At 46.4% G+C, this 143,118-nt stretch overlaps 3 protein-coding genes and 1 non-coding gene across 4 annotated transcripts; 1 reads left to right on the forward strand and 3 right to left on the reverse strand.

The window, feature by feature from the left end:
• The first annotated feature begins 2,546 nt into the window (after positions 1 to 2,546).
• Rab1a (RAB1A, member RAS oncogene family) lies at positions 2,547 to 29,581 on the forward strand. The gene is made up of 6 exons (XM_075944426.1): positions 2,547 to 2,861; positions 16,646 to 16,718; positions 18,930 to 19,025; positions 25,733 to 25,828; positions 27,055 to 27,186; positions 27,360 to 29,581. Exons 1-6 carry the CDS (start codon positions 2,839 to 2,841, stop codon positions 27,555 to 27,557), a joined length of 618 nt encoding a protein of 205 aa, XP_075800541.1. The 5' UTR covers positions 2,547 to 2,838; the 3' UTR covers positions 27,558 to 29,581.
• Cep68 (centrosomal protein 68) lies at positions 29,411 to 61,592 on the reverse strand. The gene is made up of 7 exons (XM_075944425.1): positions 61,445 to 61,592; positions 47,236 to 47,593; positions 44,222 to 45,727; positions 43,496 to 43,618; positions 39,023 to 39,119; positions 32,963 to 33,136; positions 29,411 to 31,636 (listed from the first exon to the last, which is right to left on the reverse strand). The coding sequence occupies exons 2-6, from the start codon at positions 47,548 to 47,550 to the stop codon at positions 32,967 to 32,969; spliced, it is 2,211 nt and encodes a 736-aa protein (XP_075800540.1). The 5' UTR covers positions 47,551 to 47,593; positions 61,445 to 61,592; the 3' UTR covers positions 29,411 to 31,636; positions 32,963 to 32,966.
• A 12,908-nt stretch (positions 61,593 to 74,500) lies between these two features.
• LOC142833231 (U1 spliceosomal RNA) lies at positions 74,501 to 74,664 on the reverse strand. The gene has a single exon (XR_012907367.1). It is a non-coding gene; the product is annotated as a U1 spliceosomal RNA (small nuclear RNA).
• Positions 74,665 to 88,401: 13,737 nt separating this feature from the next.
• On the reverse strand, positions 88,402 to 118,800 carry Slc1a4 (solute carrier family 1 member 4). Its single transcript, XM_075944427.1, has 8 exons — positions 116,164 to 118,800; positions 103,646 to 103,688; positions 101,435 to 101,497; positions 99,702 to 99,868; positions 95,453 to 95,686; positions 94,569 to 94,763; positions 92,948 to 93,082; positions 88,402 to 90,574 (listed from the first exon to the last, which is right to left on the reverse strand). The coding sequence occupies exons 1-8, from the start codon at positions 116,688 to 116,690 to the stop codon at positions 90,340 to 90,342; spliced, it is 1,599 nt and encodes a 532-aa protein (XP_075800542.1). The 5' UTR covers positions 116,691 to 118,800; the 3' UTR covers positions 88,402 to 90,339.
• Positions 118,801 to 143,118: the final 24,318 nt, after the last annotated feature.

A 143,118-nucleotide genomic window follows, 5' to 3' on the forward strand; every position in this document is an offset into this window, starting at 1 on the left:
TTGTTGGGGTGACAGAGTTGGGGTTTTTTTTGGCGGGGAGTGGGGGAGGGGTTGAGACACAGTCTCACTATGTAGCTCTGGCTGTCCTGGAACTTATTGCATAGACCAGGTTGGCTTTAAACTCATCTGTCTCTGCCTCCCAAGTGGTGGGATTAAAGATATGCTCTGCTACACTGGGGTACACGGCAACTCCTAACAAATAAACAAGCTTTGCTTGAAAAATTGAGTTTGAGGACACTTCTGAGTTTTTATTCTGTAAAATGGCAATGAGCAGGAAGTATCGTAGGCTTCAGGGTTCAGGACGATTCACACATGTGGTGCTTTGTTTATTCATCTAGGGTCGTTTCCGGGTGGTGACCACGTTCATTTCAGAAGAAATGAACTTAGGTAAAAGAACCCTATTGGGAGGTAGTAATGGCACACACCTTTCATCCTATCACTCAGGAGGCAGAGGAGGGAGGATCACTGAGTTTGAGGCCAGCCTGGTCTGTTATGCCCAGATCACAGAGTCCTCCCAAAACAGGACTAGGAGACCGAGTCCTGTTTGTAAAAGCTAAGAGCCTTTATTTTTATGTGAGTTCAAACTCGGGCCCTCTGTGTGTCCAATGTATAGGAGTGATCAGAGAGCCCTGAGCTCAGTTGGGTTGGGAATTTTATAATAACAGAGGTTGGGGTAAGGGACTTCTAAGGTTCAGGACCCCTGATTGGATGACATTTATCTAGGGGTGTCCTGGTGAAAAGTGATGGGTGTGTGCTGGCAAGTGATCCTCCTAATTCCAGTCTCTGGCCTGTCTTTGGAGGTCCCTCCTCTTTGACCCTCGAACCTTGACCCCTCCCCAGGAAAGGTCAAGACCACTCCCACAGGCTATTTAAACTGCTTCCCCAGAAAATAAACACGTTGTGGTTTTCCCTCTTCCTCTGGGCTGGGTGGCTCCCATTTCCCTTAGGGGCCTCCAGGGAGCAGGTGTCTTATTAAACCTGGATATCTTTTAATTTGATCTGATTTGGTTTGACTGGGATTATTTTGCGTTGGAGGAGTGGCATGGTTAGGAAATATTCCTAACAATCCTATCTACGACGGTTGGAAGTTAGGAATTTCCTTCGAAAGGTCTGTTTCTGGGTGGTGCCTGGGTGGACTGTTTGTGGTCTTTCTTGGAATTAGGTTTACCTTAGGGTAAGCTACTGAGACTCTGGCCTCTATTGAGCTTGTCATGGCTGGGTTCTATAGTCTACAGAGTTCCAGGACAGCCAGCCAGGACTACATAAAGAAGCCCTGACTCAAAAAGCCAAAACCCAACAACAATAAAAACAAAAACCTCAAAACCTATGTGTAGTCTGATGAGGTTGTTAATCATGGCATATGAAAGAACTCCAGGGGTGGGGGAGGGGGAATGTAAAGATGTACCAATATCGAGTTAGAAATGAGAACAGGCTCTTTGGCATGTTTTTGTGTCACGGAAGTTTAAAGAAAGTCAGCCTCGGGAGATAATATTCTTGCTTAGAAAAAGTTGGAAGATAAACTTTGGACAGTGTATTATACTATGACCTTTGTAATAAATAACCCAAGATAATGTGTTAACGTTTAGTCGAGATTTAAATTCCTGAGCTGATTAAAGGTCTAAAAATGTATTAATATTAGTTCTGGAGTCCGTACTGAAGAATTGCGTGGCTTAAAAAAAAATCACTTATTACTGCCCAAATTTGCAGACCGATACAGAATTAAGTACGAACTAATAAAACATGCAAGCAAACAAACAACAGCAAGACAAAATCTCCAACAATTCAACTTTAAGTCCAGGCCTCAAGTAGGCAGACTGGTTTAGGCTGACTCTAGCCTGAGTCTCAACCACACAATGCGGAGCCTTTGAAGGTTGGGAGGTCACGATGGAGGTGCAGTTTCAGAAAGATAAATCTGGCTGTGTGCGCAAGTGAACGGGGACGGGAGGGGGGCAGAAAGGAGACTGAAGAAGGGTTCATTTGCAGCTACCGCCACGTCAAGTTGCTGGAGGAACATGGTTAAAAAAAAAAATCAGAAAAGAACAGGAGGGGTCTGGTGAATGAGAAAGGGCAAGGTCTGTAGAGGCGGCTTGACTTTTCCGTCCTTAGAGCTGTCCGGATGATCGGGTGCTGATAGCCCCCTGGGGCTTGTTGGAGCAGGGTCCGCCAGGTTGTCCTCAGTCCCAATTGCCCCTCCTCATTCCATGCTGGCGTCCCCAGGAGCCCCCACCCCCTCGGCTACGGCACCGCCCTCCTCCGGTTCCTTCCCCTCCCCTTCCCGTGGGGCGCCGACTCGCCCAGCTGCCACGTCTCACTGATGACATCAACACAGTCCGCTCGGCCTTAGCCAATCCGCTAGGGGGAGTCCGAGCGAAGTCCTAGCCAGCAAGCCAGCGGGGAGGGGAGCAGGAAGGGCGGGGTGTGGGGTGAGGGAATGGGGACGGGGCGGGCGACAAGCTCGCGAGTACGCATGCGTACCGTGTGCGGGGCCTAGTGGGAAACTGAGTGCAAGCTGTCCTCGGCCCCGTCAGGCTGTCCGGGCGTGCGGTGCGCTCACGACTCAGTTTCCCGTCGTGCCGCGCGACGCGGCCGCCCTCTGGGCCGCGACAGGCCCCTTGGCCTAGGCTTCCCTAGTTCCTGGTTCGCCGGCGGCCATTTTGGGTGGAAGCGATCACTGAGTGGTGGCGGCTGCTGATTGTGTTCCAAGGGTCGGAGCGGGGTCGACGTTTGTTCTACCGGAACAGCTTAGCGCACTCCTTCCCTTCCTTAACCCGTGGCGCGGAGAGTCGGGGCGGCGGCTGCGTCAGCAAGGGCGGTGGCGGCGGCGGCAGCTGCAGTGACATGTCCAGCATGAATCCCGAATAGTGAGTGCAGGCGAGCCGGGGCTGGCCGGGGGTGAGGGCGTCCGGCCGCGGGGTGAAGGCCGCCGGGAGGCTCGCTAGGCGGCCGTGGGAAGGTCGGCCGGGCGGGCGAGTGAGGCGGAGCAGCCCGAGGGCCCCATTGTCTGCCGGCCGAGGGCCGCGGCGGGGAGGGGTCGGGGCTCCGGGCCAGGGGCCGGGGCGCCGCCGGCAGGGAGCTGCTGGGTGTCGTGGCCGGGCGTTGGGGAGTCGGCCTCGGACGGCGGCCAGGAGGGGCGCGTCTCGGGGAGGCAGTGACGGCTGGAGGAGGACTTGTTTTTAAGGGAGGTAGGTGGGAGAGCTTTGCTAGAGGGCACTGTCAGACCCTGCGCCGGCTCTGCGGAGCTGTCAGCCCTGGCAGGGAGGAAACCACCGGCTTTAGGTGTAAATCCTGAGCTTATTAGAGCTCTCTCCCCGGCAGGTGTCAGGCAGTACGGATGCTCCTCGGGACTGCGTGGGCTGGGGGGAATGAGGAGATGGCGAGAAGCTATTTCAATGTTCAGCTTCCTTTTGGGCTCGTCTCCTGGAAGAGTTCTTGAAGAACTGTGAGCCGTGGTCCTTCCAAAATCCTGAGCATTTGTGAAATGTTTTAGAGGACACTTAAGTCTCCCAGTCACCTTTTGTCTGCAGTACGTCAACAACAATAACAGAAAACTAAAATAAAAAATGTCTTTCCGGTACCACCAAATTTAAAGTGTGCGTTCACTGACAAATTGGAAAAGAAACTAGTGGGACCTTTGATAGAGCTGTAGGTTTTAGATTACCTGGTTGAAAGCCTGCAGATAGGGAATGAGGCTCCCTGACGTGTCATGAAAAGTTAATGCATTCCTTTTTCTTGCTTACTCAAGAAGTCACAATAGCAGAAGTGACACACCTGGCACCTTTCATGGGAGCGGGTGATCTCTTTTCTTGAGTAGATTTTGTTGGGCTCTCCTGAACGGCACCTCAAGACCTCCTATGGTTTCCATGTATGAAAGTCAATAGCTTGAAGAAATGTCTTTTTTTTTTTTCTCTTTAGTGTAAGAAATCTTTAAGGGAGAGGGATTCTCTTTCTTTGATAAGAGAAATCAGTTTTGCCCTAAGAGCTGAGTTTCTTTGTTGCTTTGGTCAGTTGCTGCTGATTCCCCGTGAAAGGTCCATCCATCAGTTTAGCTGACTTGTCATGTGGGTGTCACATGGCTCTTGCAAAATGCATTCTGAGTTCAGGTTTTGTAAGACTGTGGTTTAATGCTGAAATGTTCTTTTTCATTTGTGCTAAGCAGAAGTCTTGGTCTCTCGGTAGGATTTGCACTTTAATGTAATTTGATTGTGTGTGTGTGATGCACGTGATTGCAGGTGCACAGGTGGGTGCCACAGCACTTGTGTGAAGGGTCAGGGGACAGCTTTTGGGAGTTGGTTCTTCCTTCCTTTGCGACTCCTGGGGACTGAACTCAGACAAGCACTCTAAGTGTAGAGCCATCTCACCAGCCCAGGCTTTTGTGCTTCTTGAAGAAGTTTGGAACAGTTCATATAGTGACATACTTGCTGTGTTGGCAGCCCCTTCCCCCAGTCATGGACTCTGCAGAATAAAATTTGTTTAGTTGAGCAGAGTTTAATTGGGGTTTCTAGTTAATTTTCCTGGCATCAGTAAAGAGCATGGGTTTGCTAGCTTAGGGAGGTTTGTAAACCTGTACTATTGGAGGAGTTTCCTGTATTTGTTCCACATATATTTAGATAAAGTGCATGCATGTGCTTGAGGTTAGAGAGTGGTTCTCAAGCCTTCTAACGACCCTTTAATTCAATTATTATGGTGACCCCAACCATAAAATGAGTTTGGTTGCTACTTCATGCACCACTGTTATGAATGGTAGGGTCACGACCCACAGATCGAGAACCCCTGGTGTAGCGGCGTCCCCTGGAGCTGGAGTTACAAGCAGTTGTGAGCCCCTGATGTAGGTACTGGGAATGGAACTCAAGTTTTCTGTAAGAACAGTACATGTTCTTAACCACTGAACAATCGCTCCAGTCTGTGTTACTTACATTTTTTAATACTTAAGATGAACTCGATGATAAAATTTGATGTTACTCAGACTTTTAATTTGTTTCTCCTTTTGTAAAGCAGTATATAAAATAGTCATTTTTACTACCTATTAAGGTAGTGGTGTGGCTCACGAGTTTGTAAAAACTTGGACAGCTATCCAGAGCACATTGTAGGTGGTGTAAATCATTTTTAAGTAAGCATTTTAGTTGTGCTGGGACTTAGGAGTGTAAGCCTTAACCTCAAGAGGCCTGTAACATAATATACAAACTAGATTTTATACACGTCAAATCTAATAGAGACAGCTGCATGAATCAGAACAGTGTGATTTCAGGGTCGAGTCACTTGTTGTGGTTGGCTGCTTTGGAAGACTATTATAGGAGAGACGTGTAAGAAAATGACCAGTGCATCAGTGGGCTCGCTCAGCCGCCACCTTGGTCAGTTCCATTCCTGGGACCTACAAGGTGGAAGGAGAGAACTGACTCCTGCAGATTGTCCTCTGCTCTCCACATATGTGTCGTTCCCCCACCCCAAGAATCTAAATTAACAGTGTGAAAACGAGAGACCTGAGAAAGCTATCAGGGCAGAAGTGAGCCAGGGAAGACTTTTCAAGAGGAAGAGGGGAAGAGGAATGGCTAGTAAATAAATGGCAAGGAATTTTTTTTCACCCCTTTTCTGAGTTTTGAGACAAGATTTCATTGTGTTATAGTCCTGGCTATCCTAAAACATGCTGTGTGGATGAGACTGGCCTTGTATTTGTCCCAGTCTCCCTGTTTCTGCCTCCCAAGTGCTGACGTTACAGATTAGTGTCACCATGCCCTGGATGAACAATCGTTTAGTCATTCTTTCTTTTGAGGTCTCAAATATGTCAATATCTGGCCTTTATTTACATCTTAGACTGTATAATAAAATAGTCCAGGAGTTTGGGGAAAGGATTTATGGAACTTGCATAAGATGAGAGACAGTGATAGATATTTTGTTGGTGGATATCACAGGTGCAACCAGTACACCCATAATGATTAAGTTATTATCTGTCTCATTGCTCTGTGTATGTGTGTTTATGAAATGAATAAAAATCAATTTTTACAGCACTCGGGAAGCAGAGACAGGCAGATCTGTGAATTCGAGGCGAGCCTGGTCTACCAGAGCTAGTTCCAGGACAGCCAAGACTTACACAGAGAAACCATGTGTCGAAACCCCCCCCCCATTCAGTTTTTAGGCTGACTTGGGAGAAGTACAGGAATCAAGGGTAATGACTGAGTCAATTGGATTTCAGCTAAACAAAACCCACTGAAAGTGTGATCCTAACATTGGAAGTGGGTGGAAGGGTTGGAACTTGTTCTTTCCTGGAGATCTGAAGAAAGGCTCGACTTTATTACAGTTAGTATTTTGTGTGTGGGGAGGGCACATGAATGCCGCAGTGCGTGTGGAGGTTAGAGGGCAGCTCACAGGAATCAGCTCTTTCCTTCTACAGAAGTCCTGGGGAGCGGACTGTAAGCACTCAACTGCGGCCGAGATTTGATCTTCACAGATAGGTAGTGAAGTAGGTAGTAATTATTACACCACAGTGATTGAAAATGCTAAACAGTACCGGGGTGGAGGGGCTTGTACTCTGAGCACTTGAGGCAGAGGCAGGAGGGTCACTGAAGGTTTAGGCCACACTGGCCTACATTAGTGAATTAGTGAGAGAGGGAGAGAGCGCTAGTGCGTGCACATGCACATAGATATTTCTGTGTGTCATAGAATGTGGTTTGTGGAGGACAGCCTGTTGAGAGTAACTTCTCTCTTTCTGCCATGTGGGTCCCAGGGATTGGACTCAAGTCATTAGGCTTGTTTGATTGTTACAGTGGCAAAATAGCAAAGCATGGTGCCTCGTGTGTGGAATTCCAGCACTTGGGAGGTGGAGGTCGGAGGACTGCCTGGAGTCCGAGACTAACCTGGGCTACATAGTGAATTCCAGACCGGCCTGGGCTACATAAGGTTTTGTTTCAAAACCTTGTTTGGTTGGTAAACCAAACCAAACCTCACTGTAGACGAGGATGCTTGAATTCTTGATTCAGATTACAAGTGAGCAGCACCTTTCCTGGCTTCTGCAGAGTAGGTCACTGATGCTGTTCTTCTCTCCCTCCCTCCTACACTTCAAACCAAAACTCCAAGTTCTCTGAACATGTTACTTTTCTCTAATGGTCAGAGCTGTTTCAAGTAAGCGGCCCCTTCTCCCCCTTGTGTTTGAAAATAAAGCAAAGTTAATGTTATCTGTCATGGCATTATATTAGTACCATTCTTGGCTTTCATGTAGTTTGTTATTTTTGTCTTTATTGTTGTGTGTGTTGCTGGTAATCAAACCCAGGGCTTGGCACATGCCAACCAGAAGTCCTCTGTCACTCTTTACTCCAACCATTCTAGAAAAATTGGAGGAAGAAGAGTAATTAGTTCTCTTACTGTGTAGAGTATTATTTTTAAGTGTCTAGAGAATCAGCTCTGTAGTCATTGGGTAGAAGGTAGCCATGTAGAATCTTCACAGAATGATTAGGCTTGCAAATCCCAGTCCCAGGAAGTGGAAGCAGGAGGAGCCAGAGTGGAAGGGCTGTCTTGGCTCAAGGGCTGCCTGGTTATAGACTTGGTTTAGAGAGGGGTAGGGAAGAAAGGGAGAGGGGACTTAAAAGAACAAAAACCTGGTTGCCATTATGTGAGCTCTTTTAAATTTGACTTAGTTTTTCATTACTCTATGTCTGAATTTTACTTTCGAGTTTTTGTAAGAAACACTGGCAGATTGCCCTCTCTCTCTTTTCAGAAGGGAGTGGTCAGCCTGTTCCTGTTTTCCTGTAGAAGCTGGTACTGAACTTTCTGCTTAGATACCTAGACTATGACTAAAACTTTTAAAATGAGTATTTTATGCTTATGGGTGTTTGGCCTTCATGTGTGTCTGTGTACCTAATGCATGCCTGGTGCCAGAGGAAGCCAGTAGAGGAATTTGAATTCCCTGGAACTGGAGTTGACGGAAACTGAACCTGGATCCTCTGGAACATTGTGCAGCCAATGCTCTCTAGCCCCCTAGAAGATAATTGAAGGAGGAAAACTTAAGTCTTAGTTTTTCTTTGCAACCAGCCTAGATTCTGTTAGTTTGGACTTGAGGGAGTGGGCAACAAGCAAACCAAGCCTGGTAACAAAGCAAACTCTGAGGCCAGAGGAGCCAGAGAATGTGTTTGTTGAGTGGTTGGCTAACTTAGCTATGTCAGAGATACAGCACAGAAGTAGGCATGGAAACATTGGTGTTTTTAATTTGTTATTGTGTATGTGAGCTTTTCTTCCATTTTTATGTGGGTTCTGGGCTTTTAACTCACATTTTCAGGTTTGCATGGCATATGCTTTCACCTTCTGAGCCTTCTTGTTGCCACAAATTAGTGAATTTTTTTTTAATGGTATTGGATGAAGTCCAAAATTGAACCTTTCCAAGAACAGTGACAGATGTAACTTCTTTTTTTTTTTTTTTTTTTGATTTTTCGAGACAGGGTTTCTCCGTAGCTTTTGGTTCCTGTCCTGGAACTAGCTCTTGTAGACCAGGCTGGCCTTGAACTCACAGAGATCCGCCTGCCTCTGCCTCCTGAGTGCTGGGATTAAAGGCATGCGCCACCCGCATATACACCTTTATGCCAGAAGAGGGCATCAGACCCCACTAGGGATGGTTGTGAGTCACCATGGGACTTGAACTCAGGACCTCTGGAAGAGCAGCTAGTGTTCTTAACCACTGAGCCATCTCTCCAGCCCTTAGATGTAACTTCTGATTGAATTTTATTTTTACATACTAGCCCCAGTTTTCCTTCCCTCCCCTTGCCCCACTCCTCCACCTGCCCCCATCCCACACCTCATCCACTCCTTAGAGGAGTTAAGAGCTCTCTTTGGGGAGTCAGCAAAGTCAGGTATACCAAGTTGAGGCAGGACCAAGCACCTACTCCTCTATCAAGGCTGAGCAAGGTATCCCACCATAGGGAATTGGCTCCAGAAAGCCAGTTCATCACCCAGGGTAAGTCTTGCTCTCACTAGCATTAGTTCTTAAGAACTATTCCCTAGGGGAGCTGGGGAGATGGCTCAGAGGTTAAGAGAACTGACTGCTGTTCTGGAGGTCCTGAGTTCAATTCCCAGCAACCACATGATGGCTCACACCCATCTATAACGAGATCTGGTGCCCAGAACGCTATATACATAATAAATAAATTTTAGAAAAAAAAACTGTTCCCTATCCTTTCTACTCTGAATATAACTGTTTCAGAGTAGAAAGAGCTCTGAATATAACTATATTCCATCTTCTTGACTTAGGACAACTATTTTATCGTGTGTGTGTGTGTGTGTGTGTGTGTGTGTGTGTGTGCGCGCCCCGCGCGCGCGCATGTGCTGCATGTGTGGCTGTGCTTATAGAGGCCATAGAGGGTGTTGCATCTATAGAGGTGGAGTTACAGGGATTTGTATGGCTCTTGACTTGGGTTCTGGGAACTAAATTCCTGACCTCTCAAAGGACAGTTAGCACTTAGCTGCTAAGCTGTCTTTCCGAATCGGGTCTCTCACCCAGGTTGTTGGAGGTGAAACAACCGAACTGCCTCCATAGCTCTGATTTAGATTTTACAGAAAGCTTTAATTAATGTTGACTATTAAAAGGAGAGAACCAGAACATTTAGGAACACACTTTAGAACTTTGGTGCTGATCTTGGAATTAGATCAATAATGGATAATTCAAATTTGTGCTACCTACCCTAAAATGTATGTATAGACATTATAATTTCTGTTAATTCTTATAGTAATTCTATGAAGAAAGGACCCAGTTTTTTTTTTTTTTTGCTTATGTATACAGTGTTCTGCCTGCATGTATCCCTGCTGGGCAGTGGTGAAGCACGCCTTTAATCCCAGCAACTCGGGAGGCAGAGGCAGGTGGATCTCTGTGAGTTCGAGGCCAGCCTGGTTTACAAGAACTAGTTCCAGGCCAGGCTCTAAAACTACAGCAGAACCCTGTCTCGAAGGGGGAAAACAAAAGAGAAGAGGGCACCAGATCTTATTACAGATGGTTGTGAGCCACCATGTAGTTGCTGGGAATTGAACTCAGGTCTTCTCTTCAGCCCCTGTATTTTCTTTTTTTCGAGACAGGGTTTCTCTGTGGCTTTGGAGCCTGTCCTGGAACTAGCTCTGTAGACCAGGCTGGTCTCGAACTCACAGAGATCCGCCTGCCTCTGCCTCCCGAGTGCTGGCATTAAAGGCGTGCGCCACCATTGCCCGGCTTTTTTTGGTTTTTTGAGACAGGGTTTCTCTGTAGCTTTGGTGCCTGTCCTGGAACTCGCTTTTGTAGACCAGGCTGGCTTCGAACTCACAGAGATCTACCTGCCTCTGCCTCCCCAGTGCTGGGATTAAAGGCATGCACCACCACTTCTCAGCTCCAGTTTTGTTTTTGTTTGTTTGGGTGCTGGGGGTTGAACTCAAGGTGTCACTCCTGGCCTGGAAAGTCTTGGTTTTAAAGACTAAGAAACACACAGGGAAGAGTTAAATGGCTTGCACAAGGGTAAGCATTATAATTTAGAGTAAGCAGTATAATTGGAATTGTAACTAGAGGTCTTCTAATCTTTATTTACTTATTTATTTTAATTTAATTTCATCTTTATTCTGTGTGCCCATGTGTAAGTGTATATGTCTGTACACCTGTATATTTCCATACACATGTGTGAAGATCAGAGAGCAGGTCACAGGGCCAGTGTTCTTCACCATGGTCTCGGGTCAGGTCGTCAGCTGGTTATTTCTTTAAAAAAAAAAAAGCCGGGCGATGGTGGCGCACACCTTTAATGCCAGCACTCGGGAGGCAGAGGCAGGTGAATCTCTGTGAGTTCGAGGCCAGCCTGGTCTACAAGAGCTAGTTCCAGAACAGGCTTCAAAGCCACAGAGAAACCCTGTTTCGAAAAACAAAACAAAAAAACAAAAAAAATTATTGTGTGTGTATGTGGTCATTCATGCATGTTTGTGGGCATGCATGCAGGCACATGTATGGCGGTCAGAGGACAACTTTGTAGAGTTGGTTTTCTCTTTCCACTTTTTCATGGGTTCCAGGGATCAGACTCGGGTCCTCAGGCTTATGAAGCAAGTGCCTTACCTGCTAAGCTGTATGGCTGGCCAAGACTTGTATTCTGACCTCCCAGGTATGCTATCACTTTCTCTATGTGGCTACTGGTTTTTGTGCCACCAGGGATTGAATTTATGGCTTCTAAGTGCATCCCCCTCAAACCTTAAAATTTTTAAATTTAAGCCAGATAACATTTGGATTGACAGCTACCTTAAACATTCACAGAGAGGTTTTTATTATACACACATGCACACTCACACTCATACCCTTTTTCTCCTGGGGATTTGACTAGGTTGTCTCCATGCCAAGCACATACTCTGTCAGGAGCTTTATCTCTAGTTCCTTTGACTTTTTGGGTTTTGTTTTTTGTTTTTTGAGACAGGGTTTCTCTGTACTTTGGAGCCTGTCCTGCAACTAGCTCTTTTAGACCAGGCTGGCCTTGAACTTATAGAGATCCACCTGCCTCTGTCTCCCGAGTGCTGGGATTAAAGGCTGCACCACCACCGCCTGACCTTCCACTGTACCTTTTGAGACAAGGTCTCACTAAACCTGGAGCTCGCTCAAAGCCTGGCTGGCCAGTGAGCTCTGGATCTGTCTGTCTGTACTTGCAGCATGAACTCTATGGATGTGCGTTGCCTGCTTTTACATGGGGACTAAGAAACTTCGGGTCCTCATGCCTATGCAGCACTTTGCCCGCTGAACCATCCACTCCCCCCACCCCCAGACCCGAAACCAAACCTTTAACAAGGCTTACTGACCTTGAACTTGGGGTCCTCCTGTTTCAGCTTGCTAAGTAACTTGCCATTAAAGGCCTGCCACCAGGCTCCAATGGAGAGATTTAAAAATAGGAAAGAAGGATGTGCTGAGTAGTGACTAACATGTTCCTGCATTCTTGGAGAAGCAGAGGACGTTTGGGAGTTGAGACTAGTCTCGGATACATAATAAGTTCTGAACAAGAAGGGTTTGTGAAGTTTGCATGGTGGTTCAGTTCATGTCTGTAATTCTAACTACTCAGAAGGCTGAGACACGAGAATCACAAGTTCCAGTTAGTTCTAAGTCTTAACATTTATGACACCCTCTTTTTTTTTTTTTTTTCTTTTTCGAGACAGGGTTTCTCTGGTTTTGGAGCCTGTTCTGGAACTAGCTCTGTAGACCAGCTGGTCTCGAACTCACAGAGATCCGCTTGCCTCTGCATCCCAAGTGCTGGGATTTAAAGGCGTGCGCCACCACCGCCCGGCTAAGACACCCCTCTTTATGCAACAACAAAGTATGAAATATATAGTCGGTCTTTGTGACCTTTGACTTCTATTTTAAGCGTTTTATTGGGTTGATCTTTAAAAGTTTCCCAAATGTTGAAATTAAGCATATCTATTCTGTTTTTCTCTTGCCTATTCTTGGATACTCATTGTTGGGGCTTTAGAAGTTGTGGCCATCTTTCTGAGAATAAAAAGCTAGAGAAGAAAGCCGTTGTGCACACTTGCACAAGAGCTTCACAAGATGAAACCATGGATGCCGTGGGTTTTTTGGGGGGCTCTCCAACATAGCCTTCTCTGAGTGTCTACAGGTTGCTGGGGGAGGGAGATCCATTTTCCTCAGTGGTGTAGCCACCAGTAAGGTGCCATGCTCCTGAGAATAACCCTAAAGAAATTTATTGCCTCCTCCCACCTCCCATGAAAGTAGGAGAGGATTTGCTTAAAGAGGAATGGGATCAGTGATTCTTGGGAGTAGGACAAGAGAGGATAGTATGAGTGTGACCAAAATACATACATGTAGAAAATGGTATGCTATAATTCAGTATGTGTAATTAATATATACTAATAAGTATTTTTGAAAGAGTCTGTGTCAGTTTCACAGACCTCTAATGTCAAATTTGTATTCCTAGAGTTTCTTGTAAAGAAAAGAATAATTTGGTTAGACTGAGTGGTTAGACTGGTTAGAAGTCCCCTAGCTCCTCCTGTCTGCTGTCTGTCTCCTCAGTGCTGGGATTACAAGTATCTTGTGCTGTGCTCAGCATTTTTTGTTTTTGTTTTGTCTCTGTGTAGCCCTGGGTGTCTTGGAATTCCCTTTATAGCCCAGGCTGAGACTAAAGGTGTGTGCCACCATTACCTGGCTATTTTTTTTAATTGATTATTAAGATGTGTTTGTATCATGTTAGTTCCCTTCATTCTCTGAGTTCTCTCCGTTTTCATGGTCTTGGCACTTGTTTTGGCCTTTTTTTTGGCTAGACAGGATCTTGCTTACATAGCCATTGTTGGCCTGGAGCTTGCTATGTTGACCAGACTGGAAACTTGTAGGAGAACATTCTGATGTTGATTCCAGAACACTAGGATTATAGGCATGTACCACTGTGCTTGGCTTAATGATCTTGACCAGTTATTATTTGGTTTTATTTTTTTTACAAGTTCCTCTTACCTGTTTTATTTTTTAGGTGTTTTGCCTGCATGTATGTCTGTATATCAATGTATGTGGCTGGTACCCATGGAGGCCAGAAGAACTGGTCCCCTGGAAGTAGTTATAGATGGTTGTGAGCTACCATGTGGGTACTGGGAATTGAACCCAGGTTTTCTGAAAGAGTAGCTGGTGCTCTTAATACTAAGCCATCTCCCCAACTCTTTGCATGCGCGTGTACACACACACACACACACACACACACACACACAGAGAGAGAGAGAGAGAGAGAGAGAGAGACAGACAGACAGACAGACAGACAGACAGACAGACACCTACCTCTGTATGGGTATTTGTATGTGAATTGCTAGTGCCCATGGAGGACTGAGACATGGGATCCCTGCTGGAGCTGGAGTAAGAGGTGGTTGTGAACCAACTGATATGGCTGCTGGGATCCAAACTCAAATCCTCTGAAAGAGTAGTTTGTGCTGTTAATCCCCGAACCATCTCTCTCTCTCTCCATCCCCAAAACAGGTCTCTTGTATCCAGGGCTGGCCTCGAGCTCACTGTGGAGCTGATATGTCCTTCAGTTTATGGTTCTCCTTTCTCTGCCTTCTGCTGGCTAGGATTACAGGATGAGGCGTGCACTACCAACCTTAGCTTCTTTAATGATTTTGAATTGCTTGAAACTCTGCTTGAAAATAACTTGCAAAACTTTAGACTATGCTAAATGATTTCTTGTTTAAAAATTTTTATTTTTACTTTATATGTATTGGTGTTTTGCCTGCATGTGTGTCTGTGTGAGGGTGTTGGATCTCCTGGAATTGTAGTTACAGACAGTTGTAAGCTGCTGTATGGGTACTGGGAATTGAACCCCTGTCCTCTAAAAGAGCAACCCATGCTCTTAACCGCTGAACTATCTTTCCAGTCCAACTCTTTAATTTCTTGATGCTATAGCTAGAAACATAGTTAGGTGTTTATATATGTTCCTTCCTTGTGATAGTGCTGAAATAAACCAGAGTAGCAGTGATAGGTACCTCAGGCATCATTTGTGGCCCAGTTCAGTCCTTCGTGGTAACAGTACTCAGTACAGCTTGGGGAGGGTGTGCTTTTCCAGAAATCTCAGATTGCTAAATCTCAATTTCAGCAACTTGTTTGCCTTCCTTCTTTCCTTCCTTTATCTATCTATCTATCTATCTATCTATCTATCTATCTATCTATCTATCTATCTATCTACTTATTTGTTGAAAGGTCTGCCTAGACATAAAATTTAGGGTCTGGCATTTGCTAGGTAACTACTCTATTGTTGGGCTATACATATCCAGCCCTCCTTTACTGATGAAAAAATTTGTAAATTATTTTTCTGTATGTGAGTGTTTTGTCTGCATGTATGCCTGTTCACCATGTGCATACAGTACCCTGGAGTCTAGAAGGAAGTGTCAGATCCCCTAGGCCTGGAGTTACAGATGGTTGTGAGCTGCCATGGGGGTGCTGGGAACCTAACCCTAGGTCCTCTAGAACAGCGACCAGTCAGTGCTCTTAACTCTTAACCACCTAGCCATCTCCAGCCCTGGTAGGTTTGTTTGTTTACTTTTTTTTTTAACTCTTCTTGCCTCCACCTCCCAAGTGCAGGGATTATAGTCATGTACAACTATGTATGGTGTGCTGGAGATTGAACACAGGATATGTGTGGTAGACATGTATTCAACCAACTGAACTATCATGCCCCCAGTTCTGATTTATTTGTTTAGAAAATTTTACTTCCTTCTGTGACCTCTGTTTTGTTGATGACTAGCAGTTTGGATTTATCTTTTTAATTCTTTTGCTCAGATACATTTAGGAATTAAGTATACTATGCTAATTTGATAAAACAAAAAAGGTGTTTAAATAATACCACTCTGCAAGGAGAGATAGGTCACAATTTATCAATAGTCACAAAGGTAATTGTATTTAAAGTTGTGTGTCTAGCTTACATTGAAATTATACTTTCTATAATAAAAATTGTAATAGATTAGTAGATATTCATTTTTGAAATTAAACCACAAAGCTAAAAATTAGTTGTACCTTCTAAAAATATGTATGTAAGGTCTTGATTGGGAGGCTCCTTTTAAAAGTGCTCAGATTATGGAAGTAGTCAGAATTGTGAAGAACTGAGAGGTTCCTTTGGGAGACAGTGGACAGATACTCTGTTGTCTTCAGGTCATTGAAGACATGTTTTAGTGATGGTTTTTAAGTTAGGAGTAGCGGTAGTGTTACTGGAATCAGAATCAGAGCCTGTGCCCTGGATAGCCCCAACAAACCAGGTTTAACTGCTCATCTTTGGCAAGCCAATTAAAAGAGCCAAATTAATAGCAGGAAACAGAAAGGGGGACATTTATTCAATGCAATCACATTGGGAAGAGGTATTGAGATGCAGGAACACCTTAAGATGCCTGTGCACCATGTGATAACAGTGCCCTGAGAGGCCAGAAGAGGGCGTCAGATCTCCTGGAATTGAATGGAGTAGAGATGGTTAAAAGCATCCTGGGAGTGTTGGGAATCAAACCTGGATCCTCTGCCTAGAAAGCCAGGGCTCTTTATCTTTGAGCAATCTTTCTAGCCCCCGTGCTTTTCTGTTTTTTAAGAAGAGGAGATGTTAGACTTGGATTCTAGGAAAGGGTCATAGAAATTATTTCACTGGAGGATCGCTCTGAACAGTGAGTAGTTTGGTCCTTGAATTTGAGGGAGAGACTTTTGCTGTTGTTGAAAGAGGACCTCAAGTTTCCAAGCCAGCACTATTATGTTATGTAGCTGAGTCTGGCCTTAAAGTCAAGATTTTCCTGTTTGCACCTCTCAAAAGCTTGCTGAAATCACAGGCATGGGCCACTGAGCCAGGAGAGACAATTTTACTGGCTGGAGCATAACCTTCCCTAGTCTCCTAGGGTAGAGGACTGGGATTTAATTAGCAGAAGTTTCCTCAGCCCTCTCTCTCTCAGAATAGGAACCACGTGTTTTCCTTGGAAGAGGAAGTTCACTCCTGAGAGATCGATCTTGGGTGGCACTGCCTCCTTACTTGACTGGGTAATTCACACGTTCAGCTATGCATCAAAGGGCTGCTGGTGGATCTAGTTTTGGCTTCTGCTAAGCCACACACAGTCCTTTTCAGGAGATGTAGTCTTCATAACAAGCTGTTGTTAGCTCTGTTTTTTTTGCAGAACTTAACAGTACAACATACTGTTTATTAATACGATTTTCTTTCTGTTTTTGCAGTGATTATTTATTCAAGTTACTTCTGATTGGCGATTCTGGAGTTGGAAAGTCTTGCCTCCTCCTTAGGTTTGCAGTAAGTTGAAATTAAAATACTTTTTACAATTAATGGTGCACTTAACTGTACAATTAGTGCATGCTTTCTAGTTAGACAAAAATCAAACTGTTTTATGTCTGTTGACTTACTCTTTCAGAATTTGTACAACTAAGAGCTCCCAAACCCTGTCCTCGGTAGTATCTTGGACTGTTAAATAAGTGTTATAACTGTTGTTCTTAAAGGAAATTCATGGGAAAGCTGGGTGTGGTAGTGCATGCCTGTCATCTCTCCACTTGGGAGGTGAACACTTTGGGCTTGAAGTCAGTCAGTCCAAAAAATACGTAAGAAGAGAGAGACAGACATGGGTGGGGGGACGGGACAATAAAGCCAAGAAAGAAATTCAGTGAAGCAGTGAAGTGTGATGATAAAATTAGTGTCTAATGCTCATTGTAGAATTCTGATTGATTCCAATGGAGGTGGACAGATAATGTGGGATATTTGGCCTTAGTGACAGTGACATGGGAAGAAATCTTCAAGCCACATTTTAATAAAGAGAAGCATCACCAGCCGCAGAGTACATGCATGGTGTCATATGTACTGACGGTCATGTGCATTCAGTAACTCTGATTAAGCTTTACAACCATAGTAACCTAGTTCTCTAGCTTTTTTTTTTACTTTAATTGAAATTTGAAAAAGATCATTATATTTTTCTCATTTCATAAGCCACTTGGCTAGTGGCCACCACATTGGCTAGCAGTTTATGTCACAGAAAAGTTGAGTTTGTCATGCTGCTCTTAGGTTCCTACACCAAGGTGTCCGTCCTGGTTGTCGGAGAACTTCCCAGGTGTTGCTTTGCAGTTCAGGGATGCTTAGTCTCCGTTCCTGTTTTTTCATGAGAGCTTCTTTTGAAACATTTACTTGTTTTTATGTGTTTGTATACACGGGGCAGCTGTGCACGTGAGCACACTAGCAGGTGTGAAGGTCAGACAACAGAGTGCATGACTTGTCCCCCACAGGTGAAAGGCTTGGGGGCAGGCACTTTTATTCTCTGATCTGTCGTAAGAGCCTTCATGAAGTCATGTTCTTTCTTTTTCTTTTTTTGGGGGGGGGGTGGTGGGGAAGGGGGCTTTTCAAGACAGGGTTTCTCTGTAAAGCTCTGGCTGTCCTGGAACTCACTCTGTAGACTAGACTGGTCTCAAACTCACAGAGATCCACCTGCCTCTGCCTCCGAATGCTGGGATTAAAGGTGTGTGCCACCACTGCCTATTGAGTTCTTTTGAGATAGAGCCTCACTATGTTTCCATGGCTGGCCATTAATTCCCTAGATCAGGATGGCCTCAAATTTTTAGTGATCTTTCTGCCTCAGCCTCCCAAGTACTAAGATTACTGGCATGTACCAAAAAGAGAAACATTGTGTTAATAAATTGACAAACAACATGATGATAAGGACATGATCATGCATTGTTATAATGACCCCCCAAATGGAAACTACCCAATTCTTTCATAAACTATATCAATGGGATTATATTCAGCTGCAAAAAATGTGGTTGAAAAAACAAAAACAATAATGAAGTAGGGCTGGTGAAATGAATCAGTAGATCAAAATGACCTGAGTTTGATCCCCAGGACCAACATGGTGGAAGGAGGAAGCTAACTGCCAAGGTTGTCCTAACACCTCTACGTGTACATGCTGTGCGCATTGTGCTGTGCACACATCCACACACATACATACACTAAAGAATTTTTTTTAAAGACAAGGTCTCACTATGTACTCTTTGAACTTACTATTGTAGACCAGGCTGGCCTCGAACCACAGGGATTCACCTGTCTCTGCCTTGAAGGAGGGATTCTTATGTGTATTGTATTTCAATTAAAAACTTCCAGGATATAAATTAGATTTTGGAATCCATCCCTAAGAGGAGAATGAAATGAGCATTGTTTGTTGGTCAGTGGATTGGGTATTTAAGGAGCAAGAGTTTTACTGATAAAACTCAGGTATCTGGTTGGGTGAGCTCTGACAGTTACAAAATCTTCCTGACATATGCAAAATATTTACCAAGAGATGTATAAAAACCAGTAAAGAACACTTGAAAAATATTTCAAGGAAAAAAGAAACTTTTGTTTTAGAACACAAAGCAAGATGAAATCAGATGTTAAAAACTTTGTTTATAAGCTTTGACTATAATGAAAGTGAATTTAAAAAATTTTTTTCTCTGTTGAACATTGATTTTATTAACTCTTCCCCTTCAGGATGATACATACACGGAAAGCTATATCAGCACAATTGGTGTGGATTTCAAGATACGAACTATAGAGTTAGACGGGAAAACAATCAAACTTCAGATAGTAAGTGGTCTTGGAAATTGTTTTGGTAAATGTATGGTGTATTTATATATATTTACTATTCTAACAAAGTTGAATATAAAGGTTAAGAGCCATGCATTGATGATAGTTTTTAGACCAAAAGGCATGTCCTAGGTTCACTTTTCTCATTGAAATGCCTTCCTTATTTATTTTTATGTGTATTGATATTTTGCCCGAGTATGTGTCTGTGTGAGGTTGTCAGATCTCCTAGAACTGGAGTTACAGACAGTTGTGAGCTGCCATGTGGGTCTGGGAATTGAACCCAGGTCCTCTGGAAGAGGGAAGAGCAGCCAGTGCTCTTAACCACTGAGCCGTCTCTCCAGCCCCTCCTTGTTTGTCACCTGTGTCGAGGATTGAACCCAAGGTCTATAAGTCTGCACTGTCAGCATGGAGTTAATATCCCAGGTCCTCCATGTTAAAATTCTACTTGTAAAGCAGAGATGCTCATATTGAGTCAGCCTTAGGACTGATCTCCTTCTCCAGTGGAAGGCAGGAGTTTGAGTTTTTCTTGCCTCACAGTGGATACTTACTTGGCATCTTCTCTATGTCTTTTACTGTGCTAAGTGTTTTGGCAAGTTAGAAGGAATCTACGAGAGGCTCTTCGTACATTCATTAAATAAAGACAACTATTAATTCTCTGGGTGTTTCTCCTTTAAGATCATATATTCCAACTCTGTGGAAACAGAATTTTATTGGAAGGAAACTTGGTTTTTCTAATATTCCTGTTTTACTCTCAGAAAATGGATGCTGAGAGAAAGATTTGCCTAAAGTTACTGGCAAAACCAAGTGACATATGGCTCTCCATCTTCAACAGGGGCCTTTGTGTTATCCTAACTACCTTATCCATCTTTTACCTCTTTAGCATGGGTTTGTGTACTGCCAGCTTGTCTGTGACCTTAAAAAAAAAAAATCATGGGGTCAGCAGGATAGCTCAGCAAGTAAAAGGTGCTTAATGTCAGTCAAGCCTGATGACCTAAGTTTGATCCCCAGGGCCTATGTGGTGGTAGGAGAGAACCAACTCCTGCAAGTTGTCCTCTGACCTCCATGTGTGTGCCATGGCAGGGTGTCCTCAGTGTGAATATCAGTGTCTGTCTGTCTGTCTCTCTCTCTAACACACACACACACACATACACACAGTGGGGGGGGGGCGGGGAGAAAGTAAGTAATAGTTTTTGTTTAAGTTGGGTTTTAGTTTTTAAAAATCAGTATGTTGTAGAATGGACTTATTTAGTATGCAGTAACACTGAAGATTAGTCTTTGTACTCTTCCCTCCCTCCCTCCCCATTTTTGAGGCATGATTACTCTGTGTAGTCCTGGCTGTTCTGAAAAAGTTGCTCTGTAGACCAGGCTGGCCTTGAACTCAAAGATCTGTCTGCCTGTCTCTGCCTCCCAGTGCTGGGGTTACAGGTGTGAGCCCAGTCTTTTATGCTGACTTAGAATAATAACAAGTTTGCTGAGCCCCAGCCCCAGCACTGTTTCCTGGCTTACTAGTTTACAAGGTAGTTTTGAGGATCACGTGACGCTTGCTGTGTATTTACCTTTGTGACCTTGGAGAAGGCACATCAGTGGGTTCTGAGACTGCCCTATGAAGGTGAAGGCGAGAAGTAAACACTATTATGAAAAGAGCCACTCCAGCCTGCCACCTGGGTACCAGTTGCATAGGTGGTGATTATTCTCTACAGGGTTTCAATACTTGAAACATTTTAATTTTGTCACTTCCTTTGTCTGAAAAGGATCTTGCAGATTGCTCTCTGTTGGCCTTTTATCTTCAATAGGAATTTTCTTCCCATATCTGATGCTGTTATGTAAACATATTTGGGGAATTCGCCAATTTCCAAAGCAGCTGCTTCCATTTATTTGGGGCTCTAGTTATCTTTTGTTTGTTTTTGTTTTTTGAGACAGGGTTTATCTAGACCTGACTGTTCTAGAACTTGCCTTGAACTCACAAAGATCCGCCTTGTTTCTGCTTCCCGAGTGCTGGAATTAAATCTGGCCTAGCTATCCATTCTTTATATCGAGCTGGAGCCAGTGTGCCTTCATGTCTATGGAATTCCTCTGCATTTGACACTGCGGATCAGACTAACTTCTGTTGGCATCTGTTCTTCAGATTGATGTCATCACACCATCTTCTCGCTCAGTTGATCATTTCTTTTTGGAATTGTTTTTAGATCCATTTGAATTTGGGTCAGTCTTGCATTTTAAAGTGCCTTTTCTAATTTCTTAAAAATTTTCACCCTTTTGGTGTGGGGAAACAGCTCAATGCAGTGATTAAGAGGCAGGGAACTCAATTCCCAGATCCCATGCTGCACAACAGCACTCATTTCAGCCCCATGAGGTTCAGTGCCACATTCTTGCCTATGGAGCCAACAGGCATGCATGTAGTGCACAGGCAAACAGTAGTGTATGCAGGCAAAACACTCACACACATAAAATGAAATTTCTCTCTCGGACTTGAGGGACTGGTGCTTATTGTTAACCCACTGCAGGATACAAAAGCAAAGCAATGTAAAGGATACGTATGGTCTGGGGAGATGTTCAGTAGATAAAGTACTTGTAAATCTGAGAACCAGAACTCACCTAGCAAAATGCCATCTAGGCACAGGGACTCACCTCTAATTCTAGTCCATAGAAGGCAGAGACGGTGGATCCCTGCAGCTCAGTTATTAGTCGTATCAGTGAGCTCTGAGTTCAGTTGGGAGATCTTGCCTGCTTCAATGAATAAGGTGGAGAGTAATCCAGGAAGACTTTACTTCAGCCTCAGATCTCCACATGCACACACCATACACACACCCTTAAAGGGTGCACACATGTGTGTTTATGAGTGACACAGAGAGACTTCTGTGAATGGATGTTTTACAATTTTAAATGCAAAATTGTGCCATTACATTTCAACTTGCTAGACTTCATTTTCCCTTCCAAGTGTTTTCCCCTTTCACTTTTTATATTTAGTGGCGATGGCCAGGTATTCTTCAAAATTAGTGGTTATACCATTGAGCAAGAGGGGCACATCAATAGAGTCATGCCAGAAGATCCAGGTGATACCAAGTTCCTTAGTTTTGACAGTGATCCTCAAAGTCTGGAGTTCTCAGTCTCAGTTTGGACCAAAAAGAAAGGAATGAAGCCAGCATTGGTTCTGTTTTTAAGATAAGCAGCTGCTAAACCTTATATATTATTTGCTTTCTTTTTCTTTTCTTTTTTTTCAAGACTGGATTTCTCTGTGCAGCCCTGACTGTCCTACTGTCCTAAAACTTTGTAGATCAGGCTGGCCTTGAATTCAGAAATCTGCCAGCCTCTGTCTTTGACTGCTGGGGTTAAAGATATATACTTAACCATCACACCTAGCTGCTTTCTTTTTCATCTGGAAGTGTGCTAATGTTACAGACTTTGGGCTGTACTGGAGACAGAGCTTACTATGTAGCCTTGGCTGGCTTTGAGCATGTTGTAATCCTCCTGCTTCCTTATGGGACTGCAGGCATGCACCATCATGCCCAGTTTTACAAAAAAAAATTTATATGCATCTGCATATTATTATCTATTAAACCATTGTCATATTTAAAAGAATTAATATTAATGCCTTACCTAGTCTCACATTTCTGAGAGTTAAAGAACTTTGCTGGGATTGAATCTTACAGTGCAAGGCATTCGACTACCATTGAGCTGTGTACACAGCCCTACCATTATCTTTTAGTGGAGTGATTGAGTCATCGAGTTAGACAAACTTTTCTTAACAAGAGGTCATTGGGGACTGAGAGGTGGCTCGGTGACTGCTCTTTGAGAGAACCCTAATTTAATTCCCAGCACCCACATGATGACTCAGAAATGTTGAACTCGAGTTCTAGGGCATCTAGCATCCTTTTCTGGCGTCCAAGGGTACTGCACATATGGTACACAGACACATGTGCAGGCAAAACACTCATACACATAAAATGGAGTGTGTGTGTGTGTGTGTGGCTGTTGCTTAGGAGAAATTTAAACAAAATTCTCATCCTCTTTTCTTGAGCTACATTCTCAACTGCAGCTGTCTTTATTAGAACTAAGACTTTAAATTTAAAAAGTGAATTTGACTAGTTACTTTTCATTTTTTAAAACTCAGAACAATAATACAGTGATGAAGCATTTCTTTTTGGTGTTAGAACCTAAGTGGTAAGATCTGTACTGTCTCAGCGGGGGTGGAGGGTGGGTGGCTTGTCTCTCAAAGAAACCGGACAGATCATTACAGTAAGGTGAGGTTTTTTTTGTTTTGATTTTCAAGACTGGATTTCTCTGTAGCTTTGGAGCTTGTCTTGGAATTAGCTCTTTGGCCTTGAACTCAAACTCAACAGAGATCCGCCTACCTTTGCCTCCCAATTGCTGTGATTGAAGGTGTGTGCCACCACCCCCTAGCTGCGGTAAGATGTTCTTAAAATGAAATATATTTTTGTAAAAAATTTATTACTATTATCAGACAGGCATACTGATGCACACCTTTAACCCCAGCACTTAGGAGGCAAAGGCAGACAGATCTCTGAATTTGAAGCCAGTCTGGTCTGCAAAATGAGTTCCAGGGCTACACAGAAACTGTGTTTCAAAAAACCAAAGCAAAAACTTAGCATGAATGTGTGTGCGCGTGTCACTGTGTATCGTGGCACATCTGTGGAGATCAGAAAGAGGGTCTCTCACTGTTTATATAGCCTTAGCTGGTCTGGAACTTGCTGTGTAGATAAGGCTAGTCTTGAACTCTCAGAGCTCCATCTGCCTTTGCCTCCCCAGTGCTAGGATTATAGGCATGAACCACCATACCTGTCAGAGGACAACTTTTTATAGTTTTTTTCCTTCTATCATGTGTTCTAAGGATCGATCTCAGGTTGTCAGGTTTGCAATTATTTTTTTTTCTTTTTCTTTTTTTTCTTTTTTTGAGACAGACTGACAGGGTTCTCTGTAGCTTTAGAGCCTGTCCTGGAACTAGCTCTTGTAGACCAGGCTGGCCTCGAACTCACAGAGATCCACCTGCCTCTGCCTCCCAAGTGCTGGGATTAAAGGTGTGCGCCACCACTGCCCGGCTCAGATTTGCAAAATCTTTTGCTGAGCTTTCTTGCCTGCCTTTCCCCAAAGTGTTTAGAAACATTTTCCTTACATTATTTTTTGCTCAGATTAAAATAGTACCTACTTGAACTGGGTGTCATTCTGACTGGTAGGTAACATTAGATCTTTCCATTGCTTTCTGGTATTGTAAACTGTATTAGCAGTGAGTAACTCTGCCTTTTGTCCTCTGTTCATAGGTCTTTGGGGCACTTTTTTCTAGTCCTGTCAACTGGTGTGTGTATGTGTGCCCACACACACACCTAAAGGGCTCCTGGGAGGAACCCTGGTGCCTGGGGATAAGGCCTGGCATGTGCCCTGTGGGTGGAAGGTTTCTATAACCTGGGTCTACTTGAAAATGTGACTTGCAGCTTTACCTTTCCCAAAGCCTTTGGGCTTAAACATGGATGAGTAGCAATAGGACTTGCCTGCATTCTCAGCATGGGTCCCTGCCAGTCGCTATCTCTTCACATTCCTAAGGCTTTCGACAGGGTTAGTGCCAGTCCTTGTTATCGGTCTCCCACTTAGTGAAGTCCACCTCCTTGCCCCGCTAGGACACAGCAGAACACCCTGGTCTGGGATGAGTGGCTGCAGCCAGGAAGGAGTAGGCTTTGGGCTCTGATTTTTACTTACTGCCTAGCATAGCTTCAGTTCTTAAAGAATTTATAATTTTGGTATCAGTACCACCAGCTAAATTGTAGGCATTATTAACATTATGAATAGGGAGGCAGAGGCAGGTGGATCTCTGAGTTCCAGGTCAGCCTGGTCTACAAAGCCTCAAAGTCTAAAGTTGCAGAACTACCTTAATTACCTTAAATGAGATCCTGTCTCAAAACAAAACAAAAACAAAAATTAACATAAAAACTGGTTATGAATAATAGCAGTGTTACTACTATCAAAAGCATACCATTGGCCTGGGGGTACAACTCAGGGACTGACAAATTGCATGGCATGCAGAAAGCCTCAAGCTTAAACCCACTACAAGGGGGGCTGGAGAGGTGGCTCAGAGGTTAAGAGCATTGCCTGCTCTTCCAAAGGTCCTGAGTTCAATTCCCGACAACCACGTGGTGGCTCACAACCATCTGTAATGAGGTCTGGTGCCCTCTTCTGGCCTGCAGACATACACACAGACAGAATATTGTATGCATAATAAATACATATTTTTAAAAAAACACTACAAGGTAGGGAGGGGGTAGGGAGGAAAGAGCTAGTAAATAACTTTTGGTGAGGCTTTTTCCCTGTTTATTTTTTTCTCTCATTTAAAAATATTTATGGCCAGCAATAGTGGTGCACACCTGTAGTCCCAGCACTTGGGAGGCAGAGGCAGGCAGATCTCTGAGTTTGAGGCCAGCCTGGTCTACAGAGCAAGTTCCAGTACAGTCAGAGCTGTTACAAAGAAATCCTGTCTCAAAAATAAACCAAAAGAAAAGAGAAAAAAAAAAATTCTGGTAGATCGGGAGTAGTGGTGCATGCCTTTTGTCTGTACTTTAACATATTTGATACTTGCAATGCATTTTAATAATGTAAGCATTAAATACTGTTGTTTCAGATCCTAATAATCTGATTTTTCTCCTGTACTTTTCCAAGCCTGCTTTAATGGAATTGTTTGCCTTTCTGATTGTTTCTAATAGTGGGACACAGCAGGCCAGGAACGATTTCGAACAATCACCTCCAGTTACTACAGAGGAGCCCATGGCATCATAGTTGTGTATGATGTGACAGATCAGGTAAGTGTCTAGAAAGTGTGTTATCAACAAAGCAGGGACTTACTTTTTGTGTATGTGTACATTTTCGACACTCTCACTGTGTTCTGGTTGACCTGCAACTCAATATGTAGACAGGCTGCCCTTGAATACTTTTCTTTTGATCAGAAATTTATTTTTACCATTAGAGAAATTTTTTTATTTTCTTTTTTCTTTTTTGGATTTTTCGAGACAGGGTTTTTCTGTAGCTTTTTGGTTCCTGTCCTGGAACTAACTCTTGTATTACAAGCAGAAGATGCATGGATATGAGGAGAAGAAAATGCTACATTAGCATGATGTCATGTGCCTGTTGTAGTCTACCTGCTTGGGAGGCTGAGATAAGCTCTCAGGATCCCAGAGGATTGGGACCAGCCTAGGCAGCATCTCAAAAAAACAATCAATCAGAATATGTTAACTTTAAACATGTCTAGTCTATTACCATAATTTTGTTGTTTGTTTTTTCGGGACAGGGTTTCTTTGACTAGCCCTGGCTGTCCTGGAGCTCTAAAGACAAAGCTGACCTTGAACTGAGAGACCTGCCTTCCTTTACTCCCCCACACCCCACACCCCAGCACTGGGATCAAAGGCACATGCTACCACTCCTACCTACCACTAAAAAAAAATTCCTTTTTTGAGACTGGGTTTCTCTGTGTTGGAACTCGCTTTGTAGACCAGGCTGTCTTAGACTGAGATCTACCTGCCTCTGCCTCCCAAGTGCTGGGATTAAAGCTGTGCTGTAGCCAGGCAGTGGTGGCGCACGCCTTTAATCCCAGCACTCATGAGGCAGAGGCAGGAGGATCTCTGAGTTCGAGGCCAGCCTGGTCCACAGAGCAAGTTCCAGGACAGGCTCCAAAGCTACAGAGAAACCCTGTCTTGAAAAACCACAAACAAATAAACAAACAAATAAATAAAGCTGTCTCTGTATCCAGCTCTGTATCTAGTAAAAACTAGAATTTTACTAAATTTCAGAAACTAGGTTTTGTTAGTACTTTAAAATTTCAATTTTTGGGGAGTTTGCCCCATTAAATATTAAACTATTTCCCTTTCCAAATAAGCTATTTTTAGTTCAGGCCTTCCAGTCCTCATTAGATGAGCCTTGTCATTGTAATGTATGAGTTCCTCTCCTTGCATTATAGTTATCGCTAGGGTTTCACAGGAGCTATTTATCGATCATTAGTTGCATCCAGAGCTGTATCGTTCTTATCTTTCAGGAGTCCTTCAATAATGTTAAACAGTGGCTGCAGGAGATAGATCGCTATGCCAGTGAAAATGTCAACAAGTTGTTGGTAGGGAACAAGTGTGACCTGACCACAAAGAAAGTAGTAGACTACACAACAGCAAAGGTATGTATGAGGTTTGACTTTTTAAACTGAATTTTAATTAAGGGAATGAATGGGTCACAGTGGCTAAGACTGTCTCAACCTTTAAGTCAGTCCTTCATTGCCATTTCAGAAAGCACTGACAGATCAAGTTAGAAAGGTTTTCCAGTGTTCACTGTTCCTTATTACTCTCTCAGGAATTTGCCGATTCCCTTGGAATTCCATTTTTGGAAACCAGTGCTAAGAATGCAACGAATGTAGAACAGTCTTTCATGACGATGGCAGCTGAGATTAAAAAGCGAATGGGTCCTGGAGCAACAGCTGGTGGTGCAGAGAAGTCCAATGTTAAAATCCAGAGCACTCCAGTCAAGCAGTCAGGTGGAGGTTGCTGCTAAAATTTGCCTCCGTCCTTTTCTCACAGCAATGAATTCGCAATCTGAACCCAAGTGAAAAACAAAATTGCCTGAATTGTACTGTATGTAGCTGCACTACAACAGATTCTTACCGTTTCCACAAGGTCAGAGATTGTAAATGGTCAATACTGACTTTTTTTTTATTCCCTTGACTCAAGACAGCTAACTTCATTTTCAGAACTGTTTTAAACCTTTGTGTGCTGGTTCATAAAATAATGTGTGTAATCCTTGTTGCTTTCCTGATACCAGATTGTTTCCCGTGGTTGGTTAGAATTTATTTTGTTTTGATGTTTATATTGGCATGTTTTAGATGTTGGGTTTAGTCTTCTGAAGATGAAGTTCAGCCATTTTGTATCAAACAGCACAACCAGTGTCTGTCAATTTCCATGCATAAAGTTTAGTGAGACGTTCTATGTAAGATCTGATTTGCTAGTTCTTCCTTGTAGAGTTATAAATGGAAAGATTACACTATCTGATCAATAGTTTCTTCATACTCTGCATATAATTTGTGGCTGCAGAATATTGTAATTTGTTGCACACTATGTAACAAAACTGAAGATATGTTTAATAAATATTGTACTTATTGGAAGTAATATCAAACTGTATGGTGATAAGTATTGTTTTAATTCTTATGGTTAAAGGGAAATAGGTTTGCATTATACTCAACAGCCATTTGTGTGTGCAGCAAGGGCACTGTAGACCTATCTTATAGCACAGCATCCAGTATTTGCTTTCTAGTAATAGACCTGCTAAGTGACCTAGAGAAGCTTCTGTGCTGTGTAGACTGAACCAGCTTCATTGGTTCAAGGAGCTCAAACTGTATGGAAAACAAGTTTAGAATGTATGCTCCCTAGCGCTTCATCTCCAGTCCTAAAACCATCTGAAGTGGCTTCACTGGCAACACTTTTTCATGTGTCTGTGGTAGAGCTGGAGAGCAGCACATGCTTCCTCACAGCAGTGACCTGGTAATATGTGCTGGTGCTCCCTCCATGCTCTGAGTCAGATGTCACACAATATTATTGTTATTTTTGCTTTTGGAGACAGGGTTTCTCTGTGTAGTCCTGGCTGTCCTGGAACTTGCTGTGTGAACCAGGCTGACCTCGAACTCAGGGATCCACCTGTCTCTGCCTCCAAAGTGCTGGGATTAAAGGCGTGCACCACCATGCCTGGCTTTTTCTTTTTTTGAGACAGAGTCTCACTATGTAACCCTTACTGGCCTGGAAGTTAGTATGTGCAACAAACTGATCCCTCACAGAGACCCACCTGCCTTTTCTTCCCAAATGGTGGGATTAAAGGCATGTACTACAATACCAGACTACACCGTTTTTTTGAGACAGTGTCTCATGTAGCTCAAGAGGCCTCAAAAATCACTTGTAACCAAGGATGGCCTTGAACTCCTGATCCTCCTGCCCCCACTTCCAGGTGTCAACTTTTTATTCTTTCCAATTGTATAACTCATGTTGGAGGAGAGTTTAAGCATTAGAATAGAAAGCAGGAAATGTTGATTGCCCTAATTGTAGAACTTCTATCCCCCGAAAATTAACTCAAAACATGAACGGTAGATGGGAATGATGAGAGAATAATATATTTCGGTGAAATTTTTGCATGTGTGAAAGTTTTGTTAACTAGGAACTTTGAGATCCTAGACTTTGCTTTTGTCTTACAGTGGGAAACAAAGTCTCTTAGGGACACTAGCATTGAAGGTGACAGAGGTCAGAGATTGTTTCCTTCGGTTTAAGCAGCAGCCAAACATTCTTCAATTGGGGGCTTAGGATGTGGCTGCTGACAACACATTTTATTATGGGGTCTTTAATGATAAAATATTAAGCTAAAAATAAGTCAAAAATTACAGGTTTCTTTATTTTTCACTAAACAGACAATTGAAATACATGGTACAAAAATAAGTGGTAAGATTATTGTAAAATGAAAAATGGACAGAATAAATATTCAATTTAATTTTCCATCTGAGAATTTCACAATAAAATCATAGTTTACTTTGTATTATAGATGTGCTTGTTGGGTCTATTCGTCCTTATGTAAGACAACTGGAAACTCCTGAAGCCATCAGTATATATGGGTCAAAATATATTTTGACCTATATACATATATATATACATATATATATATATTGTACACTGTTGGGTTTTTTCCTTGACAATACAAAGGGAGAAAGAGTTCATAAACTGTTTTCTATAATAACTAAATGATAAAGAAACAATGTAAGACAAAGTGATGCCATGCACTTTAATTTTACAATACCAAAAACTGTTCAAACTTTTGGTTTATTCTTTGTTAGCAGAAAACATTTATTTATAATATAAACAAATTTACAGACTTTGCAAAATCCTAGTTTTCTTTCACCACTGGCAGCAAGATTAGGGCTTACAACACCATTTCAGTACACTTAACTACTATTTGCGTTGATGTATGCACCAATAAATGCAGTTTGGGGGGTATATCCCACTTTTCAAGTATAAACACTTCAAGACTATTGGGGGCTCTAATTGTGCACATAATAGCGAAATACCAATTATACTAAAAATGAAAAGTGGCTGCTACACAGTAACTTGTGTAATATGAAGAACATTCTGCCATTGCCTGGAACCCTGAACAAACAGTAGTCATTGGACTCATGCTAACTTCCTATGCTCACTTGAGAAGACGTTCCCTCTCAAGCACATATTGGCCATTCAGCACACCGCTCCTTTTGGGTTCCATTTAAGTTTCAGAACAACCTGTCTTTGAAGCCTCTGTTTTGTGCTAGAGTTTAGCTCTAGACAGACAAGAACCCTGCGTTGAGATGCTACTTTATTGTGGACTCAAATGAACTTTAAAGGACCGTATATAAATTCTAACATGGCCATGTGAACGAACCTATCCTGGCCACACTTGCACATGGAAATGGTGGCATCATCCTAGGCTGAGACAGTTTCAGCTCAAAAGTTAACACACAGCAGAAGATACAATTAACAGCTGTGTTGATATTCTTAAGTGGCATTCACAGCCAAGGTCCGAGTTTGCAGTCTTTAGTTACAAAAAAGCTTATCTTTTTGTTACAAAGAAGATGAACAAAAGCATGGACCATCTTCAGGCAAGGTAGTACTTTGTTGGGAAACAGTATATTCCAAACTAAGCACTGTCAGTTGAAGCTGGTTGTAATTACACTTTAGGAGAACAGGAGCACTTCATTCTGCATTCAATTGGTGCAACTGGTTAACTCTTTTCTGTAAGGTTCTGCCATCTTCAGTTTTTTTTTTAATTTATTTATTATGTATATAGTGTTCTGGGCACCAGATCTCATTATAGATGGGTGTGAGCCATCATGTGGTTGCTGTTTTGAACTTAGGACCTCTGGAACAGCAGTGAGTTCTCTTAACCTCTGAGCCATCTCTCCAGCCCATCCATCTTCAGTTTTTATGCTGACTGACTTTGATGCCTGCCAAATGGTTTAATTTCTGAGGGCAGCTCTAACATTAATGAGAAGTCAGTTTAAAGTCACACCAGAGAGGTAAAATGTACTGATTTTTAACCAATTCTCATTTGCTAGAAAAGCATTTTCTTTTGCCTTTTGAAAGCACATTATTCACCACGTACAATGTAAGAAATAAACTTGACTTAGAGATGGCAGAATCAACACAGTTTAATTTGGATCACGCCCATAAGCATTGTGATAAGCCATACTGGGTTGCAGCAGGCATGTGAAATATTGTACTTTATGTCTAAAAGATTAACAGGTATGCTAATTCCAAGTACTTAGAACATTTCTTGAGCAGCTTATCTGCTGGTTTTTAAACAGAAGAGGTACATGAGACCCACAAATCCTAGTATTTTATCAAAATTGTAAAGCCACGTATTTTTTGGTAGAGAAGCACCAAAAGGAAAAGCCTTTGTTTGGAGGGTTTCACGATGAGAACAGAGACTCAGAACCCTTCAGAGATGGGAAAGGCATCTTAAAGCAGTTTGTTCAGAGCTGTGTCTCCCTTACACCTTAACTGTTAAATGGCTCTTCCAACAAGTTCTTGTTTTCTCCCCAGTTTAGCTGATGATGAGTCCACCTGTGCCTGAAACAGAAAGCAAGGGTGACAGGCATCTGCTCACACTGCTTTGATGCAAATCTGAGTCCCCATTTACTCCCATTATGCTTTAAAGATGTCTTGGTATGTAGCCCAGGCTGGCTTCTATCACTGAATCCTTTCTGAGATTACAGGTCTCTACAGCCCCGCCCCGGAGTCTCTGCTCTTGACATGTTTTCAGCATCTGCTCACTGAGACAACTTTATTGGTAAACATTTTGTGAAAGAGGCCGTTCCAGAAAAAGTACAATAGAATTGTGTGGTTCTGGAATGCTAGGTAGGGTAGGCTCCAGGTAACCCTCTCTTTCCTATTATTCATTCCCAGTTTGACTTTCTAAAAGTAAGATGAAAGTTGTAGTTAACGAGCAGTATTTGTAAAGTCTCTAGAAGTGCCATACCCCACGGTCTTTGGGGAAGGATGTGGTATAAGATTTGCAAAGATACTTTGTGGGAAGGGGCTAGGGTAGAGAGGGGTTGACTGGATTTTTGTAGATGTTTGTGTTGTCACAGATGCCTGGAGACAAGTGCTAATGAGCTGGGTGAGAGAGCCTACAGGCCAGGCCGTCTGATCACAGCCCCTTGTAGTGATTGTCTTAACAAAGTCTGCCTGAAGATCAGAGTGCAGAGCTAAGACAGGGGAGGCCAGAGAGTGGTGACAAACACTTTTAATCCCTAGGACTCAGAGATGGAGATGGCAGCGAGATGCCAGAGTAGTTCAAGGCCACTCTGGGCTACAGGAGATTGAATCTGTCTAAAGGAGAAACAGCTCACACAAAGTTGACCACACTTGGGAGTCCTAGACCTTTGTTCCCAGCATTAGGGAGATGGAGACAGGAAGGGATATAGCTAGGTGAGTTGAGACAAGAGCTCATTGCAGTCTGAGGCTCGCCCCTGCAGTCCAAGGACTGTCCCTTCGGTCTGATCATTGGTAGAGGTAAAAAGTCTAGTGGCTGGCCTCACTCTTCTCTGATCCTTCAGGCAAGCTTTGTTAAAACACAAAATACCACTATAGCCCACACTGGAGAAGTGCCTGTGGGAAATGAGCACTGGTAAGGGTTACTGTTCCTGTCTGCGGGTGGAGTCATGGTGAAGAGAACACTCAGAAGTGGGGACGTGGGGTGTTCCTCAGCAAGCACATGAAACAGTGGAACCAACTTGAGTTCCACCACAGGAAGAGCCACGCCCCTGCCAGGGTAGCAAGTCCCACAGCACTCCATCACCCCAATTGAGCTGTTCAGAAGTAATCCTTTACTAGGATAGCCCTGTGTCCTGGTCAGCAGTGGCTGGACAGCAGGTTCTGGGTTTTTCTACTTACTGAGTTAAAGTCTTTCAGGCGGGTGTTCTTTAGCTGCTGTTGGTCTGTGGTCAGGGATGAGGGTGCAGCCGGCCAACATGTCCAAAGAGGCTAAGATGGAGTCATAAAGGTGATCTGCACAGCTCTCCAGCTCACCAGACTGCTCTGCGATCCTCCCAAGGACATCCTTCAAAACTAGAGGTGGTCAAGTCATAAAAGGAATAGCCATTTGCTCAGACAGGGATGTAGTAGCTCACAGTTCCTCCTCCCCTACCCCATCAGGGTCTCCTGTAGAGCAGGCAGACCTCTTTTTAAGCTTTCTACCTGAATAAGATCTTCAACTTTTGTATACACCATTACACTAGTTTATGTAGCTGTGGGGACAGAACCCAAGACTTCATGCAAGATTTCATGTTTGAATAAGTACTACCAATTGAGCCACATTCCCAGTCCACCTCTCTCCTTTTCAACAGGAATGCTCCAAGGGGAAATCTGTAGATTTTTAGGGGATAGAGAATTAGTGACCAAAACTGGAGCAAAAGCGTGAGAATAGGCTAAATTCACTCCTACAGGTCAGAATGAGAAGAGGGGTGTGCTGGGGTCAGAGTATGCAATTGGAAGGCTGTTTCCTTTTGTTACACACAAAAGCTACTTCCTGTGCTTTATCAGCTGTGTTATTAACTGTTCCCTAGCTTCCTGCCCTAGGGAACAGCTGCCAGCGGAGGATAAGAAAGGGGAAGCCTTTGTTCTCTGCACAACGTGGACTAGAGGGGGCAGAAAGGGAAGGAACAGCAGGCTGGGTGTGTTGAGGTTAGCCCCTTAGGAAGCCACATGAGGGCAAAGTGCTGTCCTAACAAGAGAGCTGGTGCCATAGGAATGCTGTAGGGTGGCTGAGCCAAGCTCGGTTCAGTCTTCCTGTGTGCCATCAGTGGGATTCTAGGGGCCTTTGACTTAAAACTACTGTAAACAGGTCATGGAAGAAAGGCTAGAAAGGTCTGTTTTCCTGTTGTGATTTTTGTGTTGTTTTAATTTAACATATGCATATGGGACTTCATTTGGCTTAATTCCCATGGGGTTCAGTCATGTGACTCAAGCAGTTTGAACATAAGACAAAATGTCAGCCTGTATTTATGTAACTAGGTCAAAATGCCTTTGGCGGGGTGCTGGCATAGGGGCCTCTTGGTAGAGTTAAGGTACACTCACACTCCCAGGGTTATATTTGTAGCAAGTGAAAAAGCAGGATCTGAAAAGGCTGTCTGTGTGTGTGTGTGTGTGTGTGTGTATACACACTGACAGGATGCTGCTTTTGCTGCTTATGAGAGGAGGAAGTAGGAAGTGTCAAGAGGAACTTGAACAAAACAGCTAAATGCTCCAATTATTCCAGGCAGAGGACTGGGAGGAGTTAGCCTATCATTCTGAAGGAACTTGGATTCATGTCTCAGACTCAATCCAGAAGCCTCTCTGGCCAGCAAAATACCTTTTCCCAGAGTAATGTAAGTGGATTTATTTACAAGTGAAAGTCTAAACAGTCAGTTTTAAGATGTCTTCTATTACATATGGCCTCTATGAAAAGATACTGAGCTCTTCCTGCTCATGCCTTGTGTCTTCAGACCCTAGGGCAGCAGCTGGAAGTTTCTTCAGCCCCGAGCTAAGTGTCTTTTGTTAAAAAACAAAACAAAAAAAACAAAACAAAAAACTGGCTTAGTCAGAGGCAGTAAAGCTTGTAGACCAAGTTCCTGCCCCAATATAAAACCTAAACTTGGGGCTGGTGAGGTGGCTTAGGCAGTTGAGGCATTTACCACATAAATCTGGCAGCCTGAGTCCGATCTTTAAAACCCATGTAAGGGCAGTTAACCTGATCTCCACACACACGGTATGAGGTATGGACAGGGATGGACACACCCCCATTCATGCACACAATAAAACAAACCATTCAGGCTTAGCCACAAAATACCTAAAGGTCCTACGTAAGACAACATAGGAAGAACTGCAGACATGCCTTCCGAGAAGCAGGGGCTCACCAGTCCACTTTGCTGGAGACCTGTTAGTGGCTGCTTTCCATCAAAACTTCACCACGTGTTTGGTCACTTGACCCAGAGTACAACTGACACTGTCTGGAAATGTTTTAGGGCATCAACACTGTGGGGATGTAATGCCTTCTGTGCTGCAAAACATCTTGCAAAGCTTTATATGGCAGTGGCACCAAGCCTGAGAAACTGTTTTGTAACCTTTCTCCAGTAGGTAGGTACCTGGCCATCAGTTCACACAAGATTCATCACGGTTGTGTTGATGCCATTTGGTTCCCCTTTAAGTACTCTCTCTTTGGAACTGTGTAGTACTACAGGACGTTAGTGGTCACTTTGGGGCCCATCAGTTCAAGGCTTTTGCAGACACAGATGGGCATCAGTGCCTGGCGTGAAGGCAGTTAGAAATACTCTTGAAGTTCTCACACTTTGCTAAATTTGGAACCTATCCTGCAAATGGGTTTAAGTCTGGTTTGTATGGAAATGCAACCCTGTCCTCCCATCAGGTTAATTCGTTTTTTGTCTTTCAAAACAGGGTTCTTCTCTCTGTGTAGCCTTGGCTGTCCTGGAACTCGCTCTGTAGACCAGGCTGGCCTCAAACACAGAGATCTGCCTGCCTCTGCTTTTCAAGTGCTTGGGAGTAAAGGCATGTGCCACCATTTCCCAGCTTCAGTTTAATTCTTAAAATATATTTTTTAATTCTTTGTAAATTTCACATAATGTATTCTGATCATATCCCCACTTACTCTCCTAATAAATTTAATCCTTTTAACTCATCTGTCCCTGAAAACAGACTTTATTTTTGACAAAGGAGCCAGGTTGGTCTCAAACCTTCTAAGTGCTAGGAAGCAGGCTGGGCAGTAACTGCCTATAGCTGATATGATCCTTGCTTTTTTGACAGAAACCCTTCCCTAAATTAGTAGAATATAAAATAGAGAAACCTGCCAGTTAAACTTGAGCTAAACAGGAAATTTGAGGGCTTCCACTGACTACCCCACCTACAACTAAGGACTGCCAGATCAAATAAATTCTAGTTTCCTGGGCCTGGGAAATGGCTCAGTGGGTAAACCTGAGGACCTAATTTTGAGAGAACCCACTCTCAGAAGCTGCCCTCTGATCTCTACATCTGTGCCATGCACACACACACACCTGAACTCACACAATACACACTTACTTAGAACATTGCCAGAGACTTATAAAAGCAAAGCAAAAGAATGAGTTCCTTGGGGGCTGGCACAATGGCTCAGAGAAGAAAGTGCTTGCTGGGCTACCCTGACAGTCTCACTGTGTAAAAAGTTCAGCAAGATGGCAGGCAGAGAGGGGAAGAGTCCAGGGGAAGCAAGCAAGCCTATGCCCTTGCCTCAAAACAAGGTAGAAGGGGCCTCACCCGCTACATTAAAAAAAAAAGCCTTTCTGGGGAGTAGTGGCGTACATCTTTAATCCTAGCACTCAGGAGGCAGAGGCAGGCGGATCTCTGTTGAGTTTGAGGCCAGCCTGATCTACAGAATGAGTTCCAGGGCAGGCTCTGTAGCTACTGGAAACCCTGTCTCAAAAAACAAAAAACTAAAAAATAAAAATAAAAAACAAACAAACCCAAAAAACAAGTATCTTTTTCTTGTAGCTCAATGTCTAGTTTACCTAGGCTTACGTCTATGCCCATAACTCTCTCACCATGGGTCTGCAGGGTCTGGAGGGTCAGCGACATGAGGAGCCAGTAGGTGTTCTTTGTGGAAGTTACGTTTGTGGAAGGCAGTGTGCATGTTTTCTTACAACAGGAGAGCAAAACCTGAAGCACACGGCTGGAGATGCAGCTCATTGGTAGCATCTATCTTACACCCCAAGGCCCTGGACTTGACCTCTCAGCAGTGGATTCAAACAAACAAAAGACCAAAAACAACACTCAAGACTGGACTGATGGTTAAGAATACTTACAGCTCTTGGAGAATACCAGGTTTGGTTCCTAACACCTACTTGGAAGCTCACAGTAACTTTTTAATTCCAGCTTCAGGAACTCCAACACCCTCTTCTGACCCCCACATGTTCTTGCGTGCATGTGGTACATATACACACACACGCAGGCACACACACACATCTAAAAACCAAACACCTCAAGCAAATATACACAGACACTCAGGGCTCAGTGATGAGGAGCACAGACAGCTCTTCAGAAGACTTGAGTTTGTTACTTAGGCTGCTCACATGCAGCTGTAGCGCAAGGGGAGCTAATGTCCTGGCCTCCAAGAACATCTGTATTCATATCATTACCCTCACATAGAAACACACATAGTTGAAAAATAAGTCTTTTATTAAAAAGTGCATTGCGCTGGTCATCCCATTCTTTCAGGAGGCAGAAGCAGGCACCTCTCTCTGAGTTCAAGGCCAGCCTCGCTACCTAGTGAATTCCAGGACAGAGCTCCATAGTGAGACCCTGTCTCAAAACGAACAAAAAGCACTATAGGGCCTGTGAGGCAGCACAGTAGGTCGCACCTAGCCTAATGACCTGCCTTTGACCTCTGGAGCCCACATAATATATAAGAATTCAAATAAGCCGGGGCGGTGGTGGCACAAGCCTTTAATCCAGCACTCGGGAGACAGAGGCAGGCAGATCTCTGTGAGTTCGAGGCCAGCCTGGTCTACAACAGCTAGTTCCAGGACAGGCTCCAAAGCTACAGAGAAACCCTGTCTCGAAAAAACAACAAAAAAAGAATTCAAATAAACAAACACAACACCGTAACCAGGAACTAGGATAAGAGACCTTGTCTCATAAAATAAAATTGCAGGCGTAAACCTGTAATTCCAGGACTTAAGGCAGAGGTAGGAGAATCCTTGCAGGTTCAAGACCATCCTGACCTATATAGTGAGTTCCTGCCTAGTCAGAGCTAAATAGGGAAACTGTCTCAAAAACTAAGCAACAAAAAACAAAATTTCTAGCGTTACTATTAATAGTCACCTGATTTAAAAAAAAAATGGATGAATGACCTAGATACTTCAGAAGAGGATATTAGGAAAGGGCAGCAAACCTCTGAAAAAGGTTCACTATTATTAATCAGAAGGGAACTACGTGATATATAATCTTTAGGTAAGATGGCTTAGTTGAAACAGACAAAATGACAGCAAGGATGACAGAAAAGGGATCTCTTACACACTGCTGGTGGGAAGCAGTATGGAGGTCTGTACAAGACTAGAGACAGCAGCAGGACCTGGGAACCCCTCTATGACTATGAACGTCTGGGAGAATGAATGCCACGCTCATCTTTGCTGTGCTCTAGTCACATCTCTGCATGAGATGGAACGGATGTGGGAAATGGGAGCAATCTGAAAATCCCTGTCCGTTGAAGCTGATGAGAATTCTACATTGAGAAGATAGAGTGCCACCACATTCTAAATTCAATTGCCGTAGTAGTGGCTAGTTTTTTTAAGTTTATTTTTAATTACATGTGTATGTGTGCACAGGCGAGTCGAGAAGACGACACCGGATGTCCTAGAGCTGGAGTTACAGTGCTCACAATAGCTAAGCTGTTTTTCCAGTTCCTGGCTAGTGGTCACCTTTGTTTTTATTTATTTATTTAGAGACAGGGTCTCATTATATAGCCCAGTCTGTCCTGGAACTATCACACCAGGCTAGCCAGAAATTTAAGAAGCAGCTCTGCCTCCCAAGTACTGGGACGTACCACTATGCTCTCCATCTTTCATTTTACATTGACTACTTCAAACTTTTTAATTATGTATACAGTGTTCCTCCTGCATGTATGCCTGCAGGCCAGAAGAGGGCACCAGATCTCATTATAGATGGTTGAGTCAACATGTGATTGCTGCTAATTTAACCTCTGAGCCACCTCACCAGCCCAATTTAGACTTTTATATTAAAATTCACTTGTAGGTGAATGGATTGAATTCCGAATGGATTGAATTCCTAAGGGCTGCTCTAAAACACTCAGTGGAAAGGCATGCCCCAATTATAGCTACATACAGTGGACATGTGTACCACACTGGATCCATAGATACAGAGATACATTATGTGTCAATAAACAAGTAAACAAAGCTCTTGCTTACCCACCTGGGGTGTTATCCATCAGGCACTGAAGAAGAATCTCCCCCTTCTCCAAGACACTCTCTGTCAGGGACTGATGTTTGTCTACATCTTTCTTAAATTGCTTAAGACATCAAGAAAGAAAAAGAGCTTCAATATTATTGCTTGTAAAAGTTGTCTAGAATGAACTTGACCCAACACTCGACTTCTCTAACATGGAAGACGGCTATCATGCAGTAGAATCCCTCAGTGGGCCAGTCTAGTGGCAGCTTCTTTGAGTTCATGGGAAATATATTCATTCATTTTCTTTGTTGTTTTGAAGCAGGGTCTTAATTTGGCTCAGGCTGTTCTAAAGTCCTCCTTCTTACCCTCCCCAGGGCTAGAATTATAACCCTGGGCCATCAAGCCCAGCTCAACAGAAGACTTCTCCCCCGAGAAGCTGGCTCTTGAACAGGCTGAAATGGGATTTAATTTTGTGCCTTACTTTATGGTGTTCTCTAACTCAGTATGGGACTGACCGCTAGAATGAACACGTTAAATAAGAACTACAAGCAGAGCTTGCCCTACACTGACTGGCGGAGCTGTGGCCCTCACCTTTATTCCTCCTCTCTATGGACCTCTACAGCAACACCTTGGCATCAGGGAAGCTGATGTTTTCCCAAAAACTCTTCCCAAGCAGGTTTTCCCTCACAACTACAAAGCAGTGTTGTTGATTTTTACTTTTTTTAAAGACAGTCCTGGCTGTCCTAAACTACTATGTAAACTGGGCTGGCCACAAACTCAGCTATGACTACTTCTGTCTCCTGAGTGCTAATTTAAAGGCAAGTGCCACCACAGTTGGCTGTAGCTAATTTTATTTTTAAATCTTTCTTTAGCAGGTAAAAATTGTATAAAATTAAACTATGACATGCGGCAGACCTCACTGTTTAATATTTTGAGGGTGCTTTTTTATTCTTGGATTTGTTCTCCTGTCATCACTATTACTCTGCCCCCAAACACTTTATTCTCCTGGGCGAGCGGGCAAGAAAGGGTGAGGACAGGAAAGAATGAGGGACAGGAGAGGACGGGGACAGGAGAGGATGAAGACAGGAGAGGACATGAGAGGACAAGGGGACAGGAGAGAACGAGGGGACAGGAGAGGACTTGGGGACAGGAGAGAACGAGGGGACAGGAGAGGACGGGGACAGGAGAGGACGAGGGGACTGGAGAGGACGAGGGGACAGGAGAGGACGGGGACAGGAGAGGACAGGGGGACAGGAGAGGACGGGGGGGACAGGAGAGGACGGGGGGACAGGAGAGGACGGGGGGACAGGAGAGGACGGGGGGACAGGAGAGGACGGGGGGACAGGAGAGGACGGGGACGGGAGAAGACGGGGACAGGAGAGGACGAGGGGACAGGAGAGAACGAGGGGACAGGAGAGGACGAGGGGACAGGAGAGAACGAGGGGACAGGAGAGGACGGGGACAGGAGAGGACGAGGGGACAGGAGAGAACGAGGGGACAGGAGAGGACGGGGACAGGAGAGGACGAGGGGACTGGAGAGGACGGGGACAGGAGAGGACGGGGACAGGAGAGGACGGGGGGACAGGAGAGGACAGGGGGACAAGAGAGGACGGGGGACAGGAGAGGACGGGGGACAGGAGAGGACGGGGACAGGAGAGGACAGGGACGGGAGAAGACGGGGACAGGAGAGGACGAGGAGACAGGAGAGGACGAGGGGACAGGAGAGGACGGGGACAGGAGAGGACGAGGGGACGGGAGAGGACGGGGACGGGAGAGGACGGGGGACAGGAGAGGACGGGGGACAGGAGAGGACGGGGGGACAGGAGAGGACGAGGGGACGGGAGAGGACGGGGACGGGAGAGGACGGGGACGGGAGAAGACGGGGACAGGAGAGGACGAGGGGACAGGAGAGGACGAGGGGACAGGAGAGGACGGGGACAGGAGAGGACGAGGACAGGAGGACGGGGGGACAGGAGAGGACGGGGGGGACAGGAGAGGACGGGGGGGACAGGAGAGGACGGGGGGACAGGAGAGGACGGGGGGACAGGAGAGGACGGGGGGACAGGAGAGGACGGGGACAAGAGAGGACGGGGGACAGGAGAGGACGGGGGACAGGAGAGGACGGGGGGACAGGAGAGGACGAGGGGACGGGAGAGGACGGGGACGGGAGAGGACGGGGACGGGAGAAGACGGGGACAGGAGAGGACGAGGGGACAGGAGAGGACGAGGGGACAGGAGAGGACGGGGACAGGAGAGGACGAGGACAGGAGGACGGGGGGACAGGAGAGGACGGGGGGGACAGGAGAGGACGGGGGGGACAGGAGAGGACGGGGGGACAGGAGAGGACGGGGGGACAGGAGAGGACGGGGGGACAGGAGAGGACGGGGACGGGAGAAGACGGGGACAGGAGAGGACGAGGAGACAGGAGAGGACGAGGGGACAGGAGAGGACGGGGACAGGAGAGGACGAGGACAGGAGGACGGGGGGACAGGAGAGGACGGGGGGACAGGAGAGGACGGGGGGGACAGGAGAGGACGGGGGGACAGGAGAGGACGGGGGGACAGGAGAGGACGGGGGGACAGGAGAGGACGGGGACAGGAGAGGACGAGGGGACAGGAGAGGACGGGGACAGGAGGACGGGGGACAGGAGAGGACGGGGACAGGAGAGGACGGGGGAACAGGAGAGGACGGGGGGGACAGGAGAGGACGGGGACAGGAGAGGACGGGGGGACAGGAGAGGACAGGGACGGGAGAAGACGGGGACAGTAGAGGACGAGGAGACAGGAAAGGACGAGGGGACAGGAGAGGACGAGGGGACAGGAGAGGACGAGGGGACAGGAGAGGACAGGGACTGGAGAGGATGGGGGGGACAGGAGAGGACGGGGGGACAGGAGAGGACGAGGGGACAGGAGAGGACAGGACAGGAGAGGACGGGGGGACAGGAGAGGATGAGGGGACAGGTACAGGAGAGGAAGAGTGATGATTAAAATGTAAGCACCCATAAGTCCGAGAACTCAGTCTCGGTCTAAGCAAGAGCCAAGAGAGCCCATTCATAAGTCCTGTCCCATTCTGAGGAAGGCGTCAGTAGAATCATCTCATTGACAAAGCTGTGTTCATACAAGGGGTCTAAGCTTGACTAATATGCAGGAATAAGTCCTGGCTCAGAGCTTAGCTGTCTACAATGCAAGATTGTTGCATCTGGCTACTCTTAAGTTGAGTCACAGAGGGGCTTATGAGGGTCAAATGCAGAGTGGAGTAAGTCTACTTTCACTTGTTCAGCCAGGCCAGGAAAAGCTACTCAGTGTCAGAGAGCAATTTCCTCTCCCTGGGACTCCCCAGGTACACTCTCCAGGCACAGACACACTGTGTTTGAACAGAGAGAACCTTCAGGTTCAGCCTTCAGCTCTTTCCTTAAGCTTTTCTCTATCTCTACACTGTATCTAAGAGCATCCCTGCCACGGCGGGACAGCTGGCTAGCCCAGGCTAGATTTAGTAAACTGCAAAGACAGAAAACAAAGGCCCTCCTCTCTAGACATGAAGTTCCCAGGATGCTGACTCAGAGCTTGGAACTAAATCTCACCATCTTCTGCTGATTCAGTGTTAGGGTATATGATCTGATATAGGTTCCCCATTCCCTGCCAGACTAGCAGCAGGTCTGGGCTACAAAACACCATCACCATGTGGTCAAAGTCAGCAAAGCTACCCAAGGTTAGCAGTTACAGGAATTACCATCCATTTCAATATACTTTTAATCTAGTATCATTAGCTAAAATTCATAGGTGTGAAATAATAGACCTTAATAACAGGCGTAAAATAAAATCCATAAAACTGGTGTCAGATTTTGGGTTAAATTTGGCTTAAATCTGTCCTATCACACGACCCCATCTATGCCTGGATTCAGTAGTTTCAACTCAGCTCCATAAGCAGCAATACAGTCCAGAACCATGGTGATGTTGATGTGTTCTATGTCTGCAGTGCCCCGTGTGGCAGCCACCACATAGCTGTGGTGCACACCTGACTTAACTGAACTCTCATTCGATTCCCAGGCCTAAGGATCCAGTCCTGAGACATCTGCCAAAGTACCGTGCAAATCCCCTCGAAAACATTTCTGATTTGAGACAAGTATCATTTTTCTCTATCTGGTCTGGAAGTTCAGTCATATTTTATAGTTTTTAAAATTTGGAATTTAAAAAAGGTATCTTGAGGGGCTGGAGAGATGGCTCAGCGGTTAAGAGCACTGACTGCTCTTCCAGAGGTCCTGAGTTCAATTCCTAGCAACCACATGGTGGCTTACAACCACCTATATGGAGCTCTGTTGCCCTCTTCTGGCCTGCAGGCAGGATACTGTATTAAAAAAAAAAAAGTGTCTTGATTAGATATATTCAGATAAAATAGTCAGCTGAGCTACAAGATTCCAGTTGAGATTTTATTTTGTAAGAAGTGATTTAACCACCAGTTTCATGGGTGAGCAAGTCAGGAGCCAGGACCACACATTACCCGGTAAAGCTGCAGAGAAGACTTGAGACCAGTCAGAGTGGAACTGGGTGGAGCACTGAGGTCAGCAACATCTGTGACATTATACAACCAGCAGATGAGCTCTTCCAGCTGACAACAAAATGTCTGTGGAGATAAGAACACGTAGCTGGAGAGAGCTCAGCGAGGAAGTCTGCCTACCATGATCAGGGCCCAGTACCACAGACAAAGTTCACATGGTGCATCTGAGTGAGCTGCTGTTGTCCTTGTCCAAAGGCTACAAACAGCAGCATGTTAGGATACAGATGTCCTTCTAGAGTTCTCTCTCCCAGGTCATTTGTCTTCACCTCTACCCCCATACTTGGCTGTGTCTCCCCTCATCTGGCAATGACACCAACACTAACAGGCTCAGAACACAGTCCTGAAGGTGAGAATGGAATGTGGAGGAACAGCGCGAGCTCAGAAGAACAAGCGTGCCAACCACTAAACTTTCTATTCAAAACAGCTGTTACATGATGATTAGAACTACCTGACCCAGCAGGAAAACTGCGTATCAGCTTCGTATCACCGAGGCACACAGAATACTGGTGCCTCACGTTACCTAATTTCTCTGTCACTTTCTTACAACCACTAAAGGAGAACAATACCTCTATTTTGGGGGTATGTGTGTTGGAGGTGCTGAGACATGCTGTTGGTGGGCTGGGGAAATAACACTTATTCCAAAAGCTTCTCCTTGCTGAGCATCTTTACCTGCACACATTGCACCAGTGACGCTTTCCCCTGCCCTGTGTTCCTGGGAAGCCTCTCTCCAGCAGCTGGCTCTGAGAATGACCACCTGTCCGACGCAGCTTGCATGGAGGGGTGAGTTTTCAGCAGTCCATAAGAGACCCCAAGGGCCTGGCTGCTCATCATATTACTTTTGTCTGAGGAGTCTTTGGGATGGATAGAGTCCACGAAGCAGGGGTTTTGGACCATAGGCCCTTGGAAGGTAGCACCAGAAGGATGCTGCCTTTGGCTGGAGTCCAATGTGGGGGAAGCTGACCCATCACTGTCTGAGACTTCCAGTGAACTGTGCTCCTCAGCAGCCCCAGGGGGTAGGTTCACAAGGGTGGGAATGGCACCTAAGTAGGACATCAGACTAGAAGCCTGAGTCAGCCTCGTGGGCAAGGCAAGGTACTCATCCTCACTTTCCATCTCCTCTTCTGATGTCCACCCAGGCTTCACATAGGCAGGATGCCCAACATTCCGGCAGGCTCTCTTCTCTCTCTCTAGTCTAGAAAAGGGCGGGCCCCTCTCCTTTGTCCTTAGCTGGGGAGAACCCACACTGAGGTTCTTGCCTATAGGTGGATAGTTCTTTGTGTCCCTTGGGGCTGCCTCTCTGTTCTCACAAGAAGTAGCCTTGGTACCTGAGGCTCTAGGGGTTGATGCAAGCTGCTTCCAAGATGCCAGGCTTATGCCATCCTGTTTCTGGGATACTCCCAAGGGCCAACACTTAAGGCATGGCTCCCTGGCTCCAGAAAATGGCAGGGCAGGCACTTCTGCTGATAAGCAATTGTGTGAGATGTTAGTGGGTGACTTGAGAGTACTTGCTGCGGAGGCAGAGAAACTGTCCAGATCTACACCTGAGTCCTGCATGACAGGGTCAGCCAGTACATGACTCTCAAGTTGCTTTGGGAGCTGAGGCCCAGGCCTCAGTGGGTAAGTGTAGTCAAGCAGATCTTCATACTCTTTATTTGGGTTCCAGAGTGGGGAATTGCGGTTAGGAGAGGGAGGTAGAGAATTTGGCAGCACACAGGCCCAGTACTCTGCCTGAAAGGAGAGCTGTCTCTTACCCAGGCTAGTAGCATTACCCCCAGGGACCCCAGGCTGTGGTGACCACAGGGACTGAGGCTCTGACCCCACCACAGAGGGGGCTCCGTGGGGTACAATAAACTCCTGAGAGGAGACTTTGGCAAAGGAGCTACTTTGAGGCTCTGCCTTCTCCTGGTGATCCTGGAGACTGTTGCCCATGGAAGAGGCAGAGATGCTTCTGCTAGAGAGCTGAGGAGCACCTGGGCTCACTGTGGTCTTCCATTGTGATAGCAGAGGGAAACTTGAGACGTGAGGTTGCTGGCTGAGGCCCAGAACTTGAGGTGACTCAACCAGGGACTGGTTGTCTTCACTGTCAGCATCATGTTCTGAGCACACAGTTATAGTTCCAAGGACTTTAACCCTCTGATACAGGTCCTGGGAGGCAGGAAGTTTGTTTTCCTCCATCTACAACAAGGGGAAAAAGCAAAAGCTGAGGAGAAAATAAGCAAAGTTTTTTTTTTTTTAAGACCAGTTAAGGCTGAAGGAGGAATGTGGGGGATATCAATGAAAACAAAGTAGTTCTAAGGATCCTATGGTAAAACCTATTACTTAATATATTTATCTAAGAAGACAAAACAAAGAAACAAACAAAAATGGAAAGAAAGAAAGATAGATGGATACATAGATTTGCTTGTGTGCCCAGAGGAGTATTCAGGCAAGATTTCAAGGCTGCTGCTGTTAGTGGTTAGTACCAATACTCATCCTACCCTGGGAACTCTCCGGCAACTGATCCTGAACCCATCTTTTCGGAAGTTAAGTCACTCACTTTGTGAGAGCAGAATCCAAGACAGTTTTGCATGCAGAAGCTGGAAATCAATGCCTCTCCTCTGATGATGGGTCCCCTTCAAGTGAACAAGCCCTCCATCAATCACCACCTCTGACAGGAGATCCAGCAGGCTCCACCAGAGTGCACTCTTACCAAATGAGTCCCTCTGTTTCTCAGGGAGTAACTTACCGCAGAGGAAGACAATAACTAACACAAGGACTTCAGAACCAGGCTGAACTCCTATTTGTACCACCTTCCAGAAGTACAACGAGACCTTCCCTCCCTACCCTGGGGAATGGACATAGCACCAGCACTGCCTCCCTAAGGAGGCATTGAGAAAGCACTAAGAGCCCCTCATTAGCACCGTAAGAACAGGAACCACAACCTCTTTTAAGAAACACCCACTTCTGGGCTTGCTGATTTGCTTCTTGACCCAACAAACATGATTTACAGGTGCCAGAGCCCCCTGTTAACCCTTGCTATCAGCAGGTGCTGTTCTCTCCCAGTCATGCGCAGAGCCTTCTCACAGGACAGGGCTCCAAGGACAGAGAGACCAAGTAGCAGCCAGACACAATGCACACATCAAAGCTGTCCCTGGACCTCGGTAGATTGAACATGACGTTGCCAGAGCCAGGAGGAGCAGACCACTGATCATTCTCCTACTACAAGGACTTAAAAGATTCAGAGACTTGCCTTTGGCCTTAGAACATGGCTCTCATATAATCTCCAGTCCTGGAGACCAGAGGCACTGCTGCCCGCTAAAGGAGCTTCAGGGTTCTGACAAGTCCCAAAAGGATTTAATCTGGGAACCCCCAGCCCCCTACCAAGTCCCCTAGAAGCTTTCAGATTACCAAATCAGAAGCAGGATGAGGGTCACTCATTAAGAGACCCCTGATCCTAGTCCTCTGGTCAGCAGGCTCCTGATGAACCTCAAACTGTCCTTAAGAAGTCCCCAGTGACTCTGAACAGGAGACATAGCACAGAACCCCCTGCTGACTTCAAGGCCCAGCTCTCCAAGTGAACCTGTGAAACAGGATCCCACAACTCCCACCTTGCAGTGGTGGGCAGGAAGTAACTGTCAAGAAAATGCGGTGCACACCCAAAGGATACCCTGGCTCAGTTCCAGCTTCAACTCCTCAGTACTTACATGGCTTCCCGCAGAGTGAAGGTCTCCAGTCCCCACGCTGGCAGAAGGAAGTGGGCCTCTGAGGGTAGGTTTAGACCTATCTGCTACTGGTTCTCCGCTGGCAACGTGGGCCTGTGACAAGAAAACTCCAGAGATGCAGTCAGGGCCAGCCTCAGCCCTCCACAGTGGCCCTCTCTCAACTTCCAGATGCAGGGGTTGCTGTGGCTTGAGTCCTGGGGGCAGCAGCTCCTGTTCCCCAGAGTTCCACCTGCCACAGGTTGGGACCTTCGTGTTGACAGATGCGTCTGTCTCTGCCACATCTTCACCTAGAGCCATTGAGTCTTCCCCAAATTGGGTTTCCCTTGAAGCCTTCAGGAACCTACAAAGCAAGGGAAGCAGAAAGAAAAATAATTTCCTTCATGTGTCCTGAAAAAACCTTGACTTTAAGTAAAGACAGACTTACTTAAGTAAGGAACAGTGACCACTTCCTTGAGGGAGTATCAAGGTCTGGACTTTCCTCAGCCCAGATCCTTTCAGTAGAGTTGGGAAAGGTGTGACCAAACCAAAGGCTTGTACAGGTTACTGCACAAGGTCAAAAACAAGGCAACAGAAGACAAAAAAAGTATTGTAAGCCGGCTGACCTGGGTGGATGGCACACCTTCCTTGCCTGAAAGCTGACGGGAGAGGAGGCTTACATGGGAGAAGGGGGAGTGCAGATCAGCGGGCACCTTCTCCCAGGTGGAGGTTTGTGATTAGAGACACATCTCATCCTAACTGCCTGCTCAGGAGATACTTGGTTCTGCAAATCTCAGCACAGGTCAGTATTTCCTAGGGCCATTCTTTTCACTGACTAGGTTCCCATGTGCTGTTCTGGACATTACACAGGGACAGACCAGAGGGAAGGGTGGCTTCACAAACCCCTCTTGTGATTACCAAGCTCACCCAGGTGAAATGAGATGGGCTTGAGCACAAGGCCTTGCTTCAGTGTGCAGCACAGATGTAATTTCAGAGACAGGACGTGGGCCCTGCATATGTCGCCTCTTTACTCAACCTCACTGGGGCGTCCAGCTGGTCTTTGCCATGCACACCCTCCCCTCAAGTGGTTCTCTTATATTAATGGCTTGTCAGTCAGCAACTTGAGTCTCGTCCCTTCTACCCTGGAGGAGACCAGGTATGCCTGGGTTTCCACTGGGCTCAGGAGGATGCTTCTAACTATTCTTGGTGGGAGGAGACTGTGGGAATAGGAACCACACCCAGACTGTGGACCACGTGAGGCTTTTGATCCAATAATGACCAATGACCAGAAACAGATCAGCACCCCTTCTCAGGCTGTCTTGGTATAAGCTGATCCTGGCAGCCTCAGGAAGCCATGGAAAGCCGGGTAATAACGAGTTCATGAGAGAAAGGAGAGCACCCCAGGCAGAGTCATGGTGAGGGGGCAGCTGGGGAAAGAAAGGGAAGAACCAGCTGCATCTACAGAAGACCTAAGACGACAAGCTGGCATCAGCAGGCTTGGGCACTGGTGGGATGATGGGCAGAAGTCTGACCTGAAAGGACATGGAAGTGGGGACAAGTGGACAGGGAGCCATCTGCGGAGCACCAGGACCAACCTCAAGACTCAAACCTGGACAGGAACAGCCTTATTTCCCCCAAAGACTAGAGGCAAAGTGTGGAAAAGGAAGTTGTGGTGGCAGTATAGGAAGCTGCCAAGTGGGGTAGAGTGGCCGCATCAGGCTCGTCCTGCTTGGTTTCAATACCAGGAAATGCAACCCAGGTGGAATATGACATTTCTACTCCTCCCTAACCCGGCACATGGCGCTCCGGGCCATTCTGAGGTGACTTGAGAGAAAAGCATGGACTGTAAACGCAATCAGCTCGCTCTTCTAAACACCAGCTCCTTCACGGGTTTATCGGGCTCTAACCTGTTTTCCTTTTCTGGTAGAAACAGCACCTAACCTTTCATATAGCAAGGAAAGTATCGCCTGGCAATGGTTGCGCACACCTTTAATCCCAGCACTTAGGAGGCAGAGGCAGAGGCAGAGGCAGAAGCAGATGGATCTCTGTGAGTTCGAGGTCAGCCTGGTCTAGAGAGTTCCAGGACAGGCTCCAAAGCTACACAGAGAAACCCTGACCAAAAAACAAAACGAACAAACAAAAAACAAGCCAAGTATTTACCACTGAAAAGTCCTACAGACACAGGCAAGCAGTGCTGTTAGTTTTCGTGTATGACTCCTATCACTCGATACATATACAAACACAAATATCCCCACACATACGCCTTTGTTATGAAAGTGCTGAACAGGGCAGCTGCTGGTATATCCTGGATCAAAGAACAGTCCTCCTGTTAGAGAAATCCATTCTCTTTAACCACGATGGGCACACGAGGCAGTGAAAAGGGGAGACCTGCCTCAGCAGTCAGATCCACTAAATCAGCTCTGACTATTAATGGGGTGACAGGTAAAGCCAGATTGCCTCATAGCCCAGCCCTAGAATCTTGTGCACGCTGTGGAGTCAGGTTCAGAGCTGTGTGACTCCAGACCCAAGCTCTTGATGAATCAAACAAGGATCAAGTGAGAAAACAAACCAGAAGGCACCCAGAGCAGCTGTGGGTGGAGAATAGGGAGCAGAGTGCTCAAGTTCAGATGTGGATTTCCATGGAGCCACATCCTCCCCTTGTGGCTCTTTGAAAAATCGCACATATCATTATTTTTGTGTACGTGCATGTGTATCTGTGTGTGTGTGTGTGCACACAAGTGTGGGCCCACAGAAGTCAGAAGACATCAGCTCTCCTGGAGTTGGAGTTAAAGGCTGTTTGACAAGGGTTCTGGGGATAGAAAGAACTTGGGTCCTCTGAAGATCAGTAAGCACTAACTGCTGAATCATCTCTCCAGCCCCCGCATCAGTTTTGGTAACTACAGCTGACCCTATCAGCTGGAGAACCTACTTATCACTTCTGACTGTTACTTCTTCCTCCATTTCTAGAACCTCTCAAGGGTCACAGCTCCATTATGCCCCTAACAAGAATGGTGTTAAGACTTGGTCCTGCAGTGAAATAAAGCTGAGTAAGGCAAGAATCAAATATCTTTAAAAAAAAAAAAAAGTATTTCTGCATGTATGGATGTGTGCAGATGCATATGCCATGCCATACATGGAGGTCAGAGGACAATTTGTCACAGTCTGGTCTCACCTTCTGCCATGTGGGCTTCCAAGGATCAAACTCAGGCTATCAGACTTGGCAAGACAACAAATGCCTTTCTTTACCGGATGAGCCATCTCAGTGGCCCCACTTTGTTTCAATGACAAGTTTTTAAAATTTCTGTCTTGCCTGGAAGTCATTATTCACAAAGGGTTTCAGACTTGCTCCAGGGAGGGCAGCATGGAGAGCTATGAGAGCTCTCAAAGGCTGCTGAGGAGACTGCAAGAGGCGGAATCCTAACGCAGGTTATCCAGCTGTGGGGTCTGATTGAGAATGGCCCTCACACAGGGATCTGAATGCTTGCCTCCTAGCTGGTGTAACCATTTGGGAAGGATTAGGAGGTGTGGCCTTGGTAAGGAGGAAGAATGTCACTGGATACCTCCAGTATCCATGCCAAGTCCAGTCACACTCTTTTCCTGCCTCCAGTTTCTGGTTCAGATGTAAGCTCTCAGCTTCTGCTCCAGTGCCATGTTTGCCTGCCTGCTACATGATTCCCACTATGATAGTCACGGATGCACCTTCTAGAACAGTAAGTAAGCCATTAATTAAATGCGTTCTTTTATAAGCTGCCTTGGTCATAGTGTCTCTTCATAGCAATTTAACAGGAACTAAGACAGCATGTAAAGTCTGACATTCGGAGCAGAGTTCAAGCCCAAACCACATGGTGGGAAGAAAGGAACAACTATAAACTGTCCTCTGGCCTCCACGCACCACCATGGCATGTGAGCGCCCACACCCACGTCAGCAGTGCTGCCTCATCTTCAAGAGAACCCAAGTTCTATTCCCAGTACCCATGTCAAGCAGCTCACAACTACCTGCAACTCCAGTTCCAGATCTGATTTCTTCTGGCCTCTATGGGTCCATACATGTACATGTGCATGCTCTCACATGCAGACACATATACATACATACAAATAATAATATGTGCAGTTTTTCAAAGAGCCACAAGGGGAGGATGTGGCTCCATGGAAATCCTCATCTGAACTTGAGCACTCTGCACGCCATTCTCCACCAGCAGCTGCTCTGGGTGCCTTCTGGTTTGTTTTCTCACTTGATCCTTGTTTGAGTCATCAAGCGCTTGGGTCTGGAGTCACACAGCTCTGAACCTGACTCCACAGCGTGCACAAGATTCCAGGGTGATGTGAGAGTGATCTGGCTGCAGAAAATTAATGTTTAAGTTTTTCTTTTTAAAAAGGCCTGATGTTCAAGATTTTCACCGAAACAGCACTTTATAGGTGATTACTGTCCCAGTTTGCACACTCAAATTCTTTACAACCTCATTTATTAGTCTGCCTGATAAACCATGCTCTCTCCTGCCTTAGTCACTTGTCTTGTTGCTGGGACAAAATGTCAAAAGCGGCCTAGGAGGTTGGGTTTATTTTGGCTCAGAGGTCAAGAGTGCAGTCTGTCCCAGTGGGGCAGCTGTGCAGGAGAAACCTGGGCTGCTGTTAGACTGTGCCCGCAGCAGGGAGCAGAAAAGAGGAGCAACAGCATTCCAGTTCCCTTCCTGCTCATCCATCTGGGACCTAGCCATAGTTAAGGGGGCACCCCACCTCAATTAGCCTTATCTAATAATCCTAATAATCCGTATAGGCACACCCAGAAGACTGTTTTCTACACGATTCCATATCCTGTCAGGTTGACAACAGTAACCATCCTAACTCACAAACACACTTAACTGTTCACAGCCATCTCATTATGCAAAATACATTCAGTCCAACACACAATTCCAACAGTTTTTAACCGTGCACCTGCTAGGGCCAGAGGGATGGCTCTGGGCTGAAGAGCACTGACTGCCCTCTTTATTTGTTGTTTTTTGTTTGTTTGTTTTTTGTTTTCAAGATAGGGTTTCTCTGTAGCTTTGGAGCCTATCCTGGAACTTGCTCTGTAGACCAGGATGGCCTCAAACTCAGAGAGATCTGCCTGCCTCTGCCTCCTGGGTGCTGGGATTAAAGGCATGCACCACTTCTCTTAAAGAGGACCCAGGTTTGATTCCCAGCATCTACATGATGGCTCACAATCATCTTTAACTCCAGTCCCAGGGATCTGATTATCTTTTCTGGCCTCCACAGGCATCATGCATGCATGTGGTATACAGACATACATGAAGGCAAAACATTCGTGTGTGTGTGTGTGTGTGTGTGTGTGTATAACTGTTGATTCTCTTCTGAAACTCAGCAAATCACCTGTGAGCTCCTGTACAACTAAAACCGACATTCTATACTTCCAGTATACATAGATAATATACATTCCCATTCCCAAAGGAAAGAATTGGGGGGACAGCAAAGAATACGATCAAACAAAGACCAAATATAGCAGGGCAAACACCAACTCTTGCAGCTAGCTTCATGGGAGCTGGCATCTGGAGCCCAATATGGAATACTTTGGGTTCCAAAGGCTTGAGTAGCCCTGCCCCCCCAGATGCCTGCACAGCCTCTCTTGAGTAGGATCCAGTCCACACAAGCAGCTTTCCTCTGCAGGGGTACCATGATCTCCGCCACTGCCAGCATAGAAAATAAACAGTGAACTCTGCCCCTTTTTCTGAGAAAGTCCTGTACAACACACAACTGCCAACCGAGGGGCTACCCATGCTTTAACATCTTCCAGAGCCCTCTAAAATTCACCACTAAACCCCTCAATTAGTCTCCGGAACCTGTAGAGGTCACAGGATCTGCCAGATAGCATTAGGAGTGACCCAGTGGCTTTCTCTTGTCCCACAGTAAAACTATGTTCAGCACCATGTATATGCTAACACTAGGGGACACCTGATCTTTCCTGTATCTGCTGTGTCACCCTCAAGCAAGCTTGTTCCAGCTGTTTGGCTTCTTCCCACTCATTCCTGTTTAGAGCAAATAGGAGAGGACAGGCAAGTGGGAGACAGGGCACTGTTTCGCTTCTGTCTAACTTATTCAAATAGATGAATAATTCACCAAGAGCAATTCTCTGAACAAAAAAAAAAAAGAAAAGAAAAAGAAAAACATTCCTGCAATGGTTCTTCAAATCACAATTCCCTTGGAAACAATTACATTTATCCAAAGTGTCAGCAGTTCTGCTCTGACAAGTGCTACCCCTGCACCCATGGCCCTGACAGCCACCTGTGCTGGCAAAGACACCCCTTTCAGTCTGGGGCCTCCGTGAAATCTCACAAGACACACAGGTACAGAGAGAAATACCACAAATACCAGTGCAGATCGTGTTTAACGAGCAAGAGAGAAAAACCGGGCAGCAGGGCAGGTGGCTTCGAGGTTTCTGAGAGAATCAAAGCAGAGGCCAAGCTAGGCAGGATGGCAGCATGAAAGAGGGTAAATCTGGGATGACAAAAGAGAGGATAGGCTTGAGATGGCCCTGAGGCTGGCTGCTGCATGCAGGGTGGATACCAGGAAAATTGTGGCCATAGATTTAAAAAATGAAGAGGCAGGTAGGTGACCAGTTGTTAAAAGCAGCTGCTATTCCACCCACTCCCTCCCTGGCTACAGGTCCTAAAACTCCCAAGCCTCTAGCTTGGCTAAAATACCATTGGAGTAGGTGACCTGGAGCTCTGAAGATAAAATCAAAGCATGGATTAAGATGTCTCCTGTGGCTTGTCAGTGACCACATCATCCTCTCCAGGACTCTGGGGCATCCGTGTATCTACCCCTTCTTCCTTCTGGGATTTACATTTCTCTGAAAGAGGACAGAATGGAAGAGTTTCCAGGGCCCTAGAGGAACCTGTGGGTCTCTGCAGATCACTGTGTGGGGAGACCAGTGTTTGTCCTCACTTTCTCAGACATTTACTTGCCTGTTGGCTGGCAGGCTAGAATTACCCAAGTCTCACAGCAGAGTAAATGTCCTATCAGAAGTCTGCAGTGGCTTTGGAGACGTGAAACTGCCAATCTGTAATGAGCTTGGCTGAGTTCTGGACTACCTACAATGCTGAGGGCTGACCACCTCATCAACAGGTTCAAGTTCTGCCCCTGGAGCAGAGCAGAAAAACTGCTTCTACTGTTAGCTGAAGCGGTTCCCACAGGCTCCGGGGTTGTGGTTTATAGGACCTGCTCCTACTCCACCAGGCTTCGGTAATCACAGCACTAAGTTAAAGGCCAGCAAAGGAGGCGAGGCAAGCTGATTCAACTGGTAAAGGCCTGTCACCAAGCCTGATGACTTGAGTTCAATCCCCAGGACCCAAATGGAGGAAGGAGAGAAATGCTCTCACAAGTTGTTCTCTTACCACCATAGGCACGTGTGCCAACTCTGACCCCACACGAAATAAATGTCTGACTTGATGGCGATTCCTGGGGAGAGCTAGAGTGAGGAATGCCTATGAGCAACAGATGTTGAACATGCATATGAACTTTCCTTTTTAAAATTTATTTTAGAAGTTTTACTTTTGTTTTATGAGTGTTTTGCCTCAATGTATGTCTGTGCATCACATGTAAGCAGGACCTACAGAAGCCAGAAGAGGGTTGGAGCCCCTGGAGGTGGAGCTGCAGACAGTTGTGAGATACCATGTGGGTGTTAGGAAATGAACCTGGGTCCTTTAGGAGAGCAGCCAGTGCATGTAACTGCTAAGACATCTCTCCAGTCCCTATATGAAATTTTCAAAATATTAAAAAATTTAAAAAGCTTCAAGCTTGTGCTCTCCTGTGGGTGCTGCCCTGACACAGGGGCGGGCAGTGGTGGCTCAGGGCCTCATGCATACTTCGAGTCTCTTCATGCTGCAATGGAGGACCCCAGGGAAGGGCCTGGGCAACATACACGGAAAGCTGCAGGGTGAGATGGCAGAGGGAGGTGACTATGACATGCAATCACTATAGAAGCATGCGTTTGCAGGATTGAAGCTTGGAATAGTTTACATGCCCTACTCCTGCCAGGCGAGGAGACCCCAGAGCTGGAGACTGATGTGGGTGGGTGACAAGCTGTCAGTATCATGGGGCTGTGGCTGTTAAAAACCTACTGAGGCCTTTATCTTCCTCTAGGCCTACTAGACAAGATCTGGGGCATGCACGAACTGACTCAACACTCCCAGAAGGGTGCTGACCCAGGTGACCAGGGCTCCAACAGGACACTGCTGCTCCAGCAATCTCACTGTAGGAGCAATAGTGGGCCGGGCCTAACCACAAGCAGGGCTTCCCATGTCTCTTCACTTGACCCCTTAGTTTTTCTTTTTAAAAAAGTTATTAAAGGGATAGGGCTTTTTATTTTCATATTAACTCAGTGCCATTACCGCCCCACCCCCACTTTGCTTTTCAAGACAGGGTCTTACTTATGTAGGCTAAAATGGCCTGGAACTCACTATGTAGATCAGGTTAGCTTTGAACTAGAGATCTACCTGCTTCTGCCTACTAGGATTAAATCATGCACTCTAATAAATGTAAGAAATGACTTTGAAGCAGAAAAAAAAATCTCAAATGATACTATTAAGATTGGCACTCATGGGCTGGAGAAATGGCTCAGCAGTTAAGAGTACTGACTGCTCTTCCAGAGGACCGAGGTTCAATTCCCAGCATCCTTATAGCAGCTCATGATTGTAACTCCAGTTCCGAGGGATCTGACACCCTCATACAGACATACGTGCAGGCAAAACACCAATGTACACAAAATAAAATAAATCTTAAAAAAAAACAAAAAACAAAAATGGACCAGGCAGTGGTGGCACATGCCTTTGACCAGAGGATCTCTATTAGTTTGAGACCAGCCTGGTCTACAGAGTGAGTTCCAGGACAGGCTCCAAAGCTACAGAGAAACCTTGTCTCGAAAAGCCAAAAAACAACAACAACAACAACAACAAACCCTCAAACAAAAATGGCACTCACAGTATCAAGCATCCTGTTTGCAGACTCCACAAGAGATTGTCAACAGAAACACTGTTTCTCCTGAGTGGCAACTACCCCCCTTTTTTAATTTGTTTTCATTTTAAGTATATGGGTGTTTTGCTCAAATGTATGTCTCTGTATGTGGTACCCACAGAAGTCAGAAGAAAGCATCAGATCCCCTGGAACTGGAGTTACAGATGGTTGTGAGCCCCCATGGGTGCTCGGAATTTGGGTCCTCTAGTACTGTCAGGACTCTTAACCTCTGAGCCATCTCTTTAGCCCCAATTCCTTTTTAAATTTCTTTTGTTTTTTTATAAAGATTATAATATTACATCATTTCTGTTTTTCTCTAAACCTTCCCACATACCCTTCCTTGCTCTCTTTCAAATTAATAGCTTCTTTTTTCATTAGTTGTTACTACATACATATATGTAGAAGTATATATGCATGTTCCTAGATACATATATAAACTTAGTCTGTATAATACCTCTTTTTACTTTCTAAGTTTTAGCAAAATTGTTTTTGTCTTTTACATTCCTCTTTGTGTCGGGTGTGGTGGTGGCACATGCATTTAACCCTAGCAGTTGGGAGGCAGAGGCAGAGGGATCTCTGTAAGTTCAAGGACAGCCATAGCTACATAGTGAGACCCTGTCTCAAAAACAAAACAAACAAGCAAACAAAAAAATCCCTCTTTGCTTTTCTCCTAGGAAGCTCAGTGTTAAATAGAAAGCCCCACCTAAAAAACTGTGCTAGACTCCACTCCCTTTCTGTGTTACTCTCCACCGCTATGTGGTTTCCTTTCGATCTTTCTGTCTCAATTGCTTTATTAGAAACCCTGTTACTAGAACGCTGATGAGGAGGTTAAGAGCACTTGCTGCCCTTGGTTGTGAGCTCTGGTGGGTGCTGATGCTGAATCTGTGTCTTCAAGAACTATGATGCAGTGCCCTTAACCTCTGAGCCATCTCTTTAGCCCTGATCCCACTAAGAAAAAAAAATGAGATTATAATATTACCTCATTTCTCCTCTTCTGAGAACCGGGTTCAGTTCTCCGAACCTACATGGTGACTCACAACCATCCAGTTGTGAACCGGAACCAGTTCCAGGAGATCCAATGCCCTCTCCTGGCCTCCATGGGCACTTGGCATATACTCAGCAAACTTACAAACATGAAGACATAAAATCTTCTAAATGGAATCTTGTTACAGGGGTTGGAGAAGTGGCTCAGCTGTTAAGAGAATTTGCTGCTCTTGCAAGAGGACCTGGGTTTGGTTTCTAGCGCCCACTTTGGGCATCTCATAGTGACTTGTAATTCCAGTTCCAGAGAATCTGACATCCTTGTCTGACCTCGGTGGGCACATGTATTCACATAATATTCATACAGACAAGCACACACACACATTAAGAAAAAAGTCTTAATCTAAAAAAAATATATATTAGAAGGCCAGAGAAATAGTTCAGCAAGTAAGTAGCTGAAAACAAGCCTGGCCACCAGAGACGGGACCGTGGAACGCACACAGAAGCAGGACATGGTGGTGCGTGTCATTCTAGTACTTCTGTGACAATGAAAAGAACAGACAGGAGAGGCCCTGAGAGCCTATGGGCAAGTAAGCCTGGAGTAGGTATGCATCAGAGCAGCCAACCAGAGAAAGCCAAGGGGAAGGTGAGAAGCAACATCCCAGGTGTCCTCTGACCTCCACATGGACACTACAGCATGCACACACACAGAACACAAACACAAATCAATACATATTTGAATTTTATTTCTTATGTATGTGTCTATATGTGCTCAAATCTGTGTGTGCCTATAAAAGCTAGAAGATCCCCTGAGGTAAAAGAATTGTGAGCCATTTGACACGGGTCCCAGGAACCAAACCCCTGTCTTCTAAAAGCACCCCTAACTACCGAGACATCTCTCCAGGCCCTATATATAATCCCAGTACTCAGGAGGCTGATGCAGAGGGTAGACTTGAAGGCTGGCTTGGCCAATTTGGCCAGTATCTTAGATTTCTCAAATAATTTTTAGGAATAAGACAAAGAACCTAGCTGACCATAGTAAAACAAGTCTTTAATCCCAGAACTAGGGAAGCAGAGGCAGACAGATCTCTGAGTTTGAAGCCTGGCCAGTCTGGTCTACACATTGATTTCCAGGTCAGCCAGGGCTACATCTAGAACCTGTCTTAAAAAACAGATAAAGAACGTTAAGCCAGGTATGGGGCCACACACATTTTCCCAAAATTCAATAAGCTAAGGCCAGAGAAGTGGATGAAATTCAAGGGTAGCCTGGGCTACATAGTACCAGACTAGCCAGGGCTAAAAAAATGAAACCCTGTCTCACAAAAACAAATCAACAAAAGCAAGATGGCTCAATGGGTAATAGCACCTGCCATGCAGGCCTGAATCCCAGGAACTCACAGTAGGAGAGCTGACTCTCAAAAGCTGTCTTCTGCCCTCCATACATGCACTGTGGCAGATATTATCATACACAGACACACAATAAAATAAACTTTTACTATAGCACAATGGTAGAACACATGCTTAATATGCACAAGGGGACTGGGTTCGAGCCCCAACAATAACAACAATAAATAATCTATTTACCAGTAATTCTAAAAGTTAAACACAAAAGGAAAATAGTTTATGGAATGAAGCACTGTTCAATCCCAGAACTGTCAAATAAAACCTATCTCCTGCCCAAGTGTGACCTACAGCCACAGTGGCTCATGTTTCTAATTTCGGCATCTGGAGGCTGAGGTAGGAGGACCACTCTGAGTTTGAGGTCAGACTCAGCTGTAAAAAGAAAAACCAAAACAAAAAGTGTGAAATAGGACCAGGTGTCCACATCACCTCAGAGTTCGTTGGTCTTAAGCCCTCAGAGGCCGGAATCAAGAACCTACATAGCAGGATCTTCAGATCAATTGCTAAACACAGGTCCATTTCTCAGACACCCCGGGAGGAAGCAGGACGGTTTCACCTTCCTAGAAAGGATCAACTACAATGGTTCTATGACCGCAGACTATATCCTAGCACAGGGCAGCACACAGACATGTATGTCCTGTGCACAAACACCTGAAAAAGCACAGGACATACATGGCAGGTTTTTAACAGCTAACTACAGAATGTCAAAGTTGAAAGAGAACCCCCAGAAAGAGTAAGAGTAGGATTCAAGATAAATTTTGGAACAAAAAAGCAGAATTACATACTTGAATTTTTTGTTTTGAGCTACAAGTAAGGAAGGAAGAGATAATTTAAAGAGAAACGGGCATGTCAAAGGGAATAACAGCTGGAAGGAAATACATGTTTCAGTGTTTCCCGGGACACAGAAAACCAAAGTGAGGCAGTACTGCCCGGGGTGATGCTCCACATCTGTCTGCCACTTTTCATGCTGCCTGTGAGAAACTCTGAAGACAGTACGGCAGTTTCTCCATGAGACAGACTAATATAAGGCAACAAGCTATCCACAACTCAATTTCATATGTTGTTTCTAAATTTTTTTTGTGACTCTCACCCTCAAGACTTTTTCCAGTCATATTAGGCTCTCTATACATTCAGTCCTATAATCAACCTTAGCCAGAAGGCAGACAGTGATCTAGCTCAGCCCTTTGCTATCACATGAGGACCAAGAAAGGGACTAAGAGTGAGTGTCTGAAGCACTCTGGGACGCTGAGGCAGGATCAACTCTAGTTCCAGACAAACCTGGGTTGTATGATTCACCAAACCAGGCAATGATGGTCTATGCTTATAACCCCAGCACTGGGAGGATGCCAAATCAGGCCAGCCTGGGCTACTTAAGAAGCCTCGCCTCAAAAATAAATAACACCTCTATAAAGCTTAACCATTTGTTTCCCACTTAATTGATCTCGAATGGATGTTAAGACTTTAGAAGCATAAATCTATACTTTCGGCAGGGTGACACTTTTTTTTTGGGGGGGGTGGCTATCTTGAGACAGGGTCTCTGTGTTATGAAGCTTCGGCTATCCTGTACTATGTAGACCAGACTGGCCTTAAACTCAGGGATTCACCTGCTTCTGTCTCCCGAGTGCTCTGATAGTCTCTTCAAATATTCTTTTTATATAAGGTATTTTATATCAGTACTTTATAACCCATGGAATTGATGCTATTATTCTACCTATCCACCTTTTCTTTCTTTCTTTTTTTTTTTTGTAGGTCGTGCTGGGGCCTGAATTCCACTTTATAGATGAGGAAACTGGGGCACAGAGAAGTTAACTTATCCAGAATCAGTAGCGTGAAAGGGGTTGAAATCTGATTCTATTCAGAGAGCGCGGTTGTTTCCCTAACCTGTAAAAATAATCCAACAACTTAAAGGCTTTTTAAAAGTTCCTGTTTTCTCAACTTTTGGCTTCACTGGCTGCTCTTGTTTTCGTTTGGCTGCCTTCCCTTACAGACCTTGCATCCTGCTAGGGGGCTGGGGTAACCACAATACAGCGCCAAATGTAGAAACGGAGGCCAGTAAAGGCTACTCAGAGAAGGTTATGTTTTTTAGTTGTGGGGGGTAGGGAAAAACTTTAAAAGCTCTCCTGACGTGAAGCTGACGCTCCACTCTTCCTAAGTGATCGAGAATTGAACCCAGACCGCTGGAGAGAATAAGGTAAGAAGTGACTTGTATTTATTTTAACCAAGCTCAAACCAAAAGTGTCCCAACCGGTCAGAAGGTGTACCACACTATCTCCTTTCGCGTCTCCGACCCCATCAATTCCCAGTGAGGTCTACCTTGCTCTGAAACTGGCAGTTTTCCGCTCGTTTTTATTATAAACAACACACTGAATTGAACCTGGTCATTATAAAGAGCTTCTCTTAGGTTTGGGGCGTGTGCCCCCGAGCTGCGGAGACTGGTTTACAGGTGACACAGATCTTCGAGATAAATAAAATAAAATAAAAATGAGACGCCTTGCTTTCCTCCTCGGCTGCGTTCACTGTGCCAGGGAAGCAGTGGCCTCCCGACTGAGAGCGCCCGAGACCAAGGTCGACGCGCGCAACAGCTGCGCGGCTGCCAGATGTGCGGCCCCGCGCGCTCTGCAGGCCGCACCGACACTCCGCTGCCTGCCCCGCCGCTCCCCATTGCAAGATGGAGGCGGAGGCACGAGGCGCCCCCACCCCGGCCAGCCTTTGTGCCCTCCAGGCCGCGGGCCTCGCACAGGGCCCCACGCCGAGCCCCAGACACGCGCGGGCTGCCCCGGTCTCGAGTCTCGGCATCGCGACACTCGCGCTGCTACGGCCTAGTTACCTCAGTTCGAACCGAACCGTCGCACGTCCAGAGCAGCCCGGAGAGCTGGGCCGGGGTCCCAGGCGGCGACTGCCTAGCTCCCGCGGGCGCCCGCACTCTAGCGGGAAGGAGAACTGAGCGCCCGCCGCGCCCTCCGCCCGCACCGCCCCTCCGCGGAGGACGCCCGAGGCAGCCGCCAATCGGAACCCTCGGCGAGGAGGCGTCACCAATCCGCAGCCCGCTTCTGCTGCGAGAGCCCGCCCCTTAAATGGCCCTGGCCTATGGGAGGCCGGGGCTTCTTTCGCCACCGCCCCGACGCTCGTGCCAGCTGGGTGGCTGGCAGTCCCGCTGCCCACGCCGATGGCTGGGCGCGCGAGCTCTCCTCGGGTCGGCTGCTGGCGGAGGGCGCCGTGGGTTCAGTCGTGCGCGCAGAGGCAGGGAGGGCGGTCCCAGGCCTCGTGCTCCCTTCTACGTTCGCGTGGAAACCGCGGGGGCGTGGCCTGTGCGGCGCGTGGGATTCGGGCGGAGAATACTGTGGGTCGTGTGTCCCAGTGTACGGTGACCCCGGTCGGTTGGAGACCCTCAGCCGCAGGGAGAGGCCCAGCCTGCCACAGCAGTGGTTGGAGAAGAGCTTCCCCGCAGTCGGCTTCCACGGTGTCCTGCCGGTTCCCCAAATGGTCCTCGGGTGTCGGAGCCCAGCTGTGGGCAAGGGCACGCTGACCTGTGAGATTAGAGAAGGAGCCGGGCTGAACCTGCCACGGCAGCTCAGAGACTTGGTCTGACCTTAGGGAAATTTGACAGCCAGGCTGGCCTCCAACTCACGATGATTCTCCTGCCTCAGCCTCCCTAGTACTGGAAGTACAGGCAAGACCCATCACGCCCAGCTTTTTATCTGGCTTTGCTTTTTATGAGAGTAAATTTTATTGTAGCTCGGGCTAATTTTGAATTCCTGATCCTTCGTCTCTGTCTCCTAAGCACTGGATTTTTTTTAAAATCAAAGTGTATTATCATACGCAAGCCCTTGAGTTCACTCCTCAGCCCAGAAGGAAAAAAGAATTCAGAACAGAAATATGTCAGATGGGTAGTCAGCATTTACCAGCATGTATCCAGTTACTTGTTTAAAGGAAAAAATAAAGGGCCTAAGAAATCGTTTAGCAGTACATGTTGTAAATGCAACTGAACATTAGTATAACCTCAATCAGATGTGTTCTGCTCCCTCCTTTGCCCGTGGCCCTTCTCATTTTTGTAATGAGTATGCTTTACTAATTATTATTGTTGTTATTATTATTATTGACAAGGTCTCATATAGCCTGGACTAATCTGGAATCACTTTGTAGCCAAGGATGGCCTGAATTCCTGAGGTCCTCCCGCCACCACGTCCCCAGTGCTGGGACTGGAGACTGTGCCACCATGCCTGGTTGATGTGCTGGTGGACAGTGAGCCCGGGGCCTCATATGTGCTCAGCAAGTACTCTGCCAACTGAGCTATGTCACAAGACTCTCTTGTTTCTAAACCTTGCCATAAGAAGAGCTTACTACACTTGTACTGGTTGTCTTAATATAAGTAAGTTCTTTTCTGAGCCCTTCAGACACGAATGCGGAGAGTATTAATGATTATCAGAATTTATACATGATCACAACCAAAACAGTGAAGTGAGCCAATGAATGAAACTTTGAACATCCTCCAAAACAGGAAGTTGCAGTTTCTTGTGAAACTGTGCTATATTCGTCTTAGCTCTTATGTTGCCATGGATCCTTTCTGAACATAGGAGCAAGTAATATTTTGCATTATCTTTCAAGTCTTTTAAAGTTTTATTTTAGTTTTTATTTACATTTGTTTACTCATTTGTGTGGGGAGGGGCCGCACACACCACAGTGTTGGGACAGCTCTTGGGAGTCAGTTCCCCTTTCGGCGTGTGGGTCCCAGGGAGGAACTCAGGTCATCAGGACTGGAGCGATGGCCTTCACTTTCTGAGCCATCTTGGTCCTATCTTCCAAAGCTTAATCCCACAGTCACTATTTTTATTTCAACTGCGTGTTTGTTTTTGTTGTTTGGTTGTTGAGACAGGGTCTCACTGTGTAGCCCTGGCTGGCCTAGAACTCGCTTTGTATACCAAACTGATCAGTTACATTTTTATTATTCAACTAGGACTTGTGTGTTAAGCCACATGCTCCAGCAATTTCATGAATGAAATGTCAGAGAAGAATTATTTATAAAGAAAATATTATTTCATTGATCCTTGTGTAATTTCAGAAGAATCACTTATGTCCTTAAAGCTGAGCTCACCTTGTAAAATTTGCAGTTTTTTTTACTATAGGGACAGTCTGGCTGGTCGCGCCGTTGGCAACATGTGCTGGACACTGTGTGCTGCCACTGCCGACATTTGATACTGCCAGAGTAAATGACATCCTTCTTGACTGCAGCTCAGATCAGCGTGTGCTCAAGCCTGCATGTCGTGGAGACAGACATGCAGTACCTTCCTGAAAGCTTCCACAGTAAGAGTTGAGGCCCTGCAGTCTGCCAAGATTCATGCAGTGGACATTACTCTCCAACAGGGGCATTCTGCAAGCACTGGGAAAACCACCCAGATAGTACATAGATAGATGAAAGATGAAAAAGGAAGGGAAGGAACAGAAAGAGAGACATCTGTATTCACGGTACCTTCTCCCCCACCCACCTGGAAAGCCACCTGCCAACTCCAGAATAAGCTCATGAGATTCCTGATGGCGGTTCAGCTGTTGTCTCTGTTCTGTCCCTAGCCCGTGGCCACCTCCTCAGGTCTAAATGCTGGGCTGTTGTTCCCTGTGTGCTCGTAGTTTGCATTCTGAGCGCTGTCAGGTTCAGATTGACCAACAACTTGGATACCATTGCAATTAATGCTCACTCCAACAGATTTGACCTTTATAAAGCAACCCCATGTTAGGAGCGTTAGCAGGTATCCTGAAACCTCTAAAGGCCCATGTGGAGGAGTTGACTTGGCATGCGCTTCACTGCTGTCTCCCTGACAAGGAAATGTGCTCAGGGAAAGCTGTCTGAGTGAGGGACCGGGTTAGGATACGGAGAGACAGATGCCCAGATGGCACTGTCTTGTGGCCTTCTGCACCACAGATAAAGGTGAAGTTAGAAGTTAGGGCTGGAGCAATGGAGGTTGAGTTGTCTGTCATAGATACTAGAGAACTGTAGACAGGAAGGAGATTCCGTAGGTTAGAGAAGAAGATAAGCTCGAAAAGACCAGGTGTTGTAATGTCTATTCAGCCATCTTGTTTTTTTTTTAAAAAGCATATCTGTTTATTAGTGTATGTTGTGCCATGACACGTGTGGAGATAAGAGCTGGCTCCCTCTTCCTATCCTGTGGGTTCCAGGAAGTGTTCTCCAGGCATCAGGCATGGCAGCAAGTGCCTTTACCCACTGGGCTGCCCTTAGTCAACCATTTTGACAGTAACTGTAGAAATTTAGGTGTGGAACAAATTGAGTTGGTTTTTCCAGATGTACAATGTCAGACTGTTGGAATTCATGTGCAGGCCACAGACTGTGTGTCGTAACATCCACTCTCACAATACCATGTTATTAAGTTTCTTGAGGCTGGGTGATGTTTTTGACTACGAATGTGGAATTCTCCCTTTCAGAAGTTTTCCCCTTTCCTCTCCTCATGCAGGTAGCAAGTTTGTTTTACTTTCTTCAAGGGATGTTTATGGCAGGCCGAAAGCTAAAGGCACCTGCAAAACACTTCTTCCTGACTCTTTTTCCTCCTTCTCTCCCAGCCCTCCCTCCCTCCCTCCCTCCATTTTTTCTTGCTTTTCTCCTTCTCTCTCTTCCTTTTTTCTTTCTTTTTTCTTTCCCTTCCCCCCTCCTCTTCTCCTTCTCCTTCTCCTTCTTCTTCCTCTCTCTCTCTCTCTCTCTCTCTCTCTCTCTCTCTCTCTCTCTCTTCTGGAGGGTTTATTTCGGCTAATGATTTTAGAGATGTCAGTCTGTGGTGTGAAGGGCTTGTCAGAACAGGACAGTTCACATCCTGGCAACAGAGAGAAAGGGAATGGTGGTGCCCGGCGACTTTTTGCTTCCCCCTTGTATTCAGCATGAGCCCCAGCCCATGGGACAGTGCGACCCACATTCAGGGTGAGTCTTTCCCCTCTGTTAATTCCCTCTGGAAATCCCTCACAGATCCACCTAAAAGGTATGGGATTCTCTAGCCAGTCAGGTTTATAATAAAGATTAACCATTGTGGACTCAGTTGGTAATGTGCCTCCTGTGTACACATGAGGACCTAAGCACAACCCCTGTGCCCACATTCTAAAAAAAGTTAAAACCAAACTTGGAACTGCATGCTTGCAGTCCCAGCAGTGGGGAGACAGAGACAGGCAGCTCCCTGGAACGCACTGCCAGCCAGCCTAGCACAATCAGTAAGTCCCAGGCCAAAGGACATTGTCACAATAAAAACCAAGTGGGTGACTCTTGAGGAATGACGCTTGAGGTTGACTCCAGCCTACACATGTACACATACATGTACGTATGCCCACATACAAATGAACATGCATACACACACACATGAAATACCATAATGAAATCCATTTTTAAAAATTGCCATCACAAGCCGGGCGGTGGTGGCGCACGCCTTTAATCCCAGTACTCGGGAGGCAGAGGCAGGCGGATCTCTGTGAGTTCGAGGCCAGCCTGGTCTACAAGAGCTAGTGCCAGGACAGGCTCCAAAGCTACAGAGAAACCCTGTCTCGAAAAACTAAAAAAAAAAAAAAATTGCCATCACACCTAGGCATGACACGTGTAACTAACTCATGCCTAAAATATCAGCATTCTAAGAATCTGAGACAAAAGGATTGCTGCAGTTTGAGGCCAGCCTGGGCTATGGAGCAGGTTTCGGGCCATCCTGGGTGTATTGTGCCTTCCAGATATAAATTTTAGAACTACAACCCTCTTGAGTATGCAGATGATCTGCAGTTCGAGACCAGTCTAAACTACATGATATGATCCAGTCTCCAAAAGCTAAATTGATAAGTATAAATAAATAAAACTAGAATACTCTTTGGTGGGATTGTGACAGGCAGAGCCGAGCCTGGGAAGCTGTCGAGAGCTATTTCATGTTTTGTGTGACTCTGGAGTGGTAGTGCTTGCTTGTAGTTCCGGCACTGGGAGGGAAAGGCGAGAGGGGTAAGGAGTTCAAGGCTAAACTCAGCTGTGTGGTGGGTTTGGCATCAACCTGGGCTATGTGACACTAACTCAGAAATGTTCATACTCACGACGTGATGGCAGGATGTTTAAGTGGGAGGAGACACTTGTTGCCAAGGCTGACAACTTGAGTTGATCTCTGATTTAGGATGTTTGGTTTGGTTGTTGTTTTGTTTTTTTCAAGTCAAGGTTTCTCTGTGTAGCTTTGGAGCCTGTCCTGGAACTAGCTCTTGTAGACCAGGCTGGTCTTGAACTCACTGAGATCTGCCTGCCTCTGCCTCCCGACTGCTGGGATTAAAGGCGTGCACCACCACCGCCCAGCTAATTTAGGATTTTTATTGTTGTGATAAAACACCATAACCCAACTGACTTGGGGAGGAAAGGGTTTATTTCATCTTCCAGCTTGAAGTCCATTATTCAGGGAAGTCAGAGCAGGAACCCAGACAGGCTCCTGGAGTCAGGAACTGACACAGGCCATGGAGGAACACATGCTGCTTATGGGCTTGCTCCTGCGTCAGCTGGAGGGCCATGGTGTGTTTTGGGGTCTCTTGAATCTGTGAGAATAAGCCCCAACTGAAGAGTCCAAGAATAGGAAAATAAAAATGTAGATTCCAGAAATGAGAATGTAGAAATAAAAAAATGTAAAGTTATAAGTCTAGGAGAATAAGAACTGACTGTCAGCAGCTTTCTCAGCAGATCAAGGATCAGTCATTCACAGTGAGCTGTTTTCTCAGCCACTTAAGAAGCCTCTATCAGCCTAGGTCATTTCGTTTTACAACTGGCTGTTCTATTTACAAGGCCGGAGCTTCTCTCTGCAAACTGAGAGTAGTGTCTTGGCCATCCTTGATAAACGACAGATATGAACTGAGTTAACCTCTAGGAGACAGAGATACGTGACCTCTGGGTTAGGCACTGTCTCTGTTATGGGAAACTGGCACCATCAAAGGGGAGGCATGGGGCTTCAGTATACACTGCCTGGAGGAACCAGGAGACGGTGACCACGGTGCAAACACATGGTTTAACTAATGAGCTCTGATAATGGAGGCTGTAAAGTATGGCAGTCTGTATCTGAGTTTTACCTTGAGATAGTGTGAAAAGGTTTCTGCTGTCTTCTAAGTTCCCAGCCTAAGAACCAATTCATTCTAATTTATTAACCCTCTGGTATTACTAGCGGTCCCTTTTCTAATTAATGGCTAAAGACACCTGTTTTCTTGCAATTAGCAACTTTCACTGTAATCTACTCTGAAACATATTTCATGATAGCTGTCTAGTTTCCCATTGACATTAGAACTCACTCCCCTCCTTAGGGTCTCTGTTGACTGACTCACGGGTCAGGGCAAGAATGTAAAAATTCCTTTGTTCAGACCTAATGCTTGGTGCCCTAACTATAAAAGGTGGGTTCAAAAACTAGCCTTTGGCCGGGCGGTGGTGGCGCACGGCTTTAATCCCAGCACTCGGGAGGCAGAGGCAGGTGGATCTTTGTGAGTTCGAGGCCAGCCTGGTCTATAAGAGCTAGTTCCAGGACAGGCTCCAAAGCTACAGAGAAACCCTGTCTCGAAAAACCAAAAAAAAAAAAAAAAAAAGAAAAAACCAAAAACCCCCAAAAAACTAGCCTTTGGCCACAGCCTAACAAATACCATCTCTGGCTGTGGTCTGAGCTAGCTGATAAGCTTCTGTGCCCCACAGTGGTTTTTTTTTTTTTTTAAGTTTGCTTCTAGTTTTCCTGGGATCTGGTTTCTGGAATAAAGTTTGCTTCTGGTTTATTAGACTTTGGTGGTCTGTCCCCATCTTTGCACGACCCCTCTGGACCCAACACGACAAATCCTTTTTCCCAATGTACAGTTACTCTGATAAAACACTGTAGGTTCCTCTGGGGAAGGGAGAAAGGGTAACAATAAAACTCTCAGGTACCAAGGTCCTTCCTCTGGGGAATTCCTTAAATGGACACAAGTCTGGAGATTATTTGGCCCTCATTCCCTGCTACTATGATCCAGTGCGGCCTTTCGTGTGTTCTAGAGCTCTTTCACCTATGCAGACCAAACGAAACCCGAGAAATCTTACCTACTTCATAAAACACCACAGTTGATCAGCCAGTCCCAAAGCTCCGTCTGAACCATGACTTTATAAACATCTCTTTGCCCTGCTGCCTGTTACGTGAGTGCTCAACTTGCCTTTGTAATGCAATGTTGTCAGCCTGGCCCTACTGCTCTGGGGTACAATTAAACCTATAATATTTAATTCCTCCAGCTGAGCAGCAGCATCTCCCCCTCCAAGGTCCAACGCAAGGGAAAGGGTGCCAATGAAGTTCTCCAAATGTCTTTGTCCTACAGTATTAGTGAAAGGCGTGTCTTCTGGGCCCTCACATTGTTGTGGAGGATTCTGGGTTTTGAGCAGCGAATTCACTTGAACATTTTAATTTCTCTAAGCCCTAAAATCTCTTCATCAACACGAAACCAGGGAATTTTAGGTCATTTTTAATAGGCTATATTTTCACAAATACTCCAACAAACTAATCAGATAAACTCCTTTTGAATTGTGCCAGTTTCACTAGGAAACTTGGAATCTCTGCTCAGTGGCCCCATGTTGATGGTAAACTCGGCCTGATCCAGTTTGATGTTCCTCCACCATAAGCCCACGCCCTGCAAATCCATCGCCACTCAGATGACCCAGACTTCTGCTTGAATGAATTCGTGAACTCATTAGGTTCTCTAGTGGAGTAGTGCGCCCCCTCAGGGATCACTTCGTATTTTACCTCTAGGGGCTTGCTTAACCTGGAGTCTAGTTACAGGTCAGGGGTGAGGATGGGTGGTTCCTGAGGGACGTCAGCATCGTTTGTGCCTGACTTCTTTAGGAAAAGTTGTTGCCTGCTCTACACAGGGGACAGGATCTTAGGGAAAGGCAGAGAAGGCAACACTGCTGGGATTGGGGTGGGGGTATTAGCATCTTCTAATACTGGAGAGAGTATTTCCTGGCAGAGAGGACCCATCAGAATATGAGGAGGCAACACCAACCTCATTAGGGTCCCCCTCTCACCCCAACACACACACACACCACTGCCCGGCTAGGATCCCCTTCTTTTAAAAATCAGTGCCCTTGCTTTAACTGCTGATGCGCAATGAAGCTGGCAATTAAATTTATATTGTAACTCAGCTAATTGTATAATGAGGACTTGGTTTTGGTTTTCTGAAACGTGAGCTCTGTCACTGCAGGAGGAAAGATTCTCTCCCAGTGCACACTTAGAAACCTTCAGATAGTTTATGTGCGTTTGGAGTGAATCAGTTTTATTACTCAGTTCACAGTCTTTTGTAATTTTGTTCAAAGATGCTAAAAGGAGCCAGCTAGCACTTTCCAGAAACGTTCAGAATTTTTATACGCAGAATCACTAAATTCCTTACACCTCATAAGAAGTGAATTGTGAGCAAGTACATTTATCTCAATAAATTTGTTTTTTTGTTTTTGTTTTTCTGAGACAGGGTTTCTCTGTGTAGCTCTGGCTATCCTGGAACTCACTCTGTGGACCAAGCTGGCCTTGAACTCACAGAGATCTGCCTGCCTCTGCCTCCCTGAGTGCTGGGATTAAAGGTGTGCGCCACCACCGCCTGGCTTCAATAGATTCCTTAAATAGTGCACACAATGTATTTCAGCACCCAAATACTATCTGAGGCGCCTTTAGTGACCATAGGTTCTATCCCGCTGAAGATCTAGTTCTAGGTACCACTAAGCCCACTAGAGAAACTCATCCTTAAAATTTTCTTTCTCGATAATGATAATGACTTTTAGTACCAATTTTTTTTAGCCAAGCTTTCTAGAGGAACATAAAGGAGATGAATTTGTGTGTGCATTTGTACATGCATGTGTGTGTGTACTTGTGCATGTATATATGGTCGTGTATATATTTGTAAATGTGTGTATGCTATACATATATTTGTGAGCATATGTATGCTTGTGTATATATGTGTGTGTTTATATATGCTTGTGTATATATGCGTGTATATGTATGCTTGTATATATATGTGTGTGTGTCTATGTATGCTTGTGTATATGTGTGTGTGTTTATATATGCTTGTGTATATATGCGTGTATATGTATGCTTGTATATATATGTGTGTGTGTCTATGTATGCTTGTGTATATGTGTGTATATATATATATACATATATAAATTTATTAAGAGGACTTTAAATAATCATACCTGGGATGCTGAGAATCGGATACTCAGTCCTTGAGGTTGGGTGCCTCAACAGAATAGCTGTCTCTCACGGTGGGGGTGATGGAGGCAACAGCCATTAGTCATTTAGTCCACAAGGCCCCAGCCTGGTGCTGAAATCCAGCAAAGTTCCTAGAGCAACTGGTCCCTGTTCCACAATGTAGGTGTGCAAATGCTGGTTCTGCTACCAGCAAAGCAGTCAGCAGGATCCACAACAGGATGGATCAACCCAGGCAGCAGGAGGAAAGCCTGAACCAGCAAAAGGTCTCTCTGAAATGCCCTTTTTTGAGACGGACTGCTCCCTGAAGGTGCCACCCCCATCAGGGTGGCCCTTCCTACGTCGTTAAAGCAGTCAGGACAACTCCTCAGGTGAAGCTCATTACTCACACGATTCTAATTTGTGGCCACTGACATTAAAACCAACCACAAGAATCTGCAGGAACCACACGGAAGAACGAGAGAACTCATTTCCCACAAGTTGTCCTTTGGCCTGTCCTCACACATACAAACCAAAAAAAGTGAATGTAAGTTTTTAATTTAAAAAGTCCACACAGGCCGGGCGGTGGTGGCGCACGCCTTTAATCCCAGCACTCGGGAGGCAGAGGCAGGCAGATCTCTGTGAGTTCAAGGCCAGCCTGGTCTACAAGAGCTAGTTCCAGGACAGGCTCCAAAGCTACAGAGAAACCCTGTCTCGAAAAAAAAAATTAAAAAAGAAAAGAAACAAAACAAAAACCTGTGCTGCTGGTTGACTTTTGACTCCTATGGAGGACTTGCCTCCATCAGATTGGCCTGTGGGCGTGTGTGCGAGGCATTTTCTTGATTAGTAATTGATGTAGGAGGGCCCAGCCCACTGTGGGCAGGGCCACCTCTGCTTAGGTGGTCCTTTGTTAGATATGATAAAACTCTCTGAGCAAGCCAGGAACCAGCGCTCTTCCACGGTCTCTGCTTCAGTTCCTGCCTCAGGGTTTCTTGTCCTGGCTTCCTGCAGTGAGCCACAAGCATCATACAGTAAAAGTACAGCTGAGATCAATAGGCAAACCCACAGGAGCAAATTCTGATGCAGATTTGCAAAGCTTTGGGAACACCTGTCTTCTGAATGGACACTGACATTTCTGTACAAATCTTGTGAAGACACAGCCTTCCTTCTTTTCATAGTGGATTCATCCTGAAATTTCCCAGCAGTGCGTACATCACTGAGCAATAACTTCTTCATGAACTGGCAGCTGGATAACCTTTTCCCACACTGTGGGGCCCTGGTGTGTAGGTATTCACTCCGTCAAAGAAATCTTTGTTCTTATAGTCAGATCTACATAAAACTAGTCTCTCATAATCCTCCCTATTGACAGGACTTCTGGCAAGAAAAGGAGCCCTGAGCAGGAGGCACTGAACAGGAGAGATAGCTTGTCTGCTCTTTCTGATAAACAGGTCTGGCGGCCTTAAACTCTCTTGTTCCTTTATCCATAAAAAATATCAGGAAAAAAGCTTAGATTGCTAAACCAGCCCCAGAGAAAGGAATTCTTTCTCACCTGGGTACCAGCAGATACAGCACCCCCATAGCACCCTGTTGGCCCCCGGGGACCAGGCACCATCTGCTTTTCTTCCACAGGTTATACTGACTGGTTGCCATGCTACCACAAATGCTATGTTCCCAGACGCTGCTGGAAGTGCTTAGAGAATACACAGTCCGGTATCGTTCTTCTTCCCTTCTTCTCTACGTTTGCCAATCACAAACTCTAGCTTAACTAACCACACAAATGTAGATAACACAAAACTCTCTCAGCAATCATGGCCCTTTATTTACCCCTTCTCAGACGTGTCCGTGGTGAGCTTCACTGCCACACCCCCTCCGAGACAACAGTAAGTGAACTGGAGCCTGCTTTATCAGTCTTAATCCATCTCGTTAGCACTAAGAAATGCATGTTTGGCATCAGTGCTATTGTTAATCATGTCTGTATGGATATATAAACTGGAACCTTTGTGGGATTGGAAGGAACATCAAGGAGGGAGATGATCAGAACATCGAAAGCATTGAGGGGAACATAGGAGGAATAAATGGGACATGATGAAAAGATTTATGTGAGCTAATGTATTTACCTTCAGGTATCATTAGCCAGTTTTCCCCTGGTGTGGCGGTCCTTTCGAATCCTGGAGAGGTTCAGGGGAACTACACCCCAACATAAATCTCGATAGCTTCCCTTAGAGATGGACTGTATCCTGTAAACCCAAATAAAACCTTTGGGTCATGGTGTTTATTACAGCAACAGAGAAGTGAGCTAGGGCAGTGGTCCGTAGGGTGTTGAGGAAGTTAACAAAAACATGGGGTGTTGAAGAAATTAGTGAAAATGTAATATTAGAAGATATCTACGGCTTAGAGTGGGGTGGATGCCTATGATCCCTACGCCAAGGAGGCATGAAGACCGCCGAGAATGTGTGGCTAGCCTGGGATATATAGAAAGACCATCTATCTATCTATCCATCCATCCACGTGTGCACACATTTGGTTCTGGGGCAATTGCATTTGAAGTGCATGTGATTCCATGAAATAGGCTTTATCTTTTCAGGTATGAAGGGCTGACAAGTAAAGGAGTTTGAACATGCTGTTCTTTGGGTACATGAGGGAACTTCACTTGAGAAAATGCTCCTGTAAGATCTTGCTGTAAAGCATTTTTCTTCCTCTTTCTTCTTCCTTCCATTCTTTCTTTCTTTTTACTAGACAGAGTTTCTCTGTGTAGCCCTGACTGTCCTGGAACTTGTGTTGTAGACCAGGCTGGCCTCAAACCCAAAGATCCACCTGCCTGTGCAGTGCTGAGATTAAAGGAGTGCACCACCAACACCTGACTGAAAGGTATTTTGTTAGTGATTGTTGGGGAAGGACACAGCCCATTGTGGGCGGGGCCATCCGAGTACTGTTGGTTCTGAACTATAAGAAAACAGCTTGAGCAAGCCATGGGGAGCAAGCCAGTACATAGCACTCCTCCATGGCCTCTGCATCAGTTTCTGCCCCCAGGGTTCCTGTCCTGAGTTCCTTAGATGTGGAAGCATAAGCCGAATAAACTTTCTCCCCAAATTGCTTCGGTCACAATGTTTCATCACAGCACTAGAAACCCTTACTAAGACACTCAGTCTACATATCTAGTTCATGGCCAGCCAACAAATAAACGAAAATGCAAGCCTAAACCAAACAAGACATGGAAGTAGAGAAGGGGTACTGGAGAGACTCTGCTGTGTTCCCAGCATCAGTCACATGGTGGCTTATACTTGTCTGCATCTCCGGTCCCTGGGGAATCCAAAACCCTGCCCTCCTCCTGGCCCCTGTGGGCACTGCAGGAACTGCACAGATGTACTGATTTATTGTTTCCCTTTCTATAGTGGTCACACAGCTAAGACATTTTGAAGAAAGTTGGGGAGGAAGGGGTTTATTGGCTTACACTTAGGACAGAAACTGGAGTGGAGGAGCTGAGGCAAAAGCCATGGCCGGGCGCCATGGACTCACTTAGGCCCCCAGTTTACAGACCCTAGGGAGGCACCATCCTTTCCCTTTAGTCACTAGTTATGAAAACGCCCTGGCACTTTCTTGGGACCCGCAGCTCAAGATTGCTGTGCCTTTGTCCTCCATGCAGAGAATGGAACGACATAAAAGCAGAGCATAAAGCTGAGAACACAATCGTAAGTCTTACATTTGAACCTTAAGATCAGGGGAGAGCGCGAACGCAGTCCCCCACTACCACAAATTATGCAGTCGAGTTTCCCGCATTTGGGGAAATCGCAGGGGTCAGCACATCCGGAGTGCAATGGATAAGCCTCGCCCTGGGAAAACCACCTTCGTGATCATGGTATCTCCCCTGCCAGGTAAGTATGAGTTGCTTTGGCCGAGCGCACGCTCTCCCTTACAACACACACCCTTTCAACACACGGTGATCGTCCTCGCGCAACCGCCTCACCCTCATGCCATAGAGACCGCAGGATGTGCTCCTCGTCCCTATGGAAATAACACTCACGACACACGAATTATTAATATACTGGACGCGGACTTTCGAGTCCTGCGGGACCGGCAGCCCTTGCGCTGGTACTAATCTGCATATGCCCCGCCCCTCTTTTTTTCTTTGCCTGGCGACCGTGCCGCGGACAGGATATCCCCCCCCCCTGCTGGGCTCTCCTCCCAAACACTGTGCAACCTAGGATGGCCCTAAACTTCTGATCTTGAGTCTGTGACTACTGGGGATCACACATTCCTTGTTATTCTTAATTACCTATAGGTTCTGATCAACTTAGACTGGAAAACATCAGAAGGGGCATATTTAATCAAAACAATAATATATGCCCACCAAGTAGTCTCAGGAGCTCGGTAATGTTGTTGTTGTCTAGACGAACTAACACATAAGGCAGAATAGCAGGCATCAGTTAAAGGGGGTGCCTGGGTTAAAGGTTTTGAATCCTAGACTAGTTTCAGGCCCTTGTAAGTCCTTTAACGTTAGTTCAGGCTGCAGCCAGTCACAGTGAGTTTTGTCAGTCAAAGGGCTGACAGTCTGGCTAGTTCCTATCCTGTGTGGTCCAGGGGCTGGGTGTCTAAGGGTACCCATCAATCCTGGCTGATTTCTGCCTGAGAATAATGAACTCTGTTCCCAGGGTTTCTTCCTGTGGGGTAGAATCTGATTCCCTGGGTTTTTCCTGTTCCCCAAAGGCCAGAATCTTTTAAAGGAATTTTTCAGGAAGTCTCAGTTTGACAACCCCAATTTTTATAATGGAGACTCCCTTGTTTCTGGCAACTAGGAAGTTCAGCTGTAGGGTGTGCGTGCATAGAATTGTAAATTTTGTATTTTTAGTTCAAAATATACATATATCTTTTCTTTTTCCTTTCATATAACCAACCAGACACTTAAAGTGGGCATCAGTAGGTAAAAGTCAAGATGGAATATGAGTTGCTAGGCTGTAGTCATACTAACTAATATCTTCTCTTGTATCTCTGAGCAGAACACAAAATTCAGGAAGTGGTAGAGGGCTAGGTAGTGAAAGAGTCTGGGGCCCAGTGAAATCTCAATTTAAATAGGTCCATAGTCCAGGAGACTGTTTTTGTTCTTTTACTCTTTTGGGTGGTGGCGGGGGGGGGTGTTGCCGCCAAGTTCCCAAATAAATCACACACGAAGGCTTATTATTACTTATGAATGTCTGGCCTTAGCTTGATTTTTTGCTAGCCAACTTTTCTTATCTTAGATGATTCCATCTATTTTTTTTTGCCTCTGGGCTTTTATTATTTATTTATTTTTCCATTTCCTTACTTCTTTATTTTCTTTCTTTTTCCATGACTTGCTGGGTAGCTGGCTCCCAATGTCCTCCTCTCCTTGTTTTCTTGCTTCTTCTTTTCTTCCAAATTTCTCCTCCTATTTATTCTCTCTGCCTTCCAGTCCCACCTATCCTTTCTCCTTCCTTGTTATTGACTGTTCAGCTCTTTATTAGACCAATGAGGTGTTTTAGACAGGTAAAGAGTCTCAGCTTCACTGAGTTAAACAAATGCAACATAAAAGAACGCAACTCGTCTTTGCATCATTAAACAAATGTTCCACAGCATAAACAAATGTAGCACATTTTAATATAACAGTTCATTTGGCAGCAGTGTCTGTGGCTTGTTTTCTTGACCTGGGTTGTGATGGATCCATGGTGTAATGCCAGCTCCCATCACAGCCATAGCAGTGGAGAATCACTGTGTAGGTCCTTTCCAAGTTGGCTCCAGGGTGCCGCTGACTACCTGTTGACCCAGGCAGTATCACCAGGCTTGAACAAGCTGAAACTGGTGGTGGACTTGGAGGCCCGCTGAGTCTCTTGGATGGTCCAGTGACTAGCCTGTCTGGAGGACTGGAGGGCCTTGAGAAAGGAATGGCTAGAGAGTTCTGGCAACTGCTGCTCTCTGAGCCTGGGAGGCAGTGGGGAGGTCCTCCAGACATAACCCCATTAGGGGTAAATCCCTCCCTATATGAAGCAAAGCAAAGGAAGGAGGCCTATCCACTCTTTGCTGAACTCTAATGAGAGTTTTGTTAGAGTTTTCGTTTGTTTTGTTATTGTTTTTGTTGTTTTTAAATGCCTTGTTTATTCTTTTTTTTCCAAATATTTATTTATTTATTATGTATACAATGTTCTGTCTGTGTGTATGCCTGCAGGCCAGAAGAGGGCACCAGACCTCAGTACAGATGGTTGTGAGCCACCATGTGGTTGCTGGGAATTGAACTCAGGACCTTTGGAAGAGCAGGCAATGCTTTTAACCTCTGAGCCATCTCTCCAGCCCGCCTTGTTTATTCTTTTTTGCCTGACCAGAACTCTGGGATCTATATGTATGTGTTTCAATCCATGTCTAAAACTTTAGCTATTAATTGAAGGTTTGGGCTGTGAAATCCAGGCCTTTGTTGGACCCCATTGCTAAGGGGAAGTCAAATCAGGGGACTAGTGCCTGGAAGAGCTTTTTAGCTACTATTTGAGCAGTCTCAGTCCAGGTGGAGAATGCTTCTGCCCACCCAGAAAAGCTATCTGTAAAAACCAGCAGGTATTTTTATCCTCCCCCAGCAGGCAGGATCTCTGTGAAGTCAGTTTTCCCCAAGTTTGCTAGGGTGTTGTTTTCTTATTCAGATCTCCTTCTGTGTAAGGGCTCTCTGTTTTGGATTCACTTGAGCACAAACCTGGCTTCTGGCTGAGACACCCTCACGAGGCTTTCCAGTCTAGGTGTACCATACCTTGGTGTGAGCAGCTCCGAAAGTCTTGTGGACCCCAGACGAGTAGCCTGGCGAAGGTCAGTACCAGAGTCCTGCCGGTTGTTTCTGGGGAAATGACCTTCCTCTCTGGTGTGGGTTTACTCTCAACCTGTGGGTCTGAGCTGTCCGTTTCTCCTTTACCACGGAGTCTCAGGCCGCTCTGGGTCACGGTGCATCATCAGAGTATCGATAGGCTCCGCTGCTCTTCGGGCCATTTGTGGGCAGCCAGGTCTGCAGCCCAGCAGTGGAGGACAGCGATTTGTAGGGTTAGTCAAATAATCTCTAGAATTCTAGGAGGGACAACATTTCTTAATGTCCTTTTCCCCAAACAACGAGAAGCCCTCTCTTTCTGTAGATCATACCATGGACGTGCCTGGTAGCAACACCCTGCACAGCCCGGGGGCGGTATTTCTGCTTTTTTCCCAGAGAATGACGGGTTTTATGGATCATTGGTTGAAAAGGAGATATAAATCAGGAAAGAGAAAGGAGTGGAACTTCCTCTTTTCCTTTGGTCTCAGGCCAGGAGAACTTTTCCGCTTCCCTGGGACTGCAGCATGGAGCAGAGGAGGGGGGAATGGGGATGCTCACGGGGTTGGGGGGCACTGTTTACCCTTCCCAGTGTGTATTCTACTTAGAAGATGGGCGAGAGGAGGGGGAGCCTGGATGAGAAGCCTGGCCTCTCCCCACCTCCACGCAGGGACCAAGCCTCACCCCGAGTAGGAGTCAGACAAAATGGTCAAGAGCTTCTGCTCCCGGAGTGGGGCTGGTGGAGGACTTTGGGTGACCTGGCAGAGCCAAAAGGATTTAGGTCCTCAACAGGAGGGGGCACAGGACTCAAGCCGCTGGGTTGGGGGAGAGTCTCACAGGAGAGAAAGCCTCTGGTCAATACAGAGAAGTAAAACTGACAGACACACACACACACACACACACACACACATTGACATCTCACATGGCTTCTGGACACTGGAACAGCAGCTGCATCTGACCTCTCCTCTGTGTCCACACAGAAGATGCTTTAGCCAGACTTAACCTCGGGAGGTAACAGAATGGGCAACTTTCTAACTTGTTTCCTTTTGGGGTGGAGGTGTCTGAATCCTTAGCCAGCGATTAATTGGAGGGAGCCTTAGGGTCTGGAACCCCTCTGGCTGCTCATGCTCTGGGAGTCCCCTGCTCACCACACTCTTTCTCGCTCCAAGGAACTCTGGGAGCCCCAGTGTCTCAAGCTGGTCTCTGGGATCTCCAGAAACATGTGGAGGGGTATTCACCAGAGGAGATGCCTCAGACATTGGTTTAAGTCAACAGAAACTTATTAGCCAGCCAGTGACTACACTGGGTGTTCAGGATCCCAGTGCAGCCCCGAGCCTTTGTCAGGGTGAGCTTTTTTTTTTTAATATCTATTTATTTATTTGCTATGTATACAATATTCTGTCTGTGTGTATGTCTGCAGGCCAGAAGAGGGCACCAGACCTCATTCCAGATGGTTGTGAGCCACCATGTGGTTTCCGGGAATTGAACTCAGGACCTTTGGAAGAGCAGGCAATGCTCTTAACCACTGAGGTGAGCTCAGTGAGCTTACAGGGTGAGCTTTTAAGCACAGACACTGTGTTCTGGTTTGACTTGTGTTAGTTAACAAGAACAGTCAGCCAGAAGCCAAACTACAGAAGCCAAAAAGCAAGGTTAGTACATTTAGAGACTTTCCCATAACATAGACTTTGATGGATTAGGTCTTTGTTTTCATTTTTGGCAGATGGTGCTGTCTATATGCTGAATTTTAATGAAATTCAGTCCTGAATGGCACTTCCATCATGGAGTCAGTTGTGCTAAGGTCTGGCCCTGTTACACAGGGCTCCCCGACGTGGCTGGGACTGTAGCTTGGTTGGATTTGGAGATTTCTTTTTTCTTTTCTTTATTTTTTGTTTGTTTGATGGTTGGTTGGAACAGAATCTCACTGGTCTCTACTTGCTAAATATTGGGATTGTAGGAGTGCACATACCCAACTTAAAGCAGGCATTTTTCAACTTTTCCATTTGTTATTCTTTTTTTTAAAATTTTTTTTTATTTTTTCGAGATCAGGGTTTCTCTGTGGCTTTGGAGCCTGTCCCAGAGCTAGCTCTTGTAGACCAGGCTGGCCTCGAACTCACAGAGATCTGCCTGCCTCTGCCTCCTGGGTGCTGGGATTAAAGGTATGTGCCACCACCGCCCAGCTTCACTTCTTTTTTTTTAATGTTTTTTTTTTGTTGTTTTGTTTTTTAATTTAGCATGTGTGTGTGTGTGTGTGTGTGTGTGTGTGTGTGTGTGTGTGTAAGTGAGAGGGCACCTTTCCAGAGTTGGTTTCTCCTTCCACAAAAGGTTTTGTGGATAGGACTCAGGTGGTCAGGCTTGGGTGGCCTGACAGGCGACAGGAACTTTTACCTGCTGAGTCATCTCGCTGGCGTTTTCCCTATTCTCTCTCTCTCTCTCTCTCTCTCTCTCTCTCTCTCTCTCTCTCTCTCTCTCTCTCTCTCTCTCTCTCCCTCTCTCTCCCTCCCTCCCTCCCTCCCTTTCCTCCTCCCTTTTCTTCTAACAACAGCATTGTTGTGAAACCTCAGGGACCATTCCAGCCCTGATCCAGCAGAGGGGGCCATTTCGTTATCTGATGTCATCCTAACCCCGTGGAAGCTGAGAGATTTACCGTTCCTGTTTGGAGGATTTCGCGCTTCAGCCCTTGCTGCAGTCAGTGCGTCTGCTTCCCCTACCTGCCCTGGAACTGTAATCTCTGCGCTGTCTCTGGATCATCACAATCTCACAGGGCCCTCCGTGCACTGTGAGCATTCAAGCATTGGCGGAATTTGATAAGACTTGGGAAGACTGGGTGCCTGCCAGAGGAAGCCATATAATTAACTTGTTAAATCATTAACCTTAATTTTAGACACATTCCTGAAGCTCTTGAGTGAGGCTTGGGAATTCGTACATACCTGAGTTCTCTTTGTTTTGTTTTGTTTCTGTTTTTCGAGATAGGGTTTCTCTGTAGTTTTGGATCCTGTCCTGGAACTTGCTCTTTGAATGCACAGAAATCCGGCCCTCCTGTCTCTGCCTTCTGAGTGCTGGGGATTAAAGGTCAGGTCATTCCTGAGCTCTAAATGGTTGAGTCTGACTGCCGAATTGAATGACAGACAGTAGGGCTCTACTGTGTGTGAAAAGTGTTTGCACACAGGCGGCATTGCTGCCAGTTTGCACAGGGGAAATTGATAAAAGAAGCCTGTTTCTGCCAGGCGGTGGTGGTGCATGCCTCTAACACTTGGGAGTCAGAGGCAGGAGGATCCCTGTGAGTTCAAGGCCAGCCTGGTTGACAAAGCAAGTTCCAGGACAGCCAGGGCCACACAGAGAAACCCTGTCTAGACCCCCGTCCCCCTCCAGGAAAAAAAAAAAGGTCCTTTTTCTACAGGTGTCATGAAGAGCAGCTCTCAATCTCCTAAATAAACATTTATTTTCAATTATGTATGTGTGTGGGTGTGTGGGTGTGTGGGTGTGGGTGTGTGCACAGTGATGTTGGAGGTCAGAGGCATCAGATCCCCTGGAACTGGAGTTGCAGGTGGTTGTGAACCACCCATATGGGCGCTACACCCAATTCCAGTCAAGGGCAATGATAAGCATTTTGAGACTCCCGGCAGTGGGTTTCTCCGCCCACGCAGTAAACCAAATGGAGCCAAATTAAAAGTCAAGGACCAGGTTTAATCTGAGCAAAGCACCCTTGGGTGATCTCGGGGGGAAAAGGAGAAATCGCGTGGCAGGTCTATGGACCGGGGCTCTCAACACTGACCTTGTATCGGTACCAAGAAGGTGGAGCTGGGCTTCTGGGTCCAAACAGTAAGTGCGGAGCAGCCCTAGTGGAGCAACCCAAATGGACCCAAGATCCAGGCCTTCCCTCCGCACTCTGTACCTGTTCTGCTTTCTTCCTTTGCAGAGCACACTCTCACACATTAATGAAACCTGGAAAACGGCGTCCAAGTGAGAATATGCAAAAGCTAAAAATAGCTTCCCACTCCTAGAAGATCTGTGTCCAGCAGCCGCTCTCGGGGAGCAGTCAGAACCCCGGGAGCACTTTCTCAGCACGCGAAGAAATCCTTTTCCCAGCGTCAGTGTGTAGTGATACACACTGTATTTTAGTAAATAAAGTGTGTATCACTACACACTGATACACATTGTATTTTAGTAAATAAAGCTTGCCTGAAGTTCAGAGACTGAAACAGCCACACTGATCAGCCTTACACACCAGGCATGATGACACACACTTTTAGTCCCAGCAGCCACACTAGTTTGCCATAGAAACTGAACCACAGTGGTGCACACCTTTAATCCCAGCACCAGAGAGGAATATAAGACAGGAGGAGACAGCACTCACACACAATCTTGTTCTGAGATTCCTGGAGGCAGGATCGCCTTTTCAGACTGAGGTCGAGGTAAGAGCCAGAGACTGGCTGTTTTGCTTTTCTGACCTTCAGGTTGAACCCCAATTTCTGTCTTGGGTTTTTATTAATTGTGCTACATCAGTTAGTTGAGGCTGTAGATCAACCAAGTTAGGCACCATTGATAACTATCTTTGTTGAAGTTTTGTTAAATTTATGGAGCACATGGAATAATATATCCAAAGAGCTGTAATATACAAACGCCCTCACCAAAGATGGTGACAACACAGTAGCAGCCCTGTGACAGGTTGATGCTTTCAGGGCCCCTTGGTGAGAATCTGCCTTTGTCCTGCAGCCGGTGTTCAAGGGAGCCCGAGCCTGTCTGGAAAAGGGAATGTGTCCTGCAGACGAGCCCACACAGCCCTGTCTGGTTCCCACTGTTGGACCCTAGAGTCCAATCACCCAGGAGGAGTGGCACCAAGAGACCATCTCTCACACCACAGCTGATGTAAAAGCATGAGGATTTTATTAATTCTGTCATGACAGGGTCTTCCAGCAGTCAGGAGGGCAGAAAGACCCCGAATAGCTGGTACAGGCTAGTTTTAAAGAAAAAAGCCACAGAAGAAAGGGGAGTGTCTGGGGGTTGTTTATTAACTATTATGATTGGCTTATTCAAAAAGGGCTATTACCAATAATTGGCTGGAGAGTGGTTGCCAGATCAGATGAGGTAAAGGGAAACTTCTGAGGGTCACTTTGCCCCCTTCCCAGGGCCTAAGTCAGAACATCAGTCACTGAGTCAACACCCAAGGGTTATCTTGCCCCTATTCAGGGAGATGGAAAGTTCCCAACATCTGAGCACATGCATGCGTAGCTGTTAGGTCCTTGGTCCCCAGGGGGGAGGGGAGCACTACTGCTGTGACTGAGAGGGCTCAGAATTGTCCTCAGAATTGTCTTAAAGTTTTACACCACAAGGTGTGTCAGTCTGGTCCTGGGAGACGGATGGCCCTGGGGTCTGTTGTCCATGTCCTCTCTGGGCTGAATAGACATATTCCTCTCTCCAAGAAAACTTCCTGCAAAACTTAGTACCTGCGCTGGCTGATTTTTTTCTTTCAAGTTAAGGCAAGCTAGAGTTATCTGGGATCCTCAGCTGAGAAAATACTTCTGTCGCATTGCCTGTCGACAAGTCTATCGGGCATTTTGTTGATTAGTGACTGATGGAAGCGGTCCTGGTCCGCTGGAGGCGGTGCACCCCTGGCAGGTGGTTCTGGGTGGCATATGGAAGCAGGCTGAGCCAGCCAGGAAGCAGTGTTTGGTTTCCGCTTCCGGGTTCCTGCCCCAACTTCCCTTCGTGATGGACTACAGTTGTAAACAGAAATAAACCCTTTCCTCCCCAAGCTGCTTTTGGTCGTGGGGTTTATCACGGCAGTAGCAACCTAAATCGAACAGTAGCTAAACATGGGTTCCTACGGAACCAAAGATGAATTCGGAACGATTTGTATTGAGCCAGGATTTCTAAGAAAAAAAGAAAAAAAGACAGAAAGCCAAACGCTGTGTTTGTGAGACTCTGGAAAGCTTTAAATCTTGAGAAACGTTTGGTGCCATGAAAGATAGAGTGGTTCAGTTTTAAAATTTCTTTTTTTAAAAAAAGATTTATTTATTTATTAATTAATTATGTATACAACATTCTGCCTCCATGTATGCCCGCATGCCAGAAGAGGGCGCCAGATCTCATTACAGACGGTTGTGAGCCTCCATGTGGTTGCTGGGAATTGAACTCTGGACTCTCCAAGCTCCAGTTTAAAAATTTCTAAGCTTTGCTCTCACCACTGCCACACGGTGTACAGCGGAGCGGAAGACACCTAAGAGACACCCCGCCACGGACCCCCCTTCCTCTTCCCATCCTCCCCACCCCTCCCCACCCCCCACCTCCCACCCCTGCTGCCATGCACCTCAGGAGGGGCATAAGACACTGGAGAGGGCCCTGCTGGGTAGAGTGGGCACCCCTATGAGCAAGTATGGGGTGGAGGAGAGCTGAGAGGGACCGACAAGTGGAATGGTTTGTGCGCTAGGCAGAACTGGAGTTTCGAGGGTGGTGAGGAGCAGTTTCACAGTGAGTTGCCTGCACTGCCACCTGAGGCCATGATGATGTCCCGGGAGGGTTGACCCCCCCCCCTGCCTGGGGGACAAGGGAGAGCTGGCTGGCCTTGATGGTGCTGGAGAACGGGTCCTACCCCTGACTGGGGTGATGTGGAGAGTTGGCTCCGCCCCTCAGGGGCTGCGACCCCAGGGAGAGCAGCTGCACCTGGCCTGGGTAGCTCAGAGGAGCTGGCCCAGGTGGCAAGGGGCAGGAGAATCGCCCCAAGGGCGTGAGAGCAGGCAAACTGGCCCCTTCCCTTGTCAGCTGTGCACTTGGGTGAGCTGGCCTCGTCCCTGGTGGCGTGGGTGAGGAAGAGCTGGCCAGTGAGCGCTAGAGAACACGTCCTGCTCCCTGCTACCTGCCACAGACAGGAGAGCTGGCGGCTAGCTCTGCAGCAGCAGCAGCAGCAGCAGCAGCAGCAGCAGCAGCAGCAGCAGCAGCAGCAGCAGCAGCAGCAGCAGCAGCAGCAGAGCAACGGGCTGACAAAGCCAGCAACCACCCAGGCCCACATCCTCATCCATGACCAGGTGGAGTGCACAAGGGGCCCGTCCTGCAGAATCAACGCTGGGGGATCTCCATGTCGCAGGGCAACAACAGGATATCAGAGAGGAGTCCCAGTGAGGTCCCGATACTGACAGTGTATCAGAAGCCAGAGGCCTCGAACCAGACCAGTGACTCTTTGCAATGGCCATTTGCAGTAAAGCTATTTGGACAAAAGGATGTATACTGTAAGACACACCGCGGTTTCCATGGTGAGATTTTGGGTTTGGTCTTATTTATTTTCTTTTGGTGTTTGGAGGTTGCAAGGGCAGAGAGCGGATATGGAGAGACGGGGAAATAAGTGGAATTGGGACGCATTAAGTGAAATTCACAAAGAATCAGTAAAAAGTTTAAAAACAACAACACTAAGCTTGTCCCGGGGAGGGCAGTTAGTCCTTCCAGAGCAAGCTGTGCACATTTCTCTCTAAGAGGATACAGAAATTGTGGCCAGGCCTGGCCAATAGAGAGACAGCAGAGACTCACAGCTTGGCCCAGAGACTGTCAAACCTGCCGTAGCCTGTGAAGACATACCCCCGCCCCCACACACACACCACATACATACAGAGTCAAACCTAGGGAGCCTGTGGGGGCATAGCACACACACCACACATAACACACATACTCATACACACACACACATACCAGACACACACACACAGACACACACACAGAGTCAAACCTAGGGAGCCTGTGGGGGCATAGCACACACACCACACGTAACACACACACACACACACACACACACACACACACACACACACACACACACACACACAAATACACCTGGCTCTAGGCACTACCTAAGTCAGTCCTCACTGGCTGGGAGATGGTATGGCATCCTGCACCATGACCCAGAGTCAGGGCGGCTCAGGGAGGATGGCTGGATTGTGGAGTGCTGAGGTAGTGTCTCCCACCCGCACCTCTGCACCCAGCACTGACCTCCCGAAGAAACAGTTGCTACAAACGACGGCATCTTCCGTCTTCGCATGCTGTGTTTGACCCGCAGGCGTTTCTCTTCAGTATCTGCTCAGCTGGCCACTTCTGAGACCAAGGGACTTTTGTTTGGCACAGGGGTAGTGGGACTTCGTAACCCTTTGCAAATCTGTTTTATTTCAGGGATGATAGGCGACTAACCTCTGTGGTTTAGTTTTTTTTTCTTATAAAAGCATCCAGAAGATGTGTATGAAACTAAAGGAACAAGGAGGGGGAATCAACTCATACAGTCAGCCAGGGCACCTGGGAAATTCTTGGGAACTTTCTAGTTGGGTAAGACATGAATGACATACAACAAGATGAATGGGAGAAACCCTCGAACAGCTGGTGCCCTTGTGCACACTGAAAAAGGCCTCTAGAAACCTTAAGGTTATTAGATGAAAATCCCAAAGCTGGGAACTGTTGGTCAGGGAGGTCCCAGGACCTCCTGACAATACCGGCTATTGTCACCGCTGTTGCTTGCTTCCCGTGGTAAAACCCCATGGCTGGAGTCACTCTGGGCTTTGTGCAGGCACTGGGAAATCAAGCTGGGACGGAACCATGAGGATCCCCATTACCCGCTACCTTCCACAGCCCTTGAAGGTCCAATGCAGGCTCCTGGGGGAGAACTGTTAACAGTCCTCTCAGCTGTGGGTCCTGTGTGCCATGTATACCACCTGTTTACCAGGCAAGATGGTTCAGTGGTGATGTGATTGACATGCAGGTAGTCAGCTGCTTTCTGATTGGACTTACGGCCCATTCTACACGAGGGAACTCATAGCTGGCCCAGAGCCTGAGGCTGGGAGGTCGTATGCTCTAGTGGGCAAGTGGCAGCTGTTGATTTGCTTACTGGATGTGACACACCCGTGAAGCTGCCTTCTGAACATTTACGCTTAGGCCTATAGAGTAGTGTCGCTATCAGCTCTAGTCAGAGAAGCTTCTTTTTATGAAGGGTAACAGTTACTGCAGAGGCCCGGAAGTCATCCGAATAAGTGGCTGTTGAGTGGTCAGCCTTCAGTGGCACAACCGTATCATTTCCATGGCTCAGGGAACATCAGGGAAGAGGGAGTGGAGAGAGTGTGAGCTGGACAAAGGGGTGGGGAGCTGTGGAACACTGTCTTCTAGGTGTGACATGGCCATTGTGCCAGCAGCTACGCTTGTCGAAGGGGGACCTGCTCAAGATGGAACCCATCGATTTTCCATCACAGGGGGTGGGGGAGGACTCATGAGGCCATGCTCCAATCCAAGATTTACAGGCAGTTAACAGCTGTGGGGAAGGGAGGTGTTTCTATTTTCTTTAGTGGTGGAACTGTTTGTAAGTTGCCCAGGACTCTGTATGGAACCCTAACTAAACTCATTGTTTCCCAGGCTAGACTTGAGTGGAATCTGTTGTAGGAGGTCCACGTGGGTAACTATATGTTTGTCTACACACACACACACACACACACACACACACACACACACACACACGGGCCCAGGCACAAAGGGACACAGACTGGTGAGGACATTTTCGGCCACTGTTTGATGTGAGGATTAGCTTGCACACAGAACATTCTTTGGACCCGGTGCTTTCCCGAGGACTTAGCACTCATGTATCTTGTCTGCTCTTCACGTTGACCTGTTCCTGCTGCAGCTGTGAGCCACACTTCAGCCTGAGGAGGCTGAGGCACTGGGAGGTGACTGTGCTTAGCCCTGCAGGGAAGCTAACGGCAGAGTCAAGACCTGACAGTTTCTGCTGCTCCTGGCTGTGTGGTTTAGGCCATGCATGGTGAGAACAGAAACTTCCCTTGAGCAGGGGTGTTCTAACAGACCTACCTCTGCCCAGCTACCCGGACAGAGGAGGCTTGAGTCAATGGGACAGCGGCTCTCGCTCTGGCTACCTTGAGAAGCTGAGTCGCCAGGAACTAATCTCAAACCTCCGAACACCCCAAATCTCCAGGAAGCAGTCTAAATTGTTGTCACGGCTCCCATCAGGCCTTTGATCTAGGCAAGCTCTCTCATCCTTCATGCTCAACCTGGAATTAAAGCCAATTTCCAAGCTATATGGAGAGCTGGGGACCCAGGTCAGAACAGACGTCTCTTTCTCTAGAGCCCCAGAGTCTGGAAACCACAGTTTCTGGTGTGAGCTTGCAGGATAATCCTCTCTGGAGCTTCTAGATAGAGTTCTTCGTTGTGCAGGAATGTGATGTCACTAAAAACGGGACGATGTAAGATGCTAGCTGCCTGAGAGCCCAGTGTTTGTGAAGCTTTAGGCTAGAATCTCACCAGTTCAAGATCAATTTAGGCCGCAGAGTAATTCTCTAACTCAAAACACAAAAAACAGATTTCTTCAAAAAACGAAGACAAGATTATGTAAGAAAATACGCTGGGTGTGGTGGTGACCCTATGGCAGGCATGGGCAACTTTACTAATAGGGACTTGCCCAGTAACGTATGGCCTGGGGCGTGTTCTTGCTTCAATGCTTGGCTTGGCACGAATGCTAACAACTCCTGTCAGCCTAGATGTTCCGACGACACTTAATGTTAGGTTTGCGGCAAACCCGCACATCTCTGCCAGAGCCCTAACCGTCACGGGTTGCAACCACAGAGGACTAGTGACATCAGTTATCAGAGAGGCTTCAGCATCCCCCTTACCTCAGGGGCTCATGCTGCCTGAAAAGCGAAAGGAAAACTGTATTCCGTCCTCCTAGGTCATCCCCCAGAAGAGCGACAGCTCCGTGAAATATAAGACAAGACTCAAGGGCAGGCAGGTGCCAGTAAAAATACGGTACTCATTTTTGATGGCTGTGCTGTTTTAAGGCAAGTGTCACACACATACAAAACATCGAGAGATGAACATGTTAGAAAAATAGCAAGGAGACATTTCAAACGGTTACAGCGGAAGCTTTCTCATGACTCAACCCCAACCACTCTTCCGGGAGCCAAAACTCAGTTTCTGGCCTCCAAGAGGAAGATCCCATGTCTGTCACCTTCCTCCAGACCACGACAGCACTCTTTATTGGGGGTCCAGGTTGGGACCCAAGTGTCTAGCCAGTTCACTGTCCAGCTCCAATCCCTACTTAACAAGATTCTTTAGAAACTGGACTATCAGGGTGTCAAAGACATAATTTGTATTAGTTCCCCCTTATCTGAACTCAAACCCGCTTGGAGTTAAAAACCACGCAACGCACACACACAAACACTGTACATAAAATATATGTAAATACTCAAAAAAAAAGATTCACTGAAACTTAAAAAATACCAAATGCTCATTCATAATCAAACATTGGGATTGATTCCCCATTAAAAACAGTGTTGGCAACGAGGTCTGGCCACTCTCTCCTTAGTACACGGTCGCTCCTGGCTCCACAGCAGAGTGAAGCGGCTCCGTTGTTTTAAGAAGCTGGGCCTTCTCACTTGGGGCTCTGTTCCTCGTGGATCTTCCCCATCCCCTCGCTCAGCAGAGTCCCAAGTCTGTGGGGCCCAGCGATACACACACCGGGGAAAGCGAGAGGATGAGCAGGACTCGGGGGACTTAATCTCCTACTCTGGATGGGGTTGGCAGAACTGTGGTGGGAGGTGGTGGCCCGCCAAGGAAGAGGCCACGCGGATGGTTATCATGACTCTTCGGAACGCAAGTTGACGAGAACACAGTTCTGTTCAGGAGAGCCGCTCAGACCAGGAGGCAGCCTCCATGGAGAAAGTGGTCTCCCAGGTGAAACAGGGCGCTTACAGACGCAGTACTTGACTTCCAAGAAGCAAAGTGGTAATTTCCACAGATTTCCTGTCTGCCTTACCAGATCCGAGTGAAGTAGGTAAGAGGCAGGTAACGTCAGACCCAGGACTGTGGAAACCAAAGTTCCCCCCTTGACTAGTGAGTGAGTTTATTGGGGGGGGGGGTACTTGATTCTGCTGGTCTAGGGGTTTTAGTGAGGACTTCGTCAAACTGTAGCAGTAAAGTGACTGACCTATATGGGTCAGCAATGCAGTGACCACATCCTCCCTCCCAGAAAAAAAAAGGTCTTAGGGTCTGTTGCCAAATCAGAATGGAAATAGGAGGTGCTGGCAGAGACCCCCATCTCAGAAGGAGGGAGTTAAGTGCCTCTAGTCTCGAATGGGAACAATTCTGTTTTGTCCTAATTGGGGTGCTTTCTAGTCTTCCCTGACCTCAGACTTGAAATGGCTTACTCAAGCTGAGACCCTGGCTGTGCTTACCACCACCTGGAGTAAATCCACCACCGGGCAGCACCTCTGGTCCCTCAGAAGCCACCCTCATGGGTGGAGTACAATTCTTTAACCTGAAGGCTGGCTCATGAGATTCCAGCCAGTCTAAGAATCCGGAACTTCTCCAATGCCTACTGCTGATGATATGGCGTGATAGGCAATTATAAACCCCTCTGGTTCGCCCAGAAAGCACCAGATGCACAGGTAGCCAATGAAGAATAAATCTGCCTTGCCCCGACCTTTACCCCTAGGCTTCCAAGAACCTGGAATTCCCTCCAGGCCTGTCAGCTCGAGGGGGTTTCCCAATAAAGTCAAGGTATATCTACAGCTCTACTGAGACATGGATCAAGTCAAACGTCAGAATGTTCTGGTCCTCAGTGATCAGTCCTGGCCCGGGAGCCCAAGGCCTGTGCTGAGGGATCACCCTCAGACTGGTGATTGGGCCAACGCGTTGCTTGGGAGACGAAAAGTCTGAGGGCTAAGCCCCTGTCTAAATGATGGGCAGGCTATCTGGGGCAGGCTGCTGGCAGCTAGCAGGCTGGCCCAAGAGCCAGCACCATCACAGCACCGACTCTTTGGATTCGAGTTCTGGAGCAGTGGCCACGGGGCCTGCCGGGTTCTGGTGTGTCACCAGAGGCGAGGTCTCCTCCTCCGACTTGGAGTTGGGAATGGCTTCCACCTTCACTTCTTGCAGCTCCTGTTCACCTTTCTTCGTTGCCTTCTGATTCAGGTGGTTGAGGATTCCGGCTCCCAGGGCATCTCCCTCTACATTCACCACAGTGGTAGTGCGGTCCCTGGTGGAAACAGGGAGAAAGGACTGACGTTATACTCGGCGTTACCAGTGGAGGGCACTGTAACAAGCTGGTGGCCTGAGGAAGGTGTGCAGGGTGAATGTGTACTGTCTGATGTGCGCACGGCACGGCAAGGACTCCAGGGCTTCAGACCCACGGGAGTGGAAAAGCCTTCCCCACGTGGGGCCTCAGAAGGGATGGCAAAGCCTTCCCCTGTTCAATGTGAGGATGTGTGCATGCAGAAAATGTACATTGTAGCATGCCACACACAGAGAGAAAACATACACCGTAGGGCAACACACACACACACACACACACACACACACACACACACACACACACACACACTTTATGGCCTGGAGGCTGTTCTCTTAGAGACTGTCCCTATTGAGGTTAGCTAAACTTGTCTCCTTAGTTAGCCGTTTACCATGAACTCTGCATCCCTAATTCAGCAGTTGGCAATAACCTTGCCTCCCTGATCAAATGTGTCCAACATGCTCAACTTCCTGGGTGCTGTGGCTTCTCCATCCAAGAGCCTAGTACAATGGATCCCAGCCTTCCTGTATGTTTGTCCTTTCTCTATGTCCTCGGCACCCCCGTCGGGGCAATCTCTGCCCCTGGAGTCCTGCTGGATGCTGCTGTGCTACTGGCGGGCACACCACTAACAGACCTGCTCCAAACTGCTTTCCTTGAGCAGCAATTACTCCTAGGAAAGTAATAGACTTGTAGAAAATACCGGGAAAAGAGGAGTGGAAGGTAGCATACACTCCCTTGTGCATATTCCACAGCTCTGGGCCTTGACCCGAGCAATGCAATCTAGTCCCTTCCCACACGGTTCTGTTACATGCAACGGGTCCCACTACAGAGAACAATGCATGCATATTGGGAGAAGAGAACAGACGTGGTTTTGCGTTCCACGTTTCTTCCGCTCGGTGTTCAGTATACTAGAACTTCAATCCCGCTTCGGTAGGCAAGAGCATTCCATGGCTGTGGGCAAGCATGTCATAGAACACAGCACTGGCTTCCCCATAGCCTAAGTAGCACAGATTAGCTCAACATCTACCCCAGTCACTGGAGCTCAGAGAAGGCCATTTTGAAGACAGGAAAATGGTGATCCTCCCCAAAGGCCCCAGAGGGCTGGAGTCCTGTCTGTGAGTGGCCCGTGTGCCCACAGGCCTCTGCTGGGCATCCAGCATGGTGCCAATTCCCTTCCCTGCTGGGCATCTCTGAGATCCATTCCCCAGGCACGGGAGGCAGCAGGAAGGACGAGACAGATGATCCCTGCTATTGCTCTGGTCCTGGCCAGCCCAGGGATGGAGCTTCCTCTGGTGAGGTGTCCAGAACTTATTGGACACTTCACCCTATTTCCGTGAAGAGTTGTCAGAATTTGGCAAGCGAGCTGTTTTAAGTTGGAAAGGCTACCACTTCCAAGTACCCTCGCAGACCGAGTGCCAGGCACCTGAAGTGAGCTCCACCCAGCGTGGCTGTGGCAGTCCAGCAGGACTGTCCTCCTTGTTACATGTTTACCGAATGCTGCTCCACCTGCCCCGTCTTCTGTGCACTGCACACATGCTGACTCATTTACCCTCGCCACGACTGGTGTGGTTACAGGAGCAGACACACAGATGGGCCGGGCTCAGGCCCCAGTGGTTTCCCCTGTGATCTGTGCTTTCTGCATCACTACCTCAGCCAGCTTTCCTATAGGACAGTAGATTTATACCTACAAAAGGTATCACAAGGCTCAAGCAATCAATATCTAGAAACTCTTGTGTCTGCACGGAACCCCAGGGACAGCAGCCTGGTCATCTGCTTACCTAACATCTCCTGAGTTCAAGCATAAGGTGTTTGCATGCTCTCCTTGCATAGAAACCATTCTTTGGATGTTTGCCAAGGCCAAGGCCAGCCACTGCGCCAATCAGTTATTATTCTATCTGCCATCACCTGCATAGTTCCTGTACCTACTTAATGCTACAAGCAAGTTCTGATGATTGTGTCTCACGCCATTCATGGATGTCCACGGGCTCTTGACTATTATACTGCTGACCTTATTTTTCTTTTTTTTTGAGATAGGGTTTCTCTGTGTAGCTTTGGAGCCTGTCCCGAACTTGCTCTGTAGACCAGGCTGGCCTCGAACTCACAGAGATCCACCTGCCTCTGCCTCCCAAGTGCTGGGATTAAAGGCATGCGCCACCACCTCCTGGCAGCTGTTGACTTCTTAGAGTTCTAAATCTGGTTTTGCCAGCTTAACTATAGACTCTTTCCCCAGCAAGGATGGTTTTAAGTTTCTCTGCACATTCCGGGCCCAGTGGAGCATCAAGTTCCCAGGGGCCTCAAGAGACTTTCTTTACTCCAGGGTCCTTGGTATCAGCTACTTACACAATCCAGTCCACAGCGAGGATCAGAGAGAGGTATTCTGTGGACAGTCCAATGGCCTCCAGGATAATGGCAATGGTGAGGACCCCTCCAGCCGGCACACCCGCTGCTCCGACACTGGAGGCCGTGGCAGTCACTCTAGAGGACGGCAAAGCAAAGTCAGCCATGACCACAGAGCATTGCAGCCAGGACTTACAGAAAACACCCACACGCTCTGGGGCAGTGCTTCTCAGCCTTTCTAACGCTGTAAACCCTTTCACACAGTTCCTCATGTAGTGGGGACCCCCAGCCATGAAATTATTTTCGTTACTACTTCGACTGTAATTTTGCTACTGTCAGGAATCACAGTGTAAATATCTGATACACAGGATATTGGATAATTGGCTCCTGTGAGAGGGCTGTGACCCCCAGGTTGGGAACCACTGCTCTAGGGGCTTAGGGGATGAAACAGTCTTCAAGTACACTCAGACCTCTCCTCTTCAGGTTCTGTGTTCACAAATTAAACCAACCACAGATCACACACAGTGAAAACAAACAGTCGCTACTCAATATCTACAGGCCATTTTCTTCTTATTGTCTTAATGATACAGTGTAACAACCACTCACATAGCACTTACATCATATTAAGTATAGAAGTAGTCTAGAAATGATTTAAAGTATAGAGGAAAATGTATACAAACTATAGACAAGACACAAGTTTGGATCTGAAATGTCCCTGCAGGCTCATGTTTTAAGACTTGTTTCTCAGTTGGCCGCTGTACTTTGCAGGCTATGGAGTCTTTGAAGGTGGGGCTTGGCTGGCCAAAGTAGTTCACTGGGGCGGGTGGGCCCTGAAGGCTATATCTGCCTCAGGTCCTGCCTGTCACTGTGTGAACACAACATCATTCTTCTCTCTCACGATGGACTAAAATAAAATCCCTCTAAGCCATGAGCCCCAGTAAGCCTTTCATCTTTTAAGTTATTTCTGACAAATACTTTGTCATAGCAATTCAAAAAGCTAACTACTCAACCATCCATTATTTGCGGGGGGAAAAAAAAGGCCCTTGGTCAGCTGATTTGGACAGTTTGCTTAAATTGGGAAACACCTGGGGCCTTAGTGGGGCACACTTCTGGGTGTGTTTGTGGGGGCATTTCGAGACAGGGTTAAGTGGGGTGGGAAGACTCATCCTAAAGTTGGGGAGCACCATCCATAGGCTAGAGGCCTGGACTGCATGGAAAAGGAAGAAGGAGAATGGCAACTGAATGCCAGTACACATCTCTCCCTGATCCACTCAGTTGTGAGCAAACAGTCTTACACTCACTAACTCATACGTCCATTCCTTTTCCACAATGGCGACGGACTGTGTCCGTTCAAACCGTAAGCCAAAACATAGCTTTTTGCCTTAAGTTGCTTTCTGTCGGGTATTCTGTCCCAGCGGTAAGACAACTAAATCCCAAGATACAAGGGATGATGGTGATGAATTCTCTCTGTCTTACCAATGAGACACTGAATAATGGTGAGACTGGCTTTTCAAAGGAAATCACAATAAACAAACCAACCAAACAATAAAACATTTTTTTTTTTTTAAAAAAAACTGAAGTTTTAAGTCAGGCCTAGAGATACAGGAAAGAATAACATGCTCACAGAATGGTGAAGATCTGTCCCGCGTTCAGGTCCACGTTGTTGAGCTGGGCAATGAAGACGGCGGCCACGCACTGGAAGATGGCTGCTCCGTCCATGTTCACAGTGGCCCCAATGGGGAGAATGAACCTGCTGATCCTCTTGTCTACACCATTGTTTTCTTCAATGCACTTTATCATAGACGGCAGGGTAGCCGAGCTAGAAGTGAACAAAACAATTCAGCATGAAAGTAGTCCTTCCCGGCCAGGTGAAAACCACGTATCTCAGAGCCGGGAGCAGGCCATGGACAGCATCCTAGCAAGCTTCTCTTCCCTTGAATTAAGACTTCTTTCAAAGTCTCCAGTGTAGCCAAAGGCTTTGCCAAGCCCCACTAGATTCAGACATGACTTCCAGGGTCCACTTATTCCATTATTCACGTAGATTCAGCCAAGAGCCACATCTTGCCTCAGTATAAAATTGTTGGGGACTGCAGACCCTCAGACCCTGAGTTTTCTGTGACCCCCTTGCCTGCCCGGAGTAAATGGTTTGTTTTCCTGTGCTTGCAGCTGCTCTGGGCACAAGACCCTCATGAGTTCCTGATGGCAGGGGAGTGGTTTCTGGTGGGCTTGCAGCTGAAAATCCCAAGAGCTGGGGCATGGCCATTAGTCAAGGAGAGCCCTATGTAAGCTGCCCTGGAACACAATAAAGGGGGCATTCTTGTTTCAAGGATGACCTGTGTCTCTGTCTCTGTGTGCGTGTTTCAATCTCCAGCCCCTTGCCTGACTCGCAAACCACCCCATGGTGGACAGGCGGAACAGAACATCAAATGTCCCAAAGAGAGCCACCGGGCTCACCTGACTCCACTCCCATAGGGTTGAGTAGCCAAGGATGTTCCCGAGCTCACTCACCTGGAACAGGTGGCGAAAGCTGTAGCAAACGGTGTGAGGAGGCCCAGGAGGAATCTGTAAGGGTTTTTTCGTGTAAAAGCAAAATAGACAAGAGGCAGAACAATTCCTCCATGAATAACATGGCCCAGGATAGATGCGAAGATGTATTTCCCAAGGCTGGTCACAAGCATGACGATGTCCTTCATTTCCACAATCTTGCTTCCAATCAGGAACGTGATGCCTATCGGTACGTACCTAGGTCACAAGCACAGACACTCATCAGGGAGGTGCTGAGGAGGGGCTGGGAGATGCTGGGTCTTGGGCGAAGTTCTGAGGAGGGGCTGGGAGATGCTGGGCTTTGAGCGAGGTGCTGAGAAGGGGCTGGGAAATGTTGGGCTTTGAGGGAGTTGCTGATGAGGGGCTGGGAGATGCTGGGTCTTTGGCGAGGTGCTGAGGAGGGGCTGGGAGATGCTGGGTCACCCAAAAAAGGAACTTTCAACTGGTTATTTTCATCACTGCATAGAGTTATTCTAAAAACAGGAAAAGATGGAGATGACCTTTTTTTTTTAAAAAAAAAAATAGATTGCGTGACTGATTGAAATGAAGGTCTGGCAACTGAGTGCATCTGCACACGTAGACCGCTTTTCTTTGATCTATGCACACTTACTTTCTTTGAGTTTTTCTTCTCTCCTCTCCTTCTTCCCCTTTCCTTCCTTTTAGACAAGGTCTCACTACATAATCCAGATTAGCCTGGAGCATGAAATCCCCCTGCCTCAACTTCCTGAGTGCTGAGTTTACAGGCATGTGCCATTATACCTGGCTCTACATATGTTCCTGACCGATGGATTGCTACCAACTACCCGGCAACTAAAGTCCCTGAGACTACAAACTTGACTTTCAGCTTCGCTCAGACCTGTTCTGAGAACTCAGAAAGACGTGAATTCTGCAAAACTGCCGTGATACAATGGAACATAGCCCGGGGCTTCTGGGACAGTCTACATTCTTTTTGGTTTAGCAGACATGATTCTGTGGGAAAAAGTCATTAACAATGAGGTTCTGGGAACACTGCCAGAACAAGGATCTTTTTTCAAGTGAGAAAAGGAATAAATTATAGAAACTACAAAGAACAAAAATCAGTTCTGTAAATTTAGCATCAATTCAGTAATAGTCCTACAATCGCTTTAATTTATACATTTTAATTTTTACTTAATAATGCCTCCTAGTTCAGATTTCCAGGGGCACAAAGGGTGAGTAGCGTGAGCCTCTCCTGTCAGCCCCTGAGCGCCCAGTGGAGACGGCCAGTGTGACTGGCTTCTTGAGTTTTCTTTCTAGAGACATTCTACGCGGTGTTAGGAATTTTAAGTCTCATCTTCAATAACAGTTCATCCTCCAGAGGACAGGCACACTGCTCTTTGGCGGCCGCCTCCAGCCAGCCTCTCCTAGACAAGCACTCCACATTATGCTACCAAGATATTTTCATATCAGTATTTAGAAAGCTACCTTTGCTTGCGACGAAATACACACAAAATTTAGCGTTTAGATGAGCCACTGTGTAGAGTTGATCGTCACTAAGGACATTGGAATTGTGGGGCAGCCATCACCACCCAGACCAAGGGTGTTTCCATCGTTCCTGAGTGAAGCTCTGTTCTCGTTGGATTGCAGCTCCCAGGCCCTCCACCCCAGTTGGCCTCTGGTACACAAAAGCAGAACACACATTTTCGTCCTTCCGTGACGACCTGTTTCATTAGCCTAATGCCTTAAAGGTGCCTCCATTCTGTAGTGTACACCGGAGGATCATTTTTACACCACTCCATGTTACAGATACCACATCTTGTTTATCCACCTGCTTGCTACTGATAGACATTTGCATTGCTCCTAACCTTCACCATGCTTTCTTTCTTCAAAGGAAGGGGTTTGAGGCAGAGTCATGTGTAGTCAAGGTTGTCCTTGAACTCCTGGTCCTCTTACCTCCACAAGTCACTGGCTGGGATTACAAGTGTGCATAGCTCATGGCCTTGTTTTTTAGTATTTTCTCAAAATGGAAGTGCCGTGGTTTCTTCCTAGGTTCTTATCTTTGGAAACATACCTGCCGGTGCCCATATGCCTGTGTTCTCTAGTCAAGATATCAAGTGGGGGCCCTGCTGACTTGAAGGTGTGCACATTTTCAATAGTCAATGGTGCTGTATTGTTCTCTGAAGTGTGTGCCAATCCTCGTTCCCACCAACAGTCTAGAGGGGAGTCATCTACCCTACTCCTGCCCCAGTGGCCACCCAGGGGGGATTTCTTTTCTCTTAGGGTACTTTTGGAGTTGTCAGGAAGACATGGTCATGACTTTGAAGGCCAGTCAAGATGGCAAAAGCACCAGGGTTAAGAACCTTAATCTCATCCTCATCAATTCCTGGCAAAGCCAACTTGCTATTACTTGATTTTCAACTGGGTGGGCACCCTTAGGATATGACTGCCCATGCCAGCTTTCCCTTTTGTGCCCTGCCTGCTTGCAGACCCGTCCGTTCTCTAACAGTTCAGACACTCTGTTTTCAGGAGTAAGGGCACTTACGTGGGTGTGCTAACGTAGGTCTGCCAGTACTTGGGAGATTCAGACATGGGGATCGGGAGCTCTAGATCAGCCTTGGCTGCACAGCAAGTTCAAGGCCAACCTGGGCTACATAAGACCCTACTTCAAAAAACCGAACCGAATTAAACCAAACCACAGTTCTCTCCTCAGAATGATGGCAACCAAGTGAAGAGGCACGCTTGCAGAGAGAGTTATACTGTGTCATTTTTACACTGAGCAAGAGAAACACCATTGATGGGGTCCGGATTAGGCCTGTCAGTTTCAAATTTCTCCTAAATCCAGTCCAGTTGGAACCTAAGTCATCAGAGAGAATAGCGCTGGGATTGTTAGCGGTCGACAATAAAAGAAATACTTCGTGCATGAAAGCATAAAGTAGTTTTTAACAACTAATGGATGGAGGTTAAAATTCTGAGGTCTGCTCAGCGGATGTGCTAGCGAATTTTTAAGGTCAGCTTGCCACAGGCTAGCTAAGTCACTTGGGAGGAGGGAACGGCAATGGAGAAAATGCCCCCACTTGATTGGCCTGTGGCGTAGGGTATTTTCTCGATTGATAGTTGATGGGGGAGGGCCCAGATGACCTTAGGCAGAGCCACCCCAGGACGGGTGGTCCTGGGTGCTGTAAGAAAGCAGGCTAAGCAAGCCGTGAGGACAAGCCAGTAAGCAGCACCCCTCCATGACCTCTGCATTAGCTCCTGCCCCCAGGTTCCTGCCCCGACTTCCTCCCATGACGGACTGGGATGGGGAACTGTAAGCTAAAATAAACCCCCTTCTCTCCACGCTGTTGATGTCATGGTGTTTAAGACAGGTGAAGTGCCAGAAAAGCTTTGAAGACATGAGGTCTGGGACTGGCTGGTTTCAGGGAAGCTGTTTTGAAGGAGATGGTCAAATCATTATCTTTCAGCAGGAATCAAGCTAATGATCTCTATCGAGCGATCGTCCTTCCATTAAGATGACACAGAGGAGCACTTATAAATTAGAAGCTTTCACAAATGGCCGCTTCAAGTTTTACCCAAGCAGGGTGAGAAGCGTTTGTCCTCTTTGGTGTAAAAGGTCACACTGGCAAGCTTCTTCAAATCTTAACGTTTATCATTGGAAGATACAAGAACCTTCTTTTATTCAGCAGACCACAGGCAGGACATGGCAAACATACATGCCAACATGGGAACCCAAACATGGACGGTGGTGATCGGAGTCAAGGAGTCAGTGTGGACACCACACGGTAACAATGGGCACACCAAATCTCTAGGAGATCCAGACAAGAGGAGAGATGATTGCACCAGCATCACTTTTTAAAAGATTTAAAACGTCATCATCATGGTCAATGCATGTGTGTGTGTGCGCGCGCGCGCGTGTGTGTGTGTGTACGTGTGTGTGTGTGTACGTGTGTGTGTGTGTGTGTGTGTGTGTGTGTATGGGATGTCTGGGTACATATGGAGGTTGGACAACAACTTTTAGGCATTTGTTTTCTCCTCCCACTGTGGGTTCCAAAGATCAAACTCAGGTTTTCAGGCTTACTCTTAGCCACTGAGCCATCTCACATGGGTCCCATCATCACACCTTGTACCATGGCTGGTTTGTATTTCATTAACTGCACACTGGGCATGAGGCCAGGAGTCCCACAAGGTAACCTAGAGTATCAAATCTTTCCTAGATGCGAGGGGGACAGAGGAAGAGAGACGGCAGAGTGACACTCACCACATAATCCAGGACACCAGCACCATTGTTGCCTCATTGAAGGAATTGAAGAAGCGGATGAGCTCTTCTCCCTCGGGGCCTAGCTTCTTGAGAGCCACTCCTAACACCAGGGCAAAAAGGACCAGTCCTAAAATGTTCATTCCTTCAATGTCGGTGACAATGGGGACCTGCAGATCAGAAGAGACAGATTTATGTTCGACAACAGATGGGTCACTTTGGAGTGGGTCTGCTTGGGGTCTGGGGCACTGTGTGTTGAACAATCAAACACTTATATTTCCTCTTAACCTTTAGCGAGTCAAAATCAGGGAGCAGAAAACAATGGGACATACAGTCGAGGATACACAAAACCAACAAATAAAAATTTTACCTACGGGCCTGGAGAGATGGCTCAGTGGTTAAGAGCACTGACTGCTCTTCCAGAGGACCCAGGTTCAATTCCCAGCACCCACATGGCAGCTCACAACTGTCTGTAACTCCAGGTTCTGACACCCTCACACAGACATACACAAAGACCTTGAACTTTCCAAAGAGACCAAGTTGATGTAAATTCAGGAAAGACACCATTTTGTTTTAACTTTACCAAGTGTCATTTTCCACTTTAGAAAGGTGTGTTGACAAGATAAAGTATCAAAATCCAAATCCCTGGCACAACATGTCCACCTGCAGGAGCAGCTGTGGCATTCTGGGTTACCGTACACATGATAGATGGGAGAGTATTGGCTTAGCATCTATTTTCAAAAGATGTAAAAAAAAGTACTAACACTATTAGGCGAGATTCTGCCTTACTGCTTTTGTTTATTTGTGACTTTTGTTATTCTGAGATGGGCCCTTCGACTATGTAGTCCAGGCTGACTTGAAACACCCGTCTCAGTCTCCTTAGTGCTGAGATTTTAGGACCTACAGCAGAGAAACTTTATTGTATTTATAGTGATGGGGTTTTACCATGCTGCACTGGCTGGTCTTCACCCTGGGCTCCGGATCCTCTTGCCTTATTTCCACATGCCACCAAGCTTTTTTTTTTAATAATTAATTTTATGTCTGAGACAGAATCTTTCTGTATAGCCTAGGCTATCCTGGAACTCACAGTGATTCTCTTGCCTCAGCCTCATAAGTGCTGGGGACAGTGCCCTATCAGTACCAGGCCCCACTGCTTTTTAAATCCAAATTTATTAATTCCAAGTAGATGAAAATACACAAAAACTTTGCTATATCTTCTAAATTGTCCATTTACATGGTAAAATATGTATTGGGTTATTATGCTATTTTTTTTAAAGATTTATTTATTTATACAGTATCCTGCCTGTAGGCCAGAAGAGGGCACCAGATCTTATTACAGATGGTTGTGAGCCACCATGTGGTTGCTTGGAATTGAACTTGGATCCTCTGGAAGAGCAGTCAGTGTGCTTAACCGCTGAGCTATCTCTCCAGCCCTATTGTGTTATTTTTATTTCTCCCTTATATCGTGTTAGTTTTTTCCCAAGCTCTGTGTGTACACGTTAGGAAAGGAGGAGTGTTGTTCGGAAAGAGCTTACAGACCTCTGAAGATTCCTGTGCTCCAGACTCTGGCATTGGGCCGTGGTGGTAAGGAGCAAACCTAACCTGGAGGCTTTAAATATCCCATTCAGAACCCCCAATTTCCAACCCCAGGAAGTAAAAGACGTATGGTGGACATCCTTCATTAAGGAAGCTGATTTGCTTTGCACACCCCTTTGCGATCTTCTGGAGATTCTTACCTTCTCGTAGGTCACGTTCCCCGAGCTGGTGTTATGGGTCACCATTTTGTAACTGGTTGCAGACTGATAGAGAGGAAGAGAACCCATCGTCAGTGAACGAGTCTAGAGGCACCGAGGGCATAGTGAGGTCTTATTCTACTGCTATCCTGTGAATGTGCTGGTCAGGCTGCACTTGGCTGGCCCGACACTGACCTCTGAAACCTGCACAAAAGTCCCATTAACGCTAAGGCAGCCCACCCTAAGAAGCTTTTGGGTGAGTTAGCGACCCAAGGAAATAGAATTCCCACCTGTTCCTTGGGTAAAAGGTTAAAGAAGAGGTGCACAGTTTCCTGCTGATAGTTCGGCACTCTAACAGCTCATGCTCAGATTATTTGAGGTTTGGCACACATTCCAGAAAGCTAAAGTCCATCACGTTTTTTCATTCATTCATTTCATTTATCCACTGTGTTCCAGAATGGCTCACGCGTGGCTGCTCTTTGGCATCTGTTTCTAACCTGGGGTGAGCTGTCACCTCCAGAGGAAGGGGCGTGAGGCAAGACAGAGTCTGCTGGCCAAGTCTCCCGGGCCCTGGCCTACTGTTGGCTGAGCAGACACACCTGTGCAGGGTGTGCACCACATCTCTGTCCCCATTACTGCGCGGGGGAGCGCAGGTCTCATCACAGCTACTGAGGTCGTGCGGCTCCAGAGCGGTCAGATGTCCAGACAGCACAGACCCAAGCGCCTGCTTGTGCCCATTCTCTCAGCTTTATCAAAGTTTCGGAGAGGCAGGTGTATGTAGCTGTCTCGTGATGGGGGGTGGGGCAGGGAAACCAACCCCACCCCATCCTTTTTGTGACAAGCACCAAAAGCTCTATGTAGCTACTGTTCTCTCTACCTCACATTATATATACAGTTCACCCCGTGCTCACATGCAGATTAAAAACTCAAAATAGGTAGTTTTCCTCTGTGTAAAAAAATATGCAAAACAAAAACGAAGAAATAAAAAGAGCATTTTTTTTTCTCATAAAAAGCAATCAGATCAAAATGCCTGGGCCTATCTACTCATTTTCTGTGTGAACAATGGCTCGAGGTCCTTCTTTTCCACACTGCTTAAAAAAGGGGGAAATCTACAAACAACCTGTACATCCTACAGGGCACAGGCAGAAATGTGTGCTATATTCTTACAGCCACCAACTTCTCGGCGAGAGGGAAAAGGTTCGTCCTAGGCTGCCATAGAAAGGGTGCGTCATAAAGCTTATCTGTGCATGTATACGTGGGAGCCATATATGTGCATAATTATGTTTAAAATCTGCATTCACAGGGGTTAGAGAAAAGGTACAACACTGGCTGCTCTTCCAGAGGACCCGGATTCAATTCCCAGCACCCACACGGGTGCTCACAACTGTCCATAACTCCAAGGGATGTCCTCTTCTGGCCTTCTGAGGGCACCAGGCATGCATGTGGTGCACAGATATACATGCAGAAGAACATTCAAACACAGAATTAACAACTAACTAACTAACAACTAATTAACTAACTAACTAACTAACCTGAAGAATATACACCTAAATGTCAGTGAAAAGTTATTCTAGGTAGTGACTGTGGGAGGCTTTCCTCCTACTTCTTCTTTTTTTCTGGAACATGTTCAGCAGAACAAAAATACTATTTCTAAAAATTCTACAATGTTTAGGACAATCTCCAAACAATGGTTTGGGGGCATTTTCTAAAGACTGTAGGGGGTTTTGAAGCCCCCTTTCTACATTTTAGAGTTTTGTCGTTTCTTAATCTTGTTCCAAGTATCCTTCTATAGAAACCAACCCTAATGTTTACTTATAACAAGATCCCTTTCGATCGTTCTGGAATGTCTGTGAAGAGGTTCCTCTGGCCTCCCCACTCATCCTCATGGCATTCCCATCTCTTTTATTCTCGCTATTAATGAGACTCCTCTCCAGATTTCACAGGGAAGCCCCCTCCCTTCACGACCACACTGTTTGACTCTATTACAGATTGTCCATTTTGTGTGTGTGTGTGTGTGTGTGTAATGCTCTCCTTCCCTCGTTGAGGCCTGATCATGATTTCAGGGCCATTTCTCCAAATAAGACTCATTCCTGAAGGGTTTGGGGATGGTTTACAGTAGGATCCATCCTTACTCGACATTATCACATTCTGGGCATTAATTTATACAGTTCTTCAATCAAAGTTTCATGTACTTGACAAAGTAGCAAACCTTACCGTAGAGAATGCTGCAACCACAAGATTGGAAGGAAACAGGTTTCTGTTGAAAAAGAAAGTATTTCGTCAGGATTGTATATTTGTCTTTTTTTGTTGTTGTTGTTGTTGCTTTTCTTTCTTTTTTGGTTGTTTTTGTTTTGTTTAGTACTAAGGTTTGAAAACTTGGGGCTCTGCATACAACAGGCAAGTGTCCTAACATTGAACTATACCCCCAGCTCATTCTTTAAAAATGTATAGCATTTCATGTAGCCAAGACAGCCTTGAACTGGCTGGGTAGCAGAGATGATGCTGAACGTCTGAGCACCACAGGCTTGGGGTTTTGTCATTGTTTTAAGATTTACACTTATGCCATGGTGGTGGTGGCTCACACCTTTAATCCCAGCACTGGGGAGGCAGAAGCAGGCAGATCTCTGTGAGTCAGAGGCCAGCCTGGTCTACAGAGTGAGTTCCAGGACAATCAGGGCTACACAGAGAAACCCTGTCTCAAAAAACAAAAGCAAGATTTACTTTTATTGTTTGTGCATGTTTGTGCATCTTCTCGGCCATGCACACTTCTGTGCAGGCACCCCCAGAGGTCAAACAAGGGCGCTGGATCCTGCAAGGTGTAATTACAGAGGAGTCACCTGATGCTAGTCCTTCGCAAGGGTAGTCAACCCACCTAAAAGCTGTGCCATCTCTCCGGTCCCAGGGATTTTATTTGTTTAATTGTGGAACAAAGTTTACTGTGTAGTCCAGGCCGACTTTAAACCCTCCACCTTCCTTCTTCGGCTTCCCAAGAGTTGGAATTATAGGTGTCTATCACTACACCTGCTGAACCAATGAATTTTGTTTTGTCACAGTAACTGAGATCCATTTATGGAACTGAGGGACTTTGGAAGGGAGGGTACTAGGGTTCTGAAATTTGTCCTGGCAAGAACAACAAAATCCTTTATGATTAACTTTCCCCAAACCCCTAGACTCCCCAGGGTTCAGCACGATAATAGCCTTATTTATAACCACCTGAACCTTGACTAACTCCAACCAAGAGACTGTGTTCTTTCATTTTACAATTTAAACACACGTTCAAATTTCCAGGAATACAATTACTATGTAAATTACAGGATAATGGTTTGTTTTGTTTGGAAAGTCTCCAAGAATTTCTCATCTTGCTAAGAAACTACAGAACCAATGGCGAATTATAAGATCTGAATCCTTCCTTTTCCCCTGAAGTCCAAGCATCAGCCTGCATGTCTGCTCAGCGGTGATTCTTTTTTTAAAAAATTTTTTTTATTGATTTTATTGAGCTATGTATTTTTCTCCCCTCCTTTCCACTCCTCTCCTTTCTACCCTCTCCCATGGTCCCCATGCTCCCAAATTACTCAGGAGATCTTGTCTTTTTCTACTTCCCATGTAGATTAGATCCATGCATGTCTTAGTGTCCTCATTGTTGTCTAGGTTTTCTGGGATTATGATTTGTAAGCTGGTTTTCTTTGCTTTTTGTTTAAAAACCACTTACGAGTGAGTACAGGTGATAATTGTCTTTCTGTGTCTGGGTTACCTCACTCAAAATGATGTTTTCTAGATCCATCCATTTGCTTTCAAATTTCAAGATGTCATTTTTTTCTGCTGTGTAGAACTCCATTGTGTAAATGTACCACCTTTTCCTCATCCATTCTTCAGTTGAGGGGCATTTAGGTTGTTTCCAGGTTCTGGCTATGACAAACAATGCTGCTATGAACATAGTTGAGCACATGTCCTCGTGGCACGATTGAGCATCCTTTGGATATATACCCAAAAGTGGTATTGCTGGGTCTTGAGGAAGGTTGGTTCCTAATTTTCTGAGAAATTGTCATACTGATATCCAAAAGGGTTGTACCAGCTTGCACTCCCACCAGCAATGCAGACGTGTTCCCTTTACTCCACAAACTCTCCAGCATAAGTTGTCATCAGTGTTTTTGATCTTGGCCGTTCTTACAGGTGTAAGATGGAATCACAGAGTTGTTTTGATTTGCATTTCTCTGATGACTAAGGATGTTGAGCGTTTCCTTAAATGTCTTTCAGCCATCTTAGATTCCTCTGTTGAGAGTTCTCTGTTTAGATCTGTACTCCATTTTTTTAATATTTATTTATTTATTGTGTATATATACAATGTTCTGTCTGTGTGTATCCCTGCAGGCCAGGAGAGGGCACCAGACCTCATTACAGATGGTTGTGAGCCACCATGTGGTTGCTGGGAATTGAACTCAGGACCTTTGGAAGAGCAGGCAATGCTCTTAACCACTGAGCCATCTCTCCAGCCCCTGTACTCCATTTTTAAATTGGATTATTTGTTCTTTTGATGTCTAATTTCTTGAGTTCTTTGTAATTTTGGAGATCAGACCTCTGTCTGATGTGGGGTTGGTGAAGATCTTTTCCCATTCTGTAGGCTGCCGTTTTGTCTCGTTGACCATGTCCTTTGCTTTACAAAAGCTTTTCAGTTTCAGGAGGTCCCATTTATTAATTGTTTCTCTCTGTACTATTGGGGTTATATTTAGGAAGTGGTCTTCTGTGCTAATGTGTTCAAGTGTACTTCCCACTTTCTCTTCCTTAAGGTTCAGTGTGGCTGGATTTATGCTGAGGTCTTTGATCCATTTGGACTTGAGTTTTGTGCATGGTGATAGATATGGGTCTATTTTCATTCTTCTACATGTTGATATCCAGTTAGGCCAGCACCACTTGTTATATATGCTTTCTTTTTAACATTTTATAATTTTTGCTTCTTTTTCAAAAATCAGGTGTTCGTAGGTGTGTGGATTAATATCCGGGTCTTTGATTTAGCTCCATTGGTCCTCTTGTCTGTTTTTATGCCAATACCACACTGCTTTTAGTACTGTAGCTCTGTAGTAGAGTTTGAAGTCAGGGATTGTGATGCTTACAGAAGTTCTTTTATTGTCCAGGATTGTTTTGGCTATCCTGGGTTTTTTGCTTTCCCATATGAAGTTGAGTACCGTTCTTTTCGAGGTCTGTGAAGAATTTTGCTGGGCATTGCACTGAATCTGTAGATTGCTTTTGGTAAGATGGTTAGCAGTGATTCTAATCAGAAAGAAGGGTCCAACCTCTGATTTATAGAATTTACGTGTTTTTTAAAAGACTCGTTTACTTATTTGTGTCTGTGTATATGTTCACTTGGCATGCGTGTGCGAACGTACACTATGGTCACACATGCTGACGCCAGAGGCTGAAGTCAGGTGTCCTCCTCAATCATTCGCAACCTCATTTCTGTAAGAAGAGGTTTCTCACTCAATCAAATCAAATCCCCGAATCCCAGCAATCCTATCCCTTCTCCTCCTCAGAGCCGGGGTTAAAGGCACACGTGGGTGCCTGGTTTGTTCCATGGGTGCTGAGAGCCAAACTCTCGTTCCCCATGATATGCAGGGCTCACTCTAACCACTCACCATTTCTCCAGCCCTGCATTTCTGGGTGTCTGGAGAGTGGTTCTTAGTGGTTAAGAGCATAAATGAGTTTTTAAAAGAACTAAGTTCAAAATAATTTTTATTGATGTCTTTTTCTTTTTTTTAAAGACATCTCACTATATGGACTAAGCTGGCTTTGAACCCCCGGAGATTCACGTGCTTCTGCGTCCCATGTGCTGGGAGTATCCCCTTTGGAGCCAGGCTCTGTGGAGGATGCTGGTGCTGATTTACATGCTACCACACTCCAGCTGTGTACTTCCAGCAGGAACGGGAAGTCTGGAAGGATGAAAGGCTCAGGGTCATCATTACACAGATGCTGATGCTGGGCTTTCCCACCAGTTCGGACTCTTGTGGTGTGAGTAGGAAGGGCCCCCATGCTCTCAGGCTTAGCCCACAGGGAGTGGCACTATAGAAGGTGTGGCCTTATTGGAAGAAGTGCATCACTGTGGAGGTGGGCTTTGAGATCTTTTTTTTAATTAAATTAATTAATTTATTTTACATCTTGACCACAGTTCCCCTCCCTTCCCTCTGCCCCTGACCCAATCCACTCCTCCTTCGTTTCTGTTCAGAAAGAGGCAGGTTTCCCATGGATATCAACAAAGCATGGCATATTAAGTTGCAGTAAGGCTAAGCACCTGTCCATGCATTAAGACTGGGCAAGGCAACACAGTATGAGGAATAGGGTCCCAAAAGCCAGCCAGGGCTCTGAGGTCTTATATGCTCAAGCTATGCCCAGTGCGACACACAGTCTCCTTTTGCTGCCTGCAGATCAAGATGTAGAACTCCCAGCTCCTTCTCCAGCACCACGTCTGCCTGCATGCTGCCGTGTTTCCTGCTGTGATGATAATGGACTAAACCTCTGAACTGTAAGCCAGCCCCAAGATAATCTCTTCAAAGCAACAGAAATCCTAAGGCATCCTGTTGTTGAGGTGAGATGGTGAGTTCATTATCAACTTGGCAGCATCTAGCAGCATGTGGGAGAAAGGGCATTCCTTTCAGGGATTATCTTAACTGGGTTAATTGAGGCAGGAAGACACAGCCTGAAAATGGGTAGAGCCATTCCCATGGGGTCCTGGATTGACTAGAAAGAGAGCGTGAGCTCAGCACACACGTTCACTATTCTGTTTTCTGATGTGGAGGCAATGTGCCCGGCTGCTTCAGGCTCTTCCCACCTTGGTGGACTCTACCTTGAACTAGAAGCCAAATAAACCTTGTCTCCCGTAAGTCGCTTCTGTTAGGGTGTTTTTTTTTTTTTTTTTTTTATCACAGCAACAGGACAAGAAGCAAACACACAAACAGACAGCACTGGGGTGCTGACCCAGGATGGTGTGGTTATAACCCTGTGGTGGGAAATCTAAGAAAACTTTTTGGTATTCGGTTTTGCATAATCCCCTTTCCTTGTGTGATGGGGTGGATGACTTCCTTGTAATTGGTACACTGCTCCAAAAGCGATAGGACATTCCTTCCACCGTTTGGTTACCTAACACGGGAGCTTCCCATCCTGATAGCACGCTCTCCTGCCAGCCGTCTGAGCTCACGCACTTGGCTACAGGAAGCAGCTCTTCTGGAAAGCCCCACCTGGCGAGGAACTGAGGGTGGCTTCCAGCCAACAGCCAAGTAGGAACCATGGCTCTAAATCCAAACCTCAAAGAGCTAAGTTCTGCCAACATCCTCCAGAGTAGGTCTCCCCGAGATGAGCCTTCAGTGAGAGCCCGGGCCTGGCTGATGCCTGGACTGGAGTCCTCTAACAGAAGGAGGCGGAATGCCAAGATTGTTGCCTCACAGGTCTCTGGGATGATATCTGGATGGGGTTTAAGCTGCTAGATTGAAGACCATTTGTTATGTGGTACTAGATAGCGACAAATGTATACATGAGATGAAAACCAACCCCAAACTTCTTTAGAACGCTCACTGTGCTTCCAGAGGGCAGCCAGCATTTACAGCCTCCCCACAACTCCTGGTTTACGAAGCCTGAATCGCTTTCTGTATCCTTAAGGACAACCAGCAAGTATACGCCTACATGAGAGCAGAACAATGGTGATTCCTGGCTGAATTAATTGTTGAGAACTGTGATAAATTCCCACCTTGGGCATATTTTCTTTAAACAAGCAGATGTGGACTGAGGGTGTAGCTCAGTTGATAGCATAGATGAGCTGGATTTGGTCCCCAGCAGCACTTAAACTGGGCACATACCTAGAACCCAAGCCCTTGGGAGGTGTAGGCAGGAGGATAGGAAGCTCGAAGTCGTCACGGTTATATCGTGAGTTTAAGACCGGCCTGGGTTACATCCCTCCCCCCTTATTTTGAAAGATAAACTAGCAACTTATATTGGTTAGTATCTGGTATATCTGTGAACAGCAATGCATTTACCGTCTTTCCCTTACAAACCAACTTCCTGTCGCATCTGCATCCTGTGGCTAGGTCTGGCTTCTGTTTGCTAGTCTCCTCAGGGGCAGCGAGAGCCCATGCCAGCCTTCCCTGTCTTTACCAACTACTTGCCAATTCTCAGTTCCCAGACCCAGCTGGCCAGAGAGTTCTCTTTCTGTGAGGACAAGGAAGTTGTGGAGACTGCCAAGCCAGAAAACCTCCACCTTCGGACTTGACTAGTTGTATGTCAACTTGACACAAGCTAGCCCTTTCACAGGGGTCACAGGGGTCACCTAAGACCATTGGAAACCACAGGTATGTACGTTTTGATTCACAACAGTAGCAAGATTACAGTTATGGAGCGGCAATAAAAATAATTTCATGGTTGGGGGGGTCATTACACCATGAGGAACTGTATTAAAGGGTCTCAGCATTAGGAAGGTTGAGAACCAATGAGCTAGAGTCATTGGAAGGGAGGAAACCTCAGTTGAGAGAAAAAAAAAACCTGCCTCCCTAAAATCCTGCCGTAGGGCATTTTCTTAATTAGTGTCGGACGATGGGGAAGGGCCCAGCCCACTGTGGGTGGTGTCAGTCCTGGGCTAGTGGTCCAGGAAAGTACTGCATGGCCTCTGCAGCAGCTCCTGCCCCCAGGCTCCTGCACTGCTTGAGTCCCTGTCCTGACTTCCTTCAACGAGGAACAGTGATTTGAAGTATAAACTAAATAAACCCTTTCCTCCCCAAGTTGCTTGGGTCATAGTGTTTTATCACAGCAATAGAAACCCTAACTAGGAAAATCTTTCCCTCCTACAGGGAATAATTTGCCATGCAAATGCTTCCTAAGATATAGATATAATACAGGCAAAAGAACTCCTGACCCCCCCCTCCACCCCTTGCTGCCCCTCCAAAAAGAAAAAAGGGTAAAGGTCAAAAGAACTCAGTGTATTTTGGCAGTTCAAATACATTCAGCATGACTCAGCACTGTATGCCTGGGTCTCTGTCCAAGAGAAGGGGAAATATGTATCCGCGGGAGGACCTGTGCGCATGACAGCATCGCTGCTAAGAGCCCCAGCACCTTGTCCGTCACAGATGAGAGAGCAGATGTGGTAGATCAATACAGCCGAGCACTAGCTGCCAGTAAAAGAACCCAGCTGATAAACATAACACAGAGCATCTCAGCAGCACGGTCCTGGGCAAAAGGAGTCAAAGCAAATCCATACTGAAGAAGCACGCTGACGAGACACAGGATGGCCAAATTCTCAGTAACAGATCTCAAGCCCTTGGGTGTGTGGGTGTGTGCGCGTGTGTGCACGCGCGAGCTAGCTTCGTCGAAGCAGTGTCTACACGCCACGAGAGAACAACTTGAAGGGAGGAATTATTTACTGCCTCCAAGGTTTCCTAAGGTTCGGTGTTTCACAGCAGGAAAGGCACGGTGGAGCAACTCACATCCCAGCAGACAGGAAGCAGAGGAAGAGCTCCGGAGCTAGGCAAGACCGGCCCCGAAGAATACTGACTTCTGGGAGCTCCTTCCGCTGCCAGGCTCTTCCAGTCCCACCGCCCCCTGACAGCCCATTCAGATTTCGAGTCCATCGGTGAATTATCCACTCCTTACATCAGAAACCTCACGACCCACCACCCCCGGAAACTCCCTTACAGCCACGTTTAGGAGCGTGCCTTCCCCATTTCCTAGGTTCTCCTCAATCTGTTTAAGTCGACAGCAAGATTAACCCTCACAGCGCTCACCTAAAACCTACTTCTTTCACTCTGGGCCCTGGCTGTTAGGCACCAGGGGTTGGAGGGCCTCCCTCTGGCTGGCTCCCGGGGACTGCAGCGGGAAAGCACAGATACTCATCTCAGCCCACACTCCTGGACTCCAGGAACAGCGGTTTGTCAGGCAAGCAGTTTCATTCCTTCAAAGCTTCGTCTGTAGGCGCTCTCTCCACTTCGTGGGCTTTCAACACCGAGCGAGCGGCAAAGGATTCTGACGGTGACTTTTCACCTTCCCAGGGCCCAGAGTCATGAAGTTGATCTCCTTCCCTTTGTGGCTTTACCTGGACCAGCCCTGACCAGTAGGAGTATTCGTTTGAGTATTGCCCAATGGTGACTGTGGCTACTGGAAACTTCCGGAAGCAGGCAAGCATAGCTTTGCAGGCTGGGACTCCGCTCAATTTGGGCTATGCATACTTCCATCTAATAATACGCTTGACAACCCAGGCCCTTTACCTACATATCCTGTGTACACACACGCCTCTGAACAATGCACCTGGCAATGTTAGCAACCTAAGTCCTTCTCCACCGGCATCAAGCTATATCACATGCCACCACAAACAATGGACTAAGTTTCTCCTCCCCTCAATGAACATCAAACACAAACAGGTTCTATTCAAACGTATTTTCAATACCTCCTGTAAGAGGGTAGGAGAGCCAGTCTCTCCAGAACTAGTTTGTGTGAATGAGCATAGGTCAAACCGTGTCCTTTGCATGAATTGTTAGGAAGGAAAACTACTTACTGTCTTATACCTGTGCTTAATTGGGAATGCATATGATTACAGTTAGATACATTATAGAAAATATGCACAGGGAACAAAGGTTTACATTGTGTTATTCATAACAGCCCCAAGTGCCATCCATTAATGTCAATCAAGACTGTCAGTTAAAACAGCCACCCATGCTATGCCCCTTAGCAGCCAAACTCTTCTTTCTCTATTTGATTTATTAATATATTTTATGTGCATGTGTGTATGTGTGCCTGAAGAGGTGAGAAGAGGGTATTGGATCCCCTAAACCAGGAGTTTCGGATGGCTGGAGGCTACGATATGACTACCGGGAACCAAAATTGGTACTCTTCAAGAGTTCAGTATGTGCTTTGACCTACTGAGCTATTTTTCAGGCCCCTCTTCTTTCTCTTGAATCCCACCAAAGGCAGTCTCAAACTGTAACCGGGGCCCTTGAGTAACCTCACTCATGTGGCCTGCTGTTTTCTTTCTAATTGGCTTTCAAATAAAGTTTCCTTACTACTTTGTAGGTCAGCATAACCCTTTATTTTAATTCCTCAAATAAGAGGCCAATAACCCGAAAACACCTAGACTGGACATTGATAATCAGTTAACAATGCAACCGAGGGAATGGAATTTTACTTACTTGTAAATTTATTATTCTATTTTGAGACAGGATCTCATGTATTGTAGGCTAGCCTTGACTATGCCACTAAGGATGGCCTAGAACTTTTGCTCCTCCCAAGTGCAAGGATCACAAGCAAATGCTACCTTTATGCAGTGCTGGGGTCAAACCCAGGCTTCATGCTAGAATTCTAGGCAAGCTCTCTACCAACTGAGCTACCTCCCTGGCCCTAATTTCATTAAGTAACTACACATGACTAGTGTATGTCCCCGCTGGGCAGCACACACATGCAGTTCTGAGACCCAGAATCTGAAATACCAAACAGTCTTTCTGGACTCACCTCTAGATGCACTAGATCTCCCTGAGCATAGGTTTTTTTGTTTTTGTTTTGAAATGCAGTTTTATGTAGCCGATCGTCCTGTCTCTACTTTCAACAGCTGGAGTTACAGGCGTGCACCACCGTGCCCAGCTGTGTTGCTAACCCTGGGACTCTTCATCTTACCTAGCTTTCCATCTCTCTCTTCTTTCTGTTGTTTGATCCCAATTTGCCTTGAGTTGCAGAACACCGTTCAGGCATTAGACCAAAGTGTCTCACGCATGAGTTGGCCACAAAAATCAATTTATTGGCAGCATTTTAGAAGGGATCAAGTACCACACTGAAAACAGTGTTTACTGTAAACTTGCTGTGATTTGTGTACGTGCATCTGGGGAGTATATATATATATATATATATATATATATATATATATATATATATTACATGCCGTACTATAAAAAGTATGTCTCACTATGGGCCAAAATGCAAACACAAAAATGCTGAGTGTACCATTCAATCCAGAGAGTCAGTCACCCTGGCCAAACCTGGGCAGAGCGAATGGACAGGTCTTCACAGAACAGTACGAATCTCTGGATATCTCACTTAAACAGGAAACCAGGTGTGAGGCACGTCTGGACTGGTAATGGAGAGCTCAGCTGGGGTGCCAAAGACCCACAAGCACCGTGCGGAAAAACTTCAAAAACGTTTTTTCTGTATACACCTGGCGCTGTCTGTCCTTCTGATCTATTGTCAAGGGTGGTATACGCATTTCCCCGTTCTCTATAAGAATATGAAATCGTGAACTTTTGCTCCTTGCTGCTGCTTCAGAAGGATTTCCTTTTATTTAAGTTCAAAACTTCTTTACTAAGTCTGTGGGAACTTCAAAGACTCCCGAACAGGATAAGGCATGGTATGTATATCTGCTAGGGATTTATTAGCCCTGGTGTTTATTGTCTCAGAGCTGGTTAACAAAGATGTCTCCCTTTAGATCTTGGCACCCCCTATGAGGATGGAAGCTGAGGAAGGGCTGGGATGGGGGACTGGCGGGGCTGGTGTTGGTGATAATAGCAGGCATGCGCGTGTTCTCAAGCTTGAGGCCAGCCTGAGCTATGTGAGTTCCAAGACAGCCAGGGCCAGCGTGTGAAATCTTGTCTAAAAACAAAAACAAAACAACAAAAATGGGAGACTCCCTAAGCCCAGGAAATACTTCCAGGTGGTTTGGGCCTGTTTCCTGTCAAGATACTGGAATCAAATCAAATCTGAGCAGATAGAAGCAAATGTTCCATCACTCAAGTGCTTCATCCAACGGCCCAGTTGGAAGGAACAGGCACCGACCTAGCTGAATGGCAGTTCCTCTTTTGCTCACAGCAAACATCTGTGAGACAGTGGCATTAGACCAGCCACGTAATACCATTATCATACACTCTGCCTTGGGGAATGAGCAAGATAAATGGCCAGGAACCACGGGGCACAAGACCCATTGTTCTCCTAAGCCCCCATCCCTGGTGAGGAGGGTCAAACTCAGGGCCTTCAGCCTGCCAGACAAGCCCTCTCCCACAGAACTATAACCCTCTCTTGGTTAAGATTTCACTAGTAGCCCAGGCTGGTCTCAACGCTGGAGATGCTCTGGCCTCTGCCTCCTGAGTGTCCTCCATGGGCCTCTGTCTCCATGAGAGCCCTCTCATCCCTAACGTTCGGCTCAGTTTCCTAGACTGGAAGCAGGATTGTACCTCCTGTCCTGCCCTGATCAAGTGGAGCTAGTTGGGAGAAGTCTTAGAAAATACTATTCCACCCTCACAGGCCAGAGAAAGTGCTTCCACGCCTTCTCTGTGCGGGGCGTGGTCCTTGTCACTGAGAAGTTACACCTACACTGACCCTTAGTGACCCTTAAGCCATGGCACTGGGTCACCATCCCCTTAGAAAGCAGGAGCTGAAGGGCTTGGGTCTAAAACCACAGCAGTAAAGCACTAGAAGTCCTTTCTCTGATGGCAATGATGTGTATTTCATGCCTCGAGGCCCCAATTTCTGGTCAGTTCCTTTTGCAGAGATGAAAGAACATTCTGAAGGTTCGCTGTGAATTACCAAGAGATGCACAGATGAACATCCTGGGCCACAGATCATTAAAAAAAAAAGAATTCTGGGACCCCCCCACAATTGCCTTTCCTCCCTGATACAAGCCAAAGGGGCTCTGGATTTCAGCAGGTCTCAACCTCTAACCCAGAAGTAACTGTAGTTACCCCTCAACCCTTAAAACTCTCAGACTATCGAGCTGCCTGGCGGGGACCAAAGGCTCCAATCCCTTTGACATCCCCGTAGGCTACCTCCACTTGCTCTGTTTGCAAGAATTTTTTGGTCCTTCTCATCAGATTTTTTTCTCTCAACACCATGTCTCAAGCTTTTAAATTTTGTTTTAGATGAACAATCACTTTCTTAAGTGACAGACAGTTGTCACATTTTCCAGATGAAGACATGGAAACAGGGGAAAGGCAAGTCGCTGGCCCAGAGTTTTCTGGTTCTCACCACCTCAGCAGTGACTCAAGACAAAACATACCACTAAAACTCAAAAATCTGGAAGGGGAGCCAGCTGGACTCCTCACTCAAATGGACCCGGTTGGATAAGTAAACGCCTGCAGGCTGCTGTTTCCCCATCTGTGAACTTTGGATTAGTGTAGAAACGCAGAGGTGAAGCTCTGGAAACGACACCACATCATCTCGGGATGAAACAAAACAAAAAAAACCCAGCAAAGCTAAGTGAAGACTTGACTCTTAACCTTCTGGATCTCACACCTTCCTACAAAGAAACAATGTTAGACACCTGTCCTGACGGAGTCACCAACCTGTCCCAAGCCGAAGGGAGAGTTATGTATCTGGGCAACGGGCCCCACATAACTAGCTCCAGGTTTATTATTATTGGACACATCCACAATTCTGCAGAAAATTGCCAACTTCCTTCACAGACCAAGGGCAGAGAAGCCTCAGACTGAAATGGCTCCACAGGCAAATGTCACTCAATGTGCCAGACGCTTTGAGGTACTGTCGGGGAGAAAAAATGAAGACTTTCGAGTCATGATGGGTACAATTAAAAAAAAAATTAGTGAGAGCAGCCCATGTCTAAAGAGTAGACCTAACGGAAGACTGGTTCCAGCCAAAAGCTGTGGCCTCCAGTCTTTAAAGGTGTGACTAGCATGCAGCCCGGGGGGGGGGGCAATTTTGATATTTTACGTTAAAGGACAGCAGTAGCTGAATTAACTCTAGGTGATGTGAGTGTACGTGGCGGAGAGCATTACCTGAGTAAGTCGAGGAAAGAGTCCACCGTCTCTTTGGAGACCGGAGGAGACCCCGAGTCATCCAGTCCCAGGCTGCTGGACTGTAGGGTCTGCGCGCCCGCCCCTGGCTTGATGATGAACGCCAAGGCGACCGCGAGTGCAGAGGCGCTCAGCGTGGTGAGGCCGAAGTAAGCCACCGCGATGCCGCCCAGACGTCCAAGGGAGCTGGCATCCAGGGAGGCGGCGCCCGACACCAGACTGCAAACCACCAGCGGCAGGATGATCATGCGCAGCATGCGGAGTAGCATCTCGCCAGGGAAGGCCAGGTAGGTGATCTGAGTGGGGGTGAGCTGCAGCCCGCGCAGCGCCGCGCCCATGCCAGCGCCCACCAACACCCCCGACACAGTGAGCAGCACCAGCGCCTGGCGCCGAAAAAAGCCAGCGCACCGTCGCGTTTTGCCAGTCGCCGGCTCGGGCGTGCGGGGCCCGGCTGCAGGCTCTGCCTGGGTGCTGTCGAGGTAGCCGTTGGTCTCGCTGCTCTTCTCCATGTCGCTGCCCGCCGCTCCAAGCTGCAGCACGCAAGAAACTTGGACTCGGAGAAAAGATCGGCTTCCAATGAATGGATCAGGCAGAGACAGGGGCCTGCGCCAGCTGCGGCTCCGTAACTCTGTGAGTCCCTACAGGAACAATTTCTAGAAAGGTGAGGAGAGAGGTGGGCTGTGGGCTGAAACCGAGGCAGAGCCCACCGCGCCGCGCCCAGCCTTCTTTCAGACCTGCTGCTGGCTGGAGATGATGCAACGCTGGAGGCGCGCCGGAGGCTGCAGCCTAGGAAGGAGCTCCGGCCCCGCCCATATCGCCCCGCCCCCGAAATTACGACCAATCAGAGCCCTGAGACTCGGGGCCCCCGACTTTCCCAGACCCCGCCCTCCTAGAGGCACCGCCAGGGGAGTGAGACAGGCAGGCGGGGCTCTCCCGAGGCCGCGGGGCGTGCGGCTGTCGGCCAATCCTGTCGCTCGGTCGCTTCCCGTCCTGGATAACGGAAGCGGCTCCCAGTGTAGGCGGAGGTGCGGCTCAAGAGACACCCTCCAGGGCTTCTCCACGCTGCCTACCTTCCGGGCCTCGCGGTGTGCATGGAACGCCGCGGTGTTTTCACCCCGGTCGGTGGACGAGAGTGCCCGCCCTCCGCTTTGTGCCAGGGACCATCCACTCTCCCTCCTGCGTGAAATCCTTCCTTCCAAGGGTCCTGTGTGCTTCCGTGAGGTGAAACTTGCTTCGGTGCAGACACAAAGGAGTGGGTGGATGAGAAAGTCTCATCGCGTGCACGCACAGGACTCTAGCAGAACTTTTAACTCCTAGGTGGCCGGGGACTCCCGGTGGGTTCCAGCGTCAAGGTTGCGCCATCGCACGCACCAGCTCACTCCGGGAGGTTCCTAGGGTCTCTGGGCAACAGCCTGGTGTAAGATGCAAAACTCAGAGAAACAGCTCTGACGCCACCACTTTCGGTTGCGTCTCTGCCACATAACCTCAGCAGAAACACAGGTCACCGAATTTTAACTATCTCCTCCCAGATGTGCTGGCATGACAACAGCACAACCAGGTGTTTGGCCAGTCTGAAAAACGGTTTCATGTAGTTACAGTCAATGGATTTTTTTTTCGAGACAGGGTTTTTCTGTAGCTTATGAGGCTGTCCTGGAACTAGCTCTTGTAGACCAGGCTGGCCTCTGACTCACAGAGATCTGCCTGCCTCTGCCTCCCCAGTGCTGGGATTAAAGGCATGCGCCACCATAGCCTGGCAGGATATTTTTTAAGAATAAATTTATTTGCTATTTTTTATTTACTATCTTGACCACAGCAGATAGAAGGGGAACTGCTGCAGTCATTTAATGTATAACTTATTTATTTAATTTAATGTATAGCTTATCCTACCCCCGCCCAGATGCCTGAGAAAGTCTTAGGTGTAGCTAACTTAAAGATGAAAACAGTGTGCAGAAAAGTAATCCTTAAAGCATGTCATAACGGATACCTGTGTGCAAATCAAGATGACCTCGTGAGGAACTTTAAGACGTTGTCCAATTTTTGAGGAAGCGAAAAGCTCCCTACTTGAAGGCCTTTAGCTGTCAGGTAGAGCTTGTTGAAGCAGAGGCTGATTGGAGGGAGGATAGTGTGCACAATAGATGAGGACCTGTACAGGTTTTTATCTCGTTCCCCAGAACATGATTTATCTCTCAGTGTGCAAGGTTGAGTAATTTCTACAGGCCCATACTCTTTACTTCCACGTATCTCTTCCTCCCTTTGTAACTGTTATGCAAAGACTGAAGTCACGCTCTGTAAGTGGGTTTCCAGCTGTCCGATTTACACCTCCACCCAGACATCCTGCAGCGTCTCAACTCGGCACACTCAGAACTGAGTTATGATCGCCTCCCTCCAGCCTGCTCACCCGTTTCTGTTACCACCGTCATCATGATCTGCCTCTGTGAACACAAATTGCAGTCTTCTCTCACTGGTCAGCTGTCAAGACCCAAGGACACTCCTTTTGTAACGTTTACCGGGTCCTTTCTCTCTTCCACTCCCGATGATTCCTTATTAATTTTTTGGCAGATTATTTCCATGTAACCCAAGCAGCCCTTGAACTCAGCCTCCCTGCCTCTGCTTTCCAAAAACATGCACCTTGTTTATTTCCATTCTTCTAAATCTAGGCATTAAACAATGACTATTTTATGTGTTTATTTTCTGGTGTGTATGTGTGTCCCTTTGTGGAGGCCAGAGGAGGGTGCCAGGTTTCTCGTTCTATTATTCTTTACCTTATTCCTTTAAAACAGGGCCTCTCACTGAACCTAGAGCCAGGCTGGAGATCAATAAGTCACAGGAATCCTCCTGTCTCTGCACCACAGCCTTGGGGTTACAGGAGTGCATGGCCACATCCAGTTCTTTGAGCAGGTGCTGGGATCTGAACTCCTACTCACAGAGCTGTTTCTCCAACCCCCTTAGCAAGGCTTTTGAAATTTTGAGATTTTGTTGTCGTTGTTGTTGTTTTGGGTTGTCTTGAACTCTCTAGGTAGCTAAAGATGACCTTGAATTCCTAATCCTCCTGACTCCAGCACACAAATGCTGGAGTCATAGGTGTGTGCCACCTGACTTGGCTGCACCCAGGGCTTTGTGTATGCTCCACTATTCCTTTAGGGCAGGGTCTCTTCCTGAACCCAGGGCCAGTGATCGCTTGACTAGGCTAGAAGTCATCAAGCTCCCAATTACCCTCCTGCCTCTGCCACCCTTAGAACCGAAATTCTAGGAGAGCGCAGGACTCCGATTTGTTCAGCATGGGGCTAGGATCTGACCTCTAGTCCCACAGATGGTGCAGTAAGTGCTTTTAACTGCTGAGCCATCTCTCCAGCTTCTTTCCTTTTAAGAGAAAGTCTTGCTGTGTGGCCTAGACTAACCTTGAAGCTCAGACTGGACTCTTGAGCCTGCAGAATCCTGTGTGTTGGAATTAGAGGCATGAGCAACTATACTCAATTATTTCCTCTCTTGTCTGGTCACCCGAATTGTTCTAAGCAGGCTGTGCCATCAGTGATTATGATTTCTCACTGTGTTTTACATTTGCTCCAGGGTAATGTTCCTTGAGGCAAGGTGGCAGTGAAGACATGAATTCTTATTTTATCTTAAAAAAAAAAAGCCAGGCATGGGGGCACATCCTTGTAATCCTAGTCTTTAGGAGGCAGAGCTCCATCTATTTAGGTTATATAGTAAGAGGTTTTTTTTTTAAACAAAAACAAAACCGACAAAAACAAAACCCACATTATTTCATTTATAGTCATTAACGAGAACTTAGCCAATGACCACACCCAGCTGCAAGAGATAGAATCTTTATTTGGCACAGTGAAATATTGGGGCTGATGTCACTACGGAAGCATGGAAAAGGCTTTGGGGCTGTAGCTCACTTGGCAGAGTGCTGGCTTAGCATGCACAAGGCCCTGGGTTCAGTCCCTGATTTGGTTGGTGATTGACTGTAATCCCAGAAGTTCAGAGATGGGGGAATGGGAGTGTGGAGGCGAGAATATCAGGGTTATCCTCAGCTGCACAGGCAGTTTGAGGTGAGGCCAGCCTTGTGTATATGAGACCATGCCAAAAATCAATCAATCAATCAATCAATCAATCAAAAAGCACCTGAGAATAATGGTAGATCGATGCTCCTTGTTGAAAAACTTCCATCGACGTCCACGGAATTAACGCATTTTTCATCCTGACGTTTCTGGCCTGTCAACATCAGGCTTCATCTGGCCCTCTTGCCTTGTGCCTCTGGACATGTGGTGTGGGCCCTGCATCATAAAAGTCACTGTTTTTAGAAGCCTGGTAGCTCTTGTATCTCTTTGAAGAAGTCTATTAGAAAGTTTCTTTGGACAGTGTTCAATGGCAGTACTCGGAAAACTGGATATCCGTATGCAGTGACTAGAATTAGACCCGCCCCACACGCTGGAGAAATCTATCAAAATGAACTAAGGTTGTTGTTGTTTTTTTTTTTTTTTTTTTTTTTTTTTGGTTTTTCGAGACAGGGTTTCTCTGTGGCTTTGGAGCCTGTCCTGGAACTAGCTCTGTAGAACAGGCTGGCCTCGAACTCACAGAGATCCGCCTGCCTCTGCCTCCCGAGTGCTGGGATTAAAGGCGTGCGCCACCATCGCCCGGCTGAACTAAGGTTTTAAATGTAAAATCTGAAATTGTAAAACTGCCAGAAGAGAGTTGGAAAGATCATTGATATATTTCTGGGAAATGTCTTTTTTTTTTTAAAATATGCTCTCCAAATCATAGGCAAAACAATAACAAAACTTGACCATTAAAATTACTTCAAGCAAAAAAAACTACACTGCAAAGGAGACTACCAACAAAGCTAAGAAGCCACCTCTGAAATTGGAGGATGTGCTCTGTCTAGCTTTCTGTCTACTCGACAGAGTCCTTTGGGAATAAGAAGGAACTTCAACTGAGTGAATGCGCCACTTTCCTGACCGGTGGGCAAGCCTGTGCTTTATTTCCTTGATTAACGGTTGGTGTGAGATGGCCCAGGCCATACCACTCTGGACAGGTGATCCTGGGGTGTATAAGAAAGAAGGCTGAGTAAGCCGTGAGGAGCCAGCCCCCAAACGGCACTTGGTCAGCTCTCGCCTCCAGGTTCCCGCCTTGAGTTCCTGTCTTGATTTTCCTTGGCCGTGGAGTGTATGTAGCCTGAAAGTTCTAAGTAAGTCCTTCCCTCCCCAGAGCGTTTTATCACAGCAATAGGAAGCAAATTAAGACTGATATACTGGAGAACTACGTGATAAGGGGTTAACTCCCCAAGACGTAAGAAAATCAAAGAACATAATAATAAGAAAACCAAATAACCTGACTGGAAAATGGGGTGGGAGTTGAAGCGACGTTTCTCAAAGACACGAATGACCATCACCGCTCGCCAGGGAAAACAAGTTATAGCTGTGGTAAGATTCTACATCTGTAGGAGGAGCTGTTGTTGAACCAGGTATGGCAGGTCCACGCCTGGAACCCCAGGCCCAGTTCTTGGAAAGTTGAGGCAGGAAGCTTCAGAGTTTAAGGCTAGCCTGGGCTACCTAGAGAGATCTTGAGTAAGAGAGAGAATGGCTATTACAAAAAACAAACAAACAAACAAACAACAATAACAAAAACCCTGAAAACCCTGTTCTGACGAGGATGTGTGGGTAGGGAACCTTGGGCTTTGTTGGTGTGCGTGCAAATTAGTACGGTGTTATAGAAAACAGTATGGCAGGTCCTTAAAAATTTTAAAGCCATTTGACATAGGAATTCCAGGTATAGTCAAAGCAGGTAAACTCAGCATGCTGAGTTCATTTATTAATATTAACTGGCACTTAATATTTTACACTTATTTATTCTGTGTATGGGCACTTGGGTGCTGTGGCACTTCCTGTGGATACAGGAACTCATCGGTGTCTGTTCTCTCCTCACGAGTATTCAGGGATGGAGCTCAGACTGTCAGTGGCAGGTGCCTTTGCTCACTGAGCCATCTCACCAGGCCAACATCTGTGATCCTACTCACAACATCCAAGAGACAGAAGCAAATTAAGTGTTCATCTGTGGATGAATCGATAGATAAGGGGACCATTTCAACTGCTGAATCTGATGGAACCTAAACCTTATGAACCTGAAGGACACTATGCTAAGTGGAATAGGAAAAACAGACAAATATTGTGATCTCACTCGTACGTGCAGGTTGTGTGTGTGTGTGTGTGTGTGTGTGTGTGTGATTCAGAGGCTGTAAATTTGGCCAGAATGGAGGAAAAGGCAGGCTGAAGCCAAAGCAGAAACCTCGTCCCTAGTTTTAGGAAACAGCTGAAGTGCGTTAGCCGATGCCTTCTTCTTCGAGAAACCCGATAAGGCAGAAGCACTGTAGAAGATGAGCTAGCCAAATGGGATGTAATTAGTCTGGTGTCTAGGATTTGTGGGCGAATTTTTGAATGTAGAGATTTCATTCAATGATACAACAAGGTGTCTGTGGAGTCACGGAGAGCAAAGGACTCTGTGAGGCCCCTAGAGCTGGGGTTAGGGGAGTAAAAGCTGAGATGGTGGCTCATGCCTGAAATCCCAGCATTCCAGAGTCGGAGGCAGGAGGATCACTGAATGTTCAACATCAGCCTGGACTAGATACTAAATTCAAGGCTAGCTGGATTTACACAGTTAAGTCCCAATATTGCCTGGTCTACGGAACAACCTTGTCTCAAAACAATCACAAACCGACTCCAAATCAAGAACAACAGAGCCCACTCCCTCCATCTGTAAAAGAAGATAAGAGTTACTTGTTTGGACCCAGGCATAGTGGCCCAGATCTGTGAGTCCAGGTCTTGCGAGCTATGACAAAGGACTCTGGGTTTGAGGGCAGTCTGAATATGGAGAACTCCAGACTTGCCTGACCTACGGAGGAAGACCTTGCCTCAATTTCCCACCTTCAGGGGTGGTGGTGAAAGGCTTGAGTGGTTGGCTAACGTGCATATTCGGAGCCTAGACCAGAGCTGGGGACCCTAGATCTCAACAGATGAGCCTTTCCTCCCTCCTCCTGCCATTATTTAATTAAGGTGTGCTTACAAGGGTGCTGAGTGGACAGATTAGAAGTAAAGCAAAGCCCCAAATCTTATTTGGGGTTGTTCAAAAGTCTGTTAATGAAGTCTGTTCAAAGTCTGCTCTTCTTTCTAAGTGCAAGGCTACAGGTGAGAGGCTTGGGCAGATAAAGTAGAAAAGAAGTGAATTTCACTGAAAGTCAGTCACAGATTTTACTAGAATTTGGCGCAATAATTCACTGAAGTAGATTAAGGTCTACCGGGAGAGATATACATGGATACCTTTAACTGGTACAAGGAGAACCCAGTGGTCCCCAGCTTGGCTGCTGCAGAAAGGATTGGAAATGATTACAAATTACAGATTCCAAATGCTACACATGAAGGAAGCCAGGCATGTGCTTCATATCTGTATTCCCAATGCTTGGGAGGTGGAGGCAGGAGAATCAGGAGTACAGGGCTAGCCTTAGCTACACTGCAAGCCTGAGGCCAACCTAGGATATATGAGATCCCGTTTAAAAACAAAACAAAACAAAACACAATATCAATATTTGTGTAATTCTGGGGCAGGACCCAACCATCTGTACATACTTTTTCTTCTTTTTCTTTCCTTTGGGCTGGAGAAATGACTCAGCAGTTAAGAGCCCTGGCTGTTTACCTTATCCTGTTTGGCTGGGACTTGGCATGACTAGGGACAAGGGCGGGATGAAAGAACAAACAAAAGCTGGAATCAGGTGGGCTGTATGCACTGGGATGGAGCTGCACCAACCACGCAGCGGCCTAGAGCCTCAGCATGATTCCTGTGTGCAGTGCAGAGAGGAGTTAGCTAGGCTAGGGTAGGAGGTCTCTCTGGGCAGCTTTCCCCACACACCCCCAACCCATCCCACAATGAACTTCATGTTTTTCTCTTTAAATACTCATTAAATCTAGCTAATGCTGCACGGGTATGAGAGCATCCACCGGAGCGTGGAATTGCTATCGTCGGCCCCACTCATTACAAAGAATGATTCTCTTTCCCCAGAAACTAACAGCTGCCCATAGCTGCTCAGTATGGGTGGGGCCCAGAGACTGTCTATCCTGTTTATGCTGGGATTGTGGCTAGCTTGGTCTTGGGCTATCAGTTATGAACGCACAGCGCTGCAGTGGCTTGCCGCTATATGCGCATATTCTTTCAGTTAATAAATGAAAGCGATGTGGCAACCAGATGCAGTGAAGTGTGGGTTGAAAGGGAACTAAAGCATAGTCATGACCCAACCGGGAAACATTTTATGGACTAGGTGTGGATTTCAAACATTTTATGGACTAGGCGTGGAATGCAAATGTTTTATGGACTAGGTGAGGGTTTTAGGTGTGACGTCAGTGCTCTGGGTAGTGGAACCGTGGCCTCGTTCGTGAGAGGGTAGAGAAGTCTTTGGGGGTGAAGTTCACGGCATCCGCACACGGGTCCCAGATGCTTAGTAGGAGGTGGCATGTGCGGAGAGGTAGGTGGAAGGGGCAAGGTGTTAAAAGTCACGAAACTGGCTGACAAGTGTGTTGGTGGCCACTGCTTTATTCTGGAAACTCATTTATATTAAAAAATGCTCAAGCTTAAAAAACAGTTGTTTATAAGAATGAACAAAGGACGCAGCCTGGGCCTCGATCCTGTGGCACTATAGGGGTGGGTAGCCTTAGCCGAGAGACACAAATGACAATCTTAGAGAAGTCACTGTGACCTGTGACTGGGCTCCTCCACCCACTTTCTGGTATGAAAGTTGAGACTGTACGCGGCCCTCACAGGCACAGGTGGGTTCAGGTAGGGTAATTCTTGGCCACCAACCCGGAACATAGCAGATGTCCCCTCCACTTAATAAAGAATGTTGGCCTAAAAATAAGCGATGTTATTACGGGAATAACTGAATCTATTTGAATTTATTTTTAAAACAAGCATGTCCTAAATTTTGTGTGAAATGAGTTTGTAGAGTCAAGAAATAATTTTGATGTACCAATGAAATATAGATTCCTTATTGTCTGTAACATACCTAATCTTTGTCACAGACAGCCAGGGTCCTGGGTCACTCACTGTACAGAGCTAAAAATGTCTTTAACTCATGAGTGGCCATGATGGAACTCCTTCCTGGTTTAAGTTGCCTGTGATTCAGAGTCTTTCTGTAATTTCAGACTCTATGAAGAAAAGAGTAGATGATGATCTGATATGAAAAGTTGTGAGTGGTTGGCTAAGTCCAGTTTTGAATATGGTCCCAGCCACGTAATTTTCTCCAACCAATGGGTCAAGCTCACCTGAGGGAGGCAGTAGTCTCCAGTGGGTTTCTACATGGCCTATAAATTTGCCTTTTCCATTGCCATCAGAACAGGCTTGGGCTCACCTACTCACACAGAACACACACGAGTCCCCCGGTCATTATAGTGTGGGTCCTCCTAGGACAGGTGTCAATCAGGCCACCCCAGATAGTGGGGCAAGCGTGGCTGAGATCCCCCCACCACACCCATGACCTGTGGAACGTTTGAGGTGGTGCCTAGCCAGCAGAAGCAGGGTCCTACGAGAAGGCTTGTGAAGGTTCCTCCTGCCGCTGGTTTTGCCCTTGCTTTCCATCTCTCTGTGTGCTGTGATGTGAACAGCCTCCGCCACACTATCCTGCCTCCTGGAACTGATCTGAGCTACCTCACCATGCCTCCCCAAAGTGATGGAGCAAAAAATTCTGAAACTCTTAGTCAGTTAAATCTTCCCCAGGGTTGGAGAGATGGCTCTGCTGTGAAGAGCGCTTGCTGCTCTTTCAGAGGACCTGATTTGCTTCCCAAGACCCATATTGGGCAGCTCACATCGGCTTCCAAGTCTGGCTCTATGGGATTTGATGTTCTCTTCTGGCCTCTGGGGGCACCTGTACACATGACATATATACTTTTGTATACACACACATGCACACACGGAAGCTGGAAGCCTGAAACTTACTGCACAGCCTGCAGACAGCACAGCATGCTGGGGCGTTCCTTTCCAGGGGGCTCAGTTATTCTGAGCCTCTTGTCTCTGCAATCCTTACTGCTTACATGTGGTTGGGGAGGGAGGAGCCTAGTGAATGTGGTCAGTTTCAGGGACTTCCTGAAATCATTGAGTTGTTTCCTTCTTAAGCTTAATGAGCTTCCCTGTAGGGTGGAATACATCCCCTTCCCTTTATCACTTTGTGTCTTCAACTTCCCTCCAACTGGGAAGGTTTTCATCTTAGAGGATGGTGCTGTTCAACAGACTGGCACATGTCTGTCTACTCGCAATACAATCACCATGTCTCAGAAGGGCAGTTCTGCCTCCAGGGGCGTTTTAGAAATGTCTGCAGTCAGAGATATATGTAGAGGACTTTAAAGATTGGTTAAGAATTTTGGATTTCACTGTGACTTACATAGAGAGCCATTTGAGAGTTTTGAGTATTCTTGACTGATCTTAGGGAGCTCTGTGGTTATCCAAGAGAGAGGAGCCTGGGGTCAGGGAGATAAGAGACAGTGACGCGCTATTCACCTCTGAAAGTATTTGTAAGATAGAGCCACCAGGACTTGCTAAAGGATGCGAGAAGTCTAGGGATAAAGAAGACTGATTGGAGCATGGGCCCTCAGAGAGAGGGAAACGATATTTCGCGGATACAGGGAGGTCGAGTTGCACAGGGATTTCTGGAGGGTGGGAAGGGAGAGTAGAAATTGAGCCGAGAGTTTATTAGTCCTGAAATGGCTATCTAGTCATCTGGCTGGAGATGCTGAGCTAGCATTTGAAGTCTTTCTAGAGGCAGGAAGAAGGTCTTTCCCGGCGTCTCACTGAACTATTCCTCATGGTAGGATTCTGAGCCATGTTGGTTCTCTTCTGTGATGCAGACTGAGGGGCGTTAGTATCTGAACTGTTGATACTGCAAGAGAAAGAGGTGAAGTCTCACACTAGCAATGAAATACATTTCTTAGCCAAAGTCAGTCATGTGGTCACGATGAATCTTTAAGAGGATGAGGAAGGGCTGTTGATGTTTGGGAAAGGAGGACCAGAAATATGGGTAAATAACACTAGCGCCTACTGGATATAGAGATATAGGACAGACTCACTGGCACACAGGATTTAAAGCTGTGGGACTGGCCGAGGTGACCAGGAAGTACAGAGACATAGGAAGTTCAAAGACAGAACCCTAGGGAACCTCAATGTCTAGAGCTCATGAATTCAGTTGATATGATAACCTTTAAACAATCGCTCTGTTCCCTTTGGCTACACAAACAATCCTAACTCTAGGATGAAGCAATAAGACAAAAACCTTGATAAGCTATGTAGGTATAACATTTTAATCTTCGTGTTACTCATAAGGATCTCTCTCTCCATCATGTGGTACCTACACACACATGTATGCACAGGCATGTGCTTCTGTGTGTATGTGCAGAAGTCAGAGAGGGGGTATTGGGTAGCCTCTCTTACTCTCCATCTTGTTACTCTGAGGCGGGATCTCTCTTTGAACCCAGAGTTCATGGTTTTGGCTAAGCTGGCAGCTGGCAAGCCTATGAGCCCTTCTGTCTTTGTTCTCCACAGCACTGGGGATACAGGTTTGTGCAAGATCATTATCCCTTTGTTATGTGGATTCTGAGATCTGAACCCAGGTCCAAATAGTTCCTCAGTAAGTGCGCTAAAGCACTGAGTCATGTTTCCAGCCCCTATTTGTTGTTTTTTAAATTATTAAGACAACCTGGTTTACTTATAACATGCGTAAATCGACTTTCCTAGAATCACTCACTAGATTTCTACGTCTGCTTTGGATGTTTGAAGTTCTTTCAGATAATTCGGTAATGTTATATTTGTGTATGTGATTTGAAATCTCTAAAGGACTTTAATCAGGCTTGTGAAGTGTTGACTATTTTAGGTGCAAAATCTGTCAAATGTCGAAGCTTATTAAGTATAAACTAAAATTAATGTGGAAATGTGTTTTATGTTAGCACAAGACATTGCTAGGTCTATAAATAAATAACGCTGCAGGCTGAACTTCAAGGCTTTTAAAAGCACTAACTAATATCAAGCGTTCTTTCCCATGGAGTATTCCCACCCAGTGAGAAGCTCACCCGGTACCTCTCTCCCCGCCATGGCAACATTCAGAAGAGCAACAAGCCAACCTATGGGGATGCAGGACCCCTTGGACACTTGCTACCCTACCTCTGAGGTGCTGTTCAACATCGCTATGTTGTTAGTCACTGTTCTGTCTGTCTCCTGATGGGTGGAGGGCTTTTTCTGACGGATGAGACTGAACTAATTAAGCATTTTGAATATTACTGGCATGTTCCATGCCGTGTCCTCTACCTTCAAATCCCCATGCATTTGAGGTCATTATTATCCTTGCCAGAGAGGCCTCCTTTTGATAGTACTCTCCCAATAGCCTTGGGTCTGCTCCTGTTCAGGAACTACTGAGTCCCCCATCTTTTTGGGAATAAGGGAGTCAACGGTAAGTCCTTTTTCTGGGACCCTGTGACATCCACCTTCCAGTTCTTAGCACTTTGCAAAGCTGTTGGGAACACTGTTAGCACTATTAATGACCTGAGGTGATTGGGCAGTGTAGCAGGATTGTATAACGGCTTCCTGTCCCGCCCTCTATACGGATACCGTGGTGATCATGGCAGTGCGTGTAGCTGGAGGGTGTGGTGTTTATTGGCCAGTGGAGATGTGGTGTGGCTGGGTTTGAATGGGGCAGCAGTGTGGAATGAGGAGGGAGAGATGCTCTGCCCTTTGCGTCACACCTGTGCGCTGTGATCTTCGGCTCATTTAATCGTTGGGTGTCATGTTTCATCTACAAACTACAGCTAACAGAGGATCAAATGAGGCGGGCACATAAACTAATCACCATGCTTTTTTTTCTTTTATGAACTAAGGTCTTGCTGTGGTCTAGATAGCCTCCTTGAACATGATAAAATGTTTAGTAAGTATTAAATAATTCTATTCTTTTACTATTATTTTCTGTCATCTATTTGAGTTACTTCAATTGGAATAGTAGGCCAGTATAAAGGGGGTGGGGGAACCCATATCCGGATTCTTCTATTCAAGGAAAAGACATTTGAATTCTGGTTCATAATTCACTTGAATAAGGCAAGGAAGAATCCAAGAAATCCTTACTGTGTGATGGGGAAATTTTCAGATCTAATTCCTTGCTTTCTTTTTCTAATTCCTTGTGTTTTAGCCAAGTCTTCCTGAACTCTCACAGCCCTGATGAATGCTGGGGATGAATCACCAGGCACAGGCAGGCCCTTGCAAGAGACAGGAGCTCAAAACTCAAGCTTCACCATGGAAGGTCACTGCTGTTCATCGGGAAGAGGTTTGGGTGTTTAGCCTTGTTGGCAGCTGGTCTTGGTCCTTGGCAAGCATCTCTTGTGAGTTTGGCATGAGGCAGAAGTAGGCAGGTTCTCTTGATTCCTCTCTCTACATCCTCCTCCCACACCCGTAGCCAGCACGAAAGTCGCAAGTCTCTCTTTTAAGCCACTTGCGTGTTTAGACTTCCCAAGTCATGCTGACTAAGCTACTATTAAAACCCAGGGCCACACCCAGTCCCCTGATCCTTACCTGGACATGAAAAACACAGGGAAGTCATTTGGCAGTGTGTACAAAGCAATCCATCTGCATAGGAGGCAAAGTCAGCATCAATATTGTTGAGTCATGGTGATAGTGTGTATCCTTAGCCTAATATGCTGAGAATGGTCCCCTCTTTAAACCCATGACTCCTGTCTCATCATTAATCAAACAGCAGACATATCCCAAATGAGGGGACGCAAAAGGCAAAATCAGTGCCCAAAGACATAAAAAATTATGGAAAATCTGAGAAATTTTCATAGCCAAGAGGTGGGGCTTCAGGAGATGTACTGAGCAAATGTATAGGGTGGGATCCCAAACTGGACCCTGGAGCCGGAAGGAGCATTGAGTTTAATCGAAGGATGTGCAAATCCAGTATGGGATACAGTCGCTGCGGGCTTGTCAACTGTGAAAAGAAGATCATACCAACACGAGATGTTGATGACAGGGAAGTGGCTGTGGGAGTATGGGGATTCTTTGTATTGTTTTGGCAATTTTTAAATGAATCCAAAAGCATCCTAACATTGAAATACTTGTTTTCAAAACTCTATGCTGGAGAAATTGACAGTGCCGCACCTTGGCCTGTTGACTGTGGTTGTCACTGGAAACAGGACGGAGGTGAGGGCTGAGAGCCCCTCATGGTGTTGGACAGAGTGAAGAGACAAGAGAGGAGGAGATAGACAGGCTCTGTCCTGCAAAGAGGACTGGACATGCTTCTACTATAGCTGGCTTTCTTTCAATGCACATGACCTACTTTCATAATCTGATTTTTTATGAATTAAAACAACATATGAGATCTGGATGTAGCCGTGGATCCCTGTAATCCCAGCACTTGCAATGTGGAGGCAAGAAGATCAGAAGTTCAAGGCCACCTTGGGTCATGGGAGACCCTGTCTTTAAACAAAGCAAAATAAGATTAACCCAAAAAGTAACTTCAAGGTTGTTGGTTTTCTTTTTACTACTCTTTTAGAGTAAATATTTTCACTTAATTTTAGAGTACAAACTGTATTTTAGTTTTGAACCTATTGCTTCCTGCTTAGACTGCTAATTTTCACATCCAAATTCCAAGTGAATAAATCGAAGCACACTAACCTCTTACTGGATAACTCTTTCCACAATATGACCCAGGCTGGCTACAAACTCAAGATCCTCTTGCCCATGCTTCTGAATGTGGCACTCTGAGCTAGCTGGGCCATCACATCTGATTTCATAGTATTTAGTTTAGTTTTGTTTTAAATAGCACATGGTCTGACATAGAAGGGCTTCTTGGAAAGCTGCCTGGACACATGCACATGTGTCTTGTGACACTGAGATTGAGCACAGACACTCACACATGCTAGACAAGTCGCTCTACCATCGAGCTTTCCCCAGCCTGGAATAGATTCTTTCCCTTAGTACAGACTCGGGCGCCTTGGGCAGTCACAGCCTTTACTCGTTTTATCAATGCTGGTCCACTTCCTGCGTGAAATTGGTTCCCTTTGCCTGCATTGAATTCTAAATGATTTCATTTCTTAATTAATTTATTTTTAATGTGTATGTGTGTTTTACCTGCATGTTACAGTGTATGTGCCCCACATAAATGCGATGCCTGAAGAGGCGAGAGAGGGCATCAGCTCCCCCTGGAAACTGGAATTATAGTCAGTTGTGAGCCCCACGTGGGTGCTGGGAATTGAACCCAAGTCTTCTGCAAGTGCAGCCAGGACTCTCAATCTCTGAGCTATCTCAGCCACTAAATTATTTTATTTTTAAAATAAATAAAAAGATATGGCCTGTTACTTATAAAAATACTACAAGCTTGTTATAAAGATATAAAAAGCATTGCCAATATTTTTATTTTAGCTTGCAAAGGTCCACCCACACAGAAAACAATGGCCTTATTTATCTTCTTGTATTTCATCAATTCATGTGTATATGTATAATAGATAAAAAGCACACATAAAGATTATCAGTCGTCGACATAACCTTCCCTCCCTCCCTGTCTCTTAAAACCCAGGCCTTGGTGCATGCATTCTACCACTGAGCCATAATCCCAGCTCCGCCCATGGACATCTGAAAACACATTTTGTTAGGAAACTCCTCTTTTGTACCGCAGGTCGGCTTAAGAAAAGGCAGATGAGGCAACTTGGCCAATAAGAGGCTTAAAAATAAGTCCACTGGTAACTTCTGGGAAATCCTCCTCGTCCCACGAGGAAGAAGCAGTTGCTGATCCTCCGCTGGATGCTGCTTGATCTGAACCGCATCGTGTTTATATGGGAAACCCATCCGACTTGTTGAATACAGACTTCTTGAAAGGATGTGGTTGAAGATGGTTCATGTTGATAAAATGTGGTCTTCCTAATTCTGCAACTAAGAACATCTTGGTGTGTGTGTGCGCACACACACGCGCGTGTGTGAGCAGTCTTTGAAGAGTCTAATCTCATTGCCTAGGTCGATTGCTTTGTTGAATGGAGCTCTCCAGTTCTTAAAACTGAATGCTCCTGGGTGTTTAATAGACTAGGTTATAACCTGGGTCCTGGCTGCTCTAACAAGCCAGGCTTGCAAACCTACAGCAATCAGCCAGCTAAAGTGGCAACGATAGAAAGAAACGGAGAAGGGAGACTTTCCAATGCAGCCTCATTGGGATGGGGGACAAACAAAGAGGCCCAGTGACCCCAGCACGCTCTATGGGAAGGTTCCATGAACATAAGCTATATCCTGTTGAGTGAGAGAGGTGTGTGGAACTAAGTAGTCTGGGTCACAATGGGCTCCTGCCCTCCACTGACCCTTAAGTGTCTCAGCACCGGTCTGTCTCTTCAGCAAGATTGTCCGATAAGTTGTCGTAACTGTGGCATCTCTGGTTCTTTCTCTGGCTGCCCCCAGACTTCAGCCTTTCCCTCCTCCAGAATAAGGGAATTTTAATTCTTTGAGAACCATTGTTTTGAATCTCTGCTAGCACAAGTGTCTTATTTAAAATACCTTTTCTCCTGTCATAGCGGTTATATAACCCTTGTCTCTAGAGATCCCACACTTCTGCAGTTATCTTTCCATGTTGATACATAAGTGCTTATACTTTGCTAATTTGCAATAATAATTGCTCTGGGTGACTCATCTCGCTAGGACACATTTAAAATTTTAAATTATTGTTCCATGTGCACGCAAGCGTGTGTGGTGTGTGTGAGCGTGGGTGCCGGTGCCGTGGTCCACACATGCACATCTGAGACAAGTTTGTGGAGAGTTTTTCCTCCCATCTTTATGTGTGGGCAGGGATGGCGCTCAGGTCTCCAGTATTACACAGCCTTTTCCCGCTGAGCCATCTCACCCGTCCTCTCTCACACACGTTTAATCCATCCGGTCTATTCTTTCTGACAGTTCTATCATCCCCTGTTGGCTTTAGAAGAAGAGTTTTGTAAGCTTTCACTTCTCAAATCTTTTTTTTTCTCTTTGCTTGCAAGATTTTATAATATAGTAATTGTCAAGTCAACAAATCCATAGATGAAAGACACCAAGAGTCCTTAGTGATAAAGGAACTTTGTGTCAAGCGTGATGGCCCGAGGTCAGTCCTTGGAAACCCCCTGGTGGAAGGGGAGAGCCGTCTCCCAGAAGTTGTCCTCTGGCATGTGTGCGGTCACGCGTATGTCCATACACAAGAATAATATGAAATATTTGACAATTTAAATCTTTAATTTGCCTTGTTTCTGTCATATCTGCCCCCCTCCACCACATCTGAGACCTTCCCTGTCCCACCCAGAATTTGCCATTATCCCACAAAAGGGACTCAGTCCCTCCATATCACTCCAAACAACGTTTCCAGACTTTCAAAGTTGAAATGAATTTGTGGGAATTTGGGTTTTCCCTCACTCTGAAGCTTACGGCAGAAAATGATAGAGGTTTCTAGGGAGTAATTGAATCAAGAAATGTTCTTCAGCGACGAAGTCTTCAAATTACCTCTGTGGGAACCAGAGACTGGCAGCTCATCCCTGTAACCTCAGCACCTGGGAGGCTCAGAGAGCAGATTGCTCTGTGTCTGAGGCCAGCCTGGACCGCAGACGGAGATCTTGTCTCAAAATAAAATAAAACAAACAAAAATGAACTCAGGAGCCAGGAATGAGTCAGCAGGATACAGGCTCCAGTCACCAGAGCCTTCTCCTGACTTCCTTAGACTGAACGTAAAAATGAAAAGCAGAAGGAAGGACCTGACCGCTCCTAGGTGTGGTGGAGGAGAAAGCTTACTGCAGATCTATGGGAGAGCAGAGCCAGAGGCAGGGACATCTGTAGAGTCCAGAGGGGATATGACCAGATATGACCATGTGAGGAGGGAGAAGAGAGGAACCAAAAATGTCTGGATCATGTAGGGAGGAGCCTCTGGGGGAAGGGCAGCCCAGCCCCCAGCCTGGAGAGCTCAGGAGAGAGGGTGTATGCCAGCCATACCCTGTAACAGGTAGGGACTGAAGGACGCTGGAAGAACCTGGAGGCCAAGTGCACTTGGATAGGTTAAATAGGCATCTTGGCTGTTGGTCCTGGGTTTGAAACTTAACATACACATCTACACATGGTCCCTGGAAGGAAAGAGAACAAAACCAAGCAGAAGGAGGAAAATGCCAATGAGAATGGGGAAGGACTGTTGACTGGGCAACCAGTGGCGTCCCCTGAGCACAGGACGGCACCCCACACTTTATACCTAGGGAAGTGGGAGTCGCTCAACAGTCTTTCATATAGTGAATTATGACGTGGGGGGGTTAAATATATTTACCTGGAGGGGGTTTCTGTGGCCTGTTTATTGATTCTCAACAAAACATTAATTAGCTACTGCACCTCTAAAGCTCGGTTTAATTGTCTTGTTAAGCCTCTCTCTCTTCAAATCAACTTTTATTTTCAAATATGGAGAATTTAGTAGGTGGCTTCTTGCCCTCAGTCACCCTCTGTGTTATTCCAGGGCAAGAGCTGATGCAAAGGCCATGGAGGAGTGCTGCTTATTGGTTTGCTCTCTGTCTGGTTTCTTATACACCCCAGAACCACCTGCCTAAGGATGGCACCACCCATGATGTGTAGTGTGGAGCAGCGGGCTGCGTTCCTGTCGCTTGGCTCCTGCACGGTTAGCTTTATGCCCGGAAATAATTACACGGAAACTGTATTCTTTTAAACACGGCTTGGCCCATTAGCTCTAGCCTCTTACTGGCTAACTCTCACATCTTGATTAACCCATATCTAATAATCTGTGTAGCACCACGAGATGGTAGCTTACCGGTAAGATCTTAACCTGCATCCACCTTGGAGAGGAGAGCTATGGTGACTGCCTGACTCGGCTTCTTCCTCCCAGCATTCTGTTCTGTCTACTCCGCCTACCTAATTTTCTGTCCTATCAGGGCCAAGGCAGTTTCTTTATTAACCAATGAAAGTAACACATAGACAAATGACCCCCCTCCATCAGTTAATGGTGAGGCTGTTGACATTGTCTCGTAGAAGGGTTAGCAGAGTCAGAGGTCCTCATCTGGGGTTCTAGTCGCTTCTTTCTCTTTCCAGCACAAGATTGATGCGGGTTTTCCCCTCTGTGTGCTGTCATTGGTTAATAAAGGAACCGCTTTGGGTCTATAGCAGAGCTATGCACACAGATGACGATGCGGGAGGGCACACGCCTAAAATGAATGCTGGGAGAAAGGAGGCAGAGTCAGGGAGAAGCCATGTAGCCCCACCCCCCCATAGATGCCTGGAACTTTACCTGGTAAGCCACAGCCTCATGGCGACATACTGATTACTAGAAATGGGTTAAATTAATATGTAAGAGCTAGCCAAGAAGAAGTTAGAACTAATGGGCCAAGCAGTGATTTAATTAATACAGTTTCTGTGTGATTCTGTGTGATTATTTCGGTGCTGGGCAGTGGGGACTAATAAGCAACCTCCCCACACAACACAGGATGCTGGAGGGAGGAGCTAAAGCCGAGAAAGGTTGACAAGGAGGTGAGGACTTTTAAGTGGCCCAGCCAGCCAGCCCTCCTGCCATTGTAAGCAACCCCAGGAAGCTCATTGGTCCGACCCTCTGCCAGCACCTTCCTGTCCTGGCTGCATAGCAGTAGAGATCTCGGCCAGTGGAGGGGATGAAGGATGATGCAGATGCCAAGAATAGAGACGTGAATGAACGCAAGGCCCTGTGCGCAGGAAAGGACTTCTCAAACTGCCTCACAGCGAGCTGCAGATCTGCTTCTCTCATAGCCTTTTATAAGCTGTAAGACCACCATGGTCACAGGGGAGAGAAAAATTTGCTTTTTCTTTCCATACTTTGGCCAAACTGTAAGTAAATCCTCTCTCTCTCTCTCTCTCTCTCTAATACCAATCTCCATTTCCTCATTTCCTTCTGAGGGAAGCAAAGGTGACAGATTATGGTCCCGAGGGCCTGGTAGCAAATGTGATACTTTACGTCACTCTCAGTGAAGCCACGCAACTCTCCCACGAGGGTTCTTGGAAGACGGGGCTGATGCAGAATGGGCTGGGAACAGTTCCTGACACTTAGTGAGTACTGCGTAAATATTTGTTATTCTAAGTTTTGGTTCAATTCCAGGATAAGTCATCTGGTTTCCTAACATTTGAGTACCGAATTAGATAAAAATAGCAAGTTAAAGCGTCCAAATGGCAGACCAACATCTTGTTCCTTTAAAGTTCGTTCTGGAAGATGGCAGGTGAACACACTTCATGGGAATTCAAACCATTTCACAGACATCTAAAAGAGGAAGCGCGTCCTGTTCTTGGGGAGTTCCAGAATCATTTCCCTCCTCTTTGGATCATTATACTTTTTATGCAGCCCAGGCTGGCTGAGAGCTCACAGTTCTGCCTCAGCCTCCTACGTGCTATAGGCCTGTGCTCTACAGCACAGACAACAGCCACAGAATAGGAAAAGAATGTGATTTCAACCCAGCCAAAACGACATTTAGGAGTCCCAGGTGCATGCCCTGTCACGTCAAACCTTGCCAAACAGAAAAACAAATATCACAGTTCAAGTGATTTGGCAGTGTTGTTACCAGGGGTGAAGTTGAACCCGAGAGACTGTGGTTCTGAGATGACACCTGAAACGAAGAGGAATAAGCAGGCTGTCATGGCAGTGGGGAGCTGGGATCCGTCTCTTTTCCAGTGTCAAGCTCCAAGGTCATCTTCTCCATAGCTTGCTTGCAGAATCAGCCACAAAGCTTTCTGGGTGATAAACTCCTTTCTGCCCACCCACTCACTGTGCCCTGCCAATTCGTCAGAAGCTGTAGTAGGCTGGTCCAGTTTGCATCTGTGGGCTCCTGTACCTCCCTCTCTTTATTCCCCAAGATGAGGCCCTAAAGGACATTGGCCATCTCTTCCTCCCGTTGGCCAGAGGGTGCCAAAGGTCTTAGAGATGCTGCAGTTCCTCTAGATCACTCCTCTCCAGAGGATAAAGCCCTGGACACCAGGGAAGCCACTGGGCCCCACAGAAGAGCCAGCAGAAGGCTTTCTTGGATGTTCATGGCCTGGGTGTGGCCCTCATTGACCTCCTGCTGTGACTTCCTGTAGTGCCACTATCCAAGGAAGTGAAATTCCTCAAGAAGATTTATGACCTGCTCATGAGCCTCTTCAGTCTGGTGTGCTTCCAAAATGAACAAGAATCCTGTCTAAAAGCTCACTCTGGGCCTGAGATGGAGTAAAGTACCGCCTACATGTGTGAGGCCCTGGGCTGGAGAAGGATTTAATCTCTGCCTACATGTGTGAGGCCCTGGGCTGGAGAAGGATTTAATCTCTGCCTACATGTGTGAGGCCCTGGGCTGGAGAGGGATTTAATCTCTGCCTACATGTGTGAGGCCCTGGGCTGGAGAGGGATTTAATCTCTGCCTATATGTGTGAGGCCCTGGGCTGGAGAGGGATTTAATCTCTGCCTACATGTGTGAGGCCCTGGGCTGGAGAGGGATTTAATCTCTGCCTACATGTGTGAGGCCCTGGGCTGGAGAGGGATTTAATCTCTGCCTACATGTGTGAGGCCCTGGGCTGGAGAGGGATTTAATCTCTGCCTACATGTGTGAGGCCCTGGGCTGGAGAGGGATTTAATCTCTGCCTACATGTGTGAGGCCCTGGGCTGGAGAGGGATTTAATCTCTGCCTACATGTGTGAGGCCCTAGGTTTGATGGCTTGCACTGTTTAAAAAGGGGTAAGGGGTGACAGGATTGGATAGTGTAGCGATTTAAAGGGACTGTCTTCCCCATAGGCTCACATATTTGAACAAGTGGTCCCCAGATGGTGGCATTGTTTGATAATGGAATCTTAAAAGACAGAGCCTTGCTGGAGGAAGCACATCACTGGTGATGGGCTTTGAAGGCTTACAGCATTGGCCCAATTTCTCTTCTCTCCTTCTGCTTCCTATATGCTGCTAAAATGTGATCAGCCAACTTCCTGATCCTGCCGCAATACCACGCTAGCCCCACCATGACGAGCTCGTTCCCTCTGGAGCAATAAGCCAATGTAGACCTTCCCCCCTCTTTACGTTGCTTTTGGTCAGAGTGTTTTATTTATTTATTTTTTTTTAATTTGAAAGTTTTTGGTTTTGATTTATTTTTATTTTCTATGTAGGAGTGTTTTGCCTGCATGTGTATGTATGTACCACATGCATGCAGTGTCTGTGGGTATGAGATGAGGACATTAGATCCCTTGGAATTGGAGTTACAGATGGCTGAGTCGTCAAGTGGGTGCTGAAAGTCGAACCAGGTCCCCTGGAAGAGCGGCCAGTGCCTATAGCTGCTAAGCCATCTCACAGCAACTGAAGTGATTAGTATCCATAGAATAAAACATTTCAGATGGAAAGAAAATAGGCAAAACACTTGCAAATAATTCAAATTTCTGTTACGCTTTAGTGTTTTTAATTTAAAATATATTATTACTACTTGCTTGTTTTGAGACAGGCTCTTATTTATCCCAGGCTGGCCTCAAACTCACTATGTAGCTAGGGCTGGTCTTGAACTCCTGATTTTCTTGCCTCTTCTTCCCAAGGGCTGGAATTACAGATGTGTCACATCTGCTTTAGGGCTTTAAGAGGGATAAGTCTCTTACTGATTTTTTTTTTATTTTACATTGTGTATCACATCTGCTCTCCAAGTGAGAAGGAAATGAGGCACAGCAGTGTTGGGCATTTGTAGGTCTGGGTATAAGTGGTTAGTTACTATGGTTGGTTTTGATGTCAACAAAATTAGAATCCCCTATGTAGGGAGCCTACCCTGAAGGTCTGTCCTGATGTGGGAAGGCCCACCCCTATTGTGGGAGAACCTTCACATATCAAAGGACACGGCAAGAGGAAGATCGTCTCCTCCTTTGCTACTGAGTTGACTTGCCCTGCTCCTCCTCCTCCTCCTGCTCTTTCCAGTTCCTTCTATGATTGCAGAATCAGCCTCTCCAGGTTTTCATCACAGACCAAGCACCAGCGGTTCTTCAAGAACCTTCGGTGTCTCAGGTGCCAGATCGGGTCTACTGAAATACCCTGCCTGGTTATGATTGTAGATGGAGAAACCATGGTTGATGTCTGCCTGGAGACAGCTATTGTGGGGCAACCCCAAGGACCAAGTAACTGCCAGGTTCTCAGCTCTTGAATGAAATTCTGCTATTGTTGCTATTTTAAAGCTGGTGTGTGTGTGTGTGTGTGTGTGTGTGTGCATGTATCCATCCCGTGGTTCTGTTCCTCTAGAGAACCCTCACTAAAACTGGCTCTGCCTGACTCGGAGCTGCATGTTTGGTCACATCCATGTTTTAGTCTCAGTGCTCTGGGAAACCTTCCAGATACTGGCTGCTGACCCAGGTAGGCAGAGGCCAAGGTGGCGATAGGGGACTTTTTGCAGGAATACAGAAAAAAAAATCTTATTTTGTTGCTTTGATACAAAATTTACCATTAATGATATCGGTAATGCTTGTTATGGTGGTACAAACCTATAATTCCAGCCTTCAGGAGGCTAAGACAGAAATATTACAAGTTCAAAGTCAGCCTGGGCCACAAAGTAAGATACTGTCTCAAAATAACAATAGTAGTAATAATAGCACATTTCTTTGGCAATTGATGTGGTTCCTAGTGTTATGTTAAGTAGGCCTTGTCTTTTTATTTAGCAATTCCAGCATGCCAATGGGTTCTATAGCCAATGAGTTTCTGTATTTCCTAGATATGATTTGGGTTCTCAGCCCCTCTAAGGAGTCTCTACCAAACTGTCTCTCAAACCTTTTCATCTGTTTTCACATGGCTATCCATGGAATTGAGGGGATTTGGATAAAGACCTGCTGGACCTAGTTTCTTTTGTTATTCACTTCCCTGACCACAGTCATCATCTCCTGCTGACACCTGGAGAGCCCCTGGGGCAGCATCCCCTTAGCCATCTTCTGGAAGGGCTCACTATCAGAACCAGTCAGGGTTACCTCTTATGGAGACTTTGTGGTGTGCAAGGCAGTTCCTACATGACCTAACTTCCCCAGCAATGTTATACGATACATCCTTTTAAAAATACTGTTGCTGGGGCCTGGAGAGATAGTTCAGTGGTTTAGGTTCTTCCAAAGGACCCAGGTTCGATTCCCAGGGCCCACATGGCAGCTCATAACTATCTGTAACTCCAGTTCCAGGGGTTCTGATGTCCTCCTCTTCTGGCCTCTGCAGGCACTGCCGCATGTGGTATAGAGATATACATGCAGGAAAAATAGCCAAACCCACAAAGGAAAAGTAATTGAAAACAAATCTAAAATAATATTGAAAAAAAAAAAACAGTTTTGCAGGGTCTGGGGATGTGGATCTGTAAATAGGTCTCTTGCCCTGCAAGCATGAGAGCTGGAGTTCAGATTCCCAGCACCCACGTAAAAGTCAGCCGGACATGAAGATCCTCAGGACAAGCTATCTGTATAGACATGCTGATTCAGTGAGCTCCAGGCTCAGTTAGGGACTCTGCATCAGTATATACAGTAGGAAGCCATCATGGAAAACACCGGTATCAAATTCTGGTCCTCTCACATGTGCCCACACATGTGAACAAGTACACACACACACACACACAATGCATACATACATAAAATTTAAAAACAAAACAGTTTGGTGAATGAGAAAAACTGAGCTTTGAAGAGGTTTGTTAGTTCGGTCAGTTCAGACAGTGGAGTCTTGGCTGCAAATGCACACACTTTTCGGCCAGCATCAGAGCTGACCTGAAGCTAGTTCATAGACTCAATAAGCTGTAACCTAGGCTAGCCAGTGGAGACTACCGCAACCAGCTTGCAGGAATCCCTCTGCAACACCCCCTCCCCGCCCCCAGTGGCCATAACTGCCACCTGGGGCCTGCTGGTCATCACAGGCATGTCGTGAACTTGACTGTTGGCGATTGGTAGGCACTGAGATGTAAAATCTCAGTTCAGGAGTTGGTGACTCAGCAAATGTCCTCCAGTCTCAGGAATGAAATGACCTTTGGCGACAGCCCAAGTTGTATGAGAAGCAGGAATCTGGGTGGATGTTTCTGGGTTTGAGTAACATTGACAGGGCCCCACCCCGAGGCCCTTCCCACTGCAGGCTCTCACCCTGGGGGCCATAAGGCTCTTCTCCAAAGACTGACCTGGAGACTGACCTGGCATGACTTGACAAACTCGGTGTTGTACAGCCTCTTCTCATGAGTCATTGTTTGTGTTTCTTGGGGCTTTGAGGACTTGGGTCTAGCTACAGATCTAGGAAGGAGGGGTAGGACCTTTGGGGGAGCTTTATGTGATCTCCAGACAGTTGGGGGACTAACCTGAGATGGGGAGGCAACTTCTACTGGTAAGGGTGCCCAGAGTTGTGGGTTTACAGCCCCCTCAGCTCCACTGGAATCTTGCCCATCTTTCCTCACCCCAGGGCCCTAGTTCTTCTGGATCAGTAGGAGTCAAACTTGAAGAAAAGAGTTGCTCCACTGTGGTTAACTGGATTGACACTGTAGTCCAGCCCTGGGATCAGCCTTTGTGCTGTTTCCCTGTGGCTGCAGGGGACCAGAGCTGCTATGAGGGTTGTCTTCAGAACTTCCAGGTTCCTAATGTGGACTCTTAGCTGAACACCCCAAGATCATCATTTCACCCCCTGTGTTCCCCAGTCTAGGGAGAAGCAGATCCTCCTCGTTTTCATGAAGATGATTTACAGTAGCAAATGCGTGGTCATCAGCGCCTAGCCTGCTAAAAGCTCTTTATTGCTGGTATCTTTAGTACTGAATCATCTCGCCTGGCAGGCCATAAAGTGTCAGAACCTGCTTTGCCTCTGGGAATAGATTTATCCATGCCCGGAAACCTAATCAGGACAGAAAGCCAGCTCTAGGAAAGCCAGATGCATTGACTGGGGACTCTAAGTTCTAGAACTGTAACTGGGCTGCGCTTGGTCCTAGTGGGAGGATTCTCCCACCTCAGTTTCAATTCAGACATGGAAGATTCCACACCAGTGTAGACTGTCATCCTTGAGATGCTGGCCCTCAAAAAGCTTTCCTTGGTTATCTGCCTTTTCCAGGACATCACTGGGCTCTGAAAAATGGGTCCAAAGAAAATCTGGGGTTCTAGAGGGATTATATTGCTTCAAAGCAAGGGGTTTTTTTTTTTTTCCAAGTCAAAAGTGTTCAGAGGTGGTGCTAGAATTGCCTTCTGCTCCTTGTTGATTTCTGAGGTGCCAGAGGGCATGTCTGAGCCTGAGTTACCAAAGAAAGGACTGCAGCCTTATCCAGGCACTGAGACTCTCTGGATGATTGTCTTTAATTTATTATTCAGCTGAGGATAGCCTCGAATTCTTGATCCTCTTGCCTCTGCCTCCGAAGTGCAGGGATGGTAGGTGTGTAGCATCATGCTAAGCCTGAGCAGTCTGAACACTAACTCATCGGGCAAGCCAGGCCTGATGGTGTAGGCTTGTAATTAAAGCTGCTTGTGAGGCTGAGGCAAGATAATCAAAAGTTTAAGGCTTACCTAGGATACAGAATGAGTTCAAGGCCAGACAGGGCAACTTAAAGAGACCAGTTCAAAATAAAAAGCAAAAAAGAGGGCTGGGGTCTAGCTCAGTGGTAGCATGATTGGCCAGCATGCACAAGGACCTGGGTTCAAGCTCCAGAACTTCAAAGCAAAACAAACTCCTGGGGCCAGATAATTCAATTTAAGAGTTTAATTCCTTGAGATATTGACTTTTTTTTTTTACTTTGGTTGCCGATTAGATGTCTCATTAGTTAAGAACTCATAATGCGCAGGACGGCGGTGGTGCACACCTTTAATCCTAGCACTGGAGGCAGAGGCAGGCGGATCTCTGAGTCTGAAACCATCCCGGTCTAGAAATTGAGTTCCAAGACAGCCAAGGTGGTTACACAGAGAAACTCTGTCTCAAAAGAAAAAAAAGGAAACTCATATTGCTGTTACAGAGAGAGG

This window comes from Microtus pennsylvanicus, chromosome 12, assembly GCF_037038515.1.
Source record: "Microtus pennsylvanicus isolate mMicPen1 chromosome 12, mMicPen1.hap1, whole genome shotgun sequence".
NCBI classification, from domain to species: Eukaryota; Metazoa; Chordata; class Mammalia; order Rodentia; family Cricetidae; genus Microtus; species Microtus pennsylvanicus.

What these genes read in the sequence shown, in the direction of transcription:
- Rab1a (XM_075944426.1), top strand. Translation starts at nt 2,839, where the DNA reads ATGTCCAGCATGAATCCCGAATA. An exon ending in TCCAGCATGAATCCCGAATA is followed by an intron (nt 2,862 to 16,645) that starts GTGAGTGCAGGC and finishes CTGTTTTTGCAG; the next exon opens with TGATTATTTATTCAAGTTAC. An exon ending in TGTATGATGTGACAGATCAG is followed by an intron (nt 25,829 to 27,054) that starts GTAAGTGTCTAG and finishes CTTATCTTTCAG; the next exon opens with GAGTCCTTCAATAATGTTAA.
- Cep68 (XM_075944425.1), bottom strand. Translation starts at nt 47,550, where the DNA reads ATGGCTCTAGGTGAAGATGTGGCAGAGACAGACGCATCTGTCAACACG. An exon ending in TTCACTCTGCGGGAAGCCAT is followed by an intron (nt 45,728 to 47,235) that starts GTAAGTACTGAG and finishes CCCTTGTTGTAG; the next exon opens with ATGGAGGAAAACAAACTTCC. An exon ending in CTTCTCTGCAGCTTTACCGG is followed by an intron (nt 39,120 to 43,495) that starts GTAATGTGTGGT and finishes TGATGTCTTAAG; the next exon opens with CAATTTAAGAAAGATGTAGA.
- Slc1a4 (XM_075944427.1), bottom strand. Translation starts at nt 116,690, where the DNA reads ATGGAGAAGAGCAGCGAGACCAACGGCTACCTCGACAGCACCCAGGCA. An exon ending in GGAACGTGACCTACGAGAAG is followed by an intron (nt 99,869 to 101,434) that starts GTAAGAATCTCC and finishes TCTGATCTGCAG; the next exon opens with GTCCCCATTGTCACCGACAT. An exon ending in GCTTTCGCCACCTGTTCCAG is followed by an intron (nt 94,764 to 95,452) that starts GTGAGTGAGCTC and finishes GTTCACTTCTAG; the next exon opens with CTCGGCTACCCTGCCGTCTA.